We start from the raw sequence: 144,179 nt of genomic DNA, 5'->3' as shown, positions 1-144,179 counted from the left end.
GCAGATTATCGAAGAGGTTATATCAAGATAGTTCAATCAGAAGAGGGTAAAGGCCCATATTCAAAACTCAAGAAAAGTACTGTAAAATATATCTAATGCTAACTAAAATTTGTCTGTGATAAGTATCATTATTCTAATACGGAACTGTTGAAGTGACCAAGGAAAATTTATACCAGGACTTTAGTATCTGATAGAATATATTATAAGTAAGCTGGCTAGTGTTAATGTTATGTGAAAAATTAAGTGTCCTGAGAATTTTACATGTCTATTGTAATGTATTGGAAAGTTAAAATGTCATAGTTGTGTGTTAGTGCAGAAAAAGGTTTAGTTAATCTACTTAAGTTTGAATGGTTAAATAGTGTGAATTAATCTTATATGTCCATGTCAAATGAATTTACGTGCTGAATGTGTATGGCGGCATGATCGTAATACTCATTATAGGATCATAGCCTAATTACTTGTAATAAGCTAATGTTAGTTTGTAAGTATTTAGTTTAGCATTAAATTGAGTAATCATAAAAATTGGATTGTACCATGTTAAGGAATTTAATAAACCTTTGTTCAATGATAAAAGAGTTGTCTGAAATTGCTGTCCAATGCATCACTTGACTTGAAAAATACGAACCTAATCACGCGGGAAATTAATGTTAAGAAGCGAGATAAGGTGTCACGACTGCAACTTAGTTACACTTTCAGACATATTTGAGTTCTTTCTCCTTGTTTTTGTATACAATATCTCAAACTAAATATCCCAAAAGGCGCAGTATAAATACAAATATTAGTGGTAATAAGGGGAGAAATAATTTAAGTATTAGTAAAAATTTTGGTGATATCTCGTGCGTAGATAATAGAAGAACATAGATAAGCGGAAATTATAAAATAGAATAAAAATCGTAAAATGGGACACAACATAAATGGTGCAGCCGGTAGGATATAAAGTATAAGAAAGTTAATAGAATAGAATAAGAAGAATAGGGCACAACACTATACAATAAAGATGATCACCCTCTTAGAGGATTCCACCCCCTATTTGCATATTACCAGAGATCCCACATGGCGAACACATAATAAAACTAATGACTTAATCAAGAAGATATCTAACTGTCCTGAAGTACTAAAAAGAACTCTATCATCTAAACACCCATTAGTCCCAAGAATATATGGAGCGCCAAAAATACATAAATAAAATATATACCCCGTTAAGCCCGATCGTAGATGTAAGATATTTCCCGACATCAAATCTGGCGGAATATCTGACAAAAATGTTAGCACCACATATAGTAAAAACAGATTCATTCATAAAGAACAGTTTACATTTAATCGAGAAGATCAATGTTGTTAATATTGAACCCTCAGACGTTTTAGCAAGCTTGGATATATTCAGTCTCTTCACTAATGTACCGAGAAATGATACAGTGACTCTTCTTGAAAATTTTTTCCACCAGTCGTTGTAGAACTACACAAACACTGCATGAATAATACGTTTTTCGCATTCCATGACAAATTTTAGGAACAAAAGGAAGGACTAGCAATGGGCTCCCCCTCCCCAGCTTTAGCCAACCTCTTCGTGGAAAAATTTGAAACAAAGGCTCTAAAAAACTATCGAAAGAAACCTAAGAGATGGCTACGGTATATGGATGACACTTTTCTCATTTGGCCAGGAACGACAGGTGAATTAATTGTTTTTAAAGATTATCTTAACAGAATACACCCAAATATTAAATTCACTTTGGAAATAGAAGAACATAAAAAATTACCTTTCCTGGATATTCTCATAGAAAAACATGAAGAAGAAAAAAGTTTAACCTTTTCTGTTTACATAAAATCGCCAACTACAGGAAGATTCTTAATGCAGCCTCACACCACCACCACCCCTCCCAAAAATAGGTATAATAAAAACCTTGAGAGACAGAGCATATAAGGTATCCAACACGGGAAAAAAGCGAAATGAGGAATTACACTACTTAACACAAAACCTCACACTCAATGGATCTGAGCCAAAAACAATCAAGAAAATCCTGAACACAGCTCCCACAACCAACGTAGAAAAACAAGATTTCAAGAATGCTATCTCAATACTGTACATCAAAAATGTCACAAACAAATTAGCGACATTTCTCCGCAAGTACAACTTAAAAGTAACTTTTCTTCCGTTAGGAAAAATATCAAGATTCCTACATTAACCCACCGAAACCTTTGCACCATCCCATAAAAAACCAGAGGTCTAACAAATCTATTGTTCTTGTGGTATTTGTTACGTAGGCCAGACGGGAAGGTCAGGAGAAATCCGTATGGCAGAACATAAAAAAGACGTAGAAAAAAGAAGAGAACACAAATCAGGCCTTGCTTGCCACACAACTTCCATGAAGTACTTTGGGAAAACGTGATCATATCATATATTGATAAAAACTGTTTCACAAAGAAATTCAAGGAAGCGGCAAAAATGGACAGAATTCTTACACAGTGCAACAAAACCAAGGTTTGATATTACGCCAAGTGTGGTCGGCATTCATAAAAAATCTAACTTCTTCAGATCTTGGACATAACACACGTGAAACACAAAACGTGACAGCAAATAACAATGTACCAACAAACATTCTGTAGCGAATGTTTCAATTTGTTCAATGTTACAGTTAGAAACATCTAATGGACTATGAATTTAATCGTTGTTAGTTGTGTTTAACTTTTTTTTTAAAACGCCAATGCCCCTGATGATGTAAGTCATACGACTTACGAAACTTTTCGGGTTTTCACGTATCCTGAATAATAATAATAATAATAATAATAATAATAATAATAATAATAATAATAATAATAATAATCTGCTGTCATTAATATTATTTTGCACTAGGTTCGAATCTCGTGGCATTCGGAATTTAAAACTGACTTTCTGACAAACTCAAGTTTAAATAAATAAACATTTTTCTATATAACGTCGGGAAAATCACCTTCACTTCAGAAAACCCATTAAAGATACCTCTCATTATAAGGAAAATCGAAGCGAAGTCTTTGCCATCCAAACAACGCACTTTTTCTTGTTTCTTCCAATTACGCTAGAATCCATTTCCAGTTGCATAAATTTCATTTTCTTCCCCTGCATATTCTTTCGTCTATATAAGCATACTTAAAGTCTTCAATGATAATTAATTGTCCAATGCTCTTTTGAGCTAAAATGCCGAATTCAGATTAGCTCGAAAGCCGTCATGTGAGCTTCTAATATGGGTGGTTGTAATTCTGATACTCACAACAAAACCGCATCTTTTATTTTCGTCATAATCTGCATGGTGTCTGAAAATGCAATATTGTTCACACGATATCCATCTTCCTTTGACAATCAGTTCGCACTGTCGCTTATAACGTCTAAAGTTTAAAGTTTATTTGTAGTGAAGAAATAGTAAATCAATAGAATAGTGACGATAACACACGAGTGATGAACAGAAGAATACAAGTCATAATATAGAGATTGGTATGCTAATGAAAAGACTTACGAATAAAGATAAGAAAAGAAATGGGAAAGAAACAGAGCCGTAGCCATGCTGGTTACTATAAAATACAAATGGAGGCAATGCTGAACCTCTGTATCGATGAGAGCACACACTCGTGATAAACATAATATACTTGAGAAATAATACATAATATTAACCATGGTATCGTATAATATACGTTTAAAATAAAACTCAACTTTATTTAGTGCCGTGAAGGAGTCTATAAATCGTTCAACAGAAGTATGTTTTGAGGTTACACGTTTCATGTTTGTTCGGATTAACCGGTAAAATGGGATTATCCATGATATGTTGAAACTAAATAAGTGTTTAGCAATAATCGTGCTAAAATTAATAGGGATAAAACGAGATATATGTTCTTAACGTTAACAGATAAGCCACATCACAATGTAACCATAAATTCTCTTTGCTTTCTCCCATAAGCTATATCTTCTTTCCAATTTATATTTCGAAAACTTAAATCCCATATTATTATTACGTTTATTTTCATTAGCTAAATTAATATGCATTCCTTTCTCATCTCGATCATTATTCCAGGTCTGTAACCCCTCCACCCCTAACTATATATATATGTTAAATCTTTAACGTATAATCAGTGGCGGCCGGTGAAATTTTTTAAGTGGGGGTGCTGCATATACAAAATAAAAAATAAATAAAAAATAAATTATTTTTTCCCTAATCAGTAACAAATTTATTAATAAATAAATGTACATATTAAAATATCGCTTTATTAAAAATATTTCACCCTCATCACGAACAAACACCAATAATAAAAGTTTCGTATCTCGCAGAAATAACGCGCGCATGCATACAATTTATCTGTAATCTACACTGCCCAAAAGAGCAGTGTTGGAATTGTCTGCAAATGGCGCGATAATTCTCATTTGTGCATTTGTTTCGTGTAACGATAATTGAAAAAATATAATTCTTTTCATATTTTCAACAATGACACTCGTCATAAGTCAGCCTTGTATCTATAATAAATAAATAATTATATGTAATTTTAACAAAATAAAATAAGATTTACAAAAAATAGTTCATCGTCACCACGAACATGCACCATCTAACATTTTCCACACAATTCCTTTCCACACGATTTGCGCTGCTTCTCACATCATTCGTCTGAACCGGTTTTCATCTACGCTCTCAACTCTTTTCACAGCTGTAGCCACACACTCTAAAGTACCTCCCATCCAAAATTCTTTAAAGACATCTTCACGATTTACTCTGCGAAGAATCGAATCCCCTGTCTATCCACCTCTACGAAGTTTATACTTTCCATTCCCACTGCCAAATATCCCTTATCCAAATCCTGGATAACGATTTAGATAAGATAATGTCTGGAGTGTGTTTGAAGGCAAAAGAGAGCTGTATGCAAGAGATCGGTTGCATCTGAACACGGAAGGTTCGAAGAAGTTGCTGTTTTCTGAGCAAGTTGAAGTACTTGGTTGACGGTAGCTAAAATTGAAGAGTTTGAGTAGGAGGGAGAAGATTATGTAGGGAATGTGTTTGATGATCCTATATCGAGAAATAATTTGGAGAACAAAGCAGATAAAAATCAGTATCCTGAAGAGGGAAGAATTTGCAGATTAGTCAGTACAATCTCGCAAAAAGTTGTAGGGATAGTGAAACTTGGCGGTCAGCAGAAATGTCGTCATTGGAATTGAATGAAATAGGTAGTACCGTTACAAAATATGTACTAGAGGTATAACTGGTAATTTTAAAGATGGCAAAATATACTCGAATGACCACTGATCTGCGAACATGAAGAATCTCCTGTATGCAGAAAAAAAATATAATCATAAACCCTATAAGTACCTGTGGATCAAGGACGGTAAACTCTTCATGAGAAAAGATGACACTTCGCATATATGGAGGCTACCGTGTAAAGAAGTCTTCCCAAAACTTTAAAAACAACGAAAGAATCCTGATTACTTTAGGATGGATAATGAGAATATGGATATTGGTCTCTCGTATATGATAGCTCGTGATTTAATCTTATTTATATCTGATTATTTTCATATATACTTATGATAGCTTTTAGGATATTATTTGGTATTTGTCTTTCTTTTAATATGTTAAATAATATGTTTCTTTTAACTTTGTCAAATGCGTTTTCAAAGTCAATAAATGCAATATGTGTTTCTAAATTGTATTCTCTTCTCTTCTCTATTATTAATTTTAGGCAAAAGGCTGGATCTATACATGATCGTCCTTTTCTAAACCCATTCTGTACTTCTAAAATAAAGTTTTCGGAATATTTCATTAGTTTGCTATTTAAGATTCTGCTATATATTTTGTAACATGAATTTAGTATACTGATAACTCTATAGTTTTTAGGGTCATCTCTATTACCATTTTTAAAGAGAGGAATCACAATTGATTTTCTCCGTTCTATTGGAAGGTTACTAGTTGTATAAATTTTATTTAAAAATAATAGTAATCTTTCTTTGAATCTTGTTCCTGCATATTTATACAGTTCTGAACCTAGCTTATCTTCTCCAGGTGATTTTCTGTTTCTTGTTTATTTCAGACTGATTTCTAATTCTTCTTTAGTTATTTCCTTTTCATTTTCATTAAGTGTTTTCCAGTTTTCTTTTTTAAAATATTTGTCTGTCCTCAGTTCTGCGTAGAAATTTTGAAATTCTAATTTCAATTCGGTGTTTAATTTATGTTTTCTTTAGTATCTCAATGCATATATTTTTTTTTGATTTGGTTCTTTTGATATGGTTGTTTTTCTATTTTACTTTTAAAATTCAGTTAACTACATATTACAACCAGAATAACTGAGTAAAATAAATAAATAAACAAATAAATAAACTGAGTGTGTGTGTGTGTGTGTATTATTTTCCCACACTGTAAATTTCATTAGTCTTCTTTGTAGATAACTGAGTGACTCATATACGTCATTTGTTTTCATTTCAAAGTGTGGGAACAAAAGTTTCGACAATGAATATAAATTAGGACTTCCTTTCAAAGACGTATCGCGCTTTCTTCAAAGATGTATCGTGCTTTCTTCAAAGGTAAAATTTTCACGGTTCTGCATTACTCTGGAATTGTTACCCTATTGTTGGGTTCCAAAGGTTTGCAATTGATCTTATGTGATCGATATGAACTAAGTTAGTCGATGTCACGTGTTCTCATTATTGGTTTTCCATTGGTTCTGATCTGTTTTTAAATAGACAGTAACAGGTTCAGTGATTCGCATTACCTTTCAAGTATTTGGAATTTCTATATGTAGTCAGAAGGTCGTAGTTCCAAAATGAGATTTTCTGGAGAAAATGTAAGTTCATTTTTTAAAATGGCAATGTCATTTGAAAATATTAACATTAGTTCAGTTTTTAGTTACTACATTAGCGAATTTTGTTTTAGTTTTAATATAAGATTATAATGTATTTTTGCAATGGAAATTAAAAATCATGTTCATGAAATATTTCAATCTGCTTTTGTGTTAGTGAAAGCATCCAGTATTGTCGCAATGCAAAATCACTTCATTTATTTCTAAAAGAGATTTCTGAATCTAGAAAGTAATTCTTTTAATAGTAATCACCACTCATTGGTTTGTTAGTGGCGCCATTGTGTTCAATGTTTTTGACATGGCAATGTCATTGAAAATATTAACATTAGTTGATTTTTTAGTTACTACATTAGCGAATTTTGTCTAAGTTTTAATATTTGCAAATCACATTATGACGATTATTATTTATTTATTTATTTATAAAAGAGATTTCTGAATCTTGAAAGTATTTTTTTTAATAGCGATCATCCATCATTCGGTTTGTTGATGGTGGCAACATCGTTCATCACAATGCACCCGTTTTTGTAGAGCTGGATTTGACAGATTCAACTGTAGGTGAAAATGAACAACAGCACACAGGTCATGCAGCTAATCCTCAAGTTACTGTCGATGGTGTGGCTGGAGGGAGTCATGATCCCCCTCAATTTTTATATTCTGCATCTGAAACAAAAACCTCTTTGGTGGGCCGATCATGGTTTTCTCTAAACTATCAAACTCATCAAATGAAGTATCAAATTGGATTTCGTGATCTTGAACTCCTCCCACCTGAGTCTTTTTTTTGGAATGTTTCGAGATATGCTTAATGAGATCATTCAGCGTTTATCGAGTTTAGAAACTTTATCTCACGTTCGGTGGGGCGTTAGTGCATCCAGTTTGGAAAGCAGTATTAACTTACCATTCATGTTGCTTTCTGAATTAACTATCCAAAGGATAGTTGATGCATTTTATGCTGCCGCCCAATTGAAAGGTGAGTTTCTTTTGGCAAATGATCTTTCTATAGATGTCAAACGTATCAATATAAGTCACAATGGTGGTGGCAGAACCAATGTAAAAAAAGAAGAACGTTGCTTAGCCTGGAAGAATTTGTGAAAATAAAAAAGCTATTGTGGAAATTAACAACAAAGACAATGTTCGCATGGCCCAAGCACTTGTTCTGGGTGTTTCTGCACAGAGTGATGATGCCTAAACATACAGACAAGTGCGATTAGATCGTAAACACATACAAACAAAGAGGGCTTTAACTCTCCACAAAATTGCAGGGGTTCTGCTCACTTCTTGTAGTGTTCAAGAGGTGGCTCTTTTTCAAAAGCAATTGACTCTGAAATACGAAATCGTAATTTTTTCGGCAGATGCTGATTTTTCTGTGGTGTTTCAGGGGACAAATGCAAGTAAACAGATCTGTCTTTTATACAGCATGTCTTATTATGATTTTGTGTGTAGTGTGCCAGCTTTATTTGGAAAGAGCTATTATTGCCCCAGTTGCATGAAAACACACACAGCACTTCTATCAAATTGCAAATGCATAGATGTAAAAATATATGCATCTGCTGTCAAACAAACGCAATAGATTTTTTATGGCAACGATTGTCTGAATTTGCACATACAAAATAATATTTGTTCAAAACTCCTTCGTTGCAGACAGTGTTTGGCTACTTTCTCTACAGATAAAAGCCACGTTTGTTCACCTGAAAATTTCTGCCGCCACTGCAAATGAGAAAACCCAAAACAGATGTGTTTTGTGCAAAAATCGGAGGTCTCAAATAAGCAGGTTTCTATGATTTATTTTTACACAGAAACTATTGCAAAAAATCATTGTTATATTCCTGTATTATGTATAGCCGATTTCGGTAGTCACGAACGCAAATTCTGGGGTGAACACTGTGGGGGTTAGTTCTTAGACGAGTTGTTTTCTGTCAAGAATATCATGAAACGAGGACAAGATGACAGGATCCTTAGGACTGTCAAACCAAAATACGAAAATATCCCTGTGATTGCACACAATTTTCGTGATTTTGATGGATATTTTATTTTGGAATATCTTTTAGCAATAAATTTCCAATGCTGTGTAGTGTTTGATGGATCGAAGATACTTGCTATCTATTATGACCCATTAAACATATTTTTGACAGTTTTTCGTAGATAAGTGTCGCTCTCAGGAAACTACCAGCCATGTTCGATCTCCAAGAAGTTCGTATGGGTTTCTTTCCTCATAAGTTTCACACATCCGATTCTCTTGACTATCATGGAGTCATCCCCGAAAAATTATATTTCCAGCCAGAATTTTTGAACAAAGAAACTTGTGCAGAGTTTGAGACTAGACACTAAATACTGTCTGAAAGCAGAACTATTAGCTTATATGAAAGATGACATGCATGTTTTGTGTGACAGTTGCAAGACTTTTCGCACTCTCTTCATACAGCTCATCCAGATTGATCCCTTTCTCCATGACATTACAATTGCAGGTGAGAGTATTTCTCCAAAACGTTTTGAAACTTAACACTTTGATGTCACTTATCTGCATCTTTTCATTTCATAACAACATTTCATTTTTTTTTTTTCATTTCATTTTTGTCATCATTTCATTTCATACATTTCATAACAACACACCCATGTCATGATTCCTTATCTTATCTTGATCGAATCAAAAGTGCAACACCAATCACGACACAAATCCTTATCTCTAACATCACCCATAATGCCATATGTGAACAAAACATAAGAACTGAAGCCATTGACACATATGCCCCCAGGGAAATCCCAAACATTCCAAACTCATGACGTCATCAAATCAACAAACAATCACATCACGATTCCTTATCTTATCTTGATCTTGATCTGGTTCAAAGTGCCACCCATACTACTCGCATACTCAACATAGACCTATAATGCTTCAATTCAGCCCAATAATTATGCCTAACACCATCCCTTATGGACGATAATTTAATTTCCAAAAAGATAATTGGAAGGGGCTTCATGGAAGATCTCGACCGATCCATAGAACAAGTCCCTCCAAACCCTCAAGAGTATCCTGATTTCATAAAAATAATGAGGAAAATTTCCACCAAAGACATCCCCAATGATGCCGCACAAACTACATTACAGGCCTTTCAATTGACATACAAGCCCAGTATGCTGATTACTTTACACCAACTACTTTACTACTTTACTACTAACTACTTTACACCAACCCCTTCTCAAAAGAGACTATCCAAGCAGGAGAAAAATTATGCTCCAAGATGGCAGAGGAAAGGCATTTCTCATGGATGCAGAAAGGCATGTAACTTTATCAACAGAATCTGGAAGGATTTCACTAAGCCATATGAGCATCCATAGGTAACTGCTAATGAAATTGCTCACCAGCTGCTGCTGAATAGAAAATTCACTAAAAAGCACACAAAAAATAAGATACTTAGAACCCTAAGTGAAGAACACAATATGATTAACTCAGATTTCACCATCACTGAACTCGACGCTGCCATCGGAAGACTCCAACAGAAGCAAAAAATTACAGACCTATATCACTACTCAGCAACCGCTTTCAACTCTATGAACAGTTAATTTTGAATAGGCTACAACCCCTAATCGAACCCCATCTTATTGCTCAGCAGGCTGGCTTTAGACCAGGCAAATCCTGCACATCACAAATTCTCAACCTCACTCAATATATAGAAAATGGTTATGAGCAAAAACTAGCCACAGGAGCAGTTTTTGTTGACCTAACTGCAGCATATGATACCATAAACCATCAAACACTCAGAAAAAAATATACAGAATAACTAGGGACTATCGCCTTGTTCTCCTGATCCAATCACTCTGGAAAACATACACTTTTACATGGACCTGGAGAGTAGGAAGCGCCGCTGGCACCTCCAAAAAATGGCCTGCCCCAAGGAAGTGTGTTATCACAATTACTTTTCAACATCTACATCAATGATTTCACCCATCTTTCCAGGAACTAGAAATTTTATCTATGCTGATAAAATATCAGCATAGATTCTGTAGCTATACTTGCCATAGCTACAGAATCAAAACATTTCAAGTCCATGGAAACTACTCTATCACTTGTCTTAAATAGTCTAACCACATACTATACCAGCAATCAACTAAAACCAAACCCCTTGAAAATTCAGACTGGCCTTTTCCACTTTAACAATAAGGAAACCAACAGGAAGCTACAGATTTCTTAGGAAGGCTCTAATATAGAACATTCCTGGAACCCAATCTACCTCGGTGTTACTCTTGATCGCACCCTCTCATATAAAACCCACATAGCAAAAACAAAGGCAAAAGGGAATGCAATAAACAATATTCTAAAAAACTTATCTCCTCCAAATGGGGTACAGACCCTAGCACACTGAAATCTTCTGCCTTGGTCCTCTGCTATTCTTCTGCTGAATACGCCTGCCCAGTATGGTCCAGATCCTGCTATGCTGAAAAACTTTATACAGCATTGAATCAAAGCTGCCACTTAATTACAGGATGCCTGAAACCAACAAAGACATGTATACTTTGGCTGGTATTGCATCCCTTTCAATTCGAAGTTCTGCATTGTCAGCTGACGAAAGAAGCAGACAAATGAATGATGAACGCCAGCCACTATTCGTCCAGACCGCAGTGCCCAAAAGACTAAGATCCCGACATAGCTTCCTGGCAACTGTTGAACCACATAAAAACCTCCCTGAGACAAGACTTCAACAATGGCTTACACTATATCCTGAAAATAATACTGGTATTCCAACTGCCGAACATCTTCCACATGGTGCTCACTTGGACTGGAATACTTGGAAAAGCCTCAGACTTCGAACGACAGAACGCTGCAAACAAAACCTAATCAAATGGGGCTACCTCACTGGACCAGAAAATTGTGAGTGTGGGACAATTCAGTCCATGGAACACCTTCTTGCTTGCCCCTTTCTTCCATCACCTTGCACAAAAGAGAACCTTATATCCTGCACAGAAAGAGCAGTTGATTGTGAAAGATACTGGAGGAACATCTGGTCATATTTATTGTATATAAGTTACGTATAATTTACTTTTTTCATATTTAATTATTATTCCCTGTATAATTCGCCTACCAAATCTAAGCTGATCTCATCGTTATGTATCTAATTTTGTAAAATAATGTTGTACCACTTACTTACCACTGTACCACTTGTGTTTGGATACGAAATAAATAAATACCGGTGTCGTCCTCAGATAGGCTTACCAAATAAGCTTTAAGGATGAAAGCTGAGAAATTACATCTCAATCAAGATGAACAAAAAAAGGGGAAAAATCCATGTATTATCACATTTAAGTGCTGTAGTTACAGTGCTTAAATATATTAAAATCAGAATTGTAATTATATATATAACTCATTGTTCAATGAATAAATGCTGTAAAAAAGCAATATTATTCAACTGCAGAAACAATAAATTACCAACAACGGTAACTATTATTAATACATTATACAGAAAAAAAATCTGTAGGAATTTCATTGTTACAAAAAAATAAAAATTAAGAAAGAAAAAATAATAAAAAAGGTTTGAATTTAAAAACATTTAATCAATGTATGTATCATATTTAATCAAATGCATGTAATGTAATGTATGTATATATGCAATATATGTATCACATGTAATTTAAATATGTAATCATAATTTTAATAAAAAAAGTATTATCATTATTATTATTATTGGATCTCTTAGAAGTATTATTCATCAACCATATTATAATTAGCAGCACGAAAAAGACATTAGTAAACTTGGACGTACTATGTGGTCCATTCAGGGTTTGGTATTGAACGTCATTTTCCAGAAAAAAGAAAAGAATAAATACAACCACCAGATCTCACTCTAATCCAACAATAAATGCAGCAGTAGAAGCGGTACAACCTGATGAAGTACTAAGAGTTGGAGGTGCTGGACATGAGTAGCAAAACTCATTGAAGGAAAGGCACATGCATATATTTTTCAAGTAAAGGATCTGATGTGATACCTGTGCACCAGAACCATGGCTTCATTCAGTAGGTGGCTGATATTTTTGGCAACTCAATACAATGTGACCGTGATGTGGAAAATGTTAATACTGGAGGTGTATTAGCTACATTTCATGCTTCAGTTCATCAGTGGTATTGTTACAAAATACCAGATGAAGTTAAAAAAGTCATCTTTGTAGTAATATATGATGAAGGGTAATATTTTGAAAAAAAAATAATAATAATAAAAAAATATATATATATATATAAACAGTATGTAATATTTCAGAATTATATAGCATTATAACTTTATTTGAAATTATTGTCTGAAACAATAAATGTTTAATTTTTTTTTACAATAAAACAATAAAAATTGTTTAAAATAAAAATAGAATTAGCAGTTCAAACTTGGCTTCATTTTATATATGGAAAATTTTATATCTTAGGCTACTTGCATATATCAAGGAATACTTTTAATATAAAACTTACAGTTCAATTTTCATACACGGGAACTTGGCTGTAACAAATAGTTTTATAACTAAACAATTAACAAATTTGTCATCATCAATTGATGATTTGAACTTAGACTATTTCAGTTAATGTGCATAATTAGTAGGAAAATATTCATGTAATTTTGGCAAAAGAAAAAAGTATGGATAAATAATTCATAAATACATATAAAATATTAAAAATGGCATTTTTATAATCAGGTATATGACTTTCTGTTTACAAGAAAATGTATTTATTGTTCTTGCATTGCTGGTCACTCTTGATCTAATATAACCTTGATAAATGATCATCTCCTAGTGAACAAAAATTTCAGCTATTTAACCTTTAAACAAGGTCAAGACAATAGTTGTTTTATCTCTCTCTCTCTCTCTCTCTCTCGCTCTCTCTGTGTGTGTTACAGAGTTCTTTCAAACTGTTATTTTTTATTTTTTTGTTTAAATTTATATTGCACTTAAAATGTTGTAATATAATAAGACACACCACATTAAAAAATAATAATAATATAGTCCAAGGAAATAAGTTAGTGGTTTTTCAGCATGAAGAAAAAAATATGAAAAATTAATAAATATGCTCATGTTTAGTTATGTTATTGGAAAACAACTAATTTTTTATACCTTAATTCCATTTATAGTCCTTTCAAGATTTAGTAAAATTCATATAGAAGAAAACAAAATAATGCTGATTAGTAATGTTTAGTAATAATGCTTCTTATAATCATGATAAATGCAGTCCATCTTCCATTGTTCAGATTTGGACAATGTAGTAATATTTCACTCTGTGAGATAAGCAGAGAGGAAGTGTATTGGGCACTGAGAAAAACGAAGAATGGAAACGCTGTGGGGGAGGACCAGATACCTGGAGAAGTGTGGAGAAGCTTGGGCAGCGAGGGCGTAGACATGTTATGGGATCTGATGAGGATAATAGCCCAACAGGAAAAGATACCAGAGGAATGGAGGAAAAGCATTTTCGTCCCAATCTACAAGGGACAGGGAGATGTTCAAGATTGTGGCAACTATAGAGGGATCAAGCCGATGTCACACACGTTGAAGATATGGGAAAGAGTAATTGAAGGAAGGATACGGCGGGAAATAAAAATTGGTGAGGAGCAGTTTGGATTTATGCCAGGAAGAGGGACAACGGATGCAATACTTGCGCTAAGGCAATTGATAGAGAAATATAGGGAGATGCAAGCGGAGCTACATATGGTGTTCATAGACCTGGAAAAGGTGTACGACAGAGTGGCCAGACAGGAGGTAAGGAGGTGTACGAGGAAAGGGGTGTCGGAAAAGTACGTGAGGTTGGTGAAGGAGATATATGAGGGAGCGAATACTCAGGTCAGGTCTAGTGTCGGCATGACAGAGGGGTTCCCCATTGTCGTAGGGCTACATCAGAGACCGACTTTGATCCCCTACCTCTTTGATCTGGTCATGGATGTACTAGTGGAGGACGTCAAGAAGGAGGCCCCAGGGAGCATGATGTTTGCCGATGATATTGTTCTCTGCGAATCATCACGAGAGAAGCTTGAAAAGACCATGGAAGAGTGGAGAAAGGTATTGCAGGAGAGAGGCATGAAAATTAACCGGGTAAAGACCGAATATATGTCAACCTGGAGGACGAGGATATGATCATACGACTCCAGGGTGAAAGGTTAACTTCAGGGAAGAAATTCAAGTACCTTGGGTCGATCGTCGAGAGGAATGATGACCTGGATGAGGAAATACAGCACCGAATAACATGCGGCTGGATGAACTGGAGGAAGATGAGCGGGGTCCTGTGCGACAAGAGAGTGAGTTGTAAGATGAAAAGAAAGCTGTATAAGATGGGGGTGAGGCCGGCGATGCTCCATGGCGCGGAGACGTGGCCTATAACAAAGGCACAGGAGAGGAATATGGAGGTGGCGGAGATGTGGATGTTGAGGTGGATGAGTGGTGTGACAAAGGACAAGATAAAAGAATGACTACATCAGAGGGACGATCAAGGTAGGAGCGATCGGTAAGCAGGTACAAGAAAGCAGGCTGAGGTGGTTGTTCGGTCATGTAGAGAGGAGTGATGAGTATGTTGGTAAGCGAGTGGAGCGTGTGGAGGTGGAGGGAAGGAGGAAAAGAGGTAGGCCCAAACTCAGATGGAGGGATAAGGTAGCAGAGGATCTTAGAGAGAAAGGATGGAGTCGGGAAGATGCCTTGGACCGGAGAATCTGGAAGAAGAATAAAGATGGTCACGCCGACCCAGTTTAACACGGGATAAGGAATAGCGAAAGAAGTAATATCTTACTCTGTAGAATCTTTTTCTTTTAAACACTATGTACACAGTTGACCACATTCTATTCAAATTTAGAGTATTTTTCAGTTTATAGCACATGATGTATTCCTCGTGTTCCTTGTGATACCTTTAGATTTCCAGATAGACCAAAGTGACATCAACAGTAGCTTCAAGAGATTTGATGAACATTAGGAAATGCCTTGCAGTAAAGACAGATTTGTAAATTTTATGATGGATTTATTTTTAATCTAGAGATTTTATCTAATCGGACAATGCAAAATATGTTCTTGCTTTGCTTTTGACCAAGTAAATATGGGCGTTTATAATAGTATGAAATATACAAGTATATATATATATATATATACATCTTGTATACATATGTTAATTTCTGTAATAAAGCAAGTCACTGCATAAAAAATTATTATTATTATTATTATTATAAGGGAATTGGCATGGAGACAAAAGACTAATTTCTAGAGATCCAAACTATCCTCACAACATCTATCATACATCTTCTTAAACTCATTGAAACACGAACTGACAACTGAGTCAGGCAACGGATTCCATTCAGTCACCACTCTTCAAGCGAAAATTCTTGTCCTCGCATCCTCGTTAACCAAACTCATTTAAATTCCACGGTAAAATGTAAAATGTAAAACATGGTCAACACTGATCTGCAAATCGTGACAAATTGGTTTCATGTGAATAACCGTACTGTCAGGGATGAAAAAACAAAATTTGTATAATTTTTAAACTCAAACATGCACCTATAAATACAACCGAATTTTCCATCCATATATTCCTACATAACTGAAATTATGACAGTAATCAAAATTGTAACTGCATGCCAGAAAACGTGAATACTAAAACCAACTTAGGATTAAAAATAGACAGCAACTCCAGCTGGAAACCACACATTACAGAAAGGCTGCAACATATTAGAGAAGTATGCAACAAGGTAAGATTTATGCTATCTTGAGTCTTCCTTTTAAAGAGATTCTCAACTTTTGAACAGTATATTTTGTCTGGATACAGGCGATTATACAGTATTAAGCTGAGGAGGAGCATATTACATCACAATGACACCATTAATCTCTTTAGAAAATAAATTAATACACATCTTAACCAACATTAAATATAAACACACTTTAGTGAAATATACTCTAAATATACTCTATTATATCTTACCACTTAGACAATTACATATTTAACAGATACTGTTTTCGTAAAGGCTTATAATTAGTCCGTCAGTAGGTAAGTATTAGAAAAGATACCAATTCTGCAGAAAATCGAATTTAAAATATTTTATCACAAAAGCACAAAAAGAAATAATACACAAACACTATATCTATTTGGCTGCAAAAATGGTCATCGGCTTGCCACTCTTAATACGAAACTGAAACAACATGAACACATACAGAAATATACTTAGATAGTACCTAAAGTTTTATAAGAATATCGAAAAAATTTGTTTAGAATAATTGTATCAAAAGTATAGTATGGCATACAAAAAAAAAAAAAAAAAAACAGTACTGATCATCGACATCCCCTTCAGTAAACGCGGTATTAGATGTGCCTGTCGACTGCATGCACATTAATAGACCACCACATGCACATTCTACGCCATTACATTTTGCTGTAGCAATGGTGATGAAGTTGGAAGAAAAGACAGTTTTTGTTGAGCATTATTTTCGTTCGTGCGTAGTTGGTAGAGCAAATGGTCCAGTCTACATGTTTGTAAGCAGTTTGTTCGTAGTTTCCGTAAGCGTGCCCCAAGTAATATTGTCATCATTGCTTTAATCGAAAGATTCCGACCTACCGGGTGTTTCTGCCAAGGACATTCTTAGAGATTACGTACTGTTAACACAAGTGAGAATCACGGGCCTGTGATGGAGCAAAGATTACAGTCTCCAAAACGTAGTCAACGCCGAACAGTGGTAAAACATGGAATACCGAGGCGGTCACTACAGATTATCCTCAAGGAGCTGGATGCATTTTCGTACGTCATTCCTTCTGCGTCAGTGTTTAACAGCAACGGATTACACCACACAGCGGGAATACTGTGCAGGTGTGCGGATTTTTCTTGGTAGATCAGTCCTTCCAGCTTAATGTCTGATTCTCGGACGAAGTGCATTTCCATCTAAACGTTCATGTAAACAGACAAACCTACAGTTTTCTTGGTTTCCCGAAACTTGGATTCATCCAAGAGACACCTTCTCACAGCGAGTAGCTCAGTGCATGGTGTGGGGTTTACGGCCATGACAAAATTGGGCCTACTTCATTGAAGACGGAGGGGTAACTGTGATCTTGAATAGCCAACGATACATTGAACATTTCTTTGCTTAGTGAATCCAGGATTCACAAAGGTTGTGTCGTGAAAAAGAAAAAAAAAATCCCATTTCGTGTTCAGGTATTCCAGAAGCATGGAGCAACCTGTCACACATAACATGGCTCTAGAACTTATTTAGCAGAACACTTTCCCAGGAGGCTCATTTCAAGGTTAACAGAATCCCTATATCCTTCACGTTTTCCTAATCTCACATTGGTTGATGTCTTCGTTTGGGGCATATTGAAGGAATTTGGTAATGCACCATGACTCATATTCAAACCCTGAGAACTAAGGGATAAATTTCACGATATGTTCAACAGATGTCCCAACCGTTCTTCTCCGAACCTTCGCATGTGCTACGAAGCCTGTCCTCAAAGACAAGTCCATTTCGAACACGTAATCTAACGTCGTTAACGTTTTATTCGACAACGATACCAACGTTCGTTGTGAATGTGCAAACATAGGTTTCCTTGTTAATTAAACGTTTACCCCATAACATATATCGATGTTGATATTCAGTACTTTTTTTATGTGCAATATTGTATAAATTGATTTAGAGTAGAAATTAACCAATCTCTGCCATCCAACTTTGGCATTCACGAGTGTCAATGTTGGATTCTACCATTGCTCTGCATTCCAACTTTGGCATTCACGAGTGTACATATATATATATATATATATATATATATATTAGGATAACCAAGCAATTTTATATGCTTGGTTATTTTAGCTCCTAATCCCAAGTATGCAAACAATTAAGTTTGCGCCTGAAACAAAGTTCAAGTCTAAAGATGGTACAACACCAGAGCAGCTCATTGTAAAGGTGGTTAAAGCTTTGATCACTATTCTTAGTATTTTCCCATAATGTAAAGCACATCTCACTAGAAGATGTATACTGCAATGCATTATGGGTGGGGTCACTACCCAGACCGGTTTCGACCTTTTTTGAGGTCTCCTCAGTGAGTAGCTAGACCCTAAATACCAAGGTTTTAGTAATACAAAGCCTTATCAACTTTACCTATATAAGTTGCAACAAGGTGTATTAAGTTTTAATAAAAATCTCTGGAGGAGATATTGATGGGAATAAATTTTTAACTTGGGTATATTGTATATTAGGATAACCAAGCAATTTTATATGCTTGGTTATTTTATTTTAGCTCCTAATCCCAAGTATGCAAACAATTAAGTTTGCGCCTGAAACAAAGTTCAAGTCTAAAGATGGTACAACACCAGGGCAGCTCATTGTAAAGGTGGTTAAAGCTTTGATCACTATTCTTAGTATTTTCCCATAATGTAAAGCACATCTCACTAGAAGATGTATACTGCAATGCATTATGGGTGGGGTCACTACCCAGACCGGTTTCGACCTTTTTTGAGGTCTCCTCAGTGAGTAGCTAGACCCTAAATACCAAGGTTTTAGTAATACAAAGCCTTATCAACTTTACCTATATAAGTTGCAACAAGGTGTATTAAGTTTTAATAAAAATCTCTGGAGGAGATATTGATGGGAATAAATTTTTAACTTGGGTATATTGTATATTAGGATAACCAAGCAATTTTATATGCTTGGTTATTTTAGCTCCTAATCCCAAGTATGCAAACAATTAAGTTTGCGCCTGAAACAAAGTTCAAGTCTAAAGATGGTACAACACCAGGGCAGCTCATTGTAAAGGTGGTTAAAGCTTTGATCACTATTCTTAGTATTTTCCCATAATGTAAAGCACATCTCACTAGAAGATGTATACTGCAATGCATTATGGGTGGGGTCACTACCCAGACCGGTTTCGACCTTTTTTGAGGTCTCCTCAGTGAGTAGCTAGACCCTAAATACCAAGGTTTTAGTAATACAAAGCCTTATCAACTTTACCTATATAAGTTGCAACAAGGTGTATTAAGTTTTAATAAAAATCTCTGGAGGCGATATTGATGGGAATAAATTTTTAACTTGGGTATATTGTATATTAGGATAACCAAGCAATTTTATATGCTTGGTTATTTTAGCTCCTAATCCCAAGTATGCAAACAATTAAGTTTGCGCCTGAAACAAAGTTCAAGTCTAAAGATGGTACAACACCAGGGCAGCTCATTGTAAAGGTGGTTAAAGCTTTGATCACTATTCTTAGTATTTTCCCATAATGTAAAGCACATCTCACTAGAAGATGTATACTGCAATGCATTATGGGTGGGGTCACTACCCAGACCGGTTTCGACCTTTTTTGAGGTCTCCTCAGTGAGTAGCTAGACCCTAAATACCAAGGTTTTAGTAATACAAAGCCTTATCAACTTTACCTATATAAGTTGCAACAAGGTGTATTAAGTTTTAATAAAAATCTCTGGAGGCGATATTGATGGGAATAAATTTTTAACTTGGGTATATTGTATATTAGGATAACCAAGCAATTTTATATGCTTGGTTATTTTAGCTCCTAATCCCAAGTATGCAAACAATTAAGTTTGCGCCTGAAACAAAGTTCAAGTCTAAAGATGGTACAACACCAGGGCAGCTCATTTACAATGAGCTGCCCTGGTGTTGAGATGGTACAACACCAGGGCAGCTCATTTACAATGAGCTGCCCTGGTGTTGTACCATCTTTAGACTTGAACTTTGTTTCAGGCGCAAACTTAATTGTTTGCATACTTGGGATTAGGAGCTAAAATAACCAAGCATATAAAATTGCTTGGTTATCCTAATATACAATATACCCAAGTTAAAAATTTATTCCCATCAATATCTCCTCCAGAGATTTTTATTAAAACTTAATACACCTTGTTGCAACTTATATAGGTAAAGTTGATAAGGCTTTGTATTACTAAAACCTTGGTATTTAGGGTCTAGCTACTCACTGAGGAGACCTCAAAAAAGGTCGAAACCGGTCTGGGTAGTGACCCCACCCATAATGCATTGCAGTATACATCTTCTAGTGAGATGTGCTTTACATTATGGGAAAATACTAAGAATAGTGATCAAAGCTTTAACCACCTTTACAATGAGCTGCCCTGGTGTTGTACCATCTTTAGACTTGAACTTTGTTTCAGGCGCAAACTTAATTGTTTGCATACTTGGGATTAGGAGCTAAAATAACCAAGCATATAAAATTGCTTGGTTATCCTAATATACAATATACCCAAGTTAAAAATTTATTCCCATATATATATATATATATATATATATATATATATATATATATATATATATATATATATATATATATATATATATATATATATATATATATATATATATATAATATATATATATATAATATATAATATATATATATATATATATATATATATATATATATATATATATATATAATATATATATATATAATATATAATATATATATATATATATATATATATATATATATATAATATATATATATATAATATATAATATATATATATATATATATATATATATGTACACTCGTGAATGCCAAAGTTGGATGGCAGAGCAATGGTAGAATCCAACATTGATCCAAGCCACTAGGAATTTCTGCACTGCTGCGATAAGTGGCCTCACGTAGGAAAGAACACATAATGTTAAAGACAAAGAAATCTCCGGAAGCTCACGAAAAACATTTATACTCTGACGGATGTAAAATAGAAGGGAAGAACAGCGATCGTTCTTTCATAGTTTATTAAAGACAGTCCATTATACAAGAACGCTGCTTCACACACTATCCTCTGAGTTCAAGCAACCAAGCAGACCAACTTGATATAGTTCATTCACTTCCATATCTCCGGCACTTAGAACTCAACACCACTCATTAAAAATCCGCACTAATTTACAGTGAGTCTAGAAGACCTTATAGTCGTCATTAAAAACCAATAGAACAAATACTGGTTTTACGTTTTACTCCAATAACATATTATAGCTTGATGTCTTAAATTCCTACAACTTTCCAATTGGAAATGCTAATCTACCTAGCAACATTCCATACATAATATTTTGCACTGAATGATAACAGCGAATTTGAGTTAGTGTTAATAATCTTACAAATTATAGAAACATACACTTAAAACTATTATTTCCGCATTTTTCACAATGTGTGTAGTAATATAATAACAATAATAATCTTATAAATTAGAGAAAACATGCAGAAATCATTAGAATCGGCATTGCATAGGCCTAACTGGAGAAATATCGAGTTATGAGCACTCTAAAAATTCATATTTTCTGTAATATTAATATCCAAACTACTTACATCTTTTATTCCTCTGTAATTCCTATCACCAGTAAATTGTAGACACATAAATTACATCTTTAAGACAACCTTTTTGACAGTTTATGAATCGCTGAACTTGAAATAAAAATAACACCATCACACACACAGACATTTTAAAACAGCAGGTTGCACAGCGCCACCTGTAAGGTAAAATTTAAGAATACATTTATTAAAAATAACAAAATGAGAAAGGGCAGAAACTGGTAGATATATTACGTGACTGTAGTTATAAAATTTACTTTGTTAAATTCAATATTATTATTATTATTAGGAGGGGGCTGTGTAGGCATACGAACGGAAGCATGGTTGTATCGCTGGTCCCTTTTTTATAGTTTTAATGTGGTTTTGGATAACACAGAAATCCACTGAGTCGACCAGTTGAAAACAAATATATAACCATCCAACGTCCACTTTCCAACATAAAAAACACACAGAACAGTAAAACCACTATCGTATCGTATTGTTTCAACTTGAAACAATACGATACCTTGGAATTTACTTCGATGCAGATATGAACTGGAATAGCCACATAAACCATCTACACAACAAACTCCGAACAATAAGTGGCAAACTCTACAGGTTAAAAGGCATAGTTCCCATACGCCTAAAAACACTAATATACAAAGCACTATTCCAAAATATAATAAGATACGCTATAACAACGTATGCTTTCTGTGCACCCTACAAATTAAATAGATTAATGTCGCTATAGTACAAAATGACAAAACTGATCTTTTGGGAACAAAAAGAAAATCACGCCCTTATAAACATTGCAATGCCAGAACACAAAATACTGAGAGCAAAACATTTATGTCACTATGCAGCTTTGCTAAAACATTATTTCGATGCCAACTACAGGACAGTTAGAAATGCATACCATATAACAAGACCTCAGACTACTAATTATATCACATATAAATGCAATACTCACTACGGAAAGGCCACGCGAAACTTCTACATCCCAGACATGATAAACAAATTACCTTTTGAATACAGAAACTTACAAACTACAATAGCCTGAAAATAGCTCTAAGGACATACTACGAACAAGAAACACGCACCCAAAATACCATACAAACTTAATGAAACACAATATATTCGTTTAGGCTTCCAGTTCAGCGATGCATTAATACATTCCAAGTTATTCTGTGTGTGTTGGGGGGGCGGTGCTTGCGTGTGTGTGCGCGCGCGAATTTCTCAATCATAGATTTTGTAGCTTCCCAACACAGCAAAAAATAAAAAATAAATAAAAATAAATAAATAACAACTAACTGGTGTCATCCTCAGATAAGCTGAAATATAAGCTTCGAGGATGAAAGCAGAGAAATTAGTTCTCATCCAAGATGTATCACATGTAAACCAAAGTATGTAATGTAAGTATCATATGTAAACAAATGTATGTAGTGTACGTATCACATGTAAACCAATGTATGTAATGTAAGTATCATATGTAAACAAACGTAAGTAAAGTATCATATGTAATCAAATGTATGGAATGTATGTAATAACTGTAACAAAAGTATGCAATATAGAGTGATTATATTCATTGATATTGTATATATAGAGTTCAAAATTGCAAAGAAATATCTATAATAATCATCATTATGAATATTATAATAATATACGTTGTAAACAGTTATTGTTATTATTATTATTTAGAAAAAACTTTTTATACGAGAAAGTATTTGTTATGCATAATTGTGTTCCTATAATGTATATAATTTATCTGAGAAATAATAAAATGTTAAAATGTTAAAAAAATGTATGTAATTTTTAGAATTTTAAAATTTAGTAATTTCAATAATTTTATAATGTAATTGTTATATGCATGCAAGACATAATAATCATTAATATAATATTACAATGTAACATGAAAAAATAATGTAATAAAACATTACTATTAAAAATTATGTAAATAATGAGTTTATATTGGATGTTTGTGAGAATTATGAAATATAATATTTCAATTGCATAAGTGTAAATACTGTGCCTAATCACATTTCTCAAACTTTGAAAAAAAAGTAAACTACAACACGTAATACTATTTAACTTGTGTATAAATTATTACTGTGATTGGTATTTTAAAAGATAGCAAAAAAATTATGTTATCATCATTATTATTGCAATATCATCATTGTGAAAAATGTACGTAGCACGTAGTGCTGAACTTTGCAAAATAATATACTGAATGTCACTCAAGATGATAATTATATATTTGTAAATATTTTAGAGATCAATAAAAAATAATAAAGAAATAAAATAAAATTATTATTATTATTATTATTATTATTATTATTATTATTATTATTATTATATTTGGCCTTTAAAGGACAAGATCCAGCAAGCACTAAGATAGTAATAGATAACAAGATCTTAGAACAGGTGAATTCATTTGATTACCTACGATGTATGATCGCATTTGAAAATGAAAAAGATATAATCCTAAAAATTGCAACATACTTAAAATAACAGGTGTAATGAACTCTATATGTAAACCAAACCTACTTCAAAAACAAACCAGACTAATATATAATAGATAAGCCCTGCCAGTCTTATTGTATGGAAGCGAAATTTGGGCAATAAAACAAAAAGACAAACAAAGACTAATAAGAGCAGAAATGAAGTTTATGAGAAAAACTGCAAAGTATACTCTATTTGATCACAAAAGAAAAGAAGAAATTATGAAAGAATTAAACCAAGAATCAGTAACAGAAAAAATTAAAAAATATAAACATAAATGGATGGAACACGTTCAAAGAATGAAAACAGAAAGATTCCAAAAATAAACCTTAAATTACAAGCCATTAGGGAAAAGAAAACCAGGACGTTCTCTTAAACGATTCAAGGATGACTTCTAAGGCCGGAACAACCCATACTAGGTTTAAATCCTTGATATGCACGATGATGATGAATATAAGGGAATCGGCATGGAAACAGAAGACTAATTGCGAGAGATCCAAACCATCCTCACAACATCTATCATACTTCTCAAACTCATTGACAGACAAAGAACTCACAACTGAGTCAGGCAATGCACTCCATTAAGTCATCACTCTCCAAGCGAAAATTCTTGTCCTCACATCCTCTTTAACCACACTCATTTAATTTCCACGGATGATCTCTTGTTCTTCCACCAGTATCGCACTGCTGAAATATTTCCCCATGCATCAGTCTTGTAAAATCGTTTTAGTAACCCAAATGTTTCCATCATATCTCCTCTTCTCCGCCTATCACCCAACCTACGTAAATCACAAACTCTCAATCCGACAACGTAGGGGGCATTCCTTATTGCATTTACCAACCTGGTCAGTCGCCATGAATCGTTTCTGCCACTTCCTCATATCCAAGGAATCCAGACAGCCATACCTGAACGCAGTAAGTCAGATGTGGATGCATCAACCTTATTAAGATTAATAATAACTTCTTTATCTCTGCATGTTGATTTGTTCTTCAATAAAAAAGTAATCCTATAGGGTATCTTGGACACTTTAACAATATGCCCTCTAAATTTTAACTCTATTCAGTAACTCTCCAAATTCCCATATTACTTATTGCTACATAAGACACAGAAATATCCATACTTGGGTCATACAAGTTTAAAAAATGGTCACTTAGTACTCTACAATTACATCTAACTCACCTCAATATCATCAGAGCCCATTAAAGTTATCCTTCAAAAGTCATTCTTCCTTTTACTTGCCACCTACCGAAAGAATTCTTTGGATCCTTTCAAAATTATTTAGATTTACTTGCCATGCATGAGTAGAATACCAGGCGGTTTGAACCAGATCAAGATCAAGATAAGATAAGGAATCGTGACGTGATTGGTTGATAAGAAGATGACGTCATTGTGGGCGTTACGTCATGAGATGGAATGTTTGGAATTTCCCTGGGGGCATACGTGTCAGTGACTTGAGTTCTTGTGACAGAGATAAGATTCGTATTTATTTTTTTCTCCCGGAAACTCAAGAAAATCGACCGTAGAACCTACGTTATTTCAGACTTTAAATATATTGTGTTAAGGTTAGGGACCACGAAATGGCGGCACTTGTGCCGTCTCTCTTCACTGCGTGCTACTTAATTAGTGATAGCCTTGGGCCAGCTATCTCTGATTGGCTGCCAGTGGAGATTGAATTGCCCACTCAGTCTCCAAAAGTTAGATAGAGTAAATGACCTCGCCTACTCCCTGTACGGGGACAAAAAGAAGGCGTTAGCTGATTTTTCTCCCCTTCCCATTCTGTTTAAGTGACCACACCACCTGAGATCAGCTCTGCTAACACACTGCTGGATGCTAAAATTGTCAAGGTCTTTCCTAATATCCTCATTTTTAATATGATATTGCTACTGATGACATCTGTTCACGCTTCTAATCTTTCTCAGGACTCTCATTTCTGCAGTCTTTAGTCTTTGGTCAAGTGTTGTATTTCTAACCCAGCTCTCAGATTCATAAGTTAAAATTGGTTTGAACACTGTCTTGTATACAGCTAGTTTAGTGTTCCGACTAATTTCTCTATTATTCCATATGAATTTATTCAATTGACATCCTCCTATACCAGCTTTGTTGATTCTGTTGTCTATTTCCATATTAAATTTACCATCGTCACTAAACATCGTACCTGAATAGCCGAAATGTTCTATAGGTTCTCCGTTCACGACGCAGTTGATATTTTCAATGTTTCTGCCTATTTTCATTGTCTTTGTATTGTTATTGCTGACCTTCATACCATATTTATTACAACAGCTATTCAAATTGGTATCCGGAGAGTTCATCGAAAAGGCAATTCATCGAATGAACTATTCATCGAACGACAATTCGTCGGAAATGCAATTCATCGAAAAAACAGTTCACCGAAAATTTAAAATTTTCGAAAACGTTATGAGAAAATTGATCCATTTAGAACAAAACCTGAACCGTAAATAAGGAGATCACAATGCTATTTTCATAGGGAAAAATTATAGAACAATATGGTTCTTATAGTCTTTCTTGTCCGATATCTGTTTCATGTCTGTTCATGGACTGATTTGCCTGTTTCCGGAAGAAAAGCCCATCCGTAACTATATTATACTTGCTAACTTAACTTTAGCAGAACAGGACTGATAAAGATTATGCATAAATGGGATCCAACTACCCAGGTCTTTCTAACTAAACGGCTTCATTTTTACCAACTGAACTATGCTGGCTTCATTATTATTATTGTTGCTAGTAGTAATATGCGACTTTAATACAGCAATTATTATGGGATGAATTTTACTCAGATTCGCTATTTGAAACTTTTACAAGAAAATGTCGAACCGTTCCAGTTTTCAGTTCAGCTATATTCGGGTCGACAAAGGAATAATGTGTCCAAATTATGTACTGTATTACAAAACCTCTCTGACTTAAATGACTTAGTAGAAGTTGTTGGTACAAGAAGCTGTCTGCATGGTTCAGTTTTTGTTCTAAATGGATTACTTTTACCATAACATTATCGAAAATTTTTAATTTTCGGTGAATTGTTTTTCGACGAATTGTCTTTCGACGAATTGGTCATTCGTTGAATTGCCTTTTCGACGAATTGTCTTTCGATGAATTCGCTTTTCGATGAATTTTCCTGTAACCATTCAATTTAGTAAGAGAATCTTGCAGACTGGTGGCGGATTTATTTAGACGTATAACATAATCCGCATAAAGCAAAGAGCCGAGATTATCATTTCCACATCCGATACCAGGTTTAATACCACTTTCCTTCATAATGCCATCCATATAGATAATGAATAACAGAGGGGATAATGTACATCGTTGTCTCACACCAGATTTAACATTAAACCATCTTCCTGTATTTCCTTCAATTCTAACTGCTGACTTACAATTCAAATACAGACTAAGTATTGCTTGATATAATGCCCCATTGACACCATATAACTGTAGCGTATTGAATAGCTTCTCTCTTGGCACTTTGTCATATGCCTTTTCCAGATCTACAAAACTTAAACACAGATCTTTCTTATATTCCCACGATTTCTCAATTATTTATCGAAAGTGGAAATCTGATCCTGACAGCCTCTATTAAGCCAGAATCCAGCTTAGTCTTCAACAAGTTTTCCTTCCACAATCATTCTCAACCGTTTCTCAAGTATACTTGCATAGATCTTGCCAGGAATACTTAGTAGGGAATACCTCTGTAATTCTCACATTCAGTTTTATTTTCCTTTATGACAGCTCTACTCTAGTCATCTGGAATTCATCCCTCTGTCCAGGCCTTCTGAACTATGCAGTGCAACCACTGCAAGACTTTTAAACCTCCATACTTGAGCATTTCTGGTCGAATATCATATACTCCTGTTGCCTTTCCACATTTCAGGCTTTTTATGGCTTGCTTTTTTTCTATTTCAAGTATATATATATATATATATATATATATATATATATATATATATATATATATATATATATATATATATATATATACATATATATATATATATATATATATATATATATACTTGAAATAGAAAAAAAAAAAAAAATATATATATATATATATATGTGTGTGTGTGTGTGTGTGTGTGTGTGTGTGTGTATGTGTGTGTGTGTGTGTGTCTGTGTAGAAAGTATTTTACCTTGAGTATAATAAATGTTAAAGATACCAAGCTATTTTAAACCTGGTTTTACTCCATTTCCCAAGTAAGCAAACAGACAAACAAGTCAAGTTTGCGCCTGCAAGTGTTTTCATCTCTCCTTTATCATCTCCAATTCTTTTTACAGTACTTTTTCCTCCATTTCTGAGCTTTTTCACAAAGGCTCCAGAATATTTTGTCATCTTCCTGATATTAATTTCTATGTTCTTATCAAAGTTTGCAGATGACTTTTGTTCAGCTAATTGTACACAGTGTTTAGCTTTCTTACGTTTCTCTCTGTATTCTCTAGAAGCACAAGCTTACTTATTTGCCAGGAACATTTCATATGCTTTATTCTTTTCCATCACTGTCTCTTTAGCTTCCTGTGTCCACCAGGGAGTTCTGATTTTTCTGTCCTTGCAGACAACCTCATCACATGCCTCTCTGGCTGAATCAATCAGGGTTTTCTTCAAGGTTTGCCACTGAATCTCCAAGTTTGGTTCCTGTTCTCAAACTCTTTCATTTTTTCTTGAATAATGTTTGTGTATTTTAGTCTACAGTTCACATCTGAGAGCTGCTCAACTTTTAATTACTTTAAAACTTTCTTACATGTCATTCTTTTCAATATGAAATTCAATTTTTATCCCTGCTCAGGACTAAATAGTGATCGCTTCCAATTTCAAATCCTCTGTATACTCCGGTGTCCTGCGCCAGGGAGAAAACATCACTGTCAGCAATAAAATAGTCAATGAGAGTTTTCCTATTCCTTGACTCTTCCCCCCCCTGAGGATTTATGCATATTTCTGTTGGTACATTTTGCTAGTAAAGCCAGTCCATGTTCTAAGTAGAAATCCAACAGGTATTTGTTATTATTACTAGCTTTGCTCATTTCTCCAAATTTTCCGAAAATATTTTTTATGTCTGATAATCATTTCCTACTCTGCTATTTAGGTCCTCAACGAGGACCAACTTTTCATTTTTACTTATGTCAGTTGCTTTCTCTCATTCCTCAAAAAATTTCTCCGCTTCTACTTTAGTAGTGCCTTTCCAAATGTGCCTATGGTCTTTGCCTTGACAGATGTGCCTAGGAAAAATAAGTCTCATTGTTCAGTTCCATACTGATATTTTTCTATATCACTCTACTTGATATTCTCTGCCATTCAAGAAGATTAGCCTCGTATTTAGTGTTGGACACAATAGCTACTCCTTTTCCTTAATTGTCATTGCCTGAACATAACATTTTGTATTTATTGCTGAGAAAATTTCACTAAGTTTTGTCTTTTTTTTTTTTCAGTCACCCCTATTATGTCGATTTGATACTTACCTAATTCTTAGTTAGCGCCATTTCTTTGCCATTCAGGCTTCTTATGTTGATAGTACCTATCTTGAGCTCTGGTGATGTTGAGTTGCGGTGTATTTTAGGATTTGTTCCAGTAGTTTTCGTTGTTGGCCCTGGTTATTGGCAAAAACAATGGGGGCCTAGTTTAACTGGAAACGCCGAAGCCGGCATAAAATTCTGTCATGTTGTACCATCATTTTATATTGTAGTTTAAGCCAATACAATTTGTTCAGTTAAATCCCAAATTGCCAGACCATCCTCGTTCGTTCAATTTCCTGGTAGACACCTAACAGGGTGCACCACGAGAAGGAGAGGATTGGATATATGGTCAGAAGCCCTTGTCGGTTGTCCGCATTCCTATAAAGTCCATGTGGAGGTATGCTCTCAGTTATATAGCTTTTACTCTTAAACATCTCTATATTTCATATTTATATTTTATTTTTATATTTATATTTTCCGTATTGTTTTCTCAGAAGTGTTTGAACAGAATTCTTAAAACATCTATGGTACCAGTAATGGTACCATATACTACATACTACAACCACTATATACAGATCATAAAATAAATGAATTATGAAAATGTTAGTTCGGTGGTTAGCATATCTGCTTTCCATCCAACAGGATAGTGATTCGAACCCCACGTGGGCATAGTTGTTTATATGATTGACGTTGGGGTGAAAACGATTTCATGGCTTATGAAACCACCGCTTCCCTTATCAGACTCGTGAAGTGGCTTGAGCTCCATATTTAGTTTCTGGGAAACAGTTTCTGTATTTTCTGGAACTGAGTTTCTCACGGTTTCGTTAGTGACTGATTTGATACACCAAAAGCTGTGTGAACTAAACTGGAAAAACAAGACGAAAGAGGCGATCATTCGCTTCTCTCTCGATATTATGAATTTATGTACTAAATTTAAAAAGTCGATCTCCCCACTCCTCAACTACATTCTAAAGAGAGGATCCCACATGTTAGGTGGAAGATGAAATTGGAAATCTGAGGCGTCTTGAAAAATGCTATATTTGGTTTCGTTAGTAGAGTTATCGGATTATCTAGAAAATAAATTCAAAAAATACAAACTATTTATATGAAATTAAGAAACAATAGAAAAATGCCTCATCCCATCTACGCTACGAATATACTATAGCCTTACAAAGACCTTCGTGGGTGAGATCCACATAAAATAAAACGACTGTAGTCGAGCAAAAATTAGTGAAATTACTCTGGAATGCTATTTAGAAATTTAATTTTATTTATTAAATAAAGAAAAGACTTGTTAAAAAAAGGCAATTTTTAACAACTGCCCATTATCGAATCATATTCCAGCAGTTGGTAACTTCTCGAATCAATCTAACATATCACGCCTATTTAAACTTCAGTTTCGATTTAGAAAGTAGTTTAGTAGTTCCAAGGGACTGTCAGAAAAGACTAAATAAAATAAATAAATAAATAAATATCACCGTATCTTAGAGTCGCTTGGAAATGTTAAATTACTTTCTAAGTAATCAGTATTCTCGTAATAATCCGAAGTTATAATGATTTACCAGACCGTCGCTAATACGATCTTTCAATACGATTAACACTTTATCTCATTCAATTCGGATACTTGTGTAAAGAATTATTTTTTCTGCCAAAAATGACAACTTCAATCACAGTGCCTTCTCCTATACCTATTCAAGCCCACATTTGCTAATTCCCACTTACAGATAACCAGTACAAAGTGCAGTAATATGTCAATCTTTGGTGAGTTGCTTTCCTTCCTCATATTCACTTTGCTTCTCTTATGTCAGCTCTCAAAACGCGAGCTGATATTGATTATATATTATTATATAATCAACCAAACCACACAATGTCCCTTGGTTATAGTAAATCGCCCTATTGCTAAAAATAAACACATCGTCAAAAATGCACCCATATCTTTTTTTGTTTTGCGGGGGGGGAGGAAATCTGAGTTCGAATACTGTCAATCACACAAAAAATCTTAATACTTACTCCCTAATTATTAGTATAGTGTTTTTTTTTCTCTCATATGGAGGTGTAAGGGATTTTCTTCGCGGAAATTCGCAAAGAAATTTCTGCATTTATTCTGCCGCAGATTACAATCCGTGAAAGAGATGATTTTAGTGGGTGGATTTACTGACATATAGTTACCCAAAACTAGCATTATAAGACGACAAATTGTGGACCATAATTAGCCATTTCAATAGAATGATTATGGAACGTTTAGTATGTAAACGATATGAAATCGAAGCTTCAAAGTCGACAGCTATAAAGGATTGTTTATCTGCTTCTCAGGAGATAAACACTTGGTTGGGAGACAAATAGGCTTCTTCGACATTCACCCATCATGTGATGGGCGGGACACCTTTTCGATCAGGATATCAGAAATCCAAAGTTTAACTCCACTCAGTACAGCATATTTTTCTTGGCTATCACATGCAACGAATTTTCACAGCTTTACCTTTCATTTTAAGTAGAGATAAATAATCTGTCCTACGAGGATATAATTTATGCACCAAAACTTGTTTAATTTACATACCTCGAAGAGCTCTACTAACTCCATACGTTCATGTTTTCATTTCATAGTTACATGTAGCCGTCATATAATGGAGTTCTGTAGAACACGTGCTTGATTAGTAGTTTAGTAATTTAAGTATGTGACCCAACTGAGGTTGTCTCATAACATCCCTAACACACATTCTGTCAATCTTTGGATGGGATAGATTGAAACCTGTACGAGCCCCTGCATTCCGATTTCGGAATGCAGGGGCTCGTACAGGTTTCCAAAATGAAGATGATGTTATAATATATATAAAAATAATACACAAGTTAAATTCAGTACATTACAGGAAATATTGAAAAATATTTCCTGACTGCATGACAAATACTGATTGCATACTGAAAAAATTAAAAAAAACGCGCAACCAACTTCATCACATATATTGTGCAAATAACTATCAGCTCGGATAAGCCCTTTTTCATTCCCGTATAGGGAGTAAGCGTGGCCGTTTTAGCCCTGTCTAACTTTTATAGAGTGAGGGGGCAGTTCAATATTTACTAGTAGCCAATCAAAGAGAGCTGGAACAAGGCTATCACCAATTATGCGGCACGAAGTGAAAAGACGGCTCAACAAGTGCCACCATCTCGTGATCTCTAACCTTAACACAATATATTTAATGTCTGAAATAGTGTGGGTTGTACTGTCAATTTCTTGAGTTTATGGGACGAAAAACCCTAGTTTTCCGGGAGAAAAAACCGCTTGCCCGTGCCAGAGATCGACGAAATCGGGAACCGGTCGAAAAAAGGCTTAGAAAAATTTGCTCCAGTCGCCGACTAGAGCAAATTTTTCTAATATCTAGTTTTCTAGTTTCTTTGAACCTAAGTCTTCCTTTGTGCAGTCGTGCGCCGTGGTGTAGAAACGCCACACCCGCTGAGCCGCACAGACTGCAAATAAACTATTTGAGCTTTAACTTCAATGATTTCCATTCCCACTTTCTACCTTTTAAAGGTAGAAAGTGGGAATGGAAATTGAAACGGTCAAAGGCATCCCTTGCCAAAATAAGGAAAATCAAAGCCTTTAGACAATTGTGAAGATGATTATACTGTTCACAAGACCGATATAGTTTATCCGAGATTATAATGCATGTTAATTATACTGCAGGTTTTGTGTCTTCTAGGCAATTAGAATTATGTCGTATTCTAATACATGAACCATTCGTCATTTTCGATCTTTTATTGACTTCCATTAAATCCTCTTAAAAACTTCCAACGCCAATTATATTATTTTCTTTAGGAAGTATTCCGAAATCTTTAAATCATAACTTTTGAAAATCAGTAGGCATCTCATCCTCACCTTTAGTTGTCGCTAGTGCATGGATGCTGATGATTTGTAGAATTGAGTACGAGATTGCAGAAGGCATCTGCTGTCATTTTATATCCCTAAATCGTAACTATTGTGATTGTCCGAAATCATTAGAAATGTACGGTTTGTTTTCCTGAATTGGATTATGAAATAATAAATAAATCCGCTAACTCCTTTTATTCTTCTATAGGAAATAGGCGAGGCCGTTGTAGCACTATCTAATTTCTGGAAGACTGCGGGAAAAGTTCGAACTTCACCGGTTAACAACCAGAAAAAGGGGGTTGAAAACTATCCCACTAATTATAAATGACATACAATGAAGAGATGGTTGTCAAATGCTGCCATCTCGTGCGATCTAATCCAAAAACCACATTTTTATTATGAGAAATACTGTGGGGGTTTTAAGGTCTACATTCATGAGTTTACATGACGAAAAACCCAAATTTCCAGGAGAAGAACTCCTGTTTTCCATGCTACAGACGGACTCATTCGGCACCTGATAGAGAAAAGAGTTTGAAAAAGTTCCACTTTCTGCCACTAGAATTGAACTTAAATTTCACATCTAGCTCTGTTATTATTGTTATCGATTTTTTTTCTTTTTATCGGAGCATTTCTCCTAATTAGACTCTGAAGCAATTTTATCATGAAAATGTTTATTATTGTGATTCAACTATATAAGTTCACTTCCCTTATTTACTAAAAAAATCTACCAAGGTTGCCAACATCTCGATCAAACATTGAAAATTTCGAAATACCAATGACAACCGGTTCGAACCTAACTAAATGGTTTTGAGCGCCTCCGTAGCGCAATTGGAAGAACGAAGGTACATCGCGCCCTTCGATTGGAATAGGCTTAAGTTCGATTCTCGTCGCTACGGGAGGAATCTTTATCTGGTCGATTTCAATCGAAGGTGAGTTAGCCGATCTCATACGGGGGTAGCAGGGTTTTTACTGCCGGTAATTCCGGTTTTTCATCCCGCATACAGACAAATCGGCCCTTTACAACACACGCAATTTACAGACAAAAAAATACTAGTTGTGGTGGTGTTGGATGTGGGCGGTAGATGGCGTTGATGGAGATGATTCGTAGTAGAGGTTAGGTGTTGAGACAGTTGTAGGAGTTCTCCCGCGATGAGTCTTCTGACTCCTTGGAGGTATCAGGAATAATAATAATAATAATTACTATCTCCAGTTTTGCTTTAACTACGTACTTAGAATGAGGATTACAGGTGAAAAAGTAATAATACACTAAGTTTGGGGGAAATGAAAATAAACCCATGACACCAAAACATTATGACTAACCAGCTTATTTCCTGTCAACCACACTGCATTATTGACCGATTTTAATATCATAACTGTTGTAGACGATAATGATTTAGTATTTTGAAGCCATATATTTAAATACTAGGATACACTAAAAAGTTTCATTAACAACCAAATTTTGTAATGAACTTAAGTTGCTTGCTAATATATAATAATTATACATTAGTAAACATTGGCTTTAATTTTAAAATTAATGAATGATTATAATTTCACTAAATATGGAGAACTTACTACTGTATTATTTTACCGTTACTGTTATTTAATATATTAAGAGAAAAAAAAAGTTCTTCTTATGTAACTTTGTCCGTACAAAGCTATTAAGTTACTAAATTTTTAATATTTATTATTATGATTATGATTATTAATGTTTAAACAATAATATTTTTTCCATAATAAACTTCTAAATGAATCGTTTAAGCTATACATAATCCATAATAGCTTGCGCAATTCATTCGAATTTTTTTAGTGCAAATGTTGAGAAAATTTAGCCGCAGAGTGTCGCTCGTGTTTCACGATATTCTCAGCAACGCCACGTCTTTAATAATTTGTAATTGGGATCATGGCTGTATACTGAAAAGCTTTCGCTACTCTAATGCTGGTTTTAATTATTAAGTAGATCTGTTCAGGAGAAATTGTACTGATTGCCAATAATTCTTCTGAAATGTAAGTAGCTTATGTACCTTTAATATATTTAGTTATATTTGTTCCTTACTCGGTTGCAGGATAAAAAATAAATACGTAAATAAATAACTGTAGTTTCACAGAATAAATTTCGCATTTTCGTAGTTGTGACAAATTCACGACAGTAAAGTTGGACAACATATTATTAGTCTTGTATTGAAACATTGTTCGGAAGTGACGTCAAAAGTACTTCTACACGCATTTGACCTGTCTTTTCACAGAAAAACTATTGGACCAGTTCTTAATGTTTCACAACGCTTTAACTACTGATTTTCAAGCATGTTAAAGCCATTTCATCTTAGCATGCCTCATTAATCGGTGTGGGCTTTTGAAAAGGTCGTGTTGGACAAACGTGTTTTCGCCTGGCGCTGCGCTAACACGTGACCAACTTATGTTTCATTCGGTGGCGTAACCATGCGACAGTGCACGAGATAGCCAAATAGTAGATAAGAAAAAAACATGAAATTAAAAAAATAGCTAGAATAAATAAATGACAAAAAACACATAATATAAAACAAACTTAAAAGAGAAATAGAAATAATACAGCAAAAAAAAGCGCTACATTTTTAATCCTTGAAACCTTCTATCGGTTCATTTTGGCCGACTTTCCAAAATGTTACATAACCTCAAACTATTTAATCGCATCAGGTTTCTGGTAAAGTGTGAGCAGTGAGCTCCTTTGCAATGTTTATGGTTTTGTGCGAAAAAAATATTGGCAGTTTTCATAGTTGATCTGGGATTCTGTTATTAACATTAAAAGTAAGAAATCAGAAAACAGAATTACTATTATCTAACAGTTACAAGTATGGTTATCGATTTTTTTTATACTACAACACTATAGTTTCAATTATATATGCTGTATATATTATTTTATTATTATTTGAATGTAGTTGTATGGGCGAGTCGTCTCTTTATTATGCGAGGGTGGTCTAAAAAGTTTGAAAAAACGAATTTATAATTACATTTTTTTTTAACATAATCTCTCCCGTCCAAGTGGTGGTTCTCAGTAAGATCTGCAAAATACCCCTCTACAGCTGCAATCATCTCTTGATTTAAAGAAAAACGCTGATCAGCGAGGAAGAGTTTTAGTATTGGGAAGAGATAGAAGTCAAAGGGAGCCAAATCTGGGGAATAGGGTGGATGTTCCAACAATTCATAGTGCAGATCCCTTAATTTTCCCATTACCAAAACACATTTGAGGGCAGGTGCATTGTTCTGATGAAAAATGATTTTTTTTTTCTTCTGCAAACCGGATTTTTTCTCACGAATTTTTTTCGTCTAGTCTGGTTAAAAGATCGGAATAATATTCCCCCAGTTATTGTTTTACCCTTTTCAAGATAATTATAAAAAAAATCAAAAATCAACTAACGCCTTTTTATTCCCTAATAGGGAGTAGGCAAGGCCTTTATACCCTATCTACCTTTTGGAGACTGAGTGGGCAGTTCAGTCTCTACTGGTGGCCAATCAGAGATAGCTGTCCCATGTCTATCACTAATTATAGCAGCCACCGATGAAGAGGCTGGCAAACAAGTGCTGCCATCTCTTGGTACCTAACCCTAACAAGATATGTCACTCTGAAATAATGTGGGTACTACGGTCGATTCTCTTGAGTTTACGGGACGAAAAACCCGAGTTTCCAGGAGGAAAAACCCGCTTGCCCATTCCAGAGATCGACTAACTGGTCGAAGATAGACTTAGAAAAGATTCCTCCAGTTAGCGACTAGACTAGAACCTAGGTCTATCTTCAAGCGGCCAAGCGCAGAGGACGCAAGCGCCACTTCCACTGAGCTACACAGGCATAATAAAAAAAAATGCCTTTAGCATCCCAAAACACTGATGCCATGACCTTTCTTGCTGATGGAACTGACTTTGTCTTCTGGCACTGAACAACCGACTTCTGTCCACTGTTTTGACTGATGTTTGGACTCTAGTGTGTAATGGTGAATCCAAATCTTATCGTAATAAATCGAGCACAAAATCAGTTTTATTCTTGTTAAAACGCTCCTAGCACTGTTCAGAGATTTTCATGCGAGTGCGTTTTTGATCTGTTGTGAGCAAACGCGGCACCCATCTTGTGCAAAAATTTTTTTCATTTGCAATTCTTCATGCAAAAGGGATACTTTTATTATTTGAATAACAACGCTTTTGTTTCAGACAGCTGGATAAAACAAACTACTTGATAGAATGAGGTGCCATTTCACGCGGAATCTTGGGACAGATGTACCAACTTAGAAAAGAAAAAAAAACCTTGCCGACAGTGCTGCCATTTATGGTCGAGACTGAGAACTTCTCAAACCACCCTCGTAAACTCAAGAGCAAAAGCATTATGAAGTGATAAGATAAAGCCAAGGTAATAGCTTTGCACACATCTTATCATCGACTCCAATTGACCACAGAAACTGTACTGAAGTATTCTGTGCCAACAGATCAGAATAAAGGCCGGAGATCATAATTTGAATCTCATAATCATTTGAATGATTATGAGATTCAAATGATCTCATAATCTTCGATGGAATTGACATCATGATAAGCCGGCGCACAGAGAAGCACCCAGAATATTTGGTTTTCCAATTCAGTCCACTCTTGCACAATGCCAACACTGAGACAGGGAGCATTATGTTACTGGAAGAGTCTGGATCCATCAGGCAACATTGTCCCCATGAAGGGCAATATTTGGTCGAAATAATTCCCTTGTAAGAATTAGATTTTAAGCTGCGTTCAGTAGAGGATGAGAGTACCTCATGTTTAAGATATTAAATATTAGTAGTTTACTATATCTGTTTTAACTGATGTTATTCTTTGACAACATTTCTGTATTGCTACTAATCATAAAGACATTTTGTTAATCATTATATTACATTTGTATTATGAATAATTATGACGCTGGTTTTGAAGGACTAACAATAACTCTTGAATTTCGGGATCATTGTTATTTATAAATTTGAATGCTAAAAATTTTTCCACCACTGTTTATTATAATTTAAGAATCGTTGATTCATTTAAATAACAGGATACGTCAAATATTGTAAATCGATTAAAAATCCTAAGTCACATAAGTTATTTTTCTTTTGTTTGTTCCAGCTGGCACTTTCATACCATCTGTCTCTCTCTCCTTACTTATTACCAGACCTTTGGAATTCCTGTATCATTATGTCTAATCTCCAGAGTACATCCAGATCTAAATCCCCTCTTTCCAGCCAGATAGCGGTGATTAACAACAACTTTGCTCTGAATCTGTACAAAAGGTTATCCTCAGAAAAAGGAAATATATTTTACTCACCGTTTAGTTTGTCCACAGCCATATCCATGTTGCTGTACGGAGCAAGAGGAAAGACTGCAGACGAAATTAGAGAGGCAGTGGGTTACAATAGCGGCAATCTTAGAAATGAAGACATTCCCAAAGCAATTCAAGAGATATTGGATTTAATGCTATCAGCATCCACCGAAGAGTATGCTCTCCAAGTAGCCAATGCTGCATTTGTTCAAAAGGACTTCGATATTAATCCCGATTATTTGGAGGGACTGAAGAATTATTTCAAAGCTCTTGCAAGAAATGTCGACTTTCAGAAAGAAGGAGAGCGAACGAAAACTGAGATTAATTCATGGGTTGCAGAAAACACAAATCACAAAATTACTAATCTCGTGGATTCTCTGGATCCGGATACGGTTGCTATAATTATGAATGCGGTGTACTTCAAAGGTACGTGGAAGAAACAGTTCGATCCGGAAAAGAGCCGTGAGTGTCAATTTTATAATAATGTATTGGAGTCGTCACCCAAGAATGTAACCATGATGTGCATGGATTACCAGGTGTTTCCTTATGCCTTCATTGACGAACATAACTTGAGAGTATTAGAGCTTCCGTACAAAGGCGAAGATATTGTGATGAGGATTTTACTACCAGAAGAGATGGACGGTCTGCCTGAGCTAGAGGAACAACTCTCGGAAGAGCTTATGAATAAAATCAGCAGCAGTTTGAAGGAAGTAGAAGTGGAAACGATCGCGATTCCTAAATTTAAATTGGAATATTCAAAAGAAATGAAAGGAGTCTTTGAAGATATGCAAATGAGAAGTGTTTTTAATAGAAATGCCGATCTTAGGACAATCAGCGAAACTGGTAAAATTTGTGTTTCCTCAGTTATCCACAAGGCTTTCATTGAAGTAAACGAAGCAGGAAGCGAGGCAGCTGCAATCACAGAAGTGAGAATTATGCTCAAATGCTATAATCCTCGCATTCCGAGGATCTATGCAAACCATCCATTCTTGTTTGTAATTGTGGACAAGAGAAATGAGATGATTCTTTTCTGTGGGAAAATTACCGAGATGTAGGAAACTAAGGCCTAATCTTTTTAACGGATTACTGGAAGAATAATAAGTTGTGCTTTCTTTGTTTATTTCCTACATAGCGATGTATCAACTCGATGTTTCTTGAAATGTCTTGTAGCAGTGCTGTTAGTGAAACTCTGCTGATATCATTTTGTAATACGTCATCAATGATTGATGAGAAATAAAGGAATTCTGTGAGCACATCACAGAATTCCATTTTCGACGAATTGTTCTACTATTTGCTTAACTTTAGAGTGCTGTGTTATTCAATAAAAATGTTTTCGAAGATATTTTATGTAATTCTTCATAAAATGAGGCTGTCTGCTCAGAAATGTTGGAAACAGTTTACATTTTGAAGTACGAAAAACCATTATCATCCTATTAAAAAAGCGACTGTGATTACGTGATTTTATTTTATTTTATTTTATTATTTTTTTTTTTGGAAGAAAAAAATTATCCAATGTAGACACTATAATGAACTTTTTGTTGACTTGAAACACTGCAAGTATTCTGATCAGATTCTATTGGCAGTGGTGAATCAAGTTTCTTCACAGGTGAAAATGCACATAAATTAGATAGAAGCTTGGTATGCTGCTTTTCTCTGAGATAAACATTGCCGTATAAACTTTTAAAGTTGTATTTTTATGTTGGTGCACCTGATGTGACCCTCGGAAGCTCCGTAAGTGTCTACTGTGCTCTTTGGTGTGGAACACCGGATTCATTCCGTCTCGCTCTCAAACAATATTTATAAATAATTATTATATTTATATTTTAAGTATAATATAAATTTGATTAAAACACAGAATAGTTAAAACATTGTGGTACAACTAATGCTTTAGTACATACTATAATCATTATATACAGATAATAAAATAAACGAAGTATATTAATAGAAAATGTGTCATTTTTTGAGTGAAGCAGAAAGGTAAAAGGATTCAGGATTTAGTTCACTTTTGATGGTATTCTAACTGTATTCAAGAATTTTCCTTTAGCAGTGGACTCAGAAAATTTCCACTTGCTTAGAAATACGACTACCTCGTACAATATCACTTTAACATACGGAGAATGCCAAAAATCTCAGTTGCGTCATACGCGCATAATTTTAGAAAAGACACATTTTACCGAAGACAAGTTTATCAGCCGCCATTTTGAACAATGTGGACAACACGCTTGCCAAATCTAAATCCCCCAACTTCTGACTATACAGACAACTGAAAAGATGTTGTCTATAGCGGACACATAGTCAACTTGGTAGACCTCCAGACCAGCATTACATGCCAAACCCACAAACTTTCAAGTGAAACTCTGCGTTCTGTGGGTGAGCATGTAATTTACCAATTTCTTCACGTTGTCGACAATGGAGGACAGAATATCGAACATGTTGTGTAACCACACAATGTGCCGTGTGTACTCTACCTTTTCTGACGTTTTGAATTACCATGCGATATTGCAGCACCATGCATCGCCCTAGTGGCAACATTTAGAACTAACTTTGGTTTTTGCTCAAAATTCCATTCCAACACACATCACCATGTTATATATTAGATCGTTCCGCTGAGTAGTAACCCAGTTTGTAGCCTTCCGAAATGTGAACTTTAATTGTAATCACCTTTAATAAAAACGTTTTGGAAAACGTTTAAGAAAAGACAAAGCTAATAAGAATGGAAATCCTGCTGGAGTTTAGTCAAAATACGGAATAGTCATCATTAACGAAGTCTTGCACATAGAAAGGAGTATCATAAGACATAAGAAATTATCCGATAATATTACAGTGGTGTACAAAACATAAGAATATACACTATGTCTGAAGAATCAAATGGCTGGAGAAACCTGACCATGCAATTTTCAGATCTATTCCGTTTATTATAGAAATAAAAATAAATTAAAACCTAGCGCAGACCTTCTGCATTATCTCCTCGTTAGCTTGGTTTGCAATTCATAATAACAATGATGTGCAATGGCTATCAGCTTCTTGTATGTGTTATTCACATAAACAATTCTCGAAAATCCAACAAAAGAATAATTAAGATTATTATCTTCTGTTCTTAAAAAACTATCTAGATACCTTTTGTAGAAAAATAGCATAGATAAGTAATCATCACAATCTTCTTGGAGGATTTCTAATTGTCAACAGCTGCGTCTTCTCAGATCCCACTCTGCACGTTTCTTTCAGTTCTCATTCCATAAACCTCTCCACCATCTCCCTCACAATGAACACCGTAGAATTAAACGTTTGTCTTGTTCTTTTTATCCTTAATTTTCAATGGCCATCATTTTCCCCTCCTTCTCTGGAACTGTCTATACCATTTCAAAGTCTCTATCCTCTCTGTAACAGGCTGTTCAACTTTTATCTCTGTCCGAATATATGCATTTTTCTGATGATCCAAACGGGTGACTCTCGTGTTTTCTGTGACGTAATCCATTTTGAAAAATCCTACTTGTCTCCAATTGTTGTTTGTGAGTTTCCAGTACTTACAATCCCTAGGTTATTATACACTCTAAGTATCTTATTCGTTTTTGTTAAACCATTATGGCTCAAACAAAACAAAACATGATAGTAAATATACAATAACACTCCTGGCTCTATGATATCAGTTGGTAAAGCGGTGAAATATCACTCATGGCGGATGACAGTTTTTGACTCCGCCATGGGTGATATTTCACCTGGAAACATGTTCGAAAAAAATCAAGAGCAGGAGAGTTAGATTATAATAATTGATGAAAGGAAATAAGCAAGATGGCGAAAATATAATTAACCCGTCATTTTAATACATACAGTTCTCTGAGTTCTGTAGCACATAAGCTCCTTAGCCTAACAGTGTCTGAGAATCTGGGATATGGATAGTAACTTCAGGTGAAAAGAAAAACCGAAGCTATTTCACAGAAGAGTTCGCATAGTTCGCTGATCCAGATTTAAATTACAGAGACTCTTCCTGTAAGGCAAATAGACCAAAGAAAACAATAGAATCTAATAGTTCACTAGGTGAACCCAATTACATTTAAGTCCAAGAATTTCTTAATTTAGATGACGCAATGGACTCTTTATTCCTCTATATTCAGCTAGCAAATATTCCGAGACAAAGAGTACAAAATCATGTAAACGTTAATCAACGTTTCGAGCCTTATTCGAAGCGAAAGGAATCAAATAAAGTTCTCATGAATATGAATTGTCTCTAAATTGGCTATGAAGTGGAGAAGATATACATGAAAAGCTCTGCTTTTAAAGATTTCATAAAGTACGTCACTTAATAGCTCATTCTTAGGCTCTAACAATATAAATGTTCACTATTAATTATTATTATTATCATAACTGTTACACAGTCAAAATAAGATATCGTTTAAACAACAATTCGCTGGTCATACAGAGCACTTCAGATTCTACCCAAGAATCTAAGAATAGTCCGTCAGGTAGCGTCGTAAAATATGGACTGTTCCAAGTAATGCTGGGTTTTGTAGATCATATGGGGTCACTTCGTCGATGTCTAATTGCTGTAAATAGTTGGAAAGCTTCTTTGAAATTGCGCCAAGTGCACCAATAACTATTGGGATGATTTTGGTGTGTATAAGTCACGGCTAGTCAACTTCGATTGTCAGATCTCGATATTTAGGAATTTTTTCCAGTTCTTTGTTGTTAATGTTGTTATCACTGGGTAAATAAACGTACTTATGGACACAAGACCACATTCTGCTGATCAAACTTCAGAAATCTGCCATGGCACAACATGCAATTGAAATCACTAACCACAGAATCCGATATGTAAACATGAATGTTTATACAAAGAAATTGCTAAAGTCCTACTTCTTCGACCTAACCTCAATTTATTGTTCCAAAAGAATGAGATTTTGTTGTCCTCAGTAGCATTACATAAATTTATAATCTCTTATATATTTTGTTTCTAACTAATTTTAGTTAGTTTCATCCCAATATTTTAACCTATAAACACACGACTTCCTACACAGAAGGATTCCAACTTAACGCATGCACTGTACTGTTTCTTTATGGAATTCTTTATTGTTGTTCGTTGTTTGTACTGATGATGTCTTCCGATAGGCATGAAGAAATTTTTGCGTAATAATTTATTTGGACTGTGGTACTATGTGTTATTCTAAACTTAGTGGTCGGATACCATTTCAATGGTTCTTTCCTTTGAATATTTTTTTTTCATTGTAAAATATTCCAATGGTAGCCGCTAGACCGAATTCATAAAAAATAAGTCGGGGTCAAAAATACTAAAACACTTAAAATACTGTATTTAGTTTATGAATTAAAATATAAAAGCGGGATTTTATAGAGCATCTTTATGAAATATTGAACATGCGAAATGTCGTATGTGTAGCAAGTTCCTAATTTACAGATAACTGGAATTTTTGCAGAAAATATTAATAAAATGAAATACGAACGCGGTCAAAATGAAGCGCCAAGAGGTTTCATTCAGTGTACTGTATAACGAATCGAAATATGGGATATTAAAGATTCATCCTCGTTTAACTGGCGAATAAATATAGAAACTTGGAAAGTTTCGAAAAAAAGAGAGGGCATATGGGAATACAATCCTCAGCAAGCTAATGCAAATAACTGTTAAGCAACAACATAAAAATGACTACTGGATACTTCCAGGAGTTTGTGGAAAGAAATCAAGTAAGATATTTAATAAAATTAAATATACGCTTCGAATATCAAATGATGATTGACATACACTCATCACAGGTATTTCCACAGAGCAAATATTTCTGATATGGAGATTAATCATTTTCCACATTGGAAAGCAATAATTATACAGAAAACCTGAAAGGTGGTTACATAATTGACTTTTATTGATGTATATTAAAGATATACAGAAAGTGAACAATTTTATTAAGTTAACCTTCTCTTAGTTTCATATAATTGATAGATTTAAACAATTCTTTTGTGTAGTAAAAACGTTTATATGGCAAATGTTATCGGGGAGTTATTTATGACGTTTGAAACGTTTTGTCTCACTTGTCTATGGTGTTGTTATAAAAATTGTTCAGCTTTCTCGTGAAGAGAATTTTTCAAAGTATTCATACCTTTTCTAGTGTTTTTTATAAATTATTTCACTGAATAACAAGACATCCGACATTTCAAAACAACGTAATTTATTGATCCTGTGTAAAACATACATTTACAAAAACAACTGTTTTGCAAACTTTAAAGATACATACATAAAAATTAACATAAGATATTAGTAAGTATGAACAATGTGATAAATGAAAACATATATAACTTCTAATCACTTGAAAGTAATATAAAGAGAACGATAAGTTAAAAAATATTACATGAATTGTTCATTGAATTAACACTCATAAAATTGTAAGCAAACCTAGCACCAAATTGTTAAAAAATTGTTAACAAACCTAGCACCAAATTGCAAACGAAAATTTTCCCAATCTTCGAGAGATCATATGTTTAAATATTAATTTCAGTTTCTAACATTTTCCAAACATGAATCTTTCAGTTGGAAAAAATGTTCTAGAACAATAAGTTTTTTAGAACAAAAAGTAAACTAATTTCGAATGTTTTACACTAAGATATGTAAATAACATATTAATGCTTAAAATACATTAAACAAGAAACATTGATTGAAATAAAGAACTTTTAGTTAAGTGATGATAGGAATCTCTGACATGTTATTGGCAAGGGAAATGTTATTTGGACTAACAGTAGTGATTCCATTCATTTCAATTTCAAACAATTCCAATACTTTTCTATAGGAGAGTAGTTCTGAATGTAAATTTAGAAATTTTATGTAAATTCAATGACGGTAAAATATATAAATCGCATTTAAAATTAAAATGGTTTGTTTTCATGCAAAAGGCAGCAAAACTTGTATATTAACTAACAAATGGATTTTCGAATTGATGGAGTGGGAAAATGCCTTTCTACAACCGTTCACAAGAGAATGGTTTTTGTTTGGAATGAACTTAAAATGGGTTTTCACATGGTTGGATTCGGAAAATATTTTTCCTAATATCTCAAAAGATGTTTTTCTTTCACGTGAACTAATAAATGTCTTTTCATTTTCTTTCATGCGCAACAACGTTTGCCACACTTTGCACAAGTGAAACACTTCTTACTGTGAACGCCTTAATGGTTTCTAAGATTACCTGATTGTATTTGCCTACTCCTGAAAGAATTGCATTCATATTATACAGCGAAATGTGTTTTATTGAATATGAGCCAATAAATGGCTTTTCAGATATCGAGCCTGTGAAAATTACTTATAGCAACTCTCAAAGTTGAATGGTTTTTCTTGGATATAAGAAATGAGGTTTTAAGCTATTTTTCTGAGAAAATAACACTCCACAACTCTCACAATGGAATTGATTTTTGGGGTTGAACTAACATATGGATTTTCAAGTTACTTGACTTTGAAAATGCCTTTCCACATCTCTCACAAGTGAATGGATTTTGTTTAGTATGAACTAAAAAATGGGTTTTAAAATTACTTGAGTTTGAAAAGCCTTTCCACAACTTCCACAAGATAATGTTACTATTGGGTATGAACTACCAAATGGGTTTTCAAGCTCCGTGATTGTGAAAATGCCTTTCCACAAATCTGACAATGAAATGGTTTCTCTTGTGTATGAACTAACAAATGGGTTTTCAAGTTACCTGCTTGTGAAAATGTCTTTCCACAACTCTCACAAGAGAATGGTTTTTCTTGAGTATGAACTAACAAATGGGTTTTCAAGTTACTTTTCTGTGAAAATGCCTTTCCACAACTCTCACAAGAGAATAGTTTTTCTTGAGTATGAACTGACAAATGGGATTTCAAGTGGCCGGATTGTGAAAATGCCTTTCCACAACTCTCACAACAGAACGGTCTTTCTTGAGTATGAACTAAAAAATGGGTTTTCAAGCTCCACGAGTAAGAAAATGCTTTTCCACAAATTTGGCAAAGAAATTGTTTCTCTTGTGTATGAAGTAACAAATGCATTTTCAAGTTACTTGACTGTGAAAATGCCTTTCCACAACTCTCACAAGAGAATGGTTTTTCTCGAGTATGAACTAAGAAATGGGTTTTCAAGCTCCGTGAGTGAGAAAATGTCTTTCCACAAATCTGACAATAAAATACGTTCTCTTTTGTATTCATTTTCAAGTTATTTGACTGTGAAAATGCCTTTCCACAACTCTCACGATGGAATGGTTTTTCTTGAGTATGAACTAATAAATGGGTGTTCAAGCTACCTGAGTATAAAAATACCTTTCCACAAATCTGACAATGAAGTGGTTTCTTTTGTGTATGAACTAACAAATGGTTTTTCAAGTTACGTAACTTGGAAAATCTTTTTCCACAACTCTCACATTGGAATGGTTTTTGTTGGGTATGAACTATCAAATGAGTTTTCAATTGGCTGTACTGTGAAAATGCCTTTCCACAACTCTCACAAGAGAATGGCTTCTGACGAGTATGAACTAATAAATGTCTCTTGAGGTTACATGACCGTGAAAATGTCTTTCGACATATCTCACAAGATGTTTTTTCTTCCGTGTGAACTAATGAATTTCTTTTCATTTTACTTAATACGGAAAAGCTTTTGCGACACCGTGCACAAGGGAAAAACTTCTTACTCTGAACGACTAAATTATTTTTAAGATTACCAGACTGTGTGTCTCACGAAGGAATAGTTGTGAACAAATATCTTGCATAAAGTGTTTCTCAGTAATTTTGGAAAATCATTTATTTTACCATGTATTGCACCGGATATTTTTCGAACATTTTCATATTAACAGAACTATCTGAGAAATAGTTTGCATACTGGTGTTCACAGAAAGAGAGTATGTTCAGCCTTTCTTCTTTCCCATGTCTCAGCTGATTATTTCATTTAGTTTCTAAAAAAATTAGATACAATTTATAATAGACAGTTGTAACACAGACGAAAGTTATTCATACTAAAATTTGTTTAAAGTACAGAAAATTGAATTATATAATGTTCTGAATATATTAATTAAACGATGTTCGTTCCTTTCATTATAAGAAGTTTGAAACATTTTTGATACCCAAATACTGTTTACTCGAATGTAACTCGTCCTCTCGTATAACTCAACCCCTGATTTTTCGTCAAAAAATTCAGGGGTTGACATATAGGTTTAAACACGTTCACTTTGGGGCAATAATAACTCGTTGCCCGTGCCAACCAACACCCCATCTCCAACAGCTGCTATACTGCAGAAGCAAGAAAAAGTAGTAGTACTCTGCCTAATTCAATAAAATCAGGTACTGCATAAGGTACAGAGATTCAGTACCTGATTCAATAAGGTTCTGAATAAGGTGCGAACTCATTTGCAGTCTGTGTAATATAGTGCAGTTAGAGAGAACTGGAGTAAAAACGGCACTAAATAATGAATCTGATAACTCCTCCCACGAAATCTATGTTGCACAGACTGGGATAAAAAACCATATGTTGCACCGGCAAACACATTATCTAACTTAAAGTTCTTGTCCGTTTTCAATTAGATGAAATAAGAGTGTTTGATTGCATTTGAAATTTTTGATGTCAGTAAGACAGACTACAAATAAAATTCTACAGTCAATTGAAATGAAAATGCTATATTATGTGTGAATCTGCCCACCAGTTATACTTGGAAGCAGCATGCAAATAAGGAGCAATAAAATTCAAACAAAGGGTGAAATGTTGTGAGCTGAGTCTGCCCGCGCGACTCGGAAGTTCTACACAAACGGTAATGAGCAAAAAACGTCACCCCTTCGTGAATATGTTAAAATTAAGAAATATATAGTAAATGTTGTTATGGAAGTTGCAGATATTGTGGAATTCGTTTTGAATTCGTTAAGAATTAGCATTTCAGCTCAACAACTGTCGGTTTACCTTTGTCGATATTTTTTAATGCACGATCTTTTTTTTAATACCACTCCGATCATATACAGGACAGATAGAACATCTCCATAAGCTGTTCTATCTGTCCTGGTCTACCATTATTGTGTGTTTCTTGCTCTGCTTTCACTTCTCATTAGTCACTCGAATACTCATTAAAGACTGTTCATTACGTAACTCGTCTTGGAAATTACTGATAATTTTTGCTTGAAATAATTGGGAAAATGATGTTGCTATTTGGGTATAAGACGTTGACAGTGTGCACAAGGAAACTGTTCTTGAAGCCGTAAGTAGCAATAGCGAGTAGGAGATTCTTGTTGTCATACCCAGTTTCAGTTTTTTCCTGAAAACTTTACTTTCGGAAAAACCCTGCATATATCTCGCACCATGGTGTTTTAGCTTTAATTTTGGGAAACAAAAGTACGATTTATATTCGAGTAAATACGGTAATAGTAAATAAGTTGGGTGAATATAAATCTGCTTAATAAAGGCTTAATTTCATTAGAGTGTTGAAGCAAAACACCACGGCTTTCTAATGACATCAATCCTTATTAATTTTCAAACCTTCTTCACTTCAGTAATGAATACAAAATTATAAGGCAGTATGATAAGCTATCAGTGAAGACCTTTAAATTTATTTATTAAAAGGTGTTTTATAAAAATGTAAAACATATGACTATGCAAAATGTTATGAATTTATATGAATTAATAATATAAGTCCAGAGAATTTCTTTTGCATTTAAAACTAGTTTTATACTCATTTTCTGATACAAGTATGTGCAAAGCCTTCATAATAAAATTTTTATTTTTGTACATGTCACAGGTTAACCCTGTACAATCGTTATCCAATCAGAGCTAAAACAACTCTATGATATGGACAATTTATTGTTATCACGAGATCAGCAATCTCAAACCAGAGTATAGCTCCCACTCGGACTCTGTTAAATAGTTATTATTACTGGGGTACCTTCGTAGCCCAGTCAGTATAGACAAAGCCCTTTGGTCGGAAAGACCTGGGTTCGTTTGCCTTCCGTGATGTGAGGAACCTTTATCTGGTCTCTTCGACTAAAGGTGAGTTAGCCTGTCTCATACAGAAGTAGGGTTTTTTCACCCGAAACTTGGGTTTTTCGTCCCGTATAAATGGTAATTTTCCCGCTGGACACACACACAGATCTACAGTGATAAATATTTAACACCCCATCCCCCTTGAGGGTACTCAACTCGCTCCAACAGGGACGGTAGAAAAACTCGATACGAATAAATAAATAAATAAAATTACTGGGTGATACCTCTTGAGTCCAAGAAATGATAGAGATAGGAAACTGCACTCTATGAAGTCTTTGTTCACGCTGTTATGCATTGTTACCCTCCATAAAACATGGCAACATTTCAATATCTATTCCATTTATGCCACTGGCGTACTTTCGGTTAGCTTCAGATGGTGGATTGAGTGCTAGAAACAGAGCAGGTGCCCTCCCTCGATAAGTTTTTGGACTCCTTGGAGGTGTCATAATACTAATAGTTATCTACTTCCAGGTTTGAATCTCCCTGCATTCCGAATTTAAAACTGACTCTCTGAAACGTACTTCCATATAAGATCGGCGAAACCAAATTCTCTGAATCGTGTCTGAAAATGCAATATTGTTCACACGACTTTCCGCTTACTACATCTTCCTTTGTCAATCAGTTCGCACGGTCGCTTTTAATTTCTAAAGTTGAATATTTATTTGTACTTAAGAAGTAGTACAAATCAATAAAAAATAGTGATGATTAAACAAGAGTGATGAACAGAAAAAAATACAAGTGATAATATAGAGATTGGTATATATATATATATATAGATAAGTTTTTTTACCTTGGATAATGTATATTAGGGTTACCAAGTAATTTTATAAACTTGGTTAATTTTACTAAGAATAGTGATAAGATCTTTACCCACCTTTACAATGAGTTGCCCTGGTGTTGCACCACCTTTAGACTTGAACTACGTTCAGGCGCAAACTTAACTGTTTGCTTACTTGGGATGAGTAAAATTAACCAAGTTTATAAAATTACTTGGTAACCCTAATATATATATATATATATATATATATATATTTTTTTTTTTTTTTTTTTTTTTTTTTCAGAATTCATTTTTACTCGGTTGGAATATTATGAAAAAGCTTTAATGACTGATACCGAGTACCAGTCATTAAAGCTTTTTCATATATATATATATATGTATGTGTGTGTGTGTGTGTGTGTGTGTGTGTGTGTGTGTGTGTGTGTGTGTGTGTGTGTGTGTGTGTGTGTGTGTGTGTGTGTGTGTGTGTATACACATATACAGTATACAGGGTGTTCGGGATAAATTTGACAGTTTCGTAAGGAAAAAGAAAATCTTCTTTGTATCTATTAAATTTAATGAATTGACAAAAAAACATTACACGCAGAGTTAATTACAATACTATCAACAAGATTTACTCAAAATAACCACCATTAGCATCGATCACAGCTTCAATTCTGCTTCGGAACCTCGAACAAGCTGATGCTACAGTCTCCCTGGGAAGGGCTGCAAAAACTGTTTTAATTTTATCCATTAACTGGTCTTTTGTATTACTGGAAGTGCGATTGGTGTCTTTTTCAACTGCGCCCCATACAAAATAATCCATGGGGTTAAGGTCTGGGGAGTTTGGAGGCCAAACATTTGGACTGGTGAAGTCGTAGAAATTTTCAGACAACCATTTTTGACTTTTCCCAGAGGTGTGGCAAGGGGCCGAATCCTGCTGCCATACATACGGCCTACCATTGGCTACCCTTGTTATCCAGGGCTTGACTACAGTTAGCAACTCCACGAACAAAGCCCGAATTCCAATGCCAGGGTTCTTCAACACCTGTTCCTGCAGATTTGCGAGGAATTCTGCTGTACGAACGCAATCAGATCGTCTGCTAGGGATCTTTCTTCTTGCTACATCCTCGTAGTCACCATTGCAAGTCTCTAGTTCATGCCTGATTGTTTTTACTGTATTCAGGGAGCATTGGGCAGCAGTCGTAATATCCTTATTTTGATGGCGGGCACGAATCATCATGATACAAGTTATTCTCTTCCATGATTCAGGTGGGTTCCAGCTATCCATCCTTTCTGACATCTTGTATATGAATGAAGAAGGGTCCAAACTTTTAAATGAAGAGAAGTGTGTGTTAATACATGTAACTTACGGAAAAATATAATTAATTATAAATATGTCAAATTTATCCCGAACACCCTGTATATACAGGTTGTTCTAGACTTACGACGGGTTTCCGTTCCAACGTCTCCGTCGTAAGTCGATTCTGACGTAAGTCGACGACTTTTTTTAATTCTTGATTTGTTTGATTTCGTTTATAATTTCATAAATTAGATTTCTATTTAACTTAAAACGGTTAAAAATATATAAACTTACAGAAACATTTCTAAATTATTTATTAGCACATATACATATAAATAAATACGAAATTAAGAAAGAAAAATTTAATAAAAAAATACATATACACATATCAAAAATGGTGAATTTTTGAAATTCCTTCAAATATTAGTTAACATAAACGAATAACTTATTAACTATGTCTTTAATTAAACAGGTGAGTTACTGTAACTCATTTGGACGATATGGTTATTTCTCGCGATCGGAGCAGCTTTTTTAATCAGAAAATTGTTAATGTTGTCTGTTGGGATTTTTTTCCCTTTTCATCTTCATGAATTTTGCGATAATATCTGACTGCTTCTCGAATTTGCTTTTCGACTTTGGCGAAGCTTTCCAGCAGCTGAAGTCCTTGATTTAGGTTAAATCCTTTTACAATAAAATTTTTTAACGATTTCTCTTTTTCATCTTGCTCATTATTCCTTTCTTCTACAACTCTTTCATTTCGGAAATTCAAGACTTGATCAGTCAATTCGCCTTCTATATCGGAAATAGTGATTTCTAGATCCAGTTTTCTTGCAATTTCAACAATTTCTCCACCAATTTATTCTAACATACTATGCTCATTGTACTCTTCGAGTGTCTCCTGCAGTAATAACTTCTTCCAAATTCTTCTTCCTCGCATATATTGTTCCGATACTTCCTTCCATGAAGTTCCAATGTTCTGGATACAGTGGTTAATATCGTAATTTTTCCACAAATTGCGTAATGTTGTAGCTTCGTTGTCCATTGCTGTTATTGCTTCAGAAAATGTAGTTTTCAGATATGTCTTGAATTAGCAATCGAACCTTGATCTATAGGTTGAATCACATCTGATGTATTGGGCGGTAGAAACATCACATTTATATTTTCATTCAAATCACCGATGTGAAGAGGATGTCCTGAAGCATTGTCAAGCAGCAACAGAATTTTAAAAGGAATGTTTTTTTCAAGACAGTAGGCACATACTTCTGGAATAAACAATTTAAGAACCAGTCTTCGAATAAAACAATTGTCATCCAAGCGTTAGGATTATTCCTGTAGTAAACCTGCAATTTATTCTTGTGAATGTTTTTCAAAGCTCTGGGGGTTTTGTGAACAGTAAACAAGAAATGGTTTTAATTTAAAACCAGCAGCATTTCCCCCAAGAAGAAGCGTAACCCTATCTTTAAATGCTTAAAACCAGGCGCCGATGTAGCTTCTCTGGCATTCTTTTCCAGAACAGTCCGATTTCATCTACGGTAAAAATCTGCTCTAGCAAATAGCCTTCATCTTTTATCATCTTTTTCAGATTTTTCTTGAAAATTTCGGCAGTTTCGAAATCAGATCTAGCAGCTTCTGCCGTTATTCGTATGTCATGTAAGTAAAATCGACTTTTGAATTGATAAAACCAACTTTTACTAGCGTGAAATGTATGCTCGCCATATTTACCTTCTTGTTGTTTCCTAAAATTGTCAAATACTGCGATTCGTATACAAAAGCAATGTGATATATGTCTGTATATGCTGGCAGCAAAGTTAAATTAGAGAATTTTTAATAATAATTTTTGGCCGTCGTAAGTACGAATCCTCGTAAGTCGAGGACTACCTGTATATATTTATATATATATTATGTTAAAGATACCATGCAATTTTATAAGCTAGCTTTTTTAATCCTTTTTCCCAAGTAAGCAAACAGACAAGTAAGTCAAGTTTGCTGCTGCACGTAGTGCAACACTAGGCAACTCGTGGTAATGGTGGAGCAAAATTGGAACGGTATCAAATGAAATTTTACTAAAACAATTAGTAGCCATACGAAGACGAGGTACTGCTCTAAACTGGTTCAAAGATTACTTAACTGCCAGATGACAAATACAAATTGTGAAAATAAACAACATAATCAATAATAAAGTAAGAAAATAAGCAACAGCAGCTCCAAAATAGTAGACTGCGGTATACCACAAAGATCTGACTTAGGACTACATTTATTTAATATTTATATCGATGACTTCTGCAATCGTAAACTAATCAGTAAAGCAAATACTTTGGCAGATGATATAGTACTATTTTTTTTTCTTCTAAAATTAGTACTATATCATCCGATCAAATGCAAACCACAGTGAATGCTGATATTTAAAAAGTAACAAATTAGATCCAGACAAATAAACTTAGTCTGAATGTCTCAAAAACTAAATATGTAAATTTTAATTTCCGAAATATAACAGCAAAATGAAATGACAGCAATTCAGCTGGAAACCGCATATTACAGAAGTATGCAAGGGTAAGATTTATTCTATCTCGAGTCTTCTTTTTAAAGAGATTCTTAACTTTGAACCTTACATTTGGCGACTATACATAGACGGTTACACAATAAATTAACACACATTTTAACCAACATTAAATATAAATATAGTGAACGCAAAATATACTCTCTTAAATATCTTACCTCTTAGACAATTATCTATTTACAAGATACTACTTTTAGTAAAGACTGATTATCAGTAAGTATTAGAAAAGATACTAATTCTGTAGAAAACCTGGCTTAGAATATTTTATCGCAAAAGTGCAGAAAGAAATAACACACACACACACACACACACGCACACACACACACACACACACACACACACACACACACACACACACACACACACACACACACACACACACACACACACACACACACTACATCTATTTGGCTCCAAAAATCTTCAACGGTTCTCCGTTCTCGAAAACAACATGAACACATACCGAAATCTGATTAGACGGTACCTAAATGTTTGGTGAAAAGGAGCTGATATATGGTAGAGTCAGATACATGGAAGTCAGATGCCAAATGCTGAAATGTTACGTGTGGTCTATTCTGCTCTATGGAGTTGAAACATGGACATTGACGGCGACAACCATGAAGAAAATCGAAGCCTTTGAGATGTGGCTATACAGAAGAATGCTAAAGATATCATGGACAGAAAAAATTACCAATGAAGATGTCTTAAAATCCATTGGCAAAGCTAAACATCTTGTACAAATAATCAAGAAACGAAAAACATCATATCTTGGCCACATCATGAGAAACAGCAAATACCAACTTCTACAAACTATTTTGATAGGAAGAATTGATGGCAAAGGAACTAGAGGAAGAAAAAGAATGTCATGGTTTGACAACATCAAGACGTGGACAGGAAAGAGAAGTGCACAACTGCTCAGATTAGCACAAGAGCGCAGTTTGTTCGCCAAGATGGTCGCTGACCTTCGATAGAAGATAGCACAATAAGAAGATATGGTAGAGATACGTAGCCGTTTTCATTACGTTTTATATTTAGTATGCGAGAAGGTGGATTGAAAATAACTTTTCAACTGTTTGTTTCAAATAACCAGTTTGTTGAAAGGTAGTAAGAAGAAACTGATGTTCTTTGTGTTAATATCGTCTTCACACAGGAGTCAGCGAACACATTTGCCTATCGTAGAGATGATACCAGGTTTTTGAGGTAGATTGCGATGGGATTCTGCATGGAGATATCTGTTGATGTGAGTTGCTTTCCTGTAAACAGAGAGTTTTAATTTCTCAGAAATTTGAGTGAGTTTGACGTCTAGGAACGGAGAAGAACCATCAATCTCTAATTCTGCAGTGAATTGGATTTATGGGTGTTGACTGTTGTGGAGGTCAAGGAAATTCTTTAGAGATTCAGGACAGCGACTCAGATTACAAAGATGTCACCGATATCTCCGTGCAGAGTCCGATCATCTCAAAAACTTGGTATTATATTTATGCGACCGAGCGTGACCTTATTTTGTCCAGACAGAAAAATCCATTAAATGGATTTATGTCTTGAAGAATATAAAAGAGACGTCATATATTCATCAGAACCAGATCTAGTGCTCTGTCGAACTATGTCCTGAATTCTGCTGATGGTAATGAAGGAACTTCATTCGTCCAGTCTTATAGGACAAATCTGAAAATATCTTTCAAAGCTAAGATGAATTGGAAAGAATTATGGAAGCCAAAGAAATCGTTCTCATTCAAATAGATCTCAACAACAACCCCAGCTGTAATCTGTAATTTTTTCCCCATGAATTAGGAAATGAATTGGAGGCTTATATCCTCAAAGCCACAGACATATATATATATTTTTTACCGCTAACTACACAAACGCCATCTGCCGCCGCCACTAGTATTTCCAAGGACAATCACAAACCCGCAGTCGTCTTGCTGGAGAGAGGATACGCTAACTACTCGACCAACCAGACTGGCTGGTTATTCCAACAATACAAGGCAAAAATACAAAAAATTCGAGAACACAGTAATTGTAGATTGTGCAAATAGAAAGAAGAAACGGTACAAGACATTTTAACTGGAGGCAGCAAAATCTCACACATTGAGTAAAATACAAAAGCTTATTGTATTATCTTAGCTACAATATCATAAAAGGCACGATATTGTAGCTAAGATAATCCATTGGCACTCATGTAAAAAGTACGGGTTTAAAGTATCTAAAGACTATTGGAGGCATAAAGTTGACCACAAAGTGATTGAGAAAGAAAAAGCTAAAATACTTTGGGATTTCAAGGTCCAGACTGACAAAAGCTTGGAATGTAATACACCTGATATAAATGTGGTTGAAAAAAGGGAAAACCAGAGTGTTCAGTTTATAGAAATATCAGTACCAGCAGATAATCGAATTGACGAAAAAGAAACTGAAAAAATTAAAAAGTATTGCGAATTGCAAGTGGAGGCTGAACGAATTTGGCACAAGAAAACAACAGTTGTTCTTTTAATAAAACGTGCTTCAGGTGCCAGCCCAAAAACTTTGAAAAAACATCTAGAAGCACTCGAGTGGGATGGATTAAAATCCGTGCAGCTGCAAAAGGCCGCTCTGTTTGGCACAGCATTTATATTCAGAAGGTATTTCCAAAACTCATAGGCCCTTGAGTAGGGCTCGAATTAGTGGAATATAAACAGCCTTTTCCTTAAGGCTGAAATCAAGCGTGGAAGAATATTATATATAATTGTGTGGGGGTGGGGGGTGAGTGCGTGCGTATGTGAGTGTGCGTGCATGCGCGCGCGCGCGCGTCTACTTCACATCAGTCTACTTCCCTACACAGCAAACAAACCAATAAATAATAATTAACCGGTCTCATCCTCAGATAGACTTAACAAATCAGATTCAAGGATGAAAGCTGAGAAATCACATCTCAACCAAGATCAACAGAAAAAAAAAGGGAAAAAAATCCATGAATCACATTTAAGTGCTGTAGTTACAGTGCTTAAACATATTGAAATCAAAATTATAAATATATATGTCTCATCGTTGAATGAATAAATGCTTTAAAAAATGGAATATTATTCAACTGCAGAAACAGTGAATTACCTACTACGGTAACTATTATTAATACATTATAAAACAAAAAAAATTCTTTACGAATTTCATTGTTACAAAAAAAAAGCAGACTTAAACCTGCTGGAATTATGTAATTATACTTTTAATAATTGTAATTAAAAAAATGTAATCAATGTATGTATCATATGTAATCAATGTATGTATCATATGTAATCAAATGGATGGAATTATGTATCATATGTAATGAAATGTATGTATGTATGTATGCAATGTACGTATCACAAGTAATTTAAATATGTAATCATAATTTTAATAAAAATTATTATTATTATTATTATTATTATTATTATTATTATTATTATTATTATTATTATTATTATTATGTAGTAGTAGTAGTAGTATTAAACACACCATGTCTAAATCCAACCCTATTTGCACAAAAAAAAAAAAAACTGTAATAGCAGTCAAAGTCTTTCAAGCACGTACCAACAAACAGTAAAATCAACACCTGGCTTGTGATCACTATAGGAACACAACCATGAAACCACCACCCTCTGTCATCTATTATCTTCCTCAGATAAGCTCTGCTAAGCTTTGAGGAAGAAAATTACTAACTTGCAAGTATCTGTTATACACACTTGTAATGCGTTATAAATATTATATAAATATAATTACTACAGCAACTATGTATGCAATTCATCTGAGACATAAAAAAAAAAAAAAAAAAAAAAATTCTGTATAATCCTTATTGTAAATACTGTAAATAGTATTATTGTATGTAACTTATACTGAGACATAATAAAATGTAAAAAAAAAAAAAATTATTATTATTATTATTGAATTGTGTGTGTATGTTGCATTACTGCATTGTATCGTGAATTGTGTGCACATTGGTGCCAATCCATATTTAGCTAGTTTAAAAATATGTATATTCATATTTATAAAATGTACTCTGCATTTTGTATATCGAATTTTTGTACTGTACAGAAAAGATAATATGTTTTTCATTGTGTGTGTGCAGATTGTAAAAATAAATAAGTCGTTTATAAAAAAAAAAAATTATTATTATTATTATAATTATATTCTAAATTCAAAAATTCTGTATAAACCTTATTGTAAATATTATTATTGTATGTAATTTATACTGAGACATAATAAAATGTTTTTAAAAAAATTATTATTATTATTATTATTATTATTATTATTATTATTATTATTATTATTATTATTATTATTAGGGGCGCTTTAGGAGCAAGCAGTCGCAAGCACGCTATTTCGATGCTCCTATATTTTAAGTTGCAAAGTAGATCTTTTCTTGTGAATTAAAATTTAAAGTACATCAGTGAACTCCGTTCTTCAAGACGAACATATAGATGTAAAAACTGTAAGTATCTGTTAAGTAATAAGTAAAATATAAGTATTCAAAGTTCGAAGTATACGTTGGTCAACTACGCGAGAAGAGAACAAAGGAAGACGCCATATTAGAAAATACAGCAAGATCGTCAAGCAAGAAGTATGAAGTGCTACAAATGCCAAGAAGACCTAACGGGGGAAGAAAACCACGTAACATGTAGGAACTGCCAAAGAAACATGCATTTTTTATGTTTAGGATTGTCCGAGACTATCTGGCAGCGAAAATCAAACAAGAATCGTGACGAGTGGAAGTGTCCCCATTGCAGAGATAACAAAGGAACGTCGCCTTCGACCGCAGGCGGAAAACAGCCAACGCAGAAAACAACCGCAGGCAGTAAACAGCTATCAACAACAGAGGAAATTAAAAACAAAGAAAACAACAACGGAAACCCAGGTGAGCCATCTTTAAATGCATTACTTGAAAATAGATTACAAAACCTAAAAGACTGTTTAATCGATTTTGTTGGAGAACTATTTAAAAAACATACCGCACAAATTACAGAAAAATTTAACCAATAGGAGGCATTTATTAAATTTAATAATAACTCGATAGAAGATATGTTACAGACCGTTAGAGAAATTAAAAACTGCGTCAAAGAGCTAACTGAAAGATAGCATAATTTAATTAAAGAGACAACGGACCTACGGCAAGAACTAAACTCTCTAAAGCAACAGTACGAGCTCTCAAACCAACAGCAGCACAAAAATGACCTCCTCATAAATGGTCTCCCAGAAATAGCTACGGAACTTCTAAGAGACACTGTAATACAACTAAGCCAAAAAATCGGCTCCCCCATTGAACCAAGAGACATCCAGTCAGTGCATCGGTTACCACAAAAAAGGAAAAGAGAAAATAATACCCGTCCTTCTCCTGTCCTAGTGCGACTCACCAACAGCCTAACAAAAACTACACTTATAAAAGCTAGCAGGATTAAAAATCCAGTAGTAAAGGATCTGAAAGGAGACCACGACAACACCCCAATATACTTGTCTGAATACCTTACTCCACACTATCAGAAAATATTCTACCAAGCAAGGAAAGTAAAAACAGAAAACAATTACCAGTTTATATGGATAAGAGACAGCAAAATATTCCTTAGAAAGACACAAGACTCAAAACCAATCGAAATAAAATCCGTAGATGACCTCAACAGGCTGTCACATTGAAAGGAATATTGACAACTCGTAGAGAAGGACCAGCACCCCAACCAACATGAATGCACACCATCAAGCAGACGTAATCACTCCGGAACATGATAATTGCCACATTCTGAAATGAATATCAGAATGGAAACAACTGACAATCCCCAAAAAAAGGATTATCTATTCTCCACATCAACATCAGAAGCATTCAAAAATACTGGCTGACCCTGCAAGCTTATTTGAAGGAAGATATAGACGAAATAGACATTTTAATACTGACTGAAGTATCTACGACAAACGAAGAGGCATCCTCCTACCAAATGCCACACTTCCAACAACACAAACACTGCAGACAAACAAAACGAGGCGGTGGTATAATAATATTTACCAAACATAAACTAGAAGTAACAGAAATAAACTATAAATTAGAATACGCAGAAAACACATGCATCGAAATTAAAAACATCAAACAAGAAAACTCCCTGATATTAAACGCAATATACAGACCACCCAACTTAAGCACCACAAAATTCTTAGAAGAACTAAACAGATGGCTTTCAGCCACGAAAGTAGGCACCTCAAAATACTTGATAATAATAGGAGACATTAATATAAACATTAGGAACATAAATAACAACATAGAACAATACCTAGACCTATTATCGGCATATAACATAACCCCATCCATACAGTCATATACACGAGAAGAGATAGTCGGAAACACAACAACCTCAACCTGCATTGATCATATAAATATAAGGGCCCCCTCCAAACAGCCACACAGCAGCCGTCATAACATGCAAACTAGCAGACCATTATTTCACAGCATTGCAGTTACACACTGAACCAGAACCCATAAAAATCACTGACACTACAAAACAGTATCATAGCATTGTAAACGAAGCAATAGTGAACGATGAAATCAGAAAAACAGACTGGATGCAGATAGCATCTTTAGACTCTGCTGAAGTTGTATATAATAATCTTAAACTTGCATTTAACAAAATATACAACAAAGCATTAACAAAAATAAAAATACGCCCCCAAACGAAACAAAATCCATGGATAACAGACAACATACTAACAGACATACAAAGAAAAGATGCCCTATGGAAATAACTTAAGAAGTCACCGAACAATATCGCTTTAAAAGCTGAATACAAAAGAAAACGGAATCTCCTAACAACTCAGATTCGAACGGCAAAAAGAAACTATTACAGCAACAAATTAACAACAGCACAGAATGACATAAAGGAAACCTGGCACCTGATTAATGAAATGCTGGACAATATACACAGAACCACTGAAAAACACTGAAGACTGCATTAATCACACCCATACACAAACAGGGAAAAAGAAACATAATAAGTAATTACAGACCTATCGCCACGCTGTCTGTAATCAACCAAATCATGGAGCGCATTGTACATCAGAAACTCTCCACATGCGTTGAAAAATTTCAAATCATACCCAAAACACATTATGGCTTTCAAAAAAATAAAGGAACAGCAACACTCCTGGAAGATTTCACAGATCTAATAAACGCTGCATTGGATAAAAACAGAATAACATTAGTGGTATTCATTGACCTAACAAAAGCATTTGACACACTAACACATAAAACCTTGTTAACGAAACTTACCCATATCGGAATTGGAGGTCATCTACTCCAGTGGTTTAAAGCATACACGAAAAAAAGAAAGCACATCACACGTATAGGATCAGCACACAGCAAAGAGGTACATGTAACCGGTGGTACATGTAAGAGGTGGAGTACCGCAAGGAGCTGTCCTATCTCCCATTCTATTTAACATATACACACACGACATAAACCAACTCCCCCTAAAAAGTAAAATCTTCCAGTATGCAGACGACACTGCCATAGTATCCATTCACAACACTGCAAAAATCGCTTACAAAAATATGCAACACGACATCAATCAAATCACTAACTGGTTAACCAAAAACGGCATATATATAAACCCTGGAAAAACAAAGCTAATGATATTCAAAAACCCCCAAACCCTGCCCATAGAAACTAAATATCTCACTATCAAACATTCATCCTCCTATACACAAAGTGCAGAACCTAAAATCACAACCATCACACAGGTGAAAACAACACGCTACCTTGGACTTCACTTGGATGCAGATCAAAGTTGGAATAGCCATACAAACTACCTACATACCAAGCTTAGGATAGCAAGCAAACTATACAGATTAAAAGACATTGATCCAACCCACATAAAAATAGTAATCTATAAAGCATTATGTGAAAACATTTTAAGATATGCAATCACATCATACGCATTCTGCGCAGACTACAGACTTAACGAGCTACAACGGTTGCAAGATAAAATGATAAAACTGATATTCTGGGAACAACCCACTCTTATGCAGGAAGCATGGACAAAACACAAAATATTTAAGGTGAAACACTTACGCCACTACACAGTCATGTTAAAACACTACTACAGCCCAACATATAGAGTAACCAGAACAACATATCAAATAACAAGACCACAGTCAACAAACTACATAACATATAAGTACAACAATCACAACAGCAAAGCCACCCGAAACTTCTACGTACCTGACATGATAAACAAACTGCCATTCGATAACAGAAACCTAGGAACATACAGAGAGCTGAAACAGGCACTATATAAATATTACAGCGAGAATGAAAATTAGAGCAATTCCTGTTTCTCTCTCTCCCCCACCACACACACACACACACACAAACCTACGCCAACCCCCCCTCTCCAAAAACTACCACTACGAGAACACAAAGAAACAAACACACCATGTCTAAATCCAACCCTATTTGCACAAAAAAAAAAGTTAAACTGTAATAGCAGTCAAAGTCTTTCAAGCACGTACCAACAAACAGTAAAATCAACACCTGGGTTGTGACCACTATAGGAACACAACCATGAAACCACCACCCTCTGTCATCTATTATCTTCCTCAGATAAGCTCTGCTAAGCTTCGAGGAAGAAAATTACTAACTTGCAAGTATCTGTTATACACACTTGTAATGCGTTATAAATATTATATACACATAATTACTACAGCAACTATGTATGCAATTCATCTGAGACATAAAAAAAAAAAAAAATTCTGTATAATCCTTATTGTAAATACTGTAAATATTATTATTGTATGTAACTTATACTGAGACATAATAAAATGTAAAAAAAAAGTATTATTATTATTATTATTATTGAATTGTGTGTGTATGCTGCATTACTGCATTGTATCGTGAATTGTGTGCACATTGGTGCCAATTCATATTTAGCTAGTTTAAAAAATGTATATTCATATTTATAAAATGTACTCTGCATTTTGTATATCGAATTTTCGTACTGTACAGAAAAGATAATGTTTTTCATTGTGTGTGTGCAGATACTCTGTGTGATAGTAAACCTTATCATTTTCATTGTAAAAACAAATAAGTCGTTTATAAAAAATAAAAATAAAAATAAAAAAATTATTATTATTATTATTATTATATTCTAAATTCAAAAATTCTGTATAAACCTTATTGTAAATATTGTAAATATTATTATTGTATGTAATTTATACTGAGACATAATAAAATGTTTAAAAAAAATTATTATTATTATTATTATTATTATTATTATTGTATCATATGTAGCCAAATGCATGTAATGTACATATCACATGTAAACCAATGTAGCATGTATTATATGTAAACAAATGTATGTAATGTATGTAATATCTGTAACAAAAGTATGCAATATAGAGTGATTATATCCATTGATATTGTATATATAGAGTGTAAAATTGCAAAGAAACATCGGTAATAATTATCATTATGAATATTATAATAATATACGTTGTAAACAGTTATTGTAAACAGTTATTGTTATTATTATTATTAAAAAATTTTTGTACGAGAAAGTATTTGTTATGCATAATTGTCTTCATATAATGTATGTAATTCATCTGAGAAATAATAAAATGTTAAAATGTTAAAAAAAAAATTTTAAGTGTGTGTAATTTTTAGAAATTTTAAATTTAGTAATTTCAATATTTTATAATGTAATTGTTATATGTATGCAATACATAATAATCATTAATATAATATTACAATGTAACATGAAAAAATAATGTAATAAAACATTACTATTAAAAATTATGTAAATAATGATTTCACATTGTATGTTTGTGAGAATTAGGAAATATAATATTTTAATTGCAGATGTGTAAATAATGTTGTATAATCACACCTTTTCAAACTTTTTTAAAAAAGTAAACTGCAACATGTAATATTATTTAACTTGTGCAACTCTGAACTATATAATTGTAAATTCTTACGGCGATTGTTATTTTAAAAGATAGAAAAAAATTATATCATCATTATTATTGAAATCTCATCATTGTGAAAAATATACGTAGCACGTAGTGCTGAACGTTGCAAAACAATATACTAAATATCACTCAAGATGATAATCTTGAGTGATAGTGATTTATTGATCTATATGTAAATAATTTAGAGATCAATTTAAAAAAATAAAATAAAATAAAATAAAATAAAATAATTATTATTTTTATTATTAACCACCCAACACCACCGCCTCCGAAACCATAAAACACAGCTTCATGAAAGACGCAAAACCTATCCAACAACTAGCAAATGACTTTAACCAATACTTTGCAGACTCCATCGAAGAACTGCACAGAAATATTTCCCCAATCACAAAACGAGACCCTCCACTTGGACCACAATCAAAACAGACATTATAGTTCCCAACCATAAAAGAAGCAGAACTTCTTTCAGCAATACATCAAATCAAACCAAACAAAGGCCCGGGAATAGATGGTATCAGACCTAAAGATATAAAGCAACATGCACTAGTTTAAGTCCTATCCTACTAAAACTAATAAATAAAATATTTAAAACAGGACAGATGCCAAGTATGCTAAAGACCGCCATAATCACATCCATATACAAACAAGGAAAAAGAAATTTAATCAGCAATTACAGACACATAGCAACATTACCAATTATCAATCAAATTATGGAGAAGATCACACTGAAGAAACTCACAGCATACACTGAGATCTTTCATATTATCCCCAAAACACAATATGGTTTTCAGAAAAATAAGGGAACAACATCTCTCTTGGAAGATTTTACAGATGTAATTAATACTGCCTTAGACAAAAACAAAATTGCTATGGTAGTCTTTATTGATCTAACTAAAGCATTCGATACACTTACACATCAAACTTGTTAGAAAAGCTGAGGCATGTTGGAATAGACGGGCCTCTTCACAGGTGGTTTACAAACTACCGTCAAAATAGAAAGCATATCACATGTATCGGGTCAAACCGAAGCAGAGAGCTACCAGTAACCTGTGGAGTACCACAGGGAGCTGTACTCTCCCCAACTCTATTCAACATTTACACGCATGATATTAATCACCTACCACTCAAAGGTAAGATGTCCCAATACGCAAACGATACAGCAATAATATCCATCCATAATAACGCAAGCATAGCCCAAACAAATATGCAACACGACATAAATCTGATCATAGATTGTGTGTGTGTGCGTGTGTCGTGACGGGGTCTCTTGACGTTCGAATCCGCCATCTTGCTAAACTCACTTTCATAAAATAAAGGAAAACTAATTGCAAATTAATCACTGATCTCAGGGTAGAGAAATTTCTATTATACTGCGCCACTCTATCCTTAGATAAGTCTATATGAATTAGTAGGATTAATTCAAAATTAGTTAGCAGTCTTTTCACTCATTCAGGCCGATGGTTCTATTTTCTTTCTGGGATTCCCGCTAGATCCGAATTTTTGTGAACGGTGCAGTAAAAAGAAATTCAGGCAAACACAATATTTAAATTAACAAACAAAACATTTAATATATGGTTATATAACAAATACATGTATTCCACTTTTAAATATGACAACTCCGTCAAGTTAGTACATTAGGTCAAGTCATTCACAATAAATCAATCTTCCAAACTTTCACATACAAATTCACAGTTTCAGAATCATAAAGTTTCTTTACTCAATTTATTACAATAGAATTTCTTATTTAATCAGTTTCCATGTATCTCTCAGCTACATTCTATGATTAACTCATAACAGGCACTAACCACTGCAGATATTACTTCAATGTAACTATATTTTCAACTCTCAGCCTCGATGATATACTACAGTTAATGTTAGAAACAGCGCAACAGAACTAATACTTAAATCTTCATACACCGAGATAAACTAATATGACTGTCCTTACCAGAAATAGTCTTCAGTACTTCCAATAATTTGTGAGCACACCTTCAAATTATATTTATTACACTTGCGAAATACATTTATAAGAATTCTCCAAGGTTATAACTAGAACATTATTAATCGCGCTTTATAACTTCAGACAACAACTATAGGGTACATTAATTATTCTTGTTTATCACTCATCAACTAGTTAAACTCCGTACAATTCCCTTTATGGTAGCATAGAAATAAGTCGTAATTCTAGACTGACTGGATTTATTCAGAATTCTTCTTTGAATGTCCAGTTCTCTAAATTATCCAACTACGGCATTAATTTCCTTTTATTACCACGGCTGACTTTGCTTTCAGCCAACTATAAGATTCACTTATATAAAAAAAATATCCGCTTAACTCCTGCCCTTAAGAACCTTTTATTTACTTCTACTTCTTTAGTTTTCCACCTTGCTACCATTTAGTTCCAAAGTTCCGTTCCGACACCCCACTACGTATATATTTTTCTCTTCTTATTCTCTCCTCGCTCCCTTCACACGCGCTCGTTAATTTCACGCGTCTCTATGACATACGATAAACGTAAACATTCTCGCGAATGCTACATTAGGCTATACAACTACATAGAGTTATTACATAACATTAAGCTTTCACAAAAAGAATAAATAGAATAATCGCATTTCAACAAATGCGTAGTTAAATTACAAATATAGGACTTTATAATATTGACATAAGAACAAATAAAATAGCTTAATAACATTTAATACAGAATCTATTTACCATTAACACATTTCTTTGATTAAGGAATTAAATATTTGACATAATCAATTATAATTTATGTTATTTACATTAAATAATATTTACAACGCGGCCTCTGTGATGGAAAATCATGTTGGATTCTGAATCAAATAACATTTATTCTATTTTCTGCATAATTAGAATCCAACACGTGCGTGCGTGCGTGCGTATTTCTCAATCATAGATTTCGTAGCTTCCCAACACAGTAAAAAAAAAACAATAAATTATAACCAACTGGTGTCATCCTCAGATAAGCTTACATATAAGCTTCGGGGATCAAAGCAGAGAAATTAGTTCTCATCCAAGATGTATCATATCTAACCAAGTGCATGTAATGTATGTATCACATGTAAACCAAAGTATTTAATATATGTACTATATGTAGACAAATGTATGTAAAGTAAGTATCATATGTAGACAAATGTATATAAAGTAAGTATCATATGTAGACAAATGTATATAAAGTAAGTATCATATGTAACCAAATGTAAGTAATGTATCATATGTAATCAAATGTATGTAATAACTAACAAAAGTATGCAATATAGAGTTATTATATCCATTGAAAAAAAAATATTGTTATATTTGGCCTTTAAAGGACAAGATCCAGCAAGAAATAAAATAGTAATAGATAACAAGATCTTAGAACAGGAAAATTCATTTAACTACCTAGAATGTATGATCACATATGAAAATGAAAAAGACATAAACGGAAAAATTGTAAAATATTTAAAACTAAGAGGTGTAATTAACTCTGTATTTAAACCAAACCTAGTTCAAAAACAAACCAGACTAAAAGTATACAATATATTAGCCCTACCAGTCTTAATGTATGGAAGCGAAATCTGGACAATAAAACAAAAAGACAAACAAATATTAATAAGAGCAGAAATGAAGTTTATGGGAAAAACTGCAAAGTATACTCTATTTGATCACAAAAGAAACGAAGAAATTATGAAAGAATTAAACCAACAACCAGTAATAGAAAAAAATTAAAAAATATAAACATAAATGGATGGAACACGTTCAAAGAATGCAAACAGAAAGATTACCAAAACAAGCCTTTAAAGTACAAGTCATTAGGAAAACGAAAACCAGGACGTTCTCTTAAACGATTCAACGATGACCTCTAAAGCCGGAACAGCCCATACTAGGCTTAAATCCTTGATATGCATGATGATGATGATGATGATTATAAGGGAATCGGCATGGAGACAGAAACTAATTGCGAGAGATCCAAACTATCCTCACAACATCTATCATACTTTTTATTAAACTCATTGACAGACGAAGAACTCACAACTGAGTCAGGCAATGCACTCCATTCTGTCACCACTCTCCAAGCGAAAATTGTTGTCCTCACATCCTCTTTAACCACACTCATTTAATTTCCACGGATGATCTCTTGTTCTTCCACCACTATCGCACTGCTGAAATATCTCACCATGCATCAGTCTTATAAAATCCTTAAAATCCAAATGTTTCCATCATATCTCCTCTTCGCTTATCACTCAGACTACTTAAATCACAAACTCTCAATCCGTCAACGTATGGATCATTCCTTATTGCATTTACCAACCTGGTCACTCGTCCATGAATCGTTTCTGCCACTTCCTCATTAGTAACTCTACTATTACAACTGACTCACCTCAATATTATCAGAACCCATTAAAGTTACCCTTCCAAAGTCATTCTTCCTTTTATTTGTCAATTACCGAAAGAATTCTTTGGATCCTTTCAAAATTATTTAGATTTAATTGCCATGCATGGACTCGAACAAATATGAATGTCCCCACGAGAGAATTCAGTGGTGGCAGAACATGCCTAGATCATGTATTCGGGAAAACTTTATGGGAAACAACATCCAAGCAGAAGTTCTGCGCAACATCTCTCGGATAACTTTCCAATTGGTAGGAAAATGCATTTGCAAGTACGGGACAGAGATAGTACAACCGTAAACATCCCTTACACAAAAATTGACTTCTGAGACTTCAAGCGTAACTTGAGCACTGTCTCTTGGGAAGAGATACTGACGAAAACAAATATTGATACCTGGTATCATACATTGATTGCGATATTAAACAATTATATACAGGACTTAGTTAAAGTTAAAATAATAGACAAAATGAAAGAAACAAAGCCCTGGATTACAAAATCAGACACTACATAGAAATTAGGGATCAAGTGTATTTTCTATCCCCACAATAAATATTATGAAGACAGTTTCAAGTACTGTCGCAGTCTAATAAACTAAAATAAAGTAAAAATAAATACCAAAGAAATGAATTCCTAAAATGTCGGAAACCCGTTAAAAAATGGAAGTTTGTGAATAAACTAATCGGCAAAGGTATACACAAAAGAAACCCTCCCGATACTTAAAAATAGGAATAGGGAAAACGGAGGCAGTGGATTAGCTGAAGAATTCAATATTCATTAATGCTAAATGCATATGAAAAATGCTAAAACCACCGCTCAGAATTGCACTTCCAAGAGAATTGTTAACTCCATATATATTTTCCCCTACGTGTGAAAACGAAATCAAAAGTGTTATAGCTAGCCTAAAAACAACCAAAACTTCAATATATGATGGTATTAAATTATTTTATATAAATTACATATTTTACAGATACTACGTTTCGTCAAGACTGATAATCAGTACGTAAGTATTAGAAAAGATACTAATTCTGCAGAAAATCGAGTTTAAAATATTTTATCACAAAAGCGCAAAAAGAAATAATACACGAACACTATACCTGTTTGGCTCCAAAAATGTTCATCGGCTTGCGACTCTTAATACGAAACTGAAACAACATGAGCACATATAGAAATCGGCTTAGATAGTACCTAAATATTTATAAGAATATTGAAAATTTATTTAGAATAATTGTATCCAAATATGTCAAAAAAAAAAAAAACTGTACTGATCTGCGACATCCCCTTCAGTAAACGGGATATGCCTCTCGGCTGCATGCACATTAATAGAAGAGCATGCACATTCTATGCATTACATTTAGCTATAGCAATATTGTTGAAGTTGGAAGAAAAGACGTTTTTCGTTCAGCATTATTTTCGTTCGTGCGTAGTTGGTAGAGCAAATGGTCCAGTCTACTTGTTTATAAGCAGTTTGTTCGTAGTTTCGTAAACGTGCCCCAAGCAATATTATCATCATTGCCTTAATTTCACACGTACCGGGTGTTTTCTGCAAGGGCATTCAGAAAGATCACGACCTGTTAATACAAATTAGAATCACGGGCATGTGCTGGAGCAAGTATTGCAGTCTCCGAAACGTAGTGAACGCAGAACAGCGGTAAAGCATGGAATACCGAGGCGATCACTACAGATCATCCTTAAGGGGCTGGATGCATTTTCGTACGTCATTCCTTCTGCGTCAGTGTTTAACAGCAACGGATTACAGTACACAGCGAGAATACTGTGCAGGCATGCGGATTTTTCTTTGAAGATCCGTCCTTCCAGCTTAATGTCTGATTCTCGGACGAAGTGCATTTCCACCTAAACGTTCATGTAAACAGACAAACCTACCGGCTTCTTGGTTTCTCGAAACTTGGATTCATCCAAGTGACACCTTTTCACAGTGAGTAGCTCAGTGCCAGGTGAGGGGTTTACGGCCATGAAAAAATTGGGCCTACTTCATTGAAGACGGAGGGGTAACTCTGACCTTGAATAGCCAACGCTACATTGAAAATTTCTTTGCTTAGTGAATCCAGGATTTGCAAACGTTGTGTCGTGAAAAAGAAAAAAAATCCCATTTCGTGTTCAGGTGTTCCAGCAGAACGGAGCAACCTGTCACACATAACATGGTTCCAGAACCTATTTAGAAGAACACTTCCCCAAGACGCTCATTTGAAAGTTCGCAGAATCCCCGTATCATTCATATTTTTTTCCACTAATCTCACATTAGTTGATATCTTCGTTTGCGGTATGTTAAGGAATGGGTAAGGAACCATGACTCGTATTCAAACCTTGAGAACTAAGGGATAATATTCACGATAATTTCATCAGATGGCCGAACCGTTGTTCTCCAAGATGACAGAGAACCTTCGCATACCCTACGAAAATCGCTACGTCTATCTTTAAAGAGAGGTCCATTTCGAGCACGTAATCTACCGTCGTCAATGCTTTATTCGATTCGATACCAGCCATCATTCTTTATGTATAAATATCATCATGTATAATCATGTGTTTTTTGTTAATTAAACGTTTACTCCATAACATATATCGAGGTAGATATTCAGTACTTTTTTGTGCAATATTGTATAAATCAAATTAAAGCAGAAATTAACCAGTATAAAATACTCAAGTAATCACTGAACTGCATTGTTTTATTCCACTGTACATATGTGTATATATGTATGAAATGATTTCCTTTAATCCATACGGATGGTAGGGGAAGCTATGCTACCATACTTGGGAATTAACTATGAGCACAGTGGTTTCCCACTGCCTTCCTTACCGTGCTATGTCTTATGGCTGTATCCTGTGTGTTCACAGGTCCAGTTTGCCTGTTTGCGGGATGAAAAACCCCAGATAAACCAGTGGAAAAAAAACCCTGCTGTCCAAGCTCAAGACTGGCTAACTTGGCTATGGCTGAGGAAGATCCTTAAGCTCCTCAAGTCTCCGACGGAAATCGAACCTACATATATATGCACATGTGTGCAACATCTAGTGAACGCCAAAGTTGGATGGTACAGCAATAGCCGGATCCAACATTGATCCAAGCAGCTACGAATTTTTGCATTGCTGCGATAAATGGCCTCGCCCAGGAAAGAACACATATGTTAAATACAAAGAAATCTCCGGAGTTCACGAAAACCATTTGTACTCTGACGGAAGTAAATTAGAAGGGAACATCGGTCGTTCTTTCATAGTTAATTAAAGATAGTCCATTATAACAGAAGAACGCTGCTTCACATAGCATCCTCTGAATTCAAGCAACCAAGCAGACCAACTTGATACAGTTTATTCACTTCCATATCTCCGGCACTTAGAACTCAACACCACTCATGAAAAATCCGCAATAATTTACAGTGACTCTAGAAGATTTATAGGCGTCATTAAAAACCAACAGAACAAATACTGATTTTACGTTTCACTCCAATAACATATTATAGCGCGCTGTACTAAATTCCTACAACTTTCCACTCGGCAATGCTAATCTATCGAGCAACATTCTAAACATATTTTGCCCTGAATGATAACAACGAATTTGAGTTAGTGTTAATAATCTTACATATTTTTGAAACATACACTTAAAACTATTATTTCAGCATCTCGCATAATGTGTGTAGTAATATAATAACAATAATAATCTTATAATTTAGAGAAAACATGCATAAATCATTAGAATCGGCATTTAATAGGCCTAACTGGAGAACTATCGAGTTATGAGCACTATAAAAATACATATTTTCTGTAATATTAATATATTAATATCCAAACTACTTACATTTAGATTTCTCTTTAATTCCGATCACCTACAAATTTCAGACACACAAATTACATCTTTGAGACAAACTTTTCGACAGTTTGTAAATTGCTGAACTTGAAACTAAAATAACACCGTCATCACATACGCAGACATTTCATAACAGCAGATTGCACAGCGCCACCTGCTAAGGTAAAATGTAAAATTACATTTATTAAAAATAAAATTATAAAGGGCAGAAATTGGTAGATATATTACGTGACTGTAGTTATAAAATTTGCTATGTTAAATTCAATACAATAGCATTGTTTTTTTTTATTAAAATAAAGTAAAATAAAGTAGCAGTGTAGTATATAATTACAACAAATTAGTTATTTATTAGTGTCACAATCATGCAATATAATTATGATAAATGACACTACATCAAACATTCCAATGATTTTTACCATGGCAGGTATGTTCTGCATGTAACCTAACAGTATCTATCATTCAGAATGTTACTTTATTTATGGTGACTAGTATTTCAACTACAGGCTATGAAATGAGAACCCAGGGTGGTATGGTAGTTTTAGTGTCGTTGTGTGTATATCGATAATCAATTTTTTTTTGTTTAATAATAATAATAACAATAAGTTTTGATAAACTTGACAAAGTTCATTATCATCTTCACATATACAAAATATTTACAAATATTCAACTGAAGCATCACTATTACATTTTTGTTCATTACAAATATTCAGTACATAATGTTAAGTGAATATCTTATTTAAAGGTATATAACTAATAGTACTAATAATGTATTTGACTTATTTACGCATATATATTTTGAATGACACATTTCATGTGTTAATTGACTGATATTGAATGAGGTTACTTTTATATAAATATACACATACTTCTCTTCAGCATTATCGACAATTCATTTTAATTCACAAATTATAATTACATTTTATTATTTTTTATCAGTAGGGAATGCTGAATGGATTCGTTTTACTTTTTAATATTGCTATTTTTTTAAATCCATAATAATAATAATTTTATTTGTTTGGGTGGCATTTCTGCTTTCTCCCTCGAAGCTGCTGCAGAGCTTATCGGAGAAAGATAAATGGCAGTGGTTTTCTTTCAATACCACTCGCAAGCTAGGTGTTGATTTAACTGTTTATATGTATGCGCTTGGAAACGTATAAGCTTTTTACGGTTAACGTGTGCAGATGAGTATACGCACCTAGAGACTATCACTGCTTGTGCAGTGTTTAACGTTTTTGGAATGGCTTGGATTTGGATATGGTGGCGTGTTTGTGTCCATCCCTACCTGGAGGTTATTAATTCTTACATGCCCCATTGCCTACAATGCTTATATTACATATACTGATTAACATTTCTATTTATATTTTGTATCAATTTTAATATTTACATTTAGATTTTTATATATACATATATTAACACTATATAGTATAATTCACAAAATAACAGTATTTATGTTAGACCACAGGACTGGAAATTGATTTTATTAGCAAATTTAGTTAACTCTATGTAATAGTTTTCGATAAGTCTCTGTCTTGACACTGGTTACTTGTCTCCGGAAGTGATGACGTGTTGTATTAGGGGCATCCGGATGGAGTCCAATAGTTGATAGTCGTAAAGTATGTGGTGAACAGTCTGTTGAAGGTGTGGACTGCAATTGCATGATGGTGATTCCAGGATATGGAATCTGTGAAGGTAGTGTCTTAGTTTTATGTGTCCCGTTAGTAGCGTAGTTAAACCTGGAGAAATGGCGAGTCTTTTCAGCCGGAGTCTGTTTCTGATGCTAGGAAAGAATTCTTTTGTTGTTGATCCATTTTTTGATGTTTTTCATTCTTCTTCCCACATGTCTAGACTTTTCACTTCTCCAAGTGATTTTATTGCAGATTTCGAGAATTTCTGGTAACTTGTTTCCAGCCGTTCGATTCTGGCTACTTCTTTAGCCAACTGATCCGTCCTCTCGTCTCCTGCTATTCCAGTATGCGCCTTCACCCAGCAGAAATTGATTTCCCATCCCTCTAGAGTGAGATTTCGAACCAGATTTCTTGTCTGTTCTATCAATGCAATATAGGTGTCCGTTTTGTTATGCCATCTATAGTGCTGCTACTATTGCAGTAGATTGTTGCTGTCTTTTGCTGAGAGATGTCGAGTTCTAATTCCTGGAGATATGTGAGTGACTGAACTATAGCAAGTTGTTCTGCTTGGTTGTTGGAACAGAGAGGATGCAGTTTAGAACAGTGTTCTTGTATTATGGACTGCCTGTTGTATGGAGTGAACGAACAACCGACGTTCCTTTCGGTTTTGCTTCCGCCAGTGTATATTTGGAATTCGTCACTTTCAGAGCTTTCCTTCTCCTTAATATTTGTTTTCTTTGCTGGGTGAGGCCACTTACTGTAGTGAAGCGGACGTTCGTAGCAATTTGGATCGATTTTGTGACTTTCGATATATCTTCTGGAAGTGACTTCATATATAAGATATAATTCTTGTATTTTCAGGCAGATCAGTGTTAGAGCTACAATAATGCTGCCTCGAAAGATATTGTCTTGTATCCTTTGATTATGCGTATGGCCATAAGGCGTTGAACTCTGTTTAGTTTTTGTCGGTTTATCTTTTATTTTATTGTATGTTTCCAGGCGGGTGCAGCATAAGATATCGGTGGTTACATAACATTTCAGTGCTCCTTTTGGCCTAATTCCCACTTAATCTTTGCGACTTAGCTAGAAGATTTACTATTTGTAAGCTTTTTTCGGCAACATATGAGATGTGCTTATTGAAGGTGACTTTTTCGTCTATTGTTACTCCTAGGTATTTTATCTCACTGGCTACCTCGAGAACTTCTCTGTTTAGGAAAACTGTTAGCGGTTGTTTTGATTTTTTTCGTGAGATGTGGAGCACTTTAGACTTGGTGCTATTGAAGGTCACTTTCTTCTGGCGTGCCTACTATGCAATTTTAAAGAGTTCTTCTTTGGTCGTTACTTCTAACTGTAAGCCGTCGCCTCCTCAAATCATTATCGTCGCATCATCGGCGAAGGCTATGACTTTTGTTTCAGTGGTGACAGGGAGTCTTAAAAGCGAGTCGTACTGGATGATCCAGAAACCTGGCCGACAGCAAGAACCTTGCCGACAGCCTCGTTTGACATTTTTCTTTGCAGTTGTGTTTTTTAGTGTCATTGTTGCTCTTCTCTCTGAAAAATAATTTTTTGTAAGGTTGAGTAAGTTTTTAGGGCATTCTAAATCTATTGATTGACTGATTATGGCTCGCCACCAAGCAGCATCGAAGGCTCATTGTACATCGAGTGAGATGAATAGTACATCTTTTTTTGCTGTAGAATGTGTTCTGTGAACTCTTTCACTTCCATAATTGCATCCACTGTGGTGGACTACTGAGGTCTGAATGCGTATTGATTGCTGCTTAATAAGTTTCTTAAGTAGACGTGGTGCATTATTCGGTTTATTAGACGTTTTTCTAGTACATTACAACACAACGTTTATGAGGCTGATTGGTCTGTATTTGTTAATTTCGTGGGATGTTTCTTTTCCTAGTTTGATTAGAGGTATAATTTTTGTGTTTCCATATTGAAGGAAATCGTCCTCTTTTTAGGCATTTGTTGTAAACTGTTGTTATGAATCCGGTTAATTCAAGAAACGCTGTTAAGAGTATGTCTCTGCTTATTCCTTCTTCTCCAGGAATTTTACTTGGATCCATTGATCTTAATATTAACTCGATTTCATTAGTTGCAAATGAGACGTCATCAGGAAAGTCTATATCTATTTCCATTCTTTGTCTGCAAGTTTTGTGGATTTCCTCATCTGTTGATTCATCGTCATCGGGAATAAACTTCTCTATCATAATAGCTGCAGTTTCTGCTAATTTTATAGTGTAGGCGCCATCTGTTTTCTTGATAATATAGGTGTTATGTTGTTCTTGTTTAATGCTAATTTGAATATGCAATTCCAAGTTTTTCCATGATTTTTTTCAAAATTTTTTCCATGATTCTGTTTTCGCGTTTATAATTTTGGACTGATAGCTGTATTTGGGTTTATAGTAGTTCTGTCTTCTGCTATGTTCTTTGGTATAAACGTCTGAGTGCGTTGATACGTTTTCTTAGGACTGTTAGTTCGTCGTTCCACCACGGTACTGATTTTCTTCCATCGATGTTTAGCTTCTTGGTTGTTTTGAGTGTTTGATCGCTGGATTTTTGCAGACCTGATGAGACTGCAGAAGCAAGGAAGTCTATATCGCTTTGTGGCGATGCCCAGATGACCAGGTTTTTGTCTAAGTTGAGCTGTTTTTCGCTGTTCGCATTAAAGTGATGTTCTGAGATTAAGAGTGAAAATTCTCTCTTTAATGCTTTTATAAATTTGTCTAAGTTGGTTTTATTGGTGAAGTATTTGACGTTAATGCGGTGGTTTTTGTTGTCTATTCCGTTTAAATTTTTGTTACTGACGATGAAAATTATTATGCGATGGTCAGAACAGCTTTGCTCTTTTTCGTATTTCCATTCAGAAACTGGGGGTAAAAAGCGCTGTTTACCATTGTTAGATCGATAAAGCTGCTTCCTCTGGTATTTTCGAATGATGGAGCGTTACAGTCGTCATTTTGTATGTGTAGGGAATTTGATGTGTGTGTGTGTGTGTGTGTGTGTGTGTGTGTGTGTGTGTGTGTGTGTGTGTGTGTGTGTGTGTGTGTGTGTGTGTGTGTGTGTGTGTGTGTGTGTGTGTGTGTGTGTGTGTGTGTGTGTGTGTGTGTGTGTGTGTGTGTGTGTGTGTGTGTGTGTGTGTGTGTGTGCGTGCGTGCGTGCGCAGCTATCCTCTGACTTCTATTTACAAACAAATTCATGATATTAACTGGTTCTCTGTCTTTCTAGAAAACGACTTCTTAATTAATTCAATAGGAAACTTCTTTCAGTTCCACAGCGATTTCCGTGGATGCCTGCACTTGAAATGAGAATAATGATCAAATATTAACGGCTTCTCAGGTGGATGAAGCAATCTTTAACCAGTGTAGCCCAAATGTAGGATTCGAAGGTTTCGTACAATTGCGTTCGTTGCTGGTCATCAAGAAATTTGTTTTTTGGGTTTTTTATTTAATTAAGCTATCTCTATGTTGGAAGACGAACCACACTAACATCTAATCAATCTGAGGCCATGGAAGGCTAAAATTTATGCTAAGAAAGTTTCAGACTTTAAGGCGAATGTGAAAAGAAAATAACCCATTTATTCGAGGTTTTAAAATTGTACTTAACTTCTGACAACAGGGATTGTAATCGATAAAAAGTTTTTTGGAATTTTTTGTTGAAAATATTTATCCGTATCTGACTTATATTTACAATATTTGTAAAGTCAGATTCCTTGAGCAAGAGTACCAAGCGCGACATGCAACTGAAGAGTCCCGTTTTGTCCTTCGTTCCTTCAGGCAACGGATGTCCTAAGAAGGTTCTTTATTTCTTTTCTGATTGTGTTTTCAACTTTATAATTTTGGAACAAACGTAAATGTGCTCAGAATCGTTATATGTCACTGGCAGCCTTTCTTGGCAATAAAGAATTTTTTTTAAAATAATTTTTTATTATCTGATGAATCTGGTATCAGATCCTTCCTACCGATCCCAATATTGTGTTTCTTATTTATTTCATTATTTAATCATTGGTAAAAGAAAGACATGAAATTCTTATAATATCATTTTTAACTCTCCACACAATTCAACCACTTTCGAAAAGTGGCCACGAGAGCACGCATATGTCTGTTCAATACCCATGTCAGAAGGTTTTAAATTTGGTTTGATAACAATACTGAATAATAATTCTGTGATTTATAGGAGAGTCTCCAAGACTGCTTTGGGAAAACGTTGTTTCGCGATGAATTTAAAGGATCTTGTTGTGTGCTCCAGCATTGAAGGAGTATTATTTGAATACCATTGCATATCTTTATATGCAAGAGCATATAAAGAAATAAATTTTTAATTCAATTATAAAAAAATAAGAAGAAACTCTTTGGAAATCCATAATTGATTTTAATCAAAACACCTGTTTTTGTTTTCAAGAATTCTACATAAAGTTTCCTTAGTGGTATGTATTTGATTTTTCTTCTACGTTTCTTCTATGTTTTTGCTTCTATGAAGGAGATGTGTATACTTCGCTGCTGTCGATATCGATTATTTGTTGCCAAAATCGTATGAATCGGTTAAGTTCGTAAGACGTAAACCTCACAAAAAACGTCTGGAGAACCACGAGTGGTTAAATCAAAAATGTTAACTCACCAACCTATCTCGTAACTTTAGAAAACGATTTTCGAATTAAAATGATTCAGTTAATTTTTATATTGAATAGTTGAGTAGACAGCATGCATTTCCTCTACTTCACCAAATGGCTGTGGTTTTGTGAATAGGGTTACACGAGTTTTATTAAATTCAGTCTAAGCGTAGCATTTTCCAGGAAAGATAATGCCATTGATCAAAGCTGCTCTACGAAGCTAGAGGAATGCAGACAGAAAGAAATAGATTCAGCTTCTCTAAAATACAATAAATATTATCTAACGATTTAAGTGATGTTGAACTATTCGAAGAGTTCGATGAGCAGTTTCTCCTATGTGGTGAAAAACTATTACGACGGTCTCTTGCAAGCTGAAGTTCGCATGGATATTATAAAAAAAACGTTAATTATTTTAAAAGTTGTCAAAGTTTACTTGTGTCCGTATTGTACAACATTTAGATGTTCTTTGTACTGACTCACATTTTGCGGTTACGTAGATGCAAAAGTATGTGCAGGTCGCTGTCTATTATTGTTTATTTAGTGATTAAAAATCGTAGGAAACTTGAAGTAGATCAACGCTTTTCTTTAACGTGTCGTCCTAGTATTTTTTTCTTCAGTACCATGGAAAATATTACGTCCTTCATTTTAGAATATTTTCAATTCATCAGAATATCTAATGAATAATTATTATCTGGCACTGGGCCACTCGTTGAAAATAACTCCAGGAAAGATGTTTGAGGGGTAATCGCACTAGAACGTACGCAATTCAGCTCGTATTTCGAAAATTCTGAATTTTCTATTAAACGAAAGAAAGAAAGTGAAAAGATTTTTCGCAAATATTTGATACCGCATGTTCTGATCCTTCTTAGTGTTCTGATCCTTCTTAGTTACCAGAATGCAAGCTATTTACGAAACGAACTCATAATTTGACTTAAAGAAAGGAATAAGAAAAGGAGTGATGAATCAATCGTGTGCATGATCAGAAAACCTTTATGTTTTCTGATAAGGGGGTGGGGAGATCATCAATAAAATCTTACCAGCAGACGTCCGAGCTGTAAATTTATGCGACCTCTATATAGACCTATCCAAATAGCGATCGCTTAAATTTACAGCTGGGGCTGTCTTCTCGGAAGATTCCATTGAAGATCGCAGACGTTTCGTATTCCTCCATTGCAAAACTGAGTGATAGCTAATCTACGTGATAATTCTATGCGGCCGGTATATTCCCGTTATTCTAAGACATCTCCTTATTTAAGTCTGTAGTTTATTTAATGATTTTAGTTGGCCTTTAGGTTTCAGTGATACAGCAGAACAGTCTTTACATTTCTACTGACGAGTTTACTTTTTACTTATCCATATACTTCTCTTTATGTTAAAGGCAATTTGGGCTTTCTATTCATTCTATTTTTGTGTTGTCTTCTGTTCCTCCTTTAGTACTCACCAATGATCAGAAACAGAAAGAAGTGTGCACCTGTTTCCTATTAATCTTCGGTTGTGTTTTGTGCTTTGAGTTTTTTTTTCTCTTTTCCTGTTGCTTTGATATTTTTTCTCTGCAGATGTTTTTTTTTGTTTGATTTGGTTCTGCATGTATGTTGTCTCTCACTGCAGCTTCGATGTTAATACTTTAGTTATTTCTTCTTTCCTTATCACGGCTGTGTTTATATTTAATTTCTCATTCGGTATTTTCTGGTCAGATCCAAGTTGGTTCGAATCTTGTTCTTTCTCATTATTACGCATAAATGTTTAGAGAATTCCGATTTTTTTTAAAGAAAAATTTTCACCAGTTTTCCTTGGTCTTCCCTTAATTATACGGTTCTTTACCTTCTTTGCCCATTTCTTATTCTAGATTCTTTCTATAGGATTGTTTCATTTTTCTTTCCGTGTTTCAATCAATAATTCATTCATCAGCAGTCTTTTACAATTTTCTCTGATTTGTGAGTTCTAGATTTCATTTAGAATTGTTTTCAATTTATTTTTCTTCAATATTTTCATCTCAATAGTTTCATTGATTTGTCTCGTTTGTTTAGTTAATGCACAAGTTTCCGCTAAATATCAGCACTGATAAATGGCAGATATTTTCTTTTATTAAGCTGTTGAATTAATTTGACATTTTGCCATTCGATGCACTGATAAACTTGCCATTCGATGCACTGATAAACTTTCCATATATATATATATATATGACAGAATGATCATTGACTCGGTTAACATACATAGTTTTATGAAAGCATTGAATGACTAGAACCGAGATTTAAGTAAAAAGGTTTTAATATAAACACAGTACTAGTTTCGGCCTGTAACAGCCTTCTTCAGGTGACATTAGAAAAGAAAAAACACTAAACATTGAGGGTTAAAAGACTATGAACAACATAGACAGTCTTCATGCATAATTTGCATGAAAACGTTGTAGTTGTATTTGAAGCTGTTCTTTCATTTGTTGCATTGTTGGGAGAGTGCGTGCTTGCTGCATCACGTGAACGCCAGTACATGATCACAGCTGAATGACTATCTGGGAGGTTATAGCTTAAGTTGTTATTTAGATGAACAGGACTGAAGATGATTTCTCTAGATTCCACAATTTTTCTCTCTATTTCGTCACTGCAACGGAAGATGTTAGTAGATTTTTCCCAGCAGACTTTGTGACTTTGGTTATCATCATTAGGATTAGCCGAGAAAAGGATATGACTTGATAATGCACTCGCTCGCTGTCTCTTGTAAGAAATGTCTCTCATGTGTTCTTCCATACGCATTTCGACAGATTTGTCTGTCTGCCCGAAATAAGGAATATCGCAGTCACATAATATTTTATATACACCAGGGTATTTGAGTTGATGATGACAAGGTTTTGGGTGGCTAATTAAGGAACGGATCTTTGGAAGTGGAGTGAACAAGGTTCTGATATTGTATTTTCTTAGAACGTTTGCTAATTTATGTGAAACAGTACTTATGTAAGGAATAGATATATTGCCTTTGAATCTGTTTGTTTTTTCTGAGTGATGTCTAGGAGGATTAAGAAGAAATTTGTCAATGATTTTCTTGGAATATCCATTAACTTCGATAGAAGTTTTCAGATGGTTTATTTCTATAAGCAGTTCATTTGGGTCATCAAGAAGAGAACGGGCTCTATGTCCCAAGGTGGAAATTATTCCAAGCTTATGAGGAGGGAAATGATGGGATTGACTGTGCAGATATCTGTTGGTATGTGTGGGCTTTCTATATATCGATATTTTTGGTTTACCAGAAGAGCGAGTCAGTTTGACGTCAAGAAAAGGCAAGGAATTATCCGTTTCAAGCTCAGCAGTAAACTTAATACTTTGATGTCGGCTATTGAGATGTTCGAGGAAAACCATAAGGGATTCATGTCCATGGCTCTAAACAATGACGACATCATCCACATAACGTTTCCAAACTTTAGGTGTTAAAATAAAGGAAGAGATAGCCTTGGTTTCAAAATCTTCTAAGCAAATATTTGCAAGAACAGGAGATAAAGGATTACCCATAGCCAGTCCATGATTTTGTTTGTATATGTTATCTTGAAATTTGAAGTAACCGGACCTGATGCAATGTTTAAGCAAGGCTAAAACATTGCATCAGGTCATTTATCAAGAACACTATAGAGTTTGTTACATACATCAAGGATATTACAGTTGATGAAAATGACATCATGGCTAGCTTGGACATAACTTCTTTGTTCACTAATGTCCCAACAGATGAAGTCTTAACATTATTCAAGGACAAGTTATCCAAAAAAATGTTAGCCTTGCTTAAACATTGCATCACGTCTCTTTCTCCATTAAGATGCTCTATTAGGAGCTTTTCTGTCTGTATTTCCTATAATAATTATAATTTTTGTCTTGAGAAGAATGAGCAGAAGTCTTCTGTTCTCACTGATCTCATTAGCTTTGTCAAGCAGTTGCCTCCTTCTTCATTGTCATTACAATATCCTTTCGTATCGTCAGCGCATTTCAGATTACTGATCATCCAATGCTACCCACATGATGCTTTCAGCATAGATACTAAACAAATGAGGAGACAGTCGGCATCCTTGCCCAATTCCCTTTCCACCCTGAAGCCAATCAGTTAATCCAACATCTGTTTTTGGCTTCTTGTTCCCTGTACACGTTGGCTATAAACCGGATAGTGTGTTGGTGAGGAAAACCCATTCTTTTCATTACTTCCCTCTGTTTCATACGCTGAACAGTCAAAAGCTTTAGAGTTGTCCAAAAAATACATTATCAGAGAGAGTCTAAATTCTTTATTTTTTTTATGATCTGTCTAAGGCGAAAAATCTGCCCTTGTCTTTAATAAAACCTGCTTGTTCCTCGGGCATCTCAGCCTCAACTTTGTCCTCAATCCTATTTAGCACGATTTTCAATAAAATGTTGTTTGCATGAGATATTAAACTAATAGTTCTATAGTTCTTGTAATCCCTCCTATCTCCTTTCTCATGTAGTAATATGAAAATCGATTTCTTCCTAACTATAGGCCATGATCCTGTCTCCCATATTCTTGTAATCAATCTAGGAAGCACTGTTATCCCCCCCATCTCCTGTGGCCTTAATTAATTCTGCTGGGATTCCATCTGATTCTGGGATCTTTTTGCTGTTAAGCTGCTTAACTGCTCTTTCAACTTGATGCCTACGTGGAGTAGATTTCAAGTAGGAATTTTTCTGGTGAGAGGGCTCCTTCAAATTTTCTTTATCCACTCAATGTTACACTTGCTCAAAGTATTCTTTCCATCTGTTTTTGTTTTTCAGTTCTTCTGATAGAAATGCTCCATTCCTGTCATTAATGGCATTACATTTCGATTTAAAATTGTGCTTTAGCTCGAATTTTAAATCCAAATTTAAAATCGGCTTTAGAATTGTGCCATCACATCTGGACTCTATCGCTTCACATTTACTTGTATAAACCTTTCCTTCTCCTGCCTAATGGCTCCTCTGACTAGTTTACATAACCTCATATTCTTCAGCCCCTGTGTCTTCTCTTTGTTTTACCAATAGCCATCTTTCGATTACATCCAACGTTGAATCCGATATCTATCGGTCTCTTGGTGTTCTTATGTCTAGATACTTCTACGTTGTATGCTGTATTATAACCTTGACTTCTTCTCATAGAATGAGAAGTGAGTTCTCTTCACTAATCTCCAAAATATCATCCACCTCAGGTGGTGTTTCGTCTGTGCACCCAATAGTTACTCGCATTCTGACAGCAAGTCTTATGGGACATTCCTGATTTGAAAGGTTTCGGAGTCTTAGGCTTACTTTGGCTTTTTCTAGTTGATGGTCTGTAGACCAGTCTGCTCAAATAAAAGCATCCACATGAGATGCTTATCTTCCACTGTTGGAGAGCCGGGATGTAATCAATCTGGTGCCTTAAGCTATCAATGCTACTTGTACAAGTATAATTCCTTCGTGAGTGTTTTCTGGAAGCAGTTATTGGTAATAACTAATCTGTTAGCATGGACAAATTCCAGCAGTCTTTCACCACGAATGTTACGTTCATCTAGACCTAACCTTCCACATTCAGGACTATCTGTCATACACTTTCCCAATTTTACATTAAGGTCCCCTAAGATGTAAACTGCATTTCTCCTTGGTAGTCAGTCCAAAACAATCCTCACTCTCCATCAGGTCTATCTGTGTGGAAGTGCATAAACTACCATAATTAAAAAACTGGCAGGATGAGGCTCAAGTCTAATGATGCATGCTATCATACTATATACATACTAATAGTATATACTAATATTATATCATACTATATACATACTAATATTATATCATACTATATACATACTAATACTATATACTATACACTAAATATACTAATACTATATTTATTTACTCATATGGAATTTCCTCCCTTTTCTCCCCTGTCCCTATTGAGGCGAGTTGAGCCCCCTCATGGGGGGTTAAGTATTTATGGCTGTAGATCTGTGTGTTCACGGGGCTTCTATTTCGGGTAATCTGCATGCTTAAAGTAGTAGCAACTTGTATTTTGTATTCTTTACTCTTATTTAATATAGTCCAAACTGTAGACTCGCTGTATCCCAGGTCTCGCGCAGTCATTGTATTACTTGTGACACTTTCTTGTTTCTTAACGACTTCCAGTTTTCCTCTAACGTAATTACTTTTCTTTATTTTTATTACTGCCGCTTGCTTTCTTTATCAGTTTTCTCTTTTCCATATCAGGGGTTGAATATGATAAAGCGTTATAGGTATCTAAATGAAGGAAAAATGAGGGAAAAGTGACTGAGGAAGAGTACAGAGTTTGCATGCGCACCTTGCGATGATAGCTTTGAGTAATCTGCAGCTAATCTAATCTAATTTGTGTAGTTTTATGATATCAGGGTTATCATTATGTTATGTGAAATATCACGAAATTTCACATAACGTAAAAAAATAACGTTAACTGATTAATCATTCGCTTAAAGAGGGGAAATTGATATCATTTCACTCAATCGCGCTAACTTCCAGTGTTACCATCCCGTGTCATGGTGTCAAGGATCGTGATGTCCACAGAATTAATAAAATGGCTAAACATTACCCCCCCCACACACACACACTAACCCGGTTTCATTTCTTTGAAATCTCTTCAATCCCTCTTCCGCGAAAGGACTACCGTTTCGCAATTTATCCGAAAGCATTTTCATCGCTTTTTCTTATTTATACGTACTATCAGTCCTTCTGCTAAATAGAAAGAACAGAAGATGCTCTCAATCAGTAACTCTAAATAAGTTCTTTCATCAGAGGACGAAATCCGGTGATTGCTTCCTGTAGTGAGGGGAAATCCCCTCAAAGGTGTTCGCAGAAGTCTGAGGTAGCCATTGTCCAATGATATTGTTTCCTTCACCGAGGAGAGCATGTTTAAATGGACTTTACAAGCGCACCTCTGATGGTGTTTGGTCGACTGATTTTTCTCCCATCATTACCATCACCCGAGCTGCAAATGTTTGAAGCCTTGTAAGAGCGAAAGGGAATTTCCTTGTCCGTATTTCTAATTTTAAAACATTTTATTTTTGAAAATTAGAAATACGGTCACGTCTTTCTTCTTCTACCCCAGGCAGATGGTTGCGAAGCACATACCACTAGGCTAACCGCGTGGATATGTTTAATACATTCGACCTTAAAAGATAGAATAAGATATCGCGATGGGATACAATGAAAATTAATCATATTAAGTGAAGAAACTGAGTAATTAATTTATTGTGGGTTTTTTCTTTAAATTATAAGATATGTTTTGGGCTTGTCAGCATTTGTGAACAGTGAGACTTTAATTGGGGAGGCGAATAAGTGGTTGACTCCCTTAATGCCATACAATGCCTTTTTCAGAAGCAAAAACACAAAAATCCATCTTATTTTTCACCACAAACTGAGGATAGGGTATCCAGAAACATTGATCTATCATTATGATTTAAAAACACTCCACTTTTCCTGATTTCAGAAAGATTTTCTTTAAATAGGCGAAATTATATTTTACGTGAAAAGCATTGTTATTTTTCAAAAGATATATTTCGGTGATTACACCACATTTTTTTTATTATTCAGTTATATAAAACATTGAAATAATAGTTTCCGACAAGTTTCGTAAATCGTAGGATTTACATCTTCAGGGGCTAAATAGTATAACTTAAAGTTTAAACAAGAGAACTAATAAATACAAATCATAACCGTCTGGTTATTCATAAACCCAAATAACAGAATGCAGACATAAAACGTTATTGACGTTGAACAAAACTGGACGATGTCACGTGTTCTTGTTCTCGTTCATACAGTCCGAGCTCAGATTGAAGTAGATTTTTTATTAGAGCTGACCACACTTGATGGAGAATTAAACCTTGATTTTTATTGCATTGGGTTGGGTTTTTTAACATATTAGCAGCTTCTTAAATTTTTTTTATCTAACTGTTGGTTTCTATGTATGACATCGTCGTTTTTTGCCAGAGTACATCGTGTCCAGTGGAAGTGGTATGGGAAGCAAGACACGTTTTTTATTCTCTTTTGTATTGTACGTCTTTTTGGACACGATGTACTCTGGCAAAAAACGACGATGCCATACATAGAAAACAACAATATCTTGCAATTTAGACACAAAAAACTGGATTATCATGTCGCAATAGCGAGCACCATTAACTGTTATTGCCTTACGAGCCGCATTTTCGAAGAAGAATGGCTCGATGATGCCTCCAGCCCAAAATCTGCACCAAACAGTGACACTTTGTGGATGCATTTGTTTCTCAACAATCACTCGTGGATTCTCTGAACCCCAAATGCGACAATTTTGTGGTTTAACGAACCCATCAAGATGAAAATGAGCCTCATCGCTGAAGATGATTTTGTTCGAAAAATAATCATCCACTTGTTGTTGTTCCATAATCCATTAACGAACTCTCTTCGCTGTGTGTGGTCAGTAGGCTTCAGTTCTTGAGTCAAATGAACTTTGTAAGCATAAAGATGCAAATCTTTCGTGAGAATACGCTGTAGAGAGCTTCTCGAAATGCCCAATTCGAGACCACGGTGCCGAATTTATGTTCCTGGACTCTCAGCAACACTCTCACGAACTGCTTCGAAGTTTTCTGTTGAACGACTTGTTGAAGGACGGCCAGAGTGTATAAGATCACTAATTGATCCAGTTTCCTTGAATTTTTTAATTAATCTTTTCACAGTTGATGAAGTTAAATCGCTATTCCGACCATATTTTGTACGAAAATTGCGAACTGTAGCTGCCAAACCTTCATTATTTTAAAATATTGCTCAACAATGAAAATTCGTTGTTCTTTCGTGTAACGCTCCATGTTTAATAACCCTGAACTGTTAGCTGTCACGCTGTCATTTTTTTTTCGTTGGCAACACTTTACCGCACAAATGGCGCTAAATTTAAATCTTGCGTGAATTTTGGGACACCCTGTATAATCTCTCTTTCTCTCTCTCTCTCTCTCTCTCTCTCTCTCTCTCTCTCTCTATTTCAAATTCCAGAACACAGTTTCAGGTACTAAAGATTGCCCATTGATCACGGATACACTGTGCGCTCATTCTTCCCACTCTTAGGGTCGTGCTTTTAACACCACGAGGAGCAAACGGACTTCTGTAGAACAAAAAATTAACGGACAGCTTACGAGAATCTAACGTTAGACATTGCAGCTGTCTTGGGATGCACAACATAAAGGTCATTAGCTATGCCCAGGAGCCCGTATGTTCGACTTTTATTTTCTGATATTCAGAATTTCTACAGACCCATTACTTCATTTATGTGGAATCATAGGAATTTATTTAAAGCGTAGTTCCGGAAAAAGTTATGGAAAACAAGTGTTATATCGCTTACCGAGATATGCTGAGCTAATACTCCCGTGAAGGATGTTTTACCCTCTTCAGCGTTTTGCTATTTTCGAGACTGAACTAATAAAATAGTATTAATAATAGAACTCATAAAGTGTTGCGTCCCTCTTCTTGTAATTGTGGTTCGAGTTCCGTCTTGAACGAAAGAAACTTTGATTAGGGCTTTTCATCTAAAGAATGGCGAGGGAACCTCTGTCAACTTTTGGAAACTCTGCATGTTTCATCTTTGAAAAGAGACAAACCAACTAAATCAATATACTGACTTTTATATTCTTAGTCACTGGTCAATTTCCCAGCAACTGCAAATAAATCAAAATTGAGGAGAAAAAGGAATTTGGATTTTTTTCTGGCAAATACAAAGGAAACAAACATTTTTGAAATTAGAAAACGAGCAGGATTTTTTAGTTTATGAAACATTAACTCCCGTGGTGAGTGGAAATATCCCTACAAGCATGCGTGGAACGTTGGCGTAAACATTGTTCAGTAAAGCTATCTCCTATTTAGGGGAAGATATAATAAAAAGATGGCTTTATAAGGGCACTTCACGACTAGACAGATCTGTGTTTCTTTTAGCCTCAACAGAATCACATTGTTTCATTGTTCGCAAGAGTGAAAGGTAATTAATTGAATATAATTTAACTTGGAATTATTGAGAGCAATTACAATAAACTCAACAGTTCTATGGAAGGGGTTATGTTACCACATGAAATTGAGGAATAGTCAATACCTTCCGTGTTTAAATATTAAAATATAGACAAGTAAAATTAAAATTAAATTCGTGTGGCCGGATTCATTTCTTCATAGTACACAACTTCTTCATTCACAAAGATATGACAGAGATACGGCATTGGGAAATCGAGATAATAATGAGTTCAGTGGTATCGCATTCATTTGTGCATCAGTGTGCTTATCCAGTAATTTAGTATCTCCAGCTATCAGCGAAACTATGCCAACGACTACTCGACAAAGGTTTTCCATGTCTATGAGGTAGTACTCATGGAACGCAACACTTGAACAGATCAAATTGTTGAGTTCTCCAAATGCAGAAGATTGCGCGGACACTGGAATTACTTTTATATCTTTCAAAGAATGAATAGGAGAAAAGCACGTTTTTCATGATGTAAATACGAGAATTAAACAGAAATATATCCAACATCCGTTTTAGTACTTTTAGATGATTGAACTGAAATGACTTCGTTGCAAGACATACGGGAGAAGTTTAACTGAACTAATTCTACTTTCCTTCTGATTTTTCTTTATTCGTACTTTCCAGAATAGTGAAATGTATACACGAAGTGTATATGCTGAAGTAAATCAGTTTTTTATTTAGTCTATGAACATTAAAATATTGATTTTAATTTTAACTTAAAATCATGATAGTTCAGGATCATAACACTCCCACAGAGAAGCACACTATCTATTACACAAGTTTACAAAAAGCGGAAAAACTGAAATCTAAATACATTAAAGAAAACTGCAAGGACAATGAATACATGAGGAAAATACATCAGACTTATCAACAACAACACTTCGTGTGTATATATCCATTGCAGTTATCAATAATGGCTTAAAAACTGCCATTGTTATTCTTATCATCCAAGGCTGATGGGTGCTGTTGTTTGAAAGTCTAAAGCTAGATGAATCAAACGTTTATCAACCAGAAGAGAATAAGCTAATGTATCATGCAAAGGCCGCACTGGTTGGACCAGTGGTTAACGTATCCGCCTTCCAGCCAATAGGCTGCGGGTTCGAATCCCGCGTAGGCATGGATGATTGTCTTCCACCTTCATACATTCCTTCACCCAAGTATAGATATACTCTCCCAATATGGACTGGGTCACTATGGGAGTAGTAGACCCCAAATCTCCCGCAATGGGGAAAGCTTTCACCGTTATTATTATTTGAATTTTTCAAACCAACCAACTGATTTCTACGCAGACAAAAACAATTTGTGTGTTTCAAGCTACATTTGGAGACACAATATTTCGTTTACTTTATTGCTTATGCAAGGTTTGTTTTGTGCTATAATTAATCTTATGTTAAAGGTCATTTTAAATTAAAGTGTATCTATGTTTTATTTCATTTTATGAATTTATTCTGTTTAAACAGTTATTTAAAAGTCTTCAGTACGTGTGGCCCTCTTTCATATTATTTCGCATAAAACTTCATGGACAAACAATTGCAGTTTCAATGTCAGACTTCATGCATTTGCAAATGGTAAGTGAAATGCAAATCTGTTTTTAAAAAACATTCACTTTGCATGTTATTTCTATAGTATTTCATCGAAGTGAAACGACAGAAATTTTGTCGAAACAGGAGGCGAAAAGGTTTGTCATTTCTCTGATACTTGGAGCGGATTGAGTTTAATTTTACAATTTCTCTAGAAAAATAGCAAACAAAAGTTATGTTTAAATGCTAATAGTGAAAGCTAAAATGAAAACTACAAAATGAAAGAAAAAAAAATTAAAGTCGACATTGTGCAAACTGAAAATACTCTGTAAAATTAATAGTAATTCACATCTAACGTAGTGTAAACTGTAAGAAGCCCCTCACTTTTATTATTATTGTTATTAGGTTTGGTTTTATTATTATTATTATAATTACTACTACTACTACTACTACTACTACTACTATTACTATTATTATTATTATTGTTGTTGTTGTTGTTGTTGTTTTATTCATTCACATAATTGATACACAGTCAAAACAAGATATCATATAAACAAAACTTTGTCTGGTGATGCAGAACAATTCAGATTCTACCCAAGAATCTAAGAATAGCCCGTCAGGTAGCGTCGTAAAATATGGACTGTTCCAAGTAATGCTGTTTTTTGTAGATCATATGGGGTCACTTCGTTGATGCTTAATTGCTGTAAATAGTTGGACAGCTTCTTTGAAGTTGCACCAAGTGCACCGATATTGGTGTGTTTAAGTCACAGTTAGATCTCGATATTTAGTAATTTTTTCCAGTTCTTTGTTGTTATTTTCATCACTGGTTACTGCGATATCAGTAATCAAAACCTGTCGATGTTCGATAATTGTGATATCAGGTATATTGTGTTCCAAATGCCGATCAATTTTAAAATAAAGTGTATATATGTTTTATTTCATTTTATGCATTTATTCTGTTTAAACAATTATTATTATTATTATTATTATTATTATTATTATTATTATTATTATTATTATTATTATTATTATTATTATTATTATTATTTAAGCTCTGTAATACAAAGCTGACAAAATATTGTAAGCTTTGTCTTACTATCTAATGTAAAACTGCAAAGCTGAACGCTGTAACTTGTCCAGGAAACATGGTTTACCAACTTGTACACTCTCTTAGGAACAAACACACAGTTGAAAAAGTTATTGAAAATGCCAAGATATATCGAACTTTAAAATTCAGACAGATAGACATCTTGAACTTAATGCCAGTCATTACTGTAGCCGAACAACAACATGTGTGGTTTATTAATAGGACAATACCAGGGAATAGTGGAGTAGGATAGAAGAAAAATTCATGAAAACCTGATCCAGTTTAAGGATCTGGAGTTGAAATTAAACACCTTTAGAGTAAAAAAGCAAAGACAATTTCAGCTGTCATAGGAGCGCTAGGATCAATATCAAGAAGATTTATGAAACTCCTGGACAAGTTGATCCTCCCAGATATGCCTCAAAAGCCTTGCTTAAAACTGGAAATAAATTCTTTTCAATTCAGTCAAAGATTTCATTATTCGATTTCATGTTTCTTGTTACTCTTTGATTGTCAACTCTGTTAAGTGAATATACTACTACTACTACTACTACTACTACTACTAATAATAATAATAATTATTATTATTATTATTATTATTATTATTATTATTATTATTATTATTATTATTATTATTATTATTATTATTATTATTATTATTATTTATGCATGCTCCACTCTGTGTGCATTCCAACCACAGTGAAGAAGCATTCAGTTCAATTTACTATCATTCAAAATTTTCGAAATCTTGAATTCCGTGATTTCTTGTGAATTTAAAACCTTGAAACCTGAGTTCAGTTTTACACATCAACAAAACCAATCGGCTGCTAATTAGGATTTGCGCGAATTTAAACATTTTGTATCTTTATGAATCTTTGCAAACATCCTCTTGGTCTATTGATGGCACTTCTGTCACGTTTAATTCTCGTACTTCAAACGACAGTGATTCTAATTACATATTATCTAGAATCGTTTACGAAAGCAACGATTTTAATTTAAATTTCTGCACAACATTTCTCCATTTAATGTTTTTGTGTTGGCGAAATTGTTACACCGTGGAACGCAAGAGGAAGCAGAAGCCTAAATGCGAGACGTGGTTCGTTACTACAAATACGAGTGCAATAAATCGAATGAAAATATAAGCATTGGATATAATCTACTCCTGGTTCGAACATCCAAAATAACTCAAAACTTTGACTACCACTTTGCATAGAAAACATTAACATCTACAAATCTCAAATACTTTAAAAAAACGACTCTATATACAATATGCATCGGCAAATTGTATTCGTAAATTCATGAATACAAACACAGTTCTGAGACTACACTTCTGCGAATGCTTTCGCACTTGTGTAATATATATACAAAGAATATACATGCAACCGTGATATATCAAGTAGTGTTGTCCACTGTAGAATGCAGTTCTGTTTGAAACATGTAACAATTGTTTTTCTATTTTTTACCTGACAAGAGGGATACTTTCAACGATATTTACAGTAGAATAATAAGAAAATCAATCAATACTTATTAAGAGATTTTTCCTATTATCATTATTTCTCTACTGAATTTATTAGACTGTGCAAGACATTTAAGTTGACATGAATGGCACTTGACTAAAAACGATGCTATTGAGAAAACGTTTTCTCCATGAAAGCCATTACTGTAAAAAAAATTCTATGTATGTTAAATTAGACTCTTTTCTACCAGAATAGTCGGAGATAAACCAAGCTGAAGACTGTTGCAAATGATTCCACACCATTCCACCACCTGATTGTTCTCGAAGGGGGGGGGGGTAATGATTCCACTCTTTAACCACTCTTCTTCTCTAGAGAAGGTTGTAAATGCCTTTAAGTAGTAGATAAATTTATTGTCCTTCTGCTTACCTCAACCCACAAGTGGCTTGTAAAAGTTCCTATCAGTGGTCTGCAGAGAACTTTCAGGACTAACGATTTTTCTGACTGGAATGCATCAAATGGAATTTTGTTTTATTTTGAGTTAATCTTCAATAAATACAGTTTCATACATCATGCTCACTACGGTACAATGACCTTATTTGAGTCCTCAGTAGTAGTAGTAAGGGCACTTTGAACAAAATAGCAGTAGGGTAAATGGTGGGGGATGTGACTCAGGAAACCTGCTTTGATTGGTAGGACACTAAACCAAATAGAGGTAAGGGAAATGGGGGAAGTGACGTCAGCGTCATGGGTGTGTGTTTTTATCAGATGTAGATAAGTGACATCATTTGATAGATGAGAAAAAGTGATGTCATTGAACTGAAGTGGAAAAGGAAGTTATTGTAATGCGGAGGTATGACTTCCTGTGTGTCGTAGGTGGCATATTTGTGGAATACCTTGTTTTTTTTGTTTACAGTGGTGGCTTATGGGTAATCGTTTTAGTATGAAATTCTGCGTGATGTTTAGAGTATGGAATGTTTGGAATTTCTGTGGGGGAGGGGAGCATCAATCTTTGATGTCACCATGAGTCTTTGGTTTGCATGTGGAATTGCCGGAAATGATCAGAGCGCTGAATTCTGGGTGTTTGTTAGAGTATGGAATGTTTCGAATTTCCCTCGGGGGAAGGGGGGGGTAGCATCTGTCATTGACATAACATTGTGTCTTTGTTCACGTATGGACTTATAGGTAACGGTTAGAGGTAAGATCAAATATGGAATCCTTGGAATTACCCTGGGGGATACATCTTTCTGTGATATCACGTTGTGTCTTTTAGTTCGCGTATGGCATTCTGGGTAAATGTTCGCGTATAGAATTGTGGGTGATGGTTAAAGATAAGATCGATTATGGAATCCTTGGAATATCCCTAAGGACACATCTGTCTGTCACATCACGTTGTATGTTTTGGTTCCCGTATGGAATTGGTGATGGTCAGAGGATGGAATTCTGGGACGTGGATGTGGCTGTGATGAGCATTTTTTCGCGTGTGCCATTATGGGAATGATTGGAATTCTGGGAGGATATTTTTTCATGTGTTGGGATCTTCGGCTCGACTGTGGAACTATGGGAGAACATTTGTCAATATACCAGTAGATATTTTCTAAAATAATTAATTAATGGATATCACTGGTGTCCTCTTCACCCACCCCTCAAACACACAAACACATTTTTTTTCTTCCATGTTTAGGTATAAAACGGAAAATAACCTAAAATTTGAGAGCAACAACAAAAAAAATAAGATAAAAGTCAAAACAATTGAAAAAGAATAACAACCGGAACAGAAGTTACTTTAATGAAGGTGACACATGAAAGAGACCAACAAAATTAAGTATTCTGTGTCCATTTTTACCTTTATAAGTGACAGACTTTGAATTATTTTCTGTAGTCACATGAGAGCAATTATATCATTTCCCACTCTGTAATCACAGCAACGAACCAAAAAAAATACACCAATCCATCTTAGTCAAAAATTTGGATCTATAAAATCCATTGTCTTATTTGTTTCTGTTCGATACAAAAAGAGGAATAAGGTAGAAAAAAGATATTATCATCACTGAACACTCTCTCGCTTTGGATGGGAAAACTGTTGTTGAATAAAAAGTAAATTAAAATAAATCAACTTCTTTATGTTATAAATCCATTTATTTCTTGACAGTTCATCTGCGTGGTGTTTCGTTCATAACGAAGTTAATAAACTGAGTGTTTTTTGTTTCCCTTGAACCCGAAAACTACCGAGTCGAGCAGCAGGCATTGCAAGCTCAAAGAATCAAGGGGGACCGATATAAGCAGAATAATAAATTTACCGACTATTGTTCGTCGGAGTTCAACTCATACAAATGATGGTAATATTTCTTAGTTAAAGGTGGAAGTGGTTCATAATTTTTCTTCATATTTTTTTCCGCTATCTCCGTTCATGTTTGCATCATTCATATCTTCTTCCAATTAGAAAGATAAGATCGCATATACGACCAATTACAGGATTGTTTACAACCGAAACTTGAACTTGTCTTCGACTTAGGACAAACTCCAATAAAAAAATATCAATAATGGATAAATAATTCGCTGAAAAAACTGCTTTCCTTGAAATAAAAAAACGTCCCTGTTAGTACAGCAAACAAGTGTTAACCTGTTTTTGAAAATGCAAGTATTTTTTGTTTTTAGGCCTGTGGAATTAGTTTGCATCCATAAAGCTAGTGCTGCAAGAAGAAAGACTGTTTTCTAAGTTTGATTACAGTCGACGAGTAGAAAAACGTTCTTAATCTTTCTTCAAGCAGTTACTCGATCGCTATCATGGAAGTATACGGTTATTTAGGAAATTCGGGTTTCTAATCTCGCAAACTCAAGAAAATCAATGGTAGAACTCATATTATTTCAGATAATGATATATTGCATGAAATAATATGCGTTAGAGACCAGCAAATAGCGGCTGTTGTCTGCCATACTCTCTTCATCAGATGATGTTTAAATTCATGGACGGTGTTCCTTTTGCAACTCTGAAAAGCTTCAGAAGTATCAATCTAAATTGATCTCTAAAACATGTATGGCTCATTGATATCACCCCTCCTATTTATCAAGATTCCCAAATTATATTCCCTCAAACTATCCTCATAGCTAACATTCTACACCTAATCCTTGAGATCTATCTCTGCCAAGGCATAGAAACCTCTCATAATTCCAGATGACCAAACATCATAAAAACAGAATGGCAAATAACCTTATATTCATTTGTCAATGTATTAGTATAGTAACATTTGATTTCATCTTCACCATTTTAGCAATGTCCCATTAGCTATATCTGCTTATCCACCTTTATCTGAAGATCCATCATCTCCTCTATTTCTGCTGCATAACATCGCCAATTTGTACACACATCTACCCTCAAAGCACTAAAAAGGTATAACGATACAAATGATATCGTCTGAACACAAGTAAATACCTGTATTCAAACGGTAACACTACTTTAATCCTAGAATAGTATTATTTCAATTATGTTTGAAAACAGTAAAATAATTTTTAAATTGATCTGTTATAATTACTGCCTACAGACTTCCCCCAATATCTTTGCACAGACCTTTCATGATTGGTCTTAAATTGTTATTATAATTTTTATCAGATGTCGCTATAGATTTTGCTCTGCATTCCTGCTAATTATTTTGCTATCATTTCGGATAGTTTTAACTCCGGCTACTCCTGGTGGAGATATCTTGATTAGAATTTCAAGAAAACTGACACACCCCAGTAATAATTTTAACCGCAATCTCAGGCAGAAAAATGAAAACGAAACCCACAATTTGGCTACAGTACATTGATGATGTCTTTCTAGTTTGGATCCACACAGGTCCAGAGCTCCACTCATATCTACAAAATATCGACTTCACACATCCCGTATTAAGTTAACACTAGAATAATTAAAAGGTATTTCCTTTATAAATGTACACATCTGACGTAAGCAAGATGGATCCATTTCCACTACTGACTACTGAAAACGAACTTTTTTAGGTCGTTATAATCGCAATACATCAGTCCACCATCAATCTTAGAAATACGGCATCATAAAATTCCTAGTATCAAGAGAACATAAGATTTGTTCTTCTGAAGAAACTCTAAAACAAGAACTGGAAATCGTAAAAGAAGCAGCCTTACTAAATGGATGTAATACAACAATAACCCAAAAATAATTAACCACTCTCCCCATACAGCAATCCAGACATCAATAGGTCTACAGAACTCGTGTGGTGAAAATTATGAAAATATATCATCTCATTGCTATCTATAAACCCATCAACGAAATTCGTGACCTCCTGCCTTCTCCAAAAGAAAAACGATTATCAACGATACTGCCTGGCATAAACCAAGTACCATAATCTTGCGAGTTGTCTTACTATGAGCAATTAGGAAGATCTGTAAATAAACGTACTTATGGACACAAGACCACATTCTGCTGATCAAACTTCAGAAATCTGGCATGGCACAACATGGAATTGAAATCACTAACCACAGAATCCGATATGTAAACATGAATGTTTACACAAAGAAATTGCTGAAGTCCTACTTCTTCGACCTAACCTCAATTTATTGTTCAAAAGAATTAGAAATTGTTGTCCTCAATAGCATTACATAAATGTATAATCTCCTATACATTTCCTTTATAACTAGTTTTAGTTAGTTTAATCCCAATATTTTTAACTGATAAACACACGACTTTATACACAGAAGGATTCCAATTTAACGCATGCACTGTACTGTTTCTTTATGGAATTCTTTATTGTTGTTCGTTGTTTGTACTGATGATATATTATGATAGGCATGAAGAAATATTTGCATAATAATTTGTATTATGTGTTGTTCTATATTTAGCGGATAAAAGCTACTTCCATTTCAATGGTTCTTTCCTTTGAATATTTTTTATTGTAAAATATTCCAATGGTAGCCCCTAGACCGAATTCATTAAAAAATAAGTCGGTGTTAAAAATACTAAAACACTGAAAATACTGTATTTAGTTTATGAATTTAAATATAAAATCGGGATTTTATAGTGCATCTTTATTAAATATTGAATATGCGAAATGTCGTATGTGTAACAAGTTCCCAATTTACAGATAACTGGAATTTTCGCAGAAATTTTTTAAAAATAGAATATTAACTCTGTCAAAGTGAAGAGCGAAGAGATTTCATTCAGTGTACAGTATAACGAATCGAAATTTGGGATGTTGAAGATTCATCCTCGTTTGACTGGCGAATAAATACAGAAATTTGGAAAGTTTCGAAAAAAGATCAGAGGGCAAATTTCAGAGCAAATATTTCTGATACGGAGATTAATCACTTTCCTCATTGGAAAAGCAATAATTATACAGAAAAACTGAAAGGTGATGATTACATAATTGACTTTTATTGATGTATATTAAAGATATACAGAAAGTGAACAATTTTATTAAGTTCACCTACTCTTAGTTTCATAAAATTGATAGATTTAAACAGTTCTTTTGTGTAGTAAAAATGTTTATACGGCAAATGTTATCGGGGAGTTCTTTACGTCGTTTGAAACGTTTTATCCCACTTGTCTATGGTGTTGATATAAAAATTAATTCCGCTTTCTCCGGAAAGGAATTTTTCAAAGAATTTATAATTTTTCTAGTGTTTTTTATAAATTATTTCACTGAATAACAAGACATTCGACATTTCAAAACAAGGTGATTTATTAATCGTGTGTAAAAGATACATTTGCAAAAACAACTGTTTTGGCAAAAAAGATACATATATAAAAATTAACATAACATATTAGCAAGTATGAACAAACAGGAATGTGGTAAAGGAAAACATGTTTAACTTCTAACCACTTGAAAGTAATACAAAGAAAAGGATAAATTGAAAAATATTACATGAATTGTTCATTGAATTAACACTCATAAAATTGTAAGTAAGATTAACAAACCTAGCACCAAATTGCAAACGAAAATTATCCTAATCTTCAAGAGATATGTTTAAAAAATAATTTAAGTTTCTAACATTTTCCAAATATGAATCTTTCAGTTAGAAAAAATGTTCTAGAACAATAATTTATTTTAGAACAGAGAGTCAACTAATTTCGAATGTTTTACACTAAGATCCGTAAATAACATATTAACGCTTAAAATACATTAAACAACAACATTGATTGCATTAAAGAACTTTTATTTAAGTAATGATAGGAATCTCTGACATGTTATTGGCAATGGAAATGTTATTTTGAGTAACAGTAGTGATTCCATTCATTTCAATTTGAAACAATTCCAATACTTTTCTATAGGAGAGGAGTTCTGAATGTAAATTTAGAAGTTTTATTTAAATTGATTAACGGCAAAATATGTAAATCGCATTTCAAATTAAAACGGTTTGTTTTCATGCAAAAGGCAGCAAAACTTGTATATTAACTAACAAATGGATTTTCGAATTGCTGGAGTGGGAAAATGCCTTTCTACAACCGTTCACAAGAGAATGGTTTTTGTTTGGAATGAACTTAAAATGGGTTTTCACATGGTTCGATTCTGAAAATATTTTCCCAAATATCTCACAAGATGTTTTTCTTTCAGTGAACTAATAAATGTCTTTTCATTTCCTTTGATGTGCAAAAACGCTTGCCACACTTTGCACAAGTGAAACACTTCTTACTGTGAAAGACTTTGATTTCTAAGATTACCTGATTGTACTTGCCTACTTCTGAAAGTATTGATTTCATATTATACAGCGAAATGTGTTTTGAGTATGAACCAATAAATGGCTGTGTTTAAAAATAAAAAAATTGCTTTTCAGATATCGAGCCTGTGAAAATGACTTATAGCAACTGTCAAAATTGAATGATTTTTCTTGGATATGAACTAAGAAATGAGGTTTCAAGCTATTTTTCTGAGAAAATAATACTCCACAACTCTCCCAATGGAATTGGATTTTGGGGTTGAACTAACATATGGATTTTCAAGTTTCTTGACTTTGAAAATGCCTTTCCACATCTCTCACAAGTGAATGTTTTTTCTTCGGTAAGAACTAAAAATGGGTTTTAAAATTACTTGAGTTTTGAAAAGGCTTCCCACAATAGAATGGTTACTATTGGGTATGAACTACCAAAGGAGGTTTCAAGTGGCTAGACTTTGAAAATCCCTTTCCGCAACTCTCACAAGAGAATGATTTTTTTGTTGAGTATGAATTAACAAATGGGTTTTCAAGCTACTTGAGTGAGGAAATGCCTTTCCACAAATCTGACAATGAAACGGTTTCTTTTGTGTATGAATTACCAAATTCGTTTTCAAGTTGCTTTTATTTGAAAATGCTTTTCCATGACACTCACAACTAAATGGTTTTTCTTAAGAATGAACTAACAAATGGGTTTTCAAGTTACTTTTCCTTGAAAATGATTTTTCACAACTCTCACAAGAGAATGGTTTTTCTTGAGTTTTCAAGTTTTCAAGTAACAAATGAGTTTTCAAGTTACTTGACTTTGAAAATGCCTTTCCACAATTCTCACAAGAGAATGGTTTTTCTTGAGTATGAACTAACATATGGGTTTTCAAGGTACTTGACTTGGAAAATGCGTTTCCACAATTCTCACAAGAGAATGGTTTTTCTTGAGTATGAACTAACATATGGGTTTTCAAGGTACTTGACTTGGAAAATGCGTTTCCACAATTCTCACAAGAGAAAGGTTTTTCTTGAGTATGAACTAACAAATGAGTTTTCAAGTTACTTGACTTTGAAAATGCCTTTCCACAATTCTCACAAGAGAATGGTTTTTCTTGAGTATGAACTAACATATGGGTTTTCAAGGTACTTGACTTGGAAAATGCGTTTCCACAATTCTCACAAGAGAAAGGTTTTTCTTGATTATGAACTAACAAATGAGTTTTCAAGTTACTTGTCTGTGAAAATGACTTTCCACAACTCTCACATGAGAATGGTTTTTCTTGAGTATGAACTAACAAATGAGTTTTCAAGTTACTTGACTTAGAAAATGCCTTTCCACAATTGTCACAAGAGAAAGGTTTTTCTTGAGTATGAACTAACAAATGAGTTTTCAAGTTACTTGACTTTGAAAATGCCTTTCCACAATTCTCACAAGAGAATGGTTTTTCTTGAGTATGAACTAACATATGGGTTTTCAAGGTACTTGACTTGGAAAATGCGTTTCCACAATTCTCACAAGAGAAAGGTTTTTCTTGATTATGAACTAACAAATGAGTTTTCAAGTTACTTGTCTGTGAAAATGACTTTCCACAACTCTCACATGAGAATGGTTTTTCTTGAGTATGAACTAACAAATGAGTTTTCAAGTTACTTGACTTAGAAAATGCCTTTCCACAATTGTCACAAGAGAAAGGTTTTTCTTGAGTATGAACTAACAAATGAGTTTTCAAGTTACTTGACTTTGAAAATGCCTTTCCACAATTCTCACAAGAGAATGGTTTTCTTGAGTATGAACTAACATATGGGTTTTCAAGGTACTTGACTTGGAAAATGTGTTTCCACAATTCTCACAAGAGAATGGTTTTTCTTGAGTATGAACTAACATATGGGTTTTCAAGGTACTTGACTTGGAAAATGCGTTTCCACAATTCTCACAAGAAAAAGGTTTTTCTTGATTATGAACTAACAAATGAGTTTTCAAGTTACTTGTCTGTGAAAATGACTTTCCACAATTCTGACATGAGAATGGTTTTTCTTGAGTATGAACTAACAAATGAGTTTTCAAGTTACTTGACTTAGAAAATGCCTTTCCACAATTGTCACAAGAGAAAGGTTTTTCTTGAGTATGAACTAACAAATGAGTTTTCAAGTTACTTGACAGTGAAAATGGCTTTCCACAATTCTCACAAGAGAATGGTTTTTCTTGAGTATGAACTAACATATGGGTTTTCAAGGTACTTGCCTTGGAAAATGCGTTTCCACAATTCTCACAAGAGAAAGGTTTTTCTTGAGTATGAACTAACAAATGAGTGTTCAAGTTACTTGACTTTGAAAATGCCTTTCCACAATTCTCACAAGGGAATGGTTTTTCTTGAGTATGAACTAACATAAGGGTTTTCAAGTTACTTTTCTGTGAAAATGAGTTTCCACAACTCACAAGAGAATGGTTTTTCTTGAGTGTGAACTAACAAATGGGTTTTTAAAATGAGCAGACTGTGAAAATGCCATTCCACAGCGCTCACAACTAAATGGTTTTTCTTGGGTATGAACTAAGAAATGGGTTTTCAAGCTCCGTGAGTGAGAAAATGCCTTTTCACAAATCTCAAAATGAAATGGTTTCTCTTGTGTATGAATTACCAAATGCGTTTTCAAGTTACTTGACTGTGAAAATGCCTTTCCACAACTCTCACAAGAGAATGGTTTCTGACCAGTATGAACTAATAAATGCCTCGTCTAGTTACATGACTGTGAAAATGTCTTTCCACATATCTCACAAGATGTATTTTCTTCATTGTGAACTAATGAATTTCTTTTCATTTTGCTTGATACGGAAAGGTTTTTGCAACTCCGTGCACAAGGGAAAACTTCTTACTCTGAACGACTAAATGATTTTTAAGATTACCAGAATGTGCGTCTCAAGAGGGAATGGTTTTGAACTAAGAAATATCTTGCATAAAGTTTTTCTCAATAATTTCGGAAAATCGTTTATTTTACCACGTATTGCACCGGATATTTTTCGAAAATTTTCATATTAGCAGAACTATCTGAGAAATAGTTTGCACACTGGTGTTCACAGAAAGAGAGCACGTTCGGCCTTTCTTCTTTCCCATGTCTCAGCTGATTTTTCATTTAGTCTCTAAAAAAATGATACAAATTATAATAGTCAGTTGTAACACAGACGAAAGTTATTCATACTAAAACGTTTTTTAAAGTACAGAAAATTGAAGTATATAATATTCTGAATATATTAAACAATCTTCGTTCCTTTCACTATAAGAAGTTTGAAACATTTTTGATACACGAATACCGTTTACTCGAATATAACTCACCCTCGCGTATAATTCAACCCCTGATTTTTCTCCACGAAAAAGTCAGGGGTTGACACGAAATAAGGTGTTTAAGCACGTTCACTTTGGGGCAATAATAACTGGTTGCCCGTGGTTAACAACACCCCATCTGCAACAGCTGCTATACAGACGCAAGAAAAAGTAGAAGTTTCATGGAATTATTACACGTTCTCTACCTGATTCAATAAGATCAGGTACTGAATAAGGTACAAAGATTCAGTACCTGATTTAATGAGGTTCTGAATAAGGTACGGACTCATTTGCAGTCGGCGTAATATAGTACAGTTAGAGAGAACTGCGGTAAAAACGGCACTAAATAACGAATCTGATAACTCCTCCCACAGAAACTATGTTGCACAGACTGGGATAAAAACCATATGTTGCACCGGCAAACACATTATCTAACTAAAAGATCTTGTCCGTTTTTCAATTAGATGAAATAAGAATTACTAAATATATATTAAGAGCCAAAGGCTTCAATTCGGCGACATAACTTATTTAAGTTAAGGGGTATTATATCCCATATTGTTTCTTAGCTGAATAAGAAACTCAAAGAGTTTCATGCCGAATATAGAAACTATATAATTTTTTATATAGATTCCAAGCGTAAGCAAATACCTAGATAGCGGCAACTGACCCTTAAGGTAGTGCAAGCTGAGGCAACTCATAGCAAAGGTGGAGGAAGCCACGATCACTATTCTTGATATTTACACTTAATGTGAACTTACCTCCTAGGATCTGTATTACTGTTCTGGCGTACTTTCGGTTAGCTGAAGTTGGTAGATTCAGTGCTAGTACAGAGCAGGTGGTGCCCTCCCTCGATGAGTCTTTGGACTCCTTGGAGGTGTCATAATACTAGTAGTTATCTATTGCCATTAATATTATTAAGCACTAGGTTGGAATCTTCCTACATTCCGAATTTAAAAGTGACTCTCTGAAACGTACCTCCATATAAGATCGGCGAAATCAAATTCTCTGAATCGTGTCTGAAAATGCAATATTGTTCACACGATTTTCCGCTTACTACATCTTCCTGTTTGAATTAGTTCGCACGGTCGCTTTTAATTTCTAAAGTTTATATATATATATATATATATATATATATATATATATATATATATATATATATATATATATATATATATATATATATATATATATATAACTTTAGAATACCTATATATATATATATGTTTTCTTTTTTCTTTATCTTGGGAATAATGTATATTAGGGTTACCAAGTAATTTTATAAACTTGGTTATTTTACTCCTAATCCCAAGTAAGCAAACAGTTAAGTTTGCACCTGAACTTACTTCAAGTCTAAAGGTGGTGCAACACCAGGGCAAGTTATTGTAAAGGTGGATAAAGCTCTGATCACTATTCTTAGTATTTTCAATAATGTAAAGCACATCTCACTAAGAGACGTATACAGTACTGTAATACATTATGGGTGGGGTCACTGTCCATTCCGGTTTCAACCTTTTTTGAGGTCTCTTCAGTGAGTAGCTAGACCCTAAATACCAAGATTTTAGTAATACAGAGCCTTATCAAATTTACCTTATTATTATTATTATTCAAAATAAAAACCCCTTGTAGCAACTTGAATAGGTAAAGTTGATAAGGCTCTGTATTACTAAAACATTGGTATTTAGGGTCTAGCTACTGACTGAGGAGACCTCAAAAAAGGTTGAAACCGGTGGGGGCTCCGTGAGGCTCTGCTTGGGGATAGGTTTTGCCTGTCTCTGAGTAGGGCCACCCTTGAGATTATGGCTCTGCTTGGTGGTGGGGTGAGCCTGCCACTGGGTAGATCCAATACTGAGAAGTTCTTCTCGGTGACGGGGTGAGCCTGTCATTGAGTGGAACAACGCAGAGTTGGTCGATCGTTCGGGATCGTCTTATTTTTAGATCCCGTTTCACTTTTACACTCAAAAAAGGTTGAAACCGCTCTGGATGGTGACCCCACCCATAATGTATTGCAGTATACATCTCTTAGTGAGATGTGCTTTACATTATGGAAAATACTAACAACAGTGTTATTCTTTATATATATATATATATATATATATATATATATATATATATATATATATATATATATATATATATATATATATATATATATATATATATATATATATATATATATATATATATATAAAGAAGCTAACCTCCTCCGTATGGAAGCAATTTTCTCTATAAATAAAGCGCTAGACTTCCACCTGACAACATTTCTTACTCTGAAAGGTAAGCAATCAAGTCCTTGAAAGATAATAGTAACATAGTTATCCTTCCGGCAAAGGGAATGCAACTGTCATCTTAAACAAGTCTGATTACCATAATAAAATCTTGGAACTTTTAAATAGTGATACCTACTCAGAAATTGCTAATGATCCTACAATGGAACTACACAATAGAACTAATAATTTATTAAAAACCACCTTAGAGTTACAAAGAAACATTCGGCTTTCTCTTAGGTCACTTCATCCCTTGATACCTGGACTGTATGGTCTCCCCAAGATTCACAAAAATAACTGCCCACTCAGACCTATAGCTGAGGGCATACACTCTCCCACGTATAATCTCTCCAAATATCTAGCAAGTTTTCTAAGAAATCTTTCTGGAATTTCCTCTTCACATATTAAAAACTCTGCAGATTTTGTTTCTAAAATCAAGGACATCAAACTTAAAAAAAAACAGATTTAATGGCCAGTTTTGATATTGTTTCTCTCTTTACAAATGTACCTGCTCAAGAAGTCCTCGATCTTCTCAAGAACAAATTATCAAAAAAAACGCTTTGCTCTTCTCTCCCATTGCATAAAGTCAGGATACTTCAAATATGATAACAAGATCTACTTACAAAACGCAAGTCTGGCTATGGGCAGCCCACTCTCTCCGATTCTTGCGGATATATTTCTCAACGAATTTGAAGGAAAAGCTATTAACTCCTTTCACTTTAAACCCAAAGTCTGGTACCGCTATATTGATGATATTTTCCTCATCTGGGAAGACGGCGTCAATAACCTCTATTTATTTTTAGACCACCTAAACAAGTGCCACGAAAAAATCTCTTTCACCCTCGAACTGGAATCAGATGACTGTCTTCCCTTTTTAGACCTCAAACTTACCAGATGTGCTGAGAACATTAAAATCTCAATTTTTAGAAAGACTACTCATACTGACAGATACCTTCATGCTTCCTCCCATCATTATCCTCCACAAAAATGTGGTATTATTTCCACTTTAGCCAACCGAGCCAAATGATTACTTACCGAAGAAACAGAAATTATAAATGAACTCAGTTTTCTTAAAAAAACGTTTATTAACAATGGCTTCTCTCCAAAGAAGATTGACAAATTTCTTTCCCCCAGGCACTCAACTACTGCTGAAGATCCCCCTCCCCCAAGAGCCTTCATCTCCTTGCCTTTCATCAGCTCGCTTTCACCAAAACTGGCAAAGATTCTCAAGAAATTTAACTTCAAAACGTGCTACACTACGCTTCCAAAACTTCGTTCATTACTTTGCAAACTTAAACAGAAACATCTACCTACTCAGTTTCCAGGAGTCTACAAGATTTTGTGTGATTGCGGAAAGCCATATTATGGACAGACTGCTAAATCCATCCTTCTACGTTTGGATGAACACCGTAGAGATATTTCCTATAACAGGACTAGAGCTAGCGCTCTCTCTAGCCACGTTCTCTTTTCTGCTAACTCAGACGAAGGCCGCCAGCACATTGTAACCTGGACTCAAACTGCTAATATCCATGTGTGCTACGATGAACTCGAAAGAAAGATTGTTGAATCAAGAGAAATTTCTCTAGATTCCTCTCATATCAACAACAGCCTGAGTTACAATCTCTCGGACGCACACGTTGCTTCTGTTAAGTACTGGCGCACTCGCGACAGCGCGTAATATTAGTTTGTATGGAACTCATACTTGCATTTTTTCAAACATGCTACTGTTTTTCACTTGTTCTGTTAGTACAATTTTAAGTCTGTAATTTTTTATATATTTCTTTGAGTATGATACCTGATGATGTTCTTGTAACGAAACTAGTAAACTAGTAGTATCTTGTTAAATATATCTTGCCATCTTTTCTCTCGGTAATAGTCATTAAACTTATTATATATATATATATATATATATATATATATATATATATATATATATATATATATATATATATATATATATATATATATATATATATATATATATATATATATATATATATATATATATATATATATATATATATAAAGAAGCTAACCTCCTCCGTATGGAAGCAATTTTCTCTATAAATAAAGCGCTAGACCTCCACCTGACAACATTTCTTACTCTGAAAGGAAAGCAATCAAGTCCTTGAAAGATAATAGTAACATAGTTATCCTTCCGGGAAAGGGAATGCAACTGTCATCTTAAACAAGTCTGATTACCATAATAAAATCTTGGAACTTTTAAATAGTGATACCTACTCAGAAATTGCTAATGATCCTACAATGGAACTACACAATAGAACTAATAATTTATTAAAAACCACCTTAGAGTTACAAAGAAACATTTGGCTTTCTCTTAGGTCACTTCATCCCTTGATACCTCGTCTGTATGGTCTCCCCAAGATTCACAAAAATAACTGCCCACTCAGACCTATAGTTGAGGGCATACACTCTCCCACGTATAATCTCTCCAAATATCTATCGAGTTTTCTAAGAAATCTTTCTGGAATTTCCTCTTCACATATTAAAAACTCTGCAGATTTTGTTTGTAAAATCAAGGACATCAAACTTAAAAAAAAAACAGATTTAATGGCCAGTTTTGATATTGTTTCTCTCTTTACAAATGTACCTGCTCAAGAAGTCCTCGATCTTCTCAAGAACAAATTATCAAAAAAACGCTTTGCTCTTCTCTCCCATTGCATAAAGTCAGGATACTTCAAATATGATAACAAGATCTACTTACAAAACTCAGGTCTGGCTATGGGCAGCCCACTCTCTCCGATTCTTGCGGATATATTTCTCAACGATTTTGAAGAAAAAGCTATTAACTCCTTTCACTTTAAACCAAAAGTCTGGTACCGCTATATTAATGATATTTTCCTCATTTGGGAAGACGGTGTCAATAACCTCTATTTATTTTTAGACCACCTAAACAAGTGCCATGAAAAAATCTCTTTCACCTTCGAACTGGAATCAGATGATTGCCTTCCCGTTTTAGACCTCAACCTTACCAGATGTGTTGAGAACATTAAAATCTCAATTTTTAGAAAGCATACTCATACTGACAGATACCTTCATGCCTCCTCCCATCACTATCCCCCACAAAAATGTGGTATTATTTCCACTTTAGCTCACCGAGCCAAATCATTACTTACAGAAGAAACAGAAATTGAAAATGAACTCCGTTTTCTTAAAAAAACGTTTATTAACAATGGTTTCTCTCCAAAGAAAATTGACAAATTTCATTTCCCCAGGCACTCAACTACTTCTGAAGCTTCTTCCCCAAGAGCCTTCATCTCCTTGCCTTTCATCAGCTCTCTTTCACCAAAACTGGTCAAGATTCTCAAGAAATTTAACTTCAAAACGTGCTTCACTACGCTTCCAAAACTTCGTTCATTACTTAGAAAATATAAACAGAAACATCTTCCTACTCAGTTTCCAGGAGTGTACAAGATTTTGTGTGATTGTGGAAAGCCATACTATGGACAGACTGCTAAATCCATCCTTCTACGTTTGGATGAACACCGTAGAGATATCTCCTATAACAGGACTAGAGCTAGCGATCTCTCTCTAGCCACGTTCTCTTTTCAGCTAACTCAGACGAAGGCCGCCAGCATATTGTAAACTGGACTCAAACTTCTAACATCCATGTGTGCTACGATGAACTCGAAAGAAAAATTGTTGAATCTAGGGAAATTTCTGTAGATTCCTCTCATATCAACAACAGCCTGAGTTACAATCTCTCCGACGCACACGTTGCCTTTGTTCAGTACTGGCGCACTCGCGACAGCGCGTAGTATTCGTTTGTTTGGAACTCATACTTGCATTTTTTTCAAACACGCTACTGTCTTTTTATACTTGTTGTGTTATTACAATTTTAAGTGTCTGTAATTTTTTATATACTTCTTTGATTGTGATACCTGAGGATGTTCATGTAAGGAAACTAGTAAACTAGTAGTATCTTTTTTAAATATATCTTGTCATCTTTTTATATCTCGGTAACAGTCATTAAAGCTTTTTTTATTATATATATATATATATATATATATATATATATATATATATATATATATATATATATATATATATATACGAGGGCTATAAGTAATAAGACTAATTTTACTGTCGCGAAACCACTCATCAGAATATTAATTTCTGTGGAATAAAGAAATGTTGCTGTCCGTATTAATAAAAGAGGCTGATAGATGGCGTATACGGGCTGGTGTGTCAGAGTGTCACCTGACTAAAAGCAAGTTTCTTTCGGCGCGCCTTAAAGAGCGACCAGTTGTCGAAATGGAAGCGTCCGTGGAACAGCGTTATGCGATTAAATTTTCTGTCCGTTTGCAAAAATCCGCATCGGACACCTTTAACATGATACGCGAAGCTTTCCACGATGAAGCAATGTCGAGGGAAAGTGTTTTTCGCTGGCATAAAATTTTAAGGAAAGAAGGCAAAATGTGGAAGAACTTCAACGTCCATCACAGAGACAATGATCAACACAGCATCGATTATGATCAAGGAGGTTCGCAGAATTACAGTACGCCAGCTGCATGTTGTCCTGAATATTTCTGTGGGAAGTGTTCACTCAATCATGGCTGAAGATTTGGGACTGAAACGTGTTTGTGCCCGATGGATTCCCAAACTCTTGACACTGGATCAAATGCAGCATCGAGTGGATGTGTGCACAGAATGGAAAGAAAGACTGGAACAAGAAGGCGACAACTTCTTAAAACGCATCATTACAGCAGATGAAGCTTGGTTGTATCACAACGACTCTACAATGAAACAACAAAGCAATGAATGGAAGCAACCGTCTTCGCCTACCCCCAAGAAAGCAAAAACTGTAAAATCGGCTGGTAAAGTTATGACAATATGTTTTTTGACTACGAAGGCATTGTTTACCAACACGTTGTAGAACCCGAGAATAGTTTTACGGACAATGGCAGAGCACGTTAAAAGGAATCGTCCATTGCTGAAGAATGGCTTCTTATTGCACCACGATAATGCAAGGCCACATATTGCTGGTGGTGGAGTGTATGTTTTACAGAAGAACAACATCGATATCCTACCACACCTTCTATACAGATCTAATGTGCGATTTCTGGCTGTTTCCTCAGCTCAAGAAACCACTAAGAAGCCGCATTTCGAAAGCAACAAAGCATGTGTAAAAGCTGCGGAGGCGGTTTTGAAAGAACTCTCAAAAAAACGGACTTTCATATGTGTTTAAGAAGTGGACGCAACGTTGGTACAAATGCATCGCGTCTCACGGTAGTTACTTCGATAAAGACCATGTAAATGATGACGATTAAAGGTAATCTGTTTCCTGTATAAATATATTCATAACTTATTGATCAGCCTCCGTATATATATATATATATATATATATATATATACGGATATATATATATATATATATATATATATGTATGTATATATATATATATATATATATATATATATATATATATATATGTATATATATATATATATATATATATATATATATATATATATATATATATATATATATATATATATATATATATATATATATCCGTTGTGAAAATTGTGAAAATAAACAACAGCAATAGCAGCTCCAAAACAGTAAACTGCGGTATATAACAAAGATCTGACTTAGGACTACATTTATTTAATATTTATATCGATGACTTCTGCAATCTTAAACTAATCAGTAAAACAAATACTTTTGCAGATGATACAGTACTATTTTTTGCTTCTAAAATCAGTACTATATCATCCGATCAAATGCAAACCATAGTGAACGCTGATATTTAAAAAGTAACAAATTGGATCCAGACAAATAAACTCAGTCTGAATGTCTCAAAAACTAAATATGTAAATTTTAATTTCCGAAATATAACAGGCAAAATGAATAAACAGCAAGCAATTGAACTGGAAACCGCATATTACAGAAGTATGCAAGGGTAAGATTTATTCTATCTCGAGTCTTCTTTTTAAAGAGATTCTTAACTTTGAACATTACATTTGGCGACTGGACATAGACGGTTACAAAATAAATTAACACACATTTTAACCAACATTAAATATAAAGATAATGAACGCTAAATATACTCTCTTAAATATCTTACCTCTTAGACAATTATCTATTTAAAAGATACTACTTTTAGTAAAGACTGATTATCAGTATGTAAGTATTAGAAAATATACTAATTCTGAAGAAAACCTGGCTTAAAATATTTTATCGCAAAAGCCAAAAAGAAATAATACACACACACACACACTTTGAGTGAGTTTGACGTCTTGGAAAGGAAGAGAACCATCAATCTCTCTAATTCTGCAGTGAATTGGATTTATGGGTGTTGACTGTTGAGGAGGTCAAGGAAATTCTTTTCCTTGACCTCCTCAAGAGACTCGGGACCTTGACTCAGATTAAGAAGATGTCATCGATATCTCCGTGCAGAGTCCGATCACCTCAAAAACTTGGTATTATATCTATGCGACCAAGCGTGGCCTTATTTTGTCCAGACAGAAAAATCCATTGAATGGATTTATGTCTTGAAGAATATAAAAGAGACGTCATATAAGGCAGAACCAGATCTAGTGCTCTGTCGAACCATGTCCTGAATTCAGCTGATGGTAATGAAGGAACTTCATTCGTCCAGTCTTATGGGACAAATCCGAAAATATCTTTCAAAGCTATGATGAATTGGAAAGAATGATGGAATCCAAAGAAATCGTTCTCATTCAAATAGATCTCAACACCAACCTCAGCTGTAATCTCTCAGATGCCATTGCGCTGCCATCGAACTTTGGCATTCGTGAAATGTTGAACCCGTGAGTACGCCAAACAATGGGGAGATACACAGATCAGCTTCAAATGTTAACACGCTAATTCTTCAATGTACGGGAGTCCGGGAATAGTCACACGGGTAGGTTGTCACAGACTCTATAACATAGACACTGTAATCTATAGGCACGTACTAATATGACATAGAGACGTGTAGGCACATCCTAGACCGTCCCCCCCCCACCCCGCGATCACTTATTTCTCTGCGCAGTGGTGAAATACAGGACGCGTATTTGTTTGTTTTCGGCTTTCGAAGTAAATTGTTGAAGCTTACTTTCTATCGAATAAGTACTTGTGTTTTAACATCTACCAAAGTATTTTCTAGTCTAGAGTACCTTCTAACTAACTTGAATGATTTTGGCACTTTTTAAACTCCTTAATAGATGAGCAGATAGGTTAGATGATGTTTAACGGCTTGGGTCAAGTTGTCACAGAACATTTGGGATCATTTGTTACATGTGACAACCAACCCCACTTTAACTTGCTGTATCATGTGATATCATTTATTATTTTTTTTTACAACAAGCCTTAATAATAATAATGCCGCGAAGTTATAAAAAGAAGACGCCTAGAGGTGATGTGTTTCCCGAATTAATGCTACTTGCAAAAAATGTAAAAAAAAGCAATAATAAAATAATAGGCGTTGCATAGGATTATAATGTAAATTACCGCACTGTTGAGCGATTTTGCCGGAAATTTACGGACACAGAAATAAACAGTATTATTACACAGCCCATAACTATCGCAGGATACAAATGCAATCGGCAAATTTTTTCCCGATGAATTAGAAAATGAATTGGAGGCCTATATCCTACCAAGCCACTGACATATATATATATATATTTTTTATTTTTTTTTATTTTTTTTTTTTTTTTGTCTATTCTGATGCTGATTGGTTTTCAGCATTTCTGAAGCTGCATAGTAAGTTATCAATAAGATCACCCGAAGCAACCAGCTTGGCACGCGCAACTAACTTCAACAGATGCAATATAAATAACAAGTAAGTCGAAGCAGTCAAATCAGCTGTGAGAGAGAGGTTCACTTGTTACTTTAGCAGTGGCTGTGTCTAGCATAGGCAACACAGTTCCATCATTTTTTGTGTTCCCTCGTGTTCACTTCAAAGACCACTTCATTAGAGATGGACCTCCTGGTTGTCAAGGGGGAAGTAATCCCTCAGAATAGATGACTGAAGAATTGTTTTTCAAGTTCTTGAAGCATTTTCAAAATCACGTTAAATCTACCAAACAAAAACCATGTTTGCTGCTTCTAGATAACCATAGATCATATTTGACTCTGAAAGGACTAAAATTCAGAAAAGAAGACGCAAAGTTATGCTATCATTCCCGCCGCATTGCACCCATGGTACATTCGGTCGAGCAATACGGAAATTGATCAATGTATGATAAATCAACCATAAATCAATGATCAATCATCAACCAACCATAGATAGTGAAACAAGCAACCCAAGAAAGGGATAAATTGTCACAAAACAATTGCTACAGATAAAGTGAATTATCTCCCAATGTTATAGAATATTATCAATGAGACTAATTCTTTATAAAGTCAGATGCAGGTTGCTTATATTAGAGTATGTCTGAATCGACTTCTCTGCAGATAAAACGTGTAAAAAATCAAAATACAAAAATGTGACAACCATACCCGGTCTCCTCTACAGATGCTTTTGTTCTTTCGCAATTTTTTTGTTGGTTACTCATTCTTATGTGCATCCAAAGAAGTCTTCTATGAAGAAGAAACTAGTGGTGCAATCTAATTAATTAAATAGTAAATTTTTAGTTTTTTTACTCTCAATCAAATAGATCTCAACATCAACCTCAGGTATAATCTCTCAGGTGCCATTACGCTGCCATCCACCTTTTGCGTTGGATGGCAGCGTAATGATCTTATTGGTTAAATTTTTGATGCTTCTAAAATTCCCAAATATTTGTATCTATCTTCGAATATTACTGATTTGATTTTTTCACCATTGATCAGCTCGATTCCGCTCATAACTTCAAACTTTCCTCTTGTTATTCGGAGAATTGCGCATTTGTCAATGGGATCATTGCTTAATGCTTCGCACATATTCAGTCAAGATGTATCAAAGGATTTTGGCTTAGAGAGATGCGCAATTGCTGGAATAACAAGAGAAAAGTTTGAAGATCTGATCGGAATCGAGCTGCTCAATGTTTTAAAAATCAAGGAAATACAATTCGAATACAGCTACAAATATTTGGGAATTTTAGAAGCATGAGAAATTCTGCACAATACAATCAAAGAAAAAACTGGAACAGAATACATAAGGCGACTAGGAACACTCCTTAAGTCAATGCTTAATGTTGAATATTTGATAAAAGCAATTAACACCTGGGCTATACCTGTCCTGAGATATTCAGTGGGCATTGTTGAATGAACCCAGCTGGAGGTGGAGAATTTAGACCGAAAAACTCGAAAATTAATTACAATGCACCATGCCCTCAATCCTGGAAGTGACATTGATAGGCTCTACCTATCACGCAAAAAAGGAGGTAGAGGATTATTACAAGTAAATCAAGTTGTTGAAGAAGAACAACGAAATCTGAATGATTATGTGCAGCAAACAAAGCAAATATTTCTAATTAAGGTAAGGAAAGAGTGTTTATTTAAACCCATTGAGACAACATTTGGAGCACAAGACCAACCAAATAAAAGCGAGAAGTGAAAGATGGAAAAATAAGACATTGCATGGAAAATACCTTTCCGGCACAGTGCTGACAGCAACTTTTGAATCACAATAATTTTTGAATCACAAGAACAGGCTTTTAAAGCAATTTCAGATCTTCAAACTTTCCTCTAGTTATTATTATTATTAGAGCCCTCCAGGGAGTCCAGAGACTCATCACGGGAGGGCACCTGCTCTATAACTCTGTCTCCGCCACTCAATCCACTGACTGACCGCTAACTACACAAACGCCATCTGCCGCCGCCCACCGCCACTAGTATTTCCTAGGACAATCACAAACATCCATGCCCACGGCGGGATTCGAACCCGCAGCCGTTTGGCTGGAGAGAGGATACACTAACTACTCGGCCAGCCAGGCTGGCTAGTTATTCCAACAATTGCTCAAAAATAGAAGGTAAAAATACAAAAAATTCGAGAACACAGTAAATGCAGATTGTGCAAAGAAAAGGAAGAAACGATAGAAGACATTATAACTGGATGCAGCAAAATCGCACACATTGAGTAAAATACAAAACTATTGTATTATCTTAGCTATAATATCGTAGAAGGCACGATATTGTAGCTAAGATAATTCATTGACACTCATGTAAAAAGTACGGGTTGAAAGTATCTAAAGACTATTGGAGACATAAAGTTGACCACGAAGTGATTGAGAAAGAAAAAGCTAAAATACTTGGGGATTTCAAGGTCCAGACTGACAGAAGCTTGGAATGTAATACACCTGATATAAATGTGGTTGAAAAAAGGGAAAACCAGAGTGTTCAATTTATAGAAATATCAGTACCAGCAGATAATCGAATTGACGAAAAAGAAACTGAAAAAATTAAAAAGTATTGCGAATTGCAAGTGGAGGCTGAACGAATTTGGCACAAGAAAACAACAGTTGTTCTTTTAATAAAACGTGCTTCAGGTGCCAGCCCCAAAACATTGAAAAAACATCTAGAATCACTCGAGTTAGATGGATTAAAATCCGTGCAGCTGCAAAAGGCCGCTCTGTTCGGCACAGCATTTATATTCAAGGTATTTCCGAAACTCATAGGCCCTTGAGTAGGGCTCGAATTAGTGGAATATAAACAGCCCTTTACTTAAGGCTGAGGAACAAATCAAACGTGGACGAATATTATATATAATTGTGTGTGTATGGGGGCGGTGAGTGTGCATGTGCGCGCGTGGGTGTGTCTAATTCACATCAGTCTACTTCCCTACACAATAAACAAACCAATAAATAATAATTAACCGGTGTCATCCTCAGATAGACTTAACAAATAAGCTTTAAGGATGAAAGCTGAGAAATTACATCTCAACCAAGATCAACAAAAAAAAGGAAAAAAAAAATCCATGTATCACATTTAAGTGCTGTAGTTACAGTGCTTAAACATATTGAAATCAAAATTATAAATATATATAACTCATCGTTGAATGAATAAATGCTGTAAAAAAAACAATATTATTCAACTGCAGAAACAACAAATTATATAGTTCTCATAAGGACTGGCTTAAAGGGGCGAAGCAAGAATGCTTTTCATCTTCCCCGTTATCTGTAGAGGACAGTGTAGGGATACGGTGTTATTAAGCTATTAAAGCTCCGATTATGGCAGGATGGTAACAGCAATAGCCGAGCCTCAGTTAGAACTTCATTGCTTACAGCATTGCCATCCATTACCCTCCAAGGGTATTTTCCTTCCACTCTACCGTCCAGAAACAATAAATTACCTACTACGGTAACTATTATCAATACATTATACAGGAAAACAAAATTCTGTACGAATTTCATTGTTAGAAAAAAAAAATTAAACCTGTTGTAATTATGTAATTATAATTTTAATATAAAAAAGAATTGTAATTAAAAAAATGTAATCAATGTATGTATCATATGTAATCAAATGGATGGATGTAATTATGTATGATATGTAATGAAATGTATGTATCACATGTAATTTAAATATGTAATCATACTTTTAATAAAAGAGTATTATTATCAAAAAAAAATAATAATAATAATATTGTATCATATGTAACCAAATGCATGTAATGTATGTATCACATGTAAACCAATGTAGTATGTATTATATGTAAACAAATGTATGTAATGTAAGTATCATATGCGAACAAATGTAAGTAATGTATGTAATAACTGTAAGAAAAGTATGCAATATAGAGTGATTATATCCATTGATATTGTATGTATATAGATATTGTATATATATAATTCTCATATATATATATGAGAATTAGGAAATATTATATTTCCTAATTCTCACATATATATACATATATATGTGAGACTTAGGAAATATAATATTTCAAATGCATATGTGTAAATACTGTTGTATAATCACATTTCTCAAACTTTGAAAAAAAAGTAAACTACAACATTTAATATTATTTAACTTGTGTAACTCGGAACTATATAATTGTAAATTATTACTGCGATTGTTATTTTAAAAGATAGAAAAAAAATTATATCATCATTATTATTGAAATCTCATCATTGTGAAAAATAAGAACAACGGTAAAACATGGAATACCGAGGCGATCACTACAGATTATTCTTAAGGGGCAGGATGCATTTTCGTACGTCATTCCTTCTGCCTGCGTCAGTGTTTAACAGCAACGGATTACACCACACAGCGGGAATACTGTGCAGGCGTGCGGGTTTTTCTTTGAAGATCCGTCCTTCCAGCTTAATGTCTGATTCTCGGACGGAGTGCATTTCCATCTAAACGTTCGTGAAACAGACAAACTTACAGGTTTCTTGGCTTCTCGAAACTAGGATTCATCCAAGAGACACCTTCTCAAAGCGAGTAGCTCAGTGCATGGTGTGGGGTTTACGGCTATTAAAAATTTGGGCCTACTTCATTGAAGACGGAGGGGTAACTGTGACCTTGAATAGCCAACACTAAGTTGAAAATTTCTTTGTTTAGTCAATCCAGGATTTGCAAAAACTGTGTCGTGAAAAAGAAAAAAAAAATCCTATTTCGTGTTCAGGTATTCCATCAGAACGGAGAGCAAACTGTCACAAACGTAGGTTCTAGAACCATGTTATGTGTGACAGTTTGCTCTCCGTTCTGATGGAATACCTGAACACGAAATGTGTGAACCTACTATATATATATATAGTAGGTTCACACGTAGGTTCTAGAACCATGTTATGTGTGACGGTTTGCTCTCCGTTCTGATGGAATACCTGAACACGAAATGGGATTTAGCCCTGAATGATAACAGCGAATTTGAGTCAGTGTTAATAATCTTACAAGTTATTGAAACATACACTTAAAACTATTATTTCAGCATCTCACATAATGTGTGTAGTAATATAATAACAATAATAATCTTATAAATTAGAGAAAACATGCAGAAATCATTAGAATCGGCATTGCATGGGCCTAACTGGAGAACTATCGAGTTATGAGCACTCTACAAATACATATTTTCTATAATATTAATATCCAAACTACTTACATCTTTTATTCCTCTGTAATTCCTATCACCAGCAAACTGTAGACACATAAATTACATCTTTAAGACAACCGTTTTGACAGTTTGTGAATCGCTGAACTTAAAACAAAAATAACACCACCATCGCAGACATTTTAAAAGAATAGGCTGCACAGCGCCACCTGCTAAGGTAAAATTTAAGAATACATTTATTAAAAATAACAAAATGAGAAAGGGAAGAAACTGGTAAATATATTACGTGACTGTAGTTATAAAATTTACTTTGTTAAATTCAATACAATAGTGTTATTTTTTTTATTAAAATAAACTAAAATAAAGTAGCACTGTAGTATATAATTACAACAAATTAGTTATTTATTAGTGTCGCAATAATGCAATATAATTATGATAAATGACACTACATAAAACGTTCCAATGATTTTCACCAAGGAAGGTAAGTTATGCATGTAACCTAACAGTATCTATCATTCGGTATCTTACTTTATTCATAGTCACTAGTATTTGAACCACAGGCTATGAAATTAGAACCCACGCAACTAACAGACTAAAATTCCTGTAGTTTGTGTAGATGGTGGTATGGTAGTTTTAGTGTCGTTGTGTGTATATCGAGAATCAATTTTTTTTGTTTAATAATAATAACAACGATAATCAGTTTTTGACCAACTTGACAACGTTCATTATCATCTTCACATATACAAAATATTTACAAATATTCAACTGAAGCATCACTATTATATTTTTGTTCATTACAAATATTCAGTACATAATGTTAAGTGAATATCTTATTTAAAGGTGTATAACTAATAGTACTAATAATGTATTTGACTTATTTTCCCATATATATTTTGAATGATACGTTTAATGTGTTAAGAGACAGATATTGAATGACGTTAATTTTATATAAATATACACATCATACTCTTCAGCATTCTGTCATTTATATTTATATATCAATCAACAGTTCATTTTAATTCACAAATTATAATTACATTTTATTTTTTGTTATCAGTAGGGAATGCTGAATGGATTCGTTTTACTTTTTAATATTGCAATTTTTTTTGAATCCATAATAATAATAATTTTGTTTGTTTTGGTGGCATTTGTGATTTCTCCCTCAAAGCTCCTGCAGAGCTTATCGGAGGAAGAAAATGGCAGTGGTGTTGTTTCAATACCATTCGCAAGGTGTTGATTTAACGGTTTATATGTATGCGCATGGAAACGTACATATATATATATATATATATATACAGGGTGTCCCAAATTTTACGCAAGATTTAAATTTAGCGGCATTTGTGCGATAAAGTCTTGTCAACGAGAAAAAAAAAGACAGCGTGACAGCTGACAGTTCAGGGTCATTAAAAATGGAGCGCTACACGAAAGAACAACGCATTTTCATTGTTGAGCAATATTTTAAAAATAATGAAGGTTTGGCAGCTACAGTTGGCAATTTTCGTACAAAATACGGTCGGAATAGTGATTTAACTTCATCAACTGTGAAAAGATTAATTTAAAAATTCAAGGAAACTGCATCAATTAGTGATCTTATACACTCTGGCCCCGTCCTTCAACATGTCGTTCAACAGAAAACATCGAAGCAGTTCGTGAGAGTGTTGCTGAGAATCCAGGAACATCAATTCGGCACTGTAGTCTTCAATTGGGCATTTCGAGAAGCTCTCTACAGCGTATTCTGACGAAAGATTTGCATCTTTATGCTTACAAAGTTCAATTCACTCAAGAACTGAAGCCTACTGACCACACACAGTGAAGAGAGTTCGTTGAATGGATTATGGAACAACAACAAGTGGATGCTTATTTTTCGAACAAAATCATCTTCAGCGATGAGGCTCATTTTCATCTTGATGGCTTCGTTAATCGACAAAATTGTCGCATGTGGGATTCAGAAAATCCACGAGTGATTGTTGAGAAAGAAATGCATCTACAACGTGTCACTGTTTGGTGCGGATTTTGGGCTGGAGGCATCATCGGTCCATTCTTCTTCGAAAATGCGGCTGGTAAGGCAATTACAGTTAATGGAGCTCGCTATCGCGATATGATAATCCAGTTTTTTGTTCCTAAATTGCAAGTATGGATGTGGACGACATGTGGTTTCAACAAGACGGTGCCACGTGCCATACAGCCCGAGAAACAATTCAATTACTGCATGAGTCATTTCCTGGTCGAGTAATTTCCCGTTTTGGTGATCAGAATTGGCCGCCCAGATCATGTGACTTAACGCCGTTGGACTTTTTTCTTTGGGGTTTTTTTGAAGTCTAAGGTTTATGCCAACAAGCCCACGACCACCCACGCCTTGAAGGAGGAAATTGAGCGATGTATCAACGAAATTCAGCCACATTTATGCAAAACGGTCATGGAAAATTTCGACAAAAGAGTGCGTATGTACCAGTAAAGCCGTGGAGGCCTTTTATCCGACATGCTGTTCCATGCATAACCCTGTACTCTATACTTTGTGAATCAATAAAAAATTACAATTTTTAATTAAAAACCTGTGTTTTCTATAAAAATTACTTCTTGCGTGAATTTTTGGACACCCTGTATATATACGTGTATGTATAATAAAATAATAATTAAATAATAAAAATTTAAATTATCTCAAATTTCTTAAATAAATCTTGACAGAACAGCCACACGTTGGTTTGCTAAATGTAACGAATCGGGGGTGTTGACTAGGCAGGATAAAAACCCAAATATTCAATTTGGGTTTTTCAAAAGTTAAAGCAAATTTTGGTAAAGGCACTTCACTTTAATCGTTGAATATAATGATACAGGGATTATGGCCTTCTCACCGACCCGAATCGCTAACAAAATTAAAATGAATTTTAATTAAAATTAAAATTTATTTGAACTAAAGTTTAAAAAATTCTTGCATTTTACAAGTTACTAAATTCTTAGTAACTTGTAAAAAGTTGTAACAATTTTTATAAGTGGAACTATCTTTTAGGAAAATAAAAGAAACTCAAGATAGATATGAGAAAATAAGAAAATAATTCAGAAATAATTAGAACATTTAATATAAGTATTCGAAAAATAATTTAATTTATTTTCTGTTACAGAATAGCAGAAAATAAATTAATTTACATAAATACTTGAATTTTTTTAAATTAAAGTTTTAGGGTTTTTGATTTCATATTCATAAAATTAGAAATAATGGTCTTAACGTCTCATTCCGCACATATATCATTTTCAGTAGCTATAACGCCAAACTAACAAGCCTTTTTGTGACATACCTTTCTTACGTTGGTCATTTAATCAATTTCAACTTGGGAAAGGAACGTTCACTGCTTGCTACACTAACAGGTAAGGTTAATAGTATTCTTAAAGCAATTGAAAAGTTAGGGAAAGATAAATTATTGGACACAATAAAATTAAGAATATCGAAATTGTTTTGAATATTTAAATTATCCTTCCGAAAAATATCCCGGAAAGCACATAACTCGTCATATAGTTCTTTTGCATTTACGTCTTTGTTGTCGCCGTCCTTCAAGAGAATCTCTAAATCCTCACAATTTTTTCGTAAATCTTCGTTATTAATTTGTAGAAATCTATACAGGAAATTGAAAAAACATCATAATATGTTTTTAGTTCTTCAAAACGTTCTATTAACTAACACATTGCAACGTCTAGAAGTGTATAAAACACATTCACTCTAAATTTATCTTCTGGCGATTGTGACGTTTTGTCATGATGCTCGTAGTCAAATTGTCGTGTCTTCTTTCGCCGTCGGACTTCCGTACCAGTTTTAAATTCTTTTTCTTCGTCCACTTCTTCACAAAGTTCATTTGCCGTTTTAGAACTTCTTTAAAATTTGTATCTGATCGATACTCTTGTAGGAAGATTTTTAAGTTTTCGATAGATTCTAAAGCAAGTGTAATGTTCATATTTTTGTCTTGAAGCATTTTACTCACAGGGTTTATTCTATTAAGTAAATCATGCCCAGTTATAAGACAGCAGATAAATTTGTAGTCCTTTATTTTTGCACATAATGTTTCTGCTTCATGCTGAGTTTCTTTATTAAAATTTTCATTATTTAAAATTTCAAAAAGTGCATCGTAAATTTCTCGTAACTGATATCGTAGAGAGCGGATTCATTAATTTTACTTTACAATCGCGTTTCTGATGGCTGTTTCAATGTTAATTTTTTTACGAACTTTAAAAGGATTGCCCAACGTTTGTAAGAGAATGAAAAGAAATTGTATATTTCTTGAATAATTGCAAAGAAACTAATTGTGTCTGCATTCCCTTTGGCTGTATCGTTAATGATTACATTTAGAGTATGAGCAGCACATGACACGTAAAAAGCTCGAGGATTTTTGTTTAAAAGCCAATTTTGGAGCCCATATTTTTTCCCTTTCATATTTCCTCCATTGTCATACCCTTGACCTTCAATGGGAATGTTCCATTTTTCCAGTTGTTCCATTATTGTTGCACATAAACCACGTCCTGTGGAATCTGATATATCTGCAAAACCTAGAGGTTTCCCTGATCTCGACAATTCCATTGTCGCAGGAAAGAAAGCGAATAATAATGGTAATTTGTTCTGTTTTACTTACATCAGGTGTGCAGTCTAAAATTATGGAATAATATTTAGATTTTTGAACTGATAATAAAATTGTATCCCTGATTGAGTTACTCATGGTTTCCAATATTTCATTTTGACTGTCTTTACTCAAACAGTGTACTCTATTGTTTCGTTGTAGAGTTCTTTCAACCTGATTTTCCATAACGAAATCAAACTTCTCAAACAGCTCGACTAATTTTATAAAATTGCCGTTATTCCTTTCATATAATTTATCAGATGATCCACGAAAAGCTAAATTTTGGCTACCAAGGAATTTTATAATTTTAATCATGCGTTCTAAAACACTCGTCCAATGTTTCTTTTCCATTTCATACATGCTTTGAGTCTGGCAATCAATAGTAGTTTTGTTTTTTAAAATTTTATCAAGTTCCTTCCATTTTAAGAAATTTTTCATGTGAGTTAAACTAGTCTCATGTCTATGCAAAGTTGTACTTACATTTCTCCAATTGTTATAACCTTCTAAAAGACTACTTGATTCGGTAGGTGCGAAAGGTTTGCAACAAAAGCAAAAAACAGAATTTAAAATTTCGGAATAAATAAGCCATGTTCTTGGCACGAGCTCACAGTTTATCATTTTTCTATTATAATACGTGTCGCCAAATTTATGACCGTATGTATTTTTGGGATATATCATATTTTTCTTTTGAACAGGCCCCATTTCAATTAAAACAACTCGTAATTTTTCATCAATATTTCCCCATTCACCTGGATCTTCTAAATTTACAGAGACTAACAATGTGTTAGTTTCGTGGTCAACTACAACTAAATCTTCTCCTAACTGTTTTTTAACTTAAATCATGCGTCTTGTTCAACAGTTGCAATAGTACTTTCATGCAAACTGGATGATATGCACAGTTCTTCAACTCTGATTTCTGATGTATCCAGTTGGTTACAATCTGCATCAGAATATTTTAATATTTTAACAAATTTTTTAAGAGCCCCAGTTTGTTTCTTATCTGCTTCTTTCGCAGCATGACGCTTACAATTTTGTGCACCGGATAACTTTTTTTTTAAATTTTTGGATTCCATTTCTATTTTATACCACAAGAAATTATTACACAACACGACACAGAGACAAAATAATAGTCAGCACTGCGCTACTGTCAGTAGCCTACTGAGATGTGTACCATATGACTGGTCAACTAGCAACAAATGTTTTGTACTAAAGTTCGTTTCTGCACATAAAAACCGTTCACCATTTCACTTTAGATAGACTGCAGTAGACACAACATTCTGCAGGCAAGCATTGAGCCTGCTCTCACTGCAAAATTGTAAACAGCCAGCTGATCAAATAGGCGGCAATATACAATTTTTTAAAATTTTTATTCGGTGTATCTGGCCTTATTTATTTTAACATTGATCATTCTAAGAATTTTTTGTTTTCATGATAAAATTTTGTTTGTTAAAAATGAACTTATGAATGGTGCCCCGGAGGCGGGGCCCCCTTCGTAGCATGCACTTCTACGCATTCCTCTGCATGCACGCTTTCGCCGGCCCTGTATATATAAGCTTTTTTCCTATCACTGTTTGTGCAGGTTTTAACTTTTTTTTTGGAACGGGCTATAGTGGCGTGTTTGTGTCCATGTAATGGTGTTTGAGAGGGATTTGTGTGTGTGTGTGTGTGTGTGTGTGTGTGTGTGTGTGTGTGTGTGTGTGTGTGTGTGTGTGTGTGTGTGTGTGTGTGTGTGTGTGTGTGTGTGTGTGTGTGTGTGTGTGTGTGTGTGTGTGTGTGTGTGTGTGTGTGTGGAGAGTTATTTCCCTTTAATTTACACTCTCGCTATTATTTTTATATTGAACCGTTAGCCAGATAGTCTAGATGAAGATGGTACCGAGACTGAAGACTGTGTAAAGAGGACAAATGACTTTCTCATTGATTCATTTCTCATTCACTCTTTCTCATTCATGCATGTCACCGTTCGTTTCAATATTGCCGTTATCCTCTGACTTCTATTTGCAAACAAATTAATAACATTGTATCTATTAACTGGTCCTCTGTCTTATTAAAAAACGACTTCCTAATTGATTCAATAGGAAACTTCTTTCTGTGGATGCCTGCACTTGAAATGAGAATGATGATCACAGATTAACGGCTTTTCAGGTGGATGAAGCAATCTTTAACCAATGTAGCCCAAATGTAGGATTCGAATAATCAACACTTGAGTATTCGAATATATATTCGAAGGATTCGTACAGTTGCGTTTGTTTCTGGTCTTCAGGGAATTTTTTTTTTAAATTAAGCTATCGCTATGTTGGAAAACGAACCATACTAACATCTACTCGATCTGAGGCCGTAGAAGGCTAAAATTAATATTGAATAGCTAAGTAGAACAGCATGCATTTCCTCTCCTTACCCAAATGGCTGTGGCTTTGTGAATAATGTTACATGGTTTTTATTAAATTCAGTCTAAGCATAGCATTTTCCCGGAAAGATAATCTCATTGATCGAAGCTGCTCTACGAAGCTAGGAGAATGCAGACAGAAAGAAATAGATTCAGCTTCTCTAAAATACAATAAATATTATTTTACGATTTAAATGATGTTGAACTATTCGAAGAGTTCGATGAGCAGTTTCTCTTACGTGATGAAAGCCCATTACGACCACCTCTTGCTAGCTGAAGATCACATGGATGTTATTCGGTAATAATGAAAAAAAATAATTATTTTAAAAGTTGTCAACGCTTACTTTTGTCCGTATATTGTACAACATTTAGATGTTTTTTGTACTGATTCATATTTTGCGGCTAGGTAGATAGATGCAAAAGTATGGGCAGGTTGCTGCCTATTGTTGTGTTTTTAGTGATTAAAAATCATAGGAAACTTGAAGTAGATCAACGCTTTTTTTTAACGTGCCATCCTAGTATTCTTTTCTTCAATACCATAGAAAGTATATACTTCCTTCCTTTTATAACATTTCAAATTCATCAGAATATCTGATGAATTATTATTATTATCATTAATAATGGCATTGGGCCACTCGTTGAAAATAATTCTATTAGGCCGGTATATTCCAGTTATTCTAAGACATCTCCTTATTTAAGTCTGTAGTTTACTTAAATGATTTTGGTTAGCCTCCAGATTTCAGATCTATACAGCAAAACAGACTTTACATTTCTGTTGACGAGCATGCGTTTTACTTAGGAGAGAGGATATATATGGTCCTGTTTTATGCCTTTTTGGCGACTTCAACCCTGTGAAGATCATTCACACACACACACACACACACACACACACACACACACACACACACACACACACACACACACACACACACACACACACACACACACACACACACACACACACACACACGCATCATCCCTCCATTCATCCACCTCATTGATGGTCTACCCCTTCCTCTTTTACCAGAAACGTTATCTTTCATTACTGTTCTGAGGTCTTCCTTTCATACTTTTAATGTGTTCAAAGTATTTCTGCTTTCTTCTATTCTTTAAGGAGCCTTAACGTTCTGCCTATCTTTTCTCGCAGCCATCCATTTGACTGCCTTTAACTACATGATATCCTCAGCATCCTTCTGTAACACCACAACTGAAAAGCAATTCTTTTCCTATCAGACTGCCTTAGGTTCCAAGGCTCATTTCCATAAGTCACTCTTGATAAAACAGCTCCATCGACAATCCTCAACTTTGATCCCTTGAAGATAAATCCATCCTTCCAGATTTTAAAGAAGTCTCTAACCCTAACTGGTGTTTTACCCATTCCTAAACTTCTGCTTCTGAACAGCACATCTTTCCATTAATAATGGAGCCCAGGTACGTGAACTTGTCTTCTTCAATTCTTTCTCCATTAAGATGCTCTATCAGGAGACTTTCTGCTGTATTTACTTTAATAATTATAATTTTTGTCTTGCGGGGAATGAGCTGGTGTCCTCTGTTCTCACTGATCTCATTAGCTTTGTCAAGCAGTTGCCTACTTCATTGTCATAACAAAATCCTCCCGTATCATCAGCGTATTTCAGATTTGATATCAGTCTATTACCTATCCTAATTTCTGTCTTCAGCTCATCCAATGCTACCCGCATGATGTCTTCAACATAGATGCTAAACAGGTGAGGAGAAAGCCGGCATCCTTGTCTAATTCCGTTTCCACTCTGAAGCCAATCAGTTAATCCAACACCTGTTCTTACCTGTTGTTCCCTGTACACGTTGGCTATAAACCGGATGGTGTGTTAAGAAAAACCCATTATTTTCAGTACTACCCGCAGCTTCATACGCTGAACACAGTCAAAAGCTTTAGAGTAGTCCAAGAAACACATTACGAGAGGGAATCTAAAGCCTTTATATTATTTTCTGATCTGTCTAAGGCGAAGAATCTGTTCTCTGCTGCTCTTACCTTTCCTAAAAACTGCTTTTCCCTCGGGCATCTGCCTCAACTTTGGCCTCAATCCTATTTAGCATGATCTTCAATAAAATTTTGTTTGCACGAGATATTAAACTAAGAGTTCTATAGTTTATGCAATCGCTTCTATCTCCTTTCTTATGTAGTGGTATTAAAACCGAATTCTTCCAGACACTAGGCCATGATCTTGCATCCCATATTCTTGTAATCAATCTACGAAGCACTCTTATCACCCCATCTCCTTTGGCCTTAATTAATTCTTCTGGGATTCCATCTGCATGTGGGATCGTATTGTTATTAAGCTGATTAACTGCACTTTCAACTTGATGCGTCAGTAGAGTAGGTTACAAGTAGGAATTTTCCTGGTGAGAGAGCAACTCCAAATTTTCTTTATCCACTCAATTTTACAAAATTCCTCAAAGTTTTCTTTCCATCTGCTTTTGATTTTCAGTTCTTCTGTTAGAAATGCTCCATTCCTGTCTTTAATGCCATTCAATCTGTGTTAATCTTGTGTTTTAGCTCACGAACCAAACAAACCAAACATTTTAGAATAGTGCCATCACATCTGGTCGCTATCGCTTCACATTTACTTGTATAAAACCTTTCCTTCTCCTGCCTAATGGTTCCTCTGATTTGTTTATGTAACCTCTTACATTCTTCATCCCCTGCTTCTTCTCGTTGTTTTTTCAACAGTCATCTTTCGATTAGATCCAACGTTGAATTCGATATCTATCGGTCTCTCGGTGTTTTCATGTCGAGATTCATCTAGGCTGTACCTTGACTCCTCAAAGAATCCCAGTGAGTTCTCTTCACTAGTCTCCAAAATATAATCCAACTTACGTGGTGTTTCGTCTGAGCACCCAATAGGAATTACTTTTATTCTGACAGCAAGTCCTGTGGGACATTTCTGATTTGAAAGGTTTCAGAGTCTTAGTCTTACCTTGGCTTTTACTAGTTGATGGTCTGTAGACCAGTCTGCTCAAGTAAAAGCATCCACATGAGATGCATATCTTCCACTGTTGGAGAGCTAGGATATAATCAATCTGGTGCCTTGAGCTATCAATGTAAGTTGCACAAGTATAATTCCTTCGTGGGTGTTTTCTGAAAGTAGTTACTGGTAATAACTAATCTGTGATCATGGACAAATTCCAGCAGTCTTTCACCACGGATGTTACGTTCACTTAGGCCTAACCTTCCACATTAAGGTCCACTAAGATGTAATGTACATCACTTCTTGGTAGTCAGTCCAAAACAATCCTCACTCGTCATCAAGTCTATCTGTGTGGAAGTGCATAAATTACCATAATTGAAAAACTGGCAGGATGAAGCTCGTCTAATAATACATGCTATCTTGTCACTATCGGGATGATAACGAAGTAGGGTTCTTGTCTGACCTGTCTTCAGTACCACAACTAGCCCATGATGATTTAAGAACCTGTTGTATAAATAACTAGTTTACCATCTTGTCTTTTGAATTGACCTTCTGGATTCCACCTGGTCTCTGTAATTCCCATGATGCAATTTCATTAAGAGTACCGGTCTATAGACCTTGTACGTTTGATGTGCTTATGGAAAATTCCCTCAAAATTAATTCTGTACTTTTCGTTTTCCTCATTCACAATATCACTGACTTTTATTAAATACTGTACTATACTTCTCGAACAGGACCCTTTTCGAGAAGAATATCACAGCTGCATAAGCCCTGAACTCGGCTCTTCTGCGCGACAACCGATGCAGCATGCGATGTGCTATAAGGCACAACCATATTAGCATTTTGGAGTGAAGTCGCTACAAGAGAAAAGTGGTAGGGTTGCAGAGGTCGTTTCCACATATCTGAGAAGTTTTGGTCCCCAATTCATCCCACCCACGTTGGCCAGGTGAGTTGGGACTTCGGTGTACTAGGTGATGCGGAAGTATAATTCTTTTAATTGTATAAAATGAAATAGCAAAATAGGAAAGATTCACCCTTATCCCTCGGGTACTCTAATAGCATTGGGGAAGGAGCAAGAAGAAAATTAAGAAGTATGGTGGAGGACCAGTCTACTGATAACATAAGAGATGCATATTACATAAAGTAGGACATTGTCTATAATCAGGTACTTTGATGCCACTACAGTACTCACTAAAGTGAGCCCTTGAAGTCATATGATAGTGAAAATGGAAAATTTTAAAAAAGAAATTTTATTATTGTTTAATCCTTTATCAAGTATAAGCAAACAAGGTTTTCGCGAGGACTATTTATATGTGAAACCAAATAACTTCATAAAAATTTCGCTAGTCCCATAATGCTAATGACTTGCTTTCGGGTGAACATAATGCTAAGCAATATAAGCATGTGGATCTGGCTTACACTGGTGAGACTTCAATAAAGGTCGAAACTGGTCTAAGTATTGACCCTTCCCATAATGCTTAGTATTATACAGAACCTCTTATTTCTAAAGTGGATAACCTAAAGATTTCTAATATTTTACGTAATCCAAGATGTTGCACTATTTCACATGTTTTCAACTTTTAACAAGCATTTCTCGTTCGACATTATAACTAACTTACTGCCAGGTTCTTGCTTCTTAATGCATATTAATTGTTCCAGTTATGTCGCCAATATGTGTTTCATGAGGAATCAATAGTTTATTTCCTTGCAATATCCTGAAAGGTAACGGATTTCTTTGGCTTAAATTATTAATTCAAATAAAATGATTATTATTAATAGGCAAAGAAACCTTTTAAAATAAAGAAAGTAACGTTACTGTACTTGAGAAGTTAGTAGGACGAACTTTGTCTCGTGTAGACAGCGCTTCGTCCTGTCTGGGTGTGTAATTGTCCTGTGAATACCTTTCAGATACGACAATGTTGAACTCTCGCATTATTGTTGCAAAAGGAATATTAATTGGAACGTTACGTGTTATGCGGTTGCTTGTTGAATTCAATTTGAGAATCAAAATTATTCCTCAAGTAAAGAGAATTAAGTAAACTCCCTGCAGCCAATAGAATGGTTTACCCTCAGGAAATTTCTCATAAAACTTCAGCCCACTTTATTTTTCACGTAATTGTTGCCTGTGATGCAATTTTCAAAATTAAAATTTTGGATGCTGTTTGTTTATATGGTAGTCATAAATGGTATTCTTCAGGAAGAAAATATCCTGCAGGGAATGCAATTTTCTGAGTTTCTGGGAGATAAAAGACCTGCCGCCTCTCAATGAGACCAGCTAAACTCACCTTCAACTGAGAAGCCTGGTAAAGGTTCTTCGCGTCCTAAACAGGATTGGAACGCACAAGTTTTCAAACAAACAGTTTCGTCCATAGCGAATGATATACGGAGGCTCTGATAATCACACTCTGATTTTTATCATTAGTTATGTTAGAAACTTTATTTCCAGCTCTAAAAATATCTAATCAGAGGTAGATATTTAGGACGATGAGGTATCCAAGGAAGATTCCTCGGATCCCTCATCGTCCGTTACTCCAACTGGCTTTCTTACTTCAATTTTTCCCGATCCAATTCGAAGTGTATTTGCGATAATGAGTGATGTTTTCAAATTGTTCACCCACCAAAAACACCACAAATCCACTTCATCCCATCCTTCCCTCACCCAATCACTCTCATTTCCAATTTTTTTCTTTCTTTCCAGAATCCAATTACTGGCGGAAAAACTCCTGCGCCAGCTAAATAAGACAAATATTTGGAAAAACTTTTATTGGGATTGTATTGATCAAGTGTATATAATAAACAACTAAATTATACCAACTAGTTTCACCAACTAAGTCTGTTGGCATCTTCAGGGTACATAACTGATGTAAGGCACTAAAAAGTAAAAAACTGTTACAAACTAAAATTAACCGATTCCAATTATATTAAACAAAGAACAGAGCACGTACAATACATTCATAGAGCGTGGATGATATCACTTGTTGTTATTTAGGAACGTTCTATGGTTGGCACTGTAATTCAGTTCTGGTGAGTTGAAGGATCTGATAAGGGTCTTCCAGATCACGGGAAAGATTAGTCCTTGGTTCCTGTTAAGGTTTAGTATACAGTGGGCAACTGTTGTGGCCTCCTTAAAAATTCTGGAGCGGAAGTTCTCCTCCATGTAAGGAATTGTGCTTCTATTCCACTCTATGGTATGGTTCGTTCTTGAGAAATGAAAAGCTAACGCCGATTTTTCTTCTCTGTTATTATTGACGTCACCTATATGTTATTTTTGCCTAATTTCAAGGGCTCCTTGAAGTTTGGCCGATGTAATTCAAGCCGCACGAGCATGGTATGTTATAAACTCCAGCATATTTGGAGAAAGCATGGCTCTCTTTTGGAGATCTTAAGAATTGTCTAATCATTTCTGTGGGTTTAAAGGCTACTCTTATTTTATGTGGTTTAAGGAGTCTAGCAATTTTATTGGAAACTGTCCCTAAGTATGGAATGAAGATGGTAGAAATATAACGTACATCATCTTGTTGTCTTTGTCGGGGTTCAGATAGAACTATAGAACGTTCCTAAATTCCTTAATCCTAAATAACAACAAGTGAGATCATCCATGCTCTATGAGTGTATTGTACGCGCTCTGTTCTTTGTTTAATATAATTGGAATCGGTCGATTTTAGTTTGTAACAGTTTTTTACTTTTTAGTGCCTTACATCGGTTATGTACCCTGAAGATGCCAACAGACTTAGTTGGTGAAACTAGTTGGTATAACTTAGTTGTTTATTATATACATCTGATAAATATAATCCCAATAAAAGTTTTTCCAGAGCTTTTTGGTCAAGAAAATTAAACGCTTTTTAACACTTTCATTGCCAAGCTGAAAATTGGAATTTCGTGTGGTGGCCAAATTTTTTATATTTTTTTATTTAGTTAGCGACGTCCATGCGATAACGCGTGATCGGCAGTTTGGTCAGAACTCGCACCGCGCGATATCGCGTGATTGGCAATGAACGTGTTAAGACAAATATTTCTTAGTTAAATGGAACACTTAATGTTTAATTCCACCCAAACTTCCTGGGTTTTGGGGGAACGGAATTTGAGGGGATGAACAGAAAATAAAACTTCCTACCTAATACTTTTTCTTCTCCAATTTCTGCACTAATGATCAAAGTAAAGGAAGGTACCCTTAGTTTGCCCAGAATAGTTCACTACCCACCTCCTGTGTTTATATATATCAGACAATTATCAATAAATGGGTGGGATATCAATGTTTTCTTGTCGTTGTGGTATTGTCCAAATTATGCTTTTAACTGGGTCCAGAATTAGCATCATATGCATGTTGTCTTTCCAATTTCTCTTCGTCATCTGCCAGAAATAAACCCATGTTTAACTCATTGCAAAGAAGGGAGTTAAAAGTCGCCGATATATATTTAAACGAGGAAGAACTGGTACAATTAATAGATGACGTCGAACCAAATGGCAGGGAAAGTTCTGCCGAAGATTCTGATTGTGATGAATCCGTTAAAGTATTCAGTTTAAAGAAATTATCAGAAGGATTGGACTTGGCAAGAAAATTATTTTATGGATAATCATCTCTCAATGGAGCGCTTCGGAAAATTCACGAGACAATTGGATATTTGTTCAGCTCCGTAATATGAACTTAATGAAAAAATTGCAGCATAGTGGTAAGCAAGATCTTATTACTGACTTCTTGATAACTAAACCAGCCGAAGTATGCAATGAGAATTACACAAATGATGCCCAAGAGATTTCAAGTAATGACGACGTCCCGTCACTCGTAAATGAAGAACATCTACGAAATGTTAGTTTTGAAGAGAGTGATGATGATTAAAATATGCACTTTATTTTATTTTGCTTAAAACATTTATGCATTATGTGCAATGAAGTTTATGCACAATTTATAATTTTTTATAATTTTATACAATGTATTTGTTTCATAGTTTATTTGTTTTCTTAACTTACATGAATTGTTTGGATTAAACTCCTCCGTGTGGGGCACCTGTTCGTGGTGGAGGGGATCTCCCAGTGATGGTGCTGGCCCTTTTCGTTCTTCTTCTTTTTCTTTGCTTTTTTCCCCGTATTCTTTGCTCTACTTCTCCTGAGTCTTTTTCACTATCCTTTTTCCAGACCACCATCACCGGGATCCAACGCCCTGTCGCCGTGTTTGCCGTGCGGTGCGACCCGTGGACATCCGGAAAGGGGGATCCTGGTAGTCTTCACTACTTTGGCCCCTGCTTCAGCAAGACGGGTGGTCCTGGATGGCCCAGCCAGAATCAGTCAGCTAATAGGGTTGCCTGAGGGTCAATAGTGTTGCAGTAAGTCTCTAACCCCATGATCCGGGGTCGGTATCCTAGACCTGCTGCAGTGCCGGTATAGCGTCCAGGATAGCCCTGGCTTCCACTCCTGAGCGTAGTCTTTGCTTGCCGAGTAGTGGGCGTCCATGTGCGGCTCCGTGGTGGATGGGGAGCTCTGACGCCGAATTAAAAATTCCTTAAATATCATTTCTTCATCCTCAAATGTTTCAGGGACCCTAACAAAGTCCCAACCAAGTACTGATAATATAGACACAGCGTATGGAAACAGAAGTAAGAAAAAAAGATATCGGACACTAACAAAAATGTACCAACCTTTTTAATCATTCATGCAACAGGTGAAAAACCAATTGGGAAAATATCACCCTTTTTTATCCAAAAAGGTTTAGAAGAACTGGCAGGACCTACCAATAAATATCAAGAAATTGCGTTTTGGTGATATCCTCGTGGAAACAATATGCAAACAACATTCCGCGAAACTACTGAGAGCAACGACAATGGGTGGAATACAAATTGCAGTAACACCTCACAGAACACTCAATTCCAGTAGAGGAGTGATATCAGAATGGGATCTCCTTGAGATCCCATTGTGATATCACTCCTCTACTGGAACATATCTTCCTGATGAGGAGATATGTTCAGAGCTTAAAGATCAAGAAGTGATGGGTGTAAGGCGCATCCTGATACGCAGGGATGGTCGACTGGTCTCAAGAAGATATGGACACTGGCCGTCCATACTTCCCTTAAACAGTGGATAAATATAAATCTGACAAAGGTAAGCCCTCAACCTCTTGATAACCAGACAAGTCAATAAAATCAAAACAATAGGAAAATTTTTACAGTGGAACTGTCGTGGGATCCGCCAGAATATTGATAAAGATGTTGTTGCAGAAACACAAACCTTTCTGTTTCTGTCTACAGGAAACTTGCTTAAGACCCAATGAGTAGCTTGAGGAATATCACTATTTCACATAATTTCACATAAGGATAGAACTGGAGATGGTCCTGCTCATGGAGGAGTAATCCTAGTGGGCAGTCATATTCCTTTCCATCAGGTCCAAATTAATACTTCTCTGGAAGCGGTAGCGATTCGCTTCTCTGTGGGATTCCTTATTAAAGTATGTTCAATTTATTTACCACCAAATGCTGAGTTAAATGAAATTGATCTTGATAACCTTGTCACGCAACTGCCTGGACCCATACTTTTGATGGGTGACTTTAACAGTCACAATACTCTATGGAGTAGTGCCAACACTAATAGACAACACTAATCGAATCATTGAAAAAATTCTTGATAATAATAACCTTTCCTTTCTAAATAAAAAACTCAATACTTTCTTCCATACGACTAAGTAGTAGGGGTGGCACTCTGAACCAGATCAAGATAAGATAAGGAATCTTGACGTCATTGGTTGATAAGAAGATGACGTCATTGCGTGTGACGTCATGTGTTTTTGAATGTTTGGAATTTCCCTGGGGAATATGTGTCAGTGACGTCACTGCTTGCGCGCATGGAATTATGGGTGATGGTAGAGATAAGGATTCGTGTCGTGATTGGTGGGGCACTTTTAACCAGATCAAGATCAAGATAAGATAAGGAATCGTGTGGTGTGTGTGTGTGTGGTTTTCAGATGTAGATAAGTGACATCATTTGCTGTTGTCAATAAGTGACGTAATTTGTTAGTTGCAAATAAGTTACTTTGTTTTTTTGAATGGAAAAGGGAGACATATTAGTGGATAAGGATTCGTGTCGTGGTTGGTGGGGCACTTTTAACCAGATCAAGATCAAGGTAAGATAAGGAATCGTAACGTGATTGGTGGGATACTTTTAACCACATCAAGATCAAGATAAGATAAGGAATCGGAATCGTGACGTGAATGTTTGTTATTATCAGATGTAGATCAGTGACGTAAGTTGTTAGTTGTAAATAAGTGACGTAATTGTTAGTTGTAAATAAGTGATGTTATTGTTTTGAATGGAAAAGGAGATATATTAGCGGATAAGCATTCATGTCGTGTCGTGATTGGTGGGACACTATGAACCAAATAGGGGTAGGGTGAAAGGGGAAGCGACGTCAGTGGCCTGGATGTGTGTTATTATGAGTTGTAGATAAGTAAATGGTTTGCGTATGGCATTATGGGTGCTGAATAGTGAAAAGATAAATTTTGAATGTTTCGAATTTCGCGGAGGTCCCCCTTCTGTCAGGGACATCACGTGGTGTGTGTTTGGTTTGTTTCTTGCCTTGTGGGTGATATTTAAAGATACGAATCGTGATGTTATGTGTTTGGAAATTTCTGGGGAACATACGTCTCTCTGTGATATCACATGGTGTTTTGGTTTGCCTATGGAATTGTGGGTGATGTTTTTGAGATAAGATATCTTGGAATTTTCCCAGGGTGACACACACATCCGTCATTGTCGTTACGTTTTGTCTTTGGTTGTCTATAGATGGCTGCACTAATTTTCCAATACATTTTGGGGTATTTCTTTCCTGTTAAAGAGTGGGAATTCTTAGAGTAGATTCGTGATGGCAGCACTGTTTAGACTTTTCTGAATAATTTAATTATATGCTTGTCCCTCAAACACACAGTCTTTTTCATAGCTGATACATATTTTATTCGATATTCATAATTCATCCGAATATTTTGATTTGTCTAAATTTAAGATCTTAAAGTTCAATAAATAAATAAATTGTGTGTGAATTCGCTGTGATTTCAAAAGTGATCTTACTTAATATGCATAACACATCAACAAAACCGTTTGTTCATTTAAGTTTACATATTTTATTTCACAGATGTTATTTACAATGTAATATGCAGAAATGGGAATTTACAGATATCACCAATGCATATGGTGTGTTTCTTGTCGTAACATTTCTTTGATGAGACATGTGCGATTGGCTGATTTTGATACCGCTTCCCAGATGAGTATGCCAATTTCCACATACACCAATATTAGTAGCACTGCTATAAAAGCAAGTCAATGCCACTTTTGCGATGGTTCTTGATTTTCAACTGCAAAGAAAAAAACTTATTTTTAGTGATGGAAAAATTAGCAGATTACTATAATCCTAATGCAGTAGTTAGTTTTGGTAGTATCATAGCTTTACTGAAACATACGAATTTGCCACATGAAAGTCTGAAAAGTTGGTTAGAAACCCAGCCTACTTATGTGAGACATAAACCCATTAGAAGAAAGTTTAAACGCAATCAAATCAAAGTCCCGACACTTTTACAGACTTCTCAATGTGATTTGGCAGATGTGACATCCCATGCAAAAAAGAATTGGGGTGTATGTTTCCTTCTTGTATGCATTGATTGTTTTTCTCGATTTGCGTGGGTTCGAACACTGAAGAAGAAATCAGCAGACACTGTTGTTAATTCTTTCGAGTCTATTTTTAAAGAAGTGTCTTGTAACATAAACACAGACTAAGGAAAAGAGTTTTGCAACAGAAAGTTCATGCATTGTTTAAGAACCATAATATTCATTTCCACACAACCAGGAGCGAAATGAAAGCACCCATTGCAGAAAGATTTATCAGAACATTGAAAACAAAGATCTACAAATGGATGATGTATGCTAAAAGTAAAAGTTATACAAATGTATTGCCGACCCTTGTACATACTTATAACCTCACACTACACCATACTATAGGTATGGCCCCTTTGGAAGTTAACCTTCACAACGAGGATTGTGTTTGGAAATATTTGTACGGAACCCAAGAGTAGAATACCAAACTAAAATTTCAAGTAGATGATAGTGTGGATTTAAGTGATGATACCCACAAATTTAGAAAAGGGTATTGGGGTAACTGGACACGAGAATTGTTCTCTTTTGCTCAGGTTATTAATAGAAACCCTGTAGTATATAGAGTTCGCAGTCGGGACGGAGAGATAGTAGAGGGAACTTTCTATGAACCTCAACTGCAAAAGGCTGATATAACCAATGAACTTCCGGAAGACGTGAATCTAATCGAAAAAGTACTTAAACACCGCACACACAAAGGAAAGCTTCGGTATTTTGTTAAGTGGCTCGTATATCCCTCATCGTATAATTCTTGGGTTGGTAGCAAAGATGTTTTACTCAACATTTCCCAGTAATGCCAATATGAAAATGTTTCCTGCTAACACGCAAACGAAATTTCAAGTGGAATTACCACACGAGATCAGACTTAAAGGTAAATGGGAAGTTGCTCTTGCCGAAATTCATCTTCCGGGAGAATTTAATAACATCGATTCCGGATACGATGAGTTTCATATGATACGTGCAATAGGAGGAGGAGGAGTCAACACTATCGACAACAACATCACAGGAAATAAAGTTTTAGAAAAGTCTAAAGAAGGATTTTACAAAGTGTACAAAATTCCCAATGTCAGTTACAATTCACCCTCTGAACGTCTTCAAGCAGTGTTTGATGTGAGTTCTGTGATTACTGGAAAAAAGAACCCAAACAACACCATATTTCTGACATTCCCAAAAGATTACAACCTGTTGTTTCCCAAGAAGGCCTCGGGTTTGGGCCTCTTCTATTGGGTTTTAATCAGATTGGTGTTAAACTGAAAGGTACAATCACTAGGAAATATCCAGTTGGTATAAAGAGGGGTGTAGCCGCATATTTTGTTTATTCTGATTTAATCCAAGAAGAGATAGTTGGTAATGCATGTGCACCATTGTTACGAGTTGTTCAGTGCAGCACCAAGTGTTCCTTCGATTTTGCTCACCCTGATTATTATCCGTTACGAAAACAAACATTTCAGTCAATCAGCATTGAAATTCGTTCTGAAAGTTGCGAGTTTTTCCCCTTTCGTGGCGCCAAGACACTAGTTAAATTACTCTTAAGACAAGTGAAGGATGACTGATTATCTCAGATATTACACAATGCAGGCAGGTGGGCCTCAAATGTTTACAGGGCCCACAATACAGCGTGGGTACGGAATGGGTAGCATTTTCAGAAGTGCCTTCTCCTTTCTAAGCCCACTTTTAAAACCTGCAGCTCAATTTGTCGGTCGTCCAGCCTTAAAAGCCGGTCAGCATATGATGGGAGATGTATTGGAAGGGGTACCTGTACGTCGAACCTTTATAAACAGAGCATCAGAAGCTGGGAAAACCATTGCTGAAAAGGCTCAGAGCCGATTACTTCAGAGAGGTCAAGGAAGCAAGAAGAAAAAAACGAATGCTAAAAACCGCAAGCGAGATGACATCTTTTGCTGAGGATATGATGTTAGAGTTAGATCTTTTTTCACACCCTCGTGTCAACATGTGTGTGGAAAGAAGTTCTTATGTCACCTACCAACCAATATCCAGTACTGACAGTAGAGGTCCTGTGGAGTTTTGTATACCAGGTACATCTGAAGAATACTTGGATGTGGGAAAATCATTCTTACGCGTTCGTATGCGCATCTCTGACAATGATGGTAAACCTATCGAAGATTCTTCATTTGGTGTTGTGAATAATTTTTTACATTCCCTGTTCAGTCAAATTGACTTTTTTCTCCAAGATAAACTAGTGAATGTGGCATCAGACACGTGTCCTTATAGGGCTTATATTGAAAACCTGTTAAATTATGACAGAGATGCTAAAAACAGTCAACTGACAAATGAACTATTTGTAAAAGATGATGTGGTTGATGTTAGTGATATGTTTAACAAAAGTGAATGTGGTATGCGTAGACGACAAGATCGAATTAACGAAAAGTGTCGAGATGATTGGGCGAATACACGCTGACATCATGCATCAAGACGGTACTTGATCAACAACGATTCTGTTCATGTTTTATGGTTCGCAGTTCTCCAGAATTTTGTTTACTGACTGCAAATGCTGATGCTAAGGATAAAGTGCAAATTGAAGAGGCTACACTTTTTGTGCGCAAAGTCTAAATAAACCCAAAGATTCAACTGGCTCACCTGTCTGTGTTAGACAAGTAACATGGTGTATCCCATCAATCGTGTGCAAGTGTCTTATTTTTCGATTCCGATAGGTATGTCAGATGCCACACGAGACAATCTGTATGTAGGTGAAATACCATCTAGATTAATTATTGGACTGGTCGCTAGTGATGGATTTAATGGCACTTTCAACGGAAATCCATTTAACATTCATCATTTCAATCTGAATTTTCTTGTGGTGACAGCTGACAGTATTCAGTATTCCTCACAACCTTTCACTCCGAACTTCAAAGAAAGGCATTACAGCAGATGTTATATGTCACTGTCCGCATCGCTAGGCAAATTGAACAAAGACTGTAGTAATGACATTTTTTATGAGGTATACGTAAAGGGAAACGTTCTCTATGGATTTGACTTATCGCCAGATCAAAACGTCGTTGCCCTCCATGTCAGCCTGTTAAGAAGAGGAAGTGGCGACACGAAGTTAAATTTGCTCAACCTCTTCCTGCAAACATCACAGTGGTTCTTTATGAAGAATTTGAGTGTACGTTATCCATAACATAGGATTGTTCTGTGTTACTGGACTATGAACACTGAATAATTAGTAAGCATACAAGAGTTAGAACCTATCACAAGAAAAGTGGGTTTAGAAGTTTGTGTTCGTGATGAATTGCGACAACATCCGATCAGACAACAACAGTCAATGTTCGTCGTGAACACAGATCCGACCAGGACAACATTGGCAAGCTATCTATATTAAAGACAAACACGGCGATTTTTTCAATAACTTCGGTCGTCCACCCGAAAGCGATATTGTTAACTTTCTGAATATAAACACTAATATATGGCATTATAATATATTTCCCACCAACAATAGTCCCATTTTTGGTGGGAAGTATCACCAAGTTACTTAGAATCTCCAGATTCCCTTTGGAATATGTTGAATCTGATCTAAAGATTATCCACGACATTCTCGGGAAATGGGGCGTAGTACGCAACGTGGAAGTGTTAAATAATGCAGAAAATCCCATATGGAAGTCAGGCGAAGTAACCATCTCCCTCGAGATGAAAACGCCAATTCCAACTTTATTGTCATTGGGTCTGCCAGAGTAATGATTAATTACCCTGGCGTAAAGAAACAATATTTCCGATGTGGTGCCTTCACCCACCTTGCAGCAGACTGCCCGAAAACGAAGTGTAAAAACTGCCTCAAAGCAGGCCACAACCTGGATAAGTGTGAGGCAGCTTGTCTGAAATGTGGTGCCACAAAGTGGACACCTGCCCATCAAGAACCCTGGCAGAAAGGTTGGGAGGTGCCATCACAGCAACACCGCCAGGCAATACTAGCAATATAGAAAAGAAAGATTCTCCAAACTTGAAGGCTCCAGCAGAAAGCCATACCATCACACCACCTAAGGAAAGCCATAAGAAAAAAAAATGCCGCCACAGAAACCATAGCATCCTAACCCGAGAGAGAGAAGAAGGCGAGAAATCCATGAAGAACCAGCCAAAAAACAAGCTGCCACACATGCTTTCATTTTCTTTCTCTTCTTCAGGAGAAGAAGAGAAAGAAAATGAAACGGAAAATATGGAGGTAAACAGCGCCCCCTTCAAAAGACCACTCAGTCCAGAGGAAATGGAGATAAAAAAAAATAAAACCAGCAGAAACAGAAGAATTAGAGACTCCTCATGCAAAAGCAGAGGAGACTCTAAAGCATCTAGTTAAAGGTATCCCTGGGGTGGCATAAAAATTTAAAAATGCAATGGTGAGAATAGGGGAAGCTGAGCTCCTCCTCACTGGGAAATATGGTCCCAACGCAGTTAGTATAAAATGGGGTGACCTATTTGTTGAAGACATCAGCAAAATCACCCCTGAGCGAGGTGACTAAAAGAATAATGACTGCCCATAACAAACGACAGTTACAATAACCATTCCATGGTTTCCCGTCCACAGCTATACTGTTCTCTAGTTCCCACAGGTGGGGGAGGGCCTGAGAACCTGAGCAGCGAAGGCTTACAAAGGCGGTGCAGCTCCTTGAGAGCTGCATCACTCAGGCAAGACCCTTCCCCCCACCTTTCTTTTTCGGTTTCCAGTCCTATCTTTAGCTTTTGTTTTCTCTATACTTCATGTTTTTGTTACATGTTTCCTTTTTTAGGATTTTTCCTTTTTTCTAAAGTGAAAAATCAACGACTGTTTTAGAATCTCCCCTGGGTGGCAAACAGCTAAAACAGGTCAACTGAGGCCTCTTTTACCTATTCTACCACTATGCCTATTTCTATTTCCTCTCCCACTATCTGCTGACTCTCAGCCTATCTTACTCTACAGGCCGATGATGAAATTTGTTGAACTAACAAATTATTATTTATACTACATAAATTTATGTAGTAAATACTGCATTGTACATATATTTTGTATGTATGTATATATATATATGTAATAAGTTTTTTAATTTGGGGATATTGTATATTATGATAACCAAATTGTTTGCATACTTGGGATTAGGAGTTAAAATAACCAAGTTTATAAAATTACTTGGTTATCCTAATATATATATATATATATATATATATATATATATATATATATATATATATATATATATATATATATATATATATATATATAAATATATAATATATATATATAATATATATATATATATATATATATATATATATATATATATATATATATATATATATACATATATATATATACATTTATATTTATATATATATATATATATATATATATATATATATATATATATATATATAAATATATAATATATATATATAAATATATATATATATATATATATATATATATATATATATATATATATATATATATATATATATATATATATATATATATATATATATATATATATATATATATATATATATATATATATATATATATATATATATATATATATATATATATATATATATATATATATATATATATATATATATATATATATATGTTAAGAATACCAAGTAAATTTTTTAAACCTGGTTTTACTCCATTTCCCAAGTAAGCAAACAGACAAAAAGTCAAGTTTGCGCCTGCAATTGATGCAAGTCTAACTGATCGTACAGGTAGTGCAAGATCACGATCAGTTAGACTTGCATCAATTGCAGGCGCAAACTTGACTTTTTGTCTGTTTGCTTACTTGGGAAATGGAGTAAAACCAGGTTTAAAAAATTTACTTGGTATTCTTAACATTTATTATACCCAAGGTAAAATACTTTCTACATATATATATATATATTAGGATAACCAAGTTATTTCATAAACTTGGTTATTTTAACTCCTAATCCCAAGTATGCAAACAATTAAGTTTGCGCCTGAAACAAAGTTCAAGTCTAAAGATGGTACAACACCAGGGCAACTCGTTGTAAAGGTGGGTAAAGCTCTGATCACTATTCTTAGTATTTTCCCATAATGTAAAGCACATCTCACTAGAAGATGTATACTGCAATGCATTATGAGTGAGGTCACTATTCAGACCGGTTTCAACAAAGGTTGAAATACTCAGTCTCGTACCTCTCTCTTCCAATGATGTTACATTGGAAGAGAGAGGTATGAGACTGAGCAGAAGTAAGACAAAGTATATGTGTTGCACAGTGGGCGGCGGCCAAGGGACAGATCTGAAGCTGGAAGGAAATGTCATCAGGAAGGTGAGGGACTTTAGATACTTAGGTTCAACAGTGGAAGAAGATGGAGGAGCTGAGAAGGAAGTGGGATGCAGGATACAAGCGGGTTGGAGGAACTGGAGGGAGATGGCTGGAGTGTTATGCGATGAGAGGGTCCCGATCAATCTGAAAGGCAAAATCTATAGGACAGTAGTGAGGCCAGCTATGACATATGCTGTAGAAACGGTGGCCCTGAGGAAAAATAACATCAGCAGGATGGAAGTAGCAGAGATGAGAATTCTTAGGTGGATGTGCGGTGTGACCAGAGAGGATCGTCTGGGAAATGACTATCTGAGGGGAACAGTGAAAGATACGAACTTAGGAGCGAAGATACAGGAGGCAAGGTTGAGATGGTTTGGTCATGTGATGAGGAGGGAGAACGAATATGTGAGAAGAAGGGTCATGCAGATGGATATGCAAGGGGGAGAAGGAAGCGTGGGCAGCCAAAGAAGAGATGGAGGGAGCTGGTAGAAGAGGACTTGAGGATGAAGAACTTGGATGTGGTGACAGCCCAAGACAGGAGGATGTGGAGGAGACTCATCATCAACAGTGACCCCACTTAAGTGGGAGAAGCTGCAGAAGAAGAAGAAGAAGTTACAGTGCTTAAATATACTAAAAAAATCAAAACTGTAAATATATATAACTCATCGTTAAATGAATAAATGCTGTATTATTATTACTATTATTATTATAATTATAATATTATTATTAATACATTATACAGAAAAAAAAGATAAGAAAGAAAAAAATCTGTACGAATTTCATTGTTACAAAAAAAATCAGAATTAAACCTGTTGTAGATATGTAATCTTGTGTGTTTAAAATATGTAATCACAATATGTAATCATAATTTTAATAATAAAAAAAGGATTGCATTTTTTTGAAAGAAAAATATGTAATTAAGTATGTATCATATGTTATCAAATGTATTTTACTCTTTAGAGACACTTGTGACATTATGATTGTGAATTATAGACACGTTAA

At 34.8% G+C, this 144,179-nt stretch overlaps 1 protein-coding gene and 1 pseudogene across 2 annotated transcripts; both read left to right on the top strand.

The window, feature by feature from the left end:
• The first annotated feature begins 35,738 nt into the window (after window positions 1–35,738).
• On the top strand, window positions 35,739–41,036 carry LOC150098462 (intracellular coagulation inhibitor 2 pseudogene; annotated as a pseudogene). Its single transcript, XR_016549513.1, has 2 exons — window positions 35,739–35,871; window positions 38,971–41,036. The product of XR_016549513.1 is annotated as an intracellular coagulation inhibitor 2 pseudogene (transcript).
• A 3,776-nt stretch (window positions 41,037–44,812) lies between these two features.
• Window positions 44,813–99,994, top strand: LOC150098461 (uncharacterized). The gene is made up of 3 exons (XM_090405220.1): window positions 44,813–44,854; window positions 56,878–57,368; window positions 99,967–99,994. Exons 1-3 carry the CDS (start codon window positions 44,813–44,815, stop codon window positions 99,992–99,994), a joined length of 561 nt encoding a protein of 186 aa, XP_090261346.1.
• Window positions 99,995–144,179: the final 44,185 nt, after the last annotated feature.

This window comes from Typopeltis vanoorti, chromosome 15, assembly GCF_054136105.1.
Source record: "Typopeltis vanoorti isolate ZY-2024b chromosome 15, IOZ_Tvanoo_1.0, whole genome shotgun sequence".
Classification (NCBI taxonomy): domain Eukaryota; kingdom Metazoa; phylum Arthropoda; class Arachnida; order Uropygi; family Thelyphonidae; genus Typopeltis; species Typopeltis vanoorti.
The sequence above is the reverse complement of the archived record's forward strand: the minus strand, read 5'-3'. Positions and strand labels throughout refer to the sequence as shown.

Coding starts and splice junctions, on each gene's coding strand:
- LOC150098461 (XM_090405220.1), top strand. CDS start 44,813: ATGACTACTGGATACTTCCAGGAGTTTGTGGAAAGAAATCAA. Junction 44,855..56,877: donor AGTTTGTGGAAAGAAATCAA/GTAAGATATTTA, acceptor GTATTATCTTAG/CTACAATATCATAAAAGGCA. Junction 57,369..99,966: donor ACAGCATTTATATTCAGAAG/GTATTTCCAAAA, acceptor ATTGCTTTTCAG/ATATCGAGCCTGTGAAAATG.